This window comes from Phodopus roborovskii, unplaced genomic scaffold, assembly GCF_943737965.1.
Source record: "Phodopus roborovskii unplaced genomic scaffold, PHOROB, whole genome shotgun sequence".
Taxonomy (NCBI): Eukaryota; Metazoa; Chordata; class Mammalia; order Rodentia; family Cricetidae; genus Phodopus; species Phodopus roborovskii.
Window position 1 is genome coordinate 651,795 of NW_026126716.1, and position 142,284 is coordinate 794,078.

The window sequence follows — 142,284 nt, forward strand, 5'->3', positions numbered from 1 at the left end:
GCTGTTCTCATGCTGTTATACACAGAGCTCTCTTGTGGGAAAAAAAAATGACCTGCATCTCTCACATCCATGTATCCATTGAAAAGTACCAGAACTGGACTGGTAGTGATCTCTTATAATCCCTTCACTGTACAGACTGTGGAACATGTGTGCATGTGTGTTTACACCTTTCATACAACGAATGAAATAAAAGAGTGATAAAACTTAGTAGAGTACAACTCTCATCACCCCTTTGGTTCTAATTGCAGACTTGGAGATGATTCCATTCTAACAAGTAATTTTGTAAGTGGTGACAGGAAATTGATGAGATATGTCATTCTGGAAATATGTTCCCCTTATTGCTTAATGAATAAAACACTGCTGCCCAATAAGAAAGCAATAAAGGCAGTACTAGAAGACAGGGAGGTTTCAGGCAGAGGTTGTAGGAGTTTCAACATGTAGGATCAAACAGGGTAGAACTCCAGATCCACTCTCTGGTAGGATAAGACCACATGGAAATACTTAGATTCATAGAAATTGGTTAATATTTAAAACATAACTAGCCAATAAGAATGGCCAGTAACAGACCAACAGCTTTATATCTAATACATAGAAAGTGTTCATAACAGGGAACTCCAGTAGAAAATAAAGTAATTCCCACTGTCACCAGAATTCATTAGTCAAATGGATCTCGTTCACTTAATGGAACACATGATTTGAATCTGCAATCTGCAAAACAGGCTCAGCCTTTGAGCAATTGTTCCCTAATTTGTGGTACTATTTGGAAGGCTATGATACCTGCAAATAGTTCAGACATCTTGGCAGAGTGAATAATTTGGAGTGGCATTTAAGTTTATAGCCCACACATAGGTCTTGCCAGTCGGTTTTTCCTGCTCAGCCATGAAATGAATTGCCACAGCCACACACTTCCACTGCGAGAATACTGTCCTTGTTTCTGTAGACATGATGTCATGGCAGCGAGATGTGTTTGTGGGCGCATTGGCTAGTTTTCTGTCACCTTGACATGAGTTAAAGTTAATTGAGAGCAGGGGAAAGTGAGGTGCCAATCAATAAAATACCTCCAGAAGGTCAGGTTGAAGGCAAATATGCAGAACATTTTCTTAAGTAGTTATTGATATCGGGGGGCCCAGCTCATTGTGCCTGATGTCACTCCTGGGCTTTTTGTCCCAGGTTCTGTAAGAACACAGAAAGAACAAGAAATGAGGGGTAAATCAGTAAGCATCACTCCTCCATGGCCTCTGCCTCACTTGTTGACTCAAGAGTTCTTCCCAGTTAGAGTTCCTGCCTTGGCTTCCCTCAATGGACTGTGAATCTGCATATAAGAGAAATAAATCCTTGCCTGCACAAGTTGCTTTGGGTCATAGTGTTTCATCACACCAATAGAAACCCTAATAAAGACAGTGGGTAAATGTGCTTGCTGCCAACACTGATGACAAGGCTTCGATTCCAGGGACACACAGTGAATGAACAGAACAGATTTCTATCCCTGTCCTTAGAACTTCACCCATGTACACATATGAGCACACACACAAACACATGACAACTGTAAAAGAAAGGGGGTAGAGGGATGATCAGCAGTGAAGAGCACATGCTGTTCTTCAAGAGCACCAGTCTGGGTTCAATTCCCTGAATCCATATGGCAGCTCACAATTGCCTGTCACTCCAATTCCAGGGTACCAACATCCTCATACAGATATACATGCAGGAAAATCACCAATGCATGAAAATAAAAAATAAAATAAAATGAAAAAATCAGAAGGAAGAAAGTAAGCCCACTAGAGAGCTGATTTTCAAATACCTGTGTGTTTAATAACTGAAGCTTATTTTTGAGGTTCTATATGAACATCTATTCAGTCTTTCAAATCACAGCTTGAGGACTCCAGACAGGAAGAATAACTAATCTGCAAAAAATCAAGCAAAGTGTTTCCTACAGAGACACATTGGTGAGGCCTCTGAATCCGAAAAACCTCCATAAGGCAAAGGACACACTTAGTAAGACAAAATAACAGCCTACAGAAGGGAAAGGATCTTAAACAGCATCACATCTGACAGAAGACTGATATCCAAACTACATAAAGAATTCATGAACCTAGACATCAAAATACCAAATATTCATGTTACATATGGGGCACAGATGTGAATAGAGAATTTTCTACAGAAGAATCATGAATGACCAAGATACACTTAAAGAAGTGTTAACATCCTTAGTTGTCATGAAATTGCAAATCAAAATGGCTCTGAGTTTCCATTTTATACCTCTCATAATTGACAGATTAAAAATGCTAATGACAGCCTATGTTGGAGAGGATATAGAGTAAGAGGAACACTACTACACTGCTGGTGGGAGGGCAAATTTATACAGCTACTTTGTAAATCGGTATGGACATTTTCTCACAAATTGGGAATCAATATAACTCAAGACACAGTGATACAACTCTTGGGCATATACCCAAAGTATGCTCAATCAGACCAAAAGACACTTGCTCAAATATGTTCATAGCATAATTATTTGTAATAGCCAGAACATGAAACAACATAGATGCCTCTTGACACATGGATCTCACTGGAAAGAGAAAAAATATATGAGACTTCCTGGGTAAACTAGGGGTTGAGGAGTATAAGGGAGGAGACAGGAGAATGAGACTATGAGGGATCATTATGGTCCATTTAGGGATGGAATGAAGGCGAAGAGTTGAAAGAGATATCTTGATAGGGAGGCTATTATGGGTTTGGGAGAGAAAAAAAAAGCTGGTGCCACAGACAGTTCCCGTGATCCACAAAGATGACCCTAGCTAAGACTGCTAACATTAGTGGAGAGGGTGTCTGAACTGGCCTTCACCTATAATCAGATTCATGACTACTCAAATTGTCATCGTAAAGCCTTCCTCCTGAACCTAATAGAAGCAGATACAGAGAACCATAGCCAAGGACTGGTGCTGAGCTCTGGGAGTCTGGGATAGGGGATATATGAGCAAGGGGGGATCAAAGTCTGTGGGAGCTCACAGAAACTGCAGGAAGAGCTAGGGAGCCAGGTGTGACCATCCTATGCCCTCTGCATCTGGGTTGATCTTTTGCAAGGCCACTAGCAGCAAGACTGGACCTGTTCCTGGTGCATTAGCTGGTAATTTAGAACCTATTCCCTATAGTAGGATACCTTCTTTAGCCTTGAGGAAGTGTGAAGGAGCTTGTTCCTGCCTCAGTTTGATATGTCATGCTTTCTTGATTCCCATGGAAGGCCTTACCACATCTGAATGGAGATGGATAAGAAATGAATAGGGTGGGGGAAAGGAACAAGAGGAAAAGGAAGAGAATCCATGGTTAGTATGTAAAATATACTTTAAAATGATGAATGAAGTATACCATTACTGACTGTACTGAGTACCTGTGTGAGTGCTGGTATATATGTGCCCCAGCACTTTTGGGGAAGTCAAAGGACAACTCTCTGGATCCTTCCTTTTCTGTCCTGGTGGAATTTGGAAATGTTCAGGAGGTCAGATTTAAATAGCAACACCTGTACCTGGTGAGCCATCTCACCAATCCTATTTCAAACCATCATTGTAAGTTGGTGGAGGTGGATGGAGTCAGTACTGTGTCACAGAAACTGAAATACTCACAGAATTTTCACAGATTTATGCAAGGAAAAATACATGCAGATCCATGATGCAAACTTCACTGCTCATTGGTATGAAGAAGAAAAATACTAAAATGTTAGTTTTATGAATGGATATTTTTAAGTAAGCAAGAAACATTTCCTCACCCACTTATAAAATCTTTCAATGTATTTGTATATTTTTTCTGTGTATAATTGGTGTTATTTGCCATTTTCTATAACTGTTCTAAACATGGTGACTATCTAATCTCTTAGGGTACCCTATCCTATCTATTATATAAACATACATCACCTGAGAATAATCTTCAAAATACAGATTCTTAGGGCTGGGGAGATGGCTCAGAGGTTAAGAGCACTTGCTGCTTTGTTATAGCACCCAGTACACACATCTAGTGGTTCCAAACTACATTTACTCAAAATCTAGTGGAACGGTCTTCTGGACTCTATGCCTACGAGTAAACAGAGTTGATGCATGCAAACACACCCACACAACACACACACACACACACATGCACACACAGTGTTTAAAAAATAAACAATGATTACAAGTACTCATCTCTGTGGTAATTCTCCTAAGAGATGCCTAGACATCACAAATTTTCACACATTTCATTTATTTTTCCAGACAGGGTCTCACTGTGTATGCTAGGAGAGCTTCAAAGTCATTGTCCTCTTGGCCCAGCTAAGTGTCAGGATTATATGTATTCACTCTGTCACCAATGTGATATATTTAATCTACCAAACAAATCAGCATGTACTTCCTTTGCTCAGTCCATCCATGTCAAATACCATTCTGAGTACTGTGCTATTATAAATAATAATCACAAAAATTCTAATAGGTATCTCTCTTCATACACTTTCCTTCCTATGGGAACTACAGCCTAGATGAAGACTCAACATGACAGTCCTATGAGACTCCCACATAGCCATAAACTCAACCCATTTTTTCAAGCCTCTTTCTTTCTGGTTATTACATTTTGGTGCCAAAGTCATCACCCAGAAGTCTTACCTCATGAATGACAGGATGCCAGTATTCTGCCTGTATACTCAGATGTCTATGGATTAGTTAAATCTTGCAGTCTCTGGCACCATGGCCTGCTTAAATTTCAGAAGCCAAACTAATCAATGAACCGCAGCTCCAGCATGAGAACTGAATCGCCTTGCAGATGGATATTGTCCCTAGGTCACATCCTGAATTCTCTCTCTTACTGTCCCTGGTCTGTGGCTTCTGGGAAACCCATGAACAGTTCTCCTGCAGCCATTTGTGATGGAGCTCAAGCAGTCCCCATTAGGTCTTGTTAGCTATCAGAAAGTCACTTCTTCTGCTGTCACACTCACCATTTACCAGGTATTCTGAATCTCTGCAAACAAAAGCCTCCAGAGGATTATCTCCTGCCTTCAACTGGCTTCACAGAATCTACTTCCATCTGCCATGGTGTATTATTGTAAGGCAAATAAGGAAATTTGGATGCAACTTTGCATGAAGAAGCTCTTTGGGTGTACACAAACCAAGTACTTCTTCTTAAAGGCAAAAAGAAATCAACAGAGGGAACTCTCTTGACTGAGTGAAATACTTCCATACAGCATTTAGGGTGATGGTGTCTACACCATGTTTTCTTACCTCCTAGGGAGTCTACAATGCACAACACATTAACCAAGAAGTGGAACAATGAAGAACTACACTGAGGAAGAGGTAAATTTGTAAAGCTGAAATGCACCAAGGAATGTGCCTTTTGACTAAACACTAGAACACCAGTGACTGTGGGTGCTCACAGATGGATGAAATTCGTCTTGATTGTGCAGACACAGATCTGGGCTCACCACCTGTGAAATCAATTTGCTTACATGAATCCAACCTAACGTCAGAAGGCCCAGTTCCTCTTGCATGAAATATATTTCCTCCTGGTTCTCCGCATAACAATAATTAGGGCCTGCTGTCTGCACAGGAATAATTATGTGGGTCACATGGTATTCTTCTTTGACCTGCCACAAGAAAACAACTTGTTACAGTTACTGTCAATCCAACTTTCCATAAATAAATGAAGCCCTCACCCCAGTGAATGACCCTCATCCTTTACCCTCACCCCAGTGTTTCCCCACCTTGACTGTTCCAGTGTTTTCCTGGGAAACAGAAAAATGTAGGGGTGATGAGATGAACATGAGATGTCTCCCATAGCATATCCTAGTTTAGGGTTTTGTTTGCAGCAGGCATTAGGTCTGCTCACAGATCTTGAGGTGTTTAGTTTTTATTCTTAGCCTTAGCACAGAGTAGGGAATCACCAGGACACAGAAATTTTTGAGTGTTCCCTTTTAGAATTAGCCAAAGGGCTGTCTCCATTCCTCATTCTCACATTTCTGTCTGTAAGCCAGGCTGGTTTTACTTCAGGGTCTCACTTTGTTTGTGAGCCTGGTTTGAACTTGTAGGTGGCCTCCAGTCTCAGTTTGCCAATGACTGGGGTTACAGGCAATAGCCCTGATTAGAATGAAGATTTCTAACTATGGCATTGGATGAAAGTATTCAATTCAAGACCTCTGAAAAGCAACCTAAAACAAAGTAATCAAATTCAAGTTAGCTAAGATCTTTTCTCACATGGTTCCTTCTGTTGAGTGATATGTATGGATACAGATCCTGGATATATTTTCTGGCAGTCATGGGCAGCCAAAGGGGAATAAGAAACAGCCTCAGATCAAGAAGGGGTTTTCCTATATTTACCTTGGTACCACTTAATATACCACATGTCTCTATGCTTTTCCTGGTGTTCTTCCATGCACAACACAGAAACTGACCACAAAGGTCCTTTGGAAGGACTACAGGGCAGAGGCCTTTGGAGTTCTGACCTGCAATGGAAATGAGAGAGAAGTCTGAGGTTACAGGACCTGGTGTCCATGAGCGGAGCTCAGCCTGGTGGCCTGGAGGAAAAATCATAAAGATATTGGGTATCTTTTCAGGAGCCCCCTTCCTATAATAGAACCACAATCCAGGCGAGAACTTTCTTCTCAAAGCTCATTCCAGAGCTCAGTGATAGCTGAGAGCACGAACTTCACTGTCGGCTAGAGTGGATGGAAGAACCTATTTCTGGGTGTGACTGAAAGTTGACTTTAATAAGTTTCTTTGTGGGTTCACAGACTCCGTGGTCAAAGTCCCCTCCCAACTCAGGTGGGTAACATGAACCCCTTTGGGAGCTCAACAGGTCAAACACACAGAAAAAAATGGTATACTTCCAACATGACTCTCCTCAGATAGCCATGTCTTCTTTGTCCATGGTTCAGCTTTTCAGGTCTGGTGACCTCTGCACTCTCAGTTCTGGAAGTACATTTCCCTGAGTACTCATTTGTCTTGAGACTGAGTCTCATAAAAGTGGCATTCATGGGCTATGCCTTTCTAACATAGACTTACCCTAACTACTAGCATTTTATAGCTTGAATTGAAGAAAGCTTGTAGAGGGCATGGTATATTGTGTTGACCATTTTCTGCAAGAGGTTAGAGAACCCAGAAACACAGTCAAATTTTGAGAGTTTCAAATTACATGGAAACATACACATTCTTTCTCAAGGTCAGAGCACCACTGACAGTCCCATGTTGTAGGGATGGGGGAGACCCTTGAGAACCTCGAATTATATGGCCATTCATTTCCACAAACAAGTGAGTAATGATGCATTCTAGACTCTTAAGGTTGAGTGAAGATGGTGCACTAAACTCAGCAAAGTGTCTGGGACAGGTTTCTCAAATTAGCTGAGGCCACATACTCTATCCTGGTTGTTTCTACAGTCCAAAAGGAACAGAATAGCTTACTTCTGCTCCGATGTTATGTTATGCAGATGTGTAGATTGCTGAGTGCACAGGCTTTAGGCTCTCTAAGACTGACTCTCTAAGATCCTCTGTAAATATGTGGATTGTTGAATACACAGGCCCACAGCTGGGGCAGTCTGACTCTCACCAATGTGTAATTAAGAAGGGAATTGCAATTCTGCTTGAGGTTGTCATTCAAGGAGAGATTTGACTCATGCCAGTGCAGACAAGAATCAACCAATACTATAGAAATATGTAAAATTCCAGCCCAATAGTTATGTATTTGGATTTTAAGCATTTCCTAGGTGAGGAGCCAGGATTTCAAGTTGAGGCCTATTTAGGCTGTAAAGCCAGATGATACAAATAAAAAATAAAAGTAATAATGTATTTAGGTGGCATATTTGAGAACTTTTTTCTTCAATATTCGTGATTTCTCCTTTGAAATCCTTCATATATGAACCATGTGTTTGCACATGTCTATGATATGTGTGCATGTTTTCAGAATGTGCATGTTCATGTGTGGGCAAGGATGCACAGGTGTGACAGCACATCTGCAGATGTGAGCAGACTTCCTGGAGTGCAGGCCTTCCCGGCACTGTTAGTCTAACAGAATCTCTCTGTGCTCTGTGTCTTCCCTGCTATCTGTGCTGTGAAAAAACAGGTCTTCTCTGTCTCCCTGTCTCATGTAACCTGAAGAGATCTTAGAATAGGGAGGTGGCCACCCACAGCCAATTGTCAGGTGATTTCTGGAGATTCCACCCCAGGTTTGAGGCTGTCACATCTAGCACTTCAGTCAGTGTCATTATCTCCCTGACCTACTAGGAGAATCCTACAGAAGTCTACCTAATGCTGAAAATTCAATCACATACAACCAAAATAGTCTTTTCAGAATTACCAATGCACAGCAAAGTCCTCACGATGAGCAATAATTCAGGAGTATTTTAATGTGCTTCCTCTATTCTCTCCAGAGCTCTGAAAAGATGAGGATCTGAATATCATGAGTTTTGAAGAAACTGAACTGGCTTAAACTAAGTTAAAGGTTTCTTTTATGGGAAGTCAGATGGCAGGAAGGAAAGAGAAAATACTAGTCACTCGAGGTTCTATTACCACAGCAAAGGGGATCCAGAAAAGACAAAGACTGGGGAAATTGCATGGGGGATGAAGCTTTCTCTGTGCTGCTTAGTGCTCCCAACTTCAGACATCTCTTCAAAATCACAGCATTACTAGACTGGTGAGGTGCACTTGCAAATGTGTGTGGCTGACCCAGATGCAATAGGCTCCATTTAAACATAAGTTTTTAAAATCATGAGGTCTATAGAACTACATGACTGCTGCCAACTAAAAATTTGAGCTTCCGTGGAAAGGCTACCATAAATGCCCTTTCCAGAGAGTGAGATCAACAACTAACTTATCCATGGAGACCTCAACTAGTGCCTGTTGGAAACAGGACCAAACACCCATACATAAACACTGAGTCGAAGTAGAACTCAGATGCAGATGGAGAGGACAAACACCAGGAGGCAGAAACACATAGAGACAGCTTACATGAACAAGGAGGAGCTAATGGGCCACCAGACTGATAGCTGGGAATCCAGCATGGAACTGACCCCAACTGGATGGCATTCCCCTACATATAGAATTGGGGTAGGGGATGGGAGGGGAGCATGGTTAGAGTGCATATGAGAGGGCAGAGAGGGTAAAAGACAGTGAGGGAGGGAGGGAGGGAAGGAGAGAGGGAGGGAGATAGGGAGGGAGGAACGGATGGAGAAAGAACTGGGATCGGCATGTAAAATAATAAATTAAATTAAAAATAAAATAAAATAAAAACATGTGGTGACTTACCTGGGCTTTCCACCATCTTCACCTCTCTACCCTGTGTGTCTGATGATGTGCTCCTTTTGATATCTTTGATGGATTCTTGCGGACTGCATGGCACTGATGATGTAATAACAGTGCATTCTTCAGAAGACACTTTAGCACTTTTAAGTGCCAATGCCAGGCTGGGAACCACCTCTCTGCTCCTGTCTTCCTCAACTCCATCCACCAGCCTGTTTAGAAGAGAACTCCATTTGGCAAAGTCTGAGGAGTGTTTGATGGTATCTCTTACTTCATGCCAGAAGGCCTTATTTTCAGCCTCTTCTTCTTCTCTTTTTTTCTATAGGAAAAAAAATGGGATTAGTCTAATATTTCAAAAGTCAGAAGAAAAAGACCTGCCAACAAAGAGATGAACAAAGGAAGTTGTGTTCAGGTATGACAAATCACCACAGCATCTATGATCCCCTCCATAACCTTGGTACTATGAAAAACAACCAACACCCCTTTACTCAGATACTGTAAGGCTTTCTTAAGGGACAGTTTGGTCTCAATGTTCTCAGAACCATAACACACTTGGGGTGTATGTATCTGTGACTATGAATATGTATGAGTATATGGGTGTGTAAATAGGTGCAGGGGTGCGTGAATGTGTGTGTTGTCTTCTATAGGTATGAGTGCATATGTTTGCAAGAATGTGTAGACACTTTTCATTGGATCACAACCTCCGCTGACAGTAAAACATAGTCCCAGGTCACAGGCTGATTAAGTGATACAAAAACATCCTGTCTTCATGCTCACACACTGACCTTATCTGAAAGGTAATCTGAGTAATCTTCACTATATTGCTGCAGGAGTTTTATCTTCAGGGCCTCAACTATGTCAAAGACCCTATGTATTGTCTGCAACACAAAACAGAAAGGGAGAATTAGAACTGACCTAATGTCAGCAAAGGCAGAAAGAAAACAAAAGGGAAGGGATTTATGAATATTTTTTAATTTAATATTTTTTTCTTATTTTATATATCTAATCCAGTTTCATCTCACTCCTATCATCCAATTCTCCACACAGACCCCATCCCATCCCATCTCCCTTCCACTCCCCAGAGAGGGTGAGGCCTTCCATGAGGAATCATCAAAGACTGTTAAATCAATTGTGATAGGGTTTAGGCTCCCCACCACCCGGTGTCTCCATACTAAAGAAGTATCATTCCATGGAGAATGGGCTCTCAAAGACCCTTCCTGTATGGGGGATACAATCTAGTTCCATGACATATCAGAATCTTATTAATGACTTGACCCCAATCTGCTGCCATCCATTTCTTTTGTATTGTGATGCTGAGTGATGTCCTGTTTACCCAGGGCCAGGATCTGTGACTTTTCTCTAAGTAGCTCCCTGTGACTCTGAAGATTTAGGAATGCCACATGGATAAAAAAGAACCACCTTGTTGATTTTGGATCGTGTTCCCTTGGAAAGGCAGTTATAGTATTCTGGGCCTATTCTCAGTTTCTCCACGAAGAGTCTAAAGCAATAAAGCAGAATGAATATGTGAGCAGAAAAGGTCCAAATTTCTAAATGAGACCCTGAAAAAAATTGGTTTCTCTAGGCATGGTTTCAGAAGATGCTGGAGTGAGAAGAGTTTCACCCCGAAATGTTTCAATCATATCCATCCCAGTGCCTGGAGAAAGAAAGATCCTAATTCTTCTATCGACTAGTTCATTCCTCAAATATCTGCTATCAAGAAGTATTGTGCATGATTGTCATTCCATCACTCAGGAGACAGCAGGGAGTGTTAATGAACTCACAGAATATCAAGGAAACAGACCATCCTCCTCCTGAACTTCAAAAGAAAAAAATAAAGTGTGTTCTCATCCTTCTGCTACCAAAGGAGAAGGGTGTGTGCTCATAGAGAAGCACAGAGTATTGTTTCTGAGCAGGGCACAACTTCCCCAGGGAGCATTATGTAATGACAGGAAACACTTGTGTGAACACAGCTGCAGGGAGCTGTGCAGTGGATCCTAGTGAGACGAGGCACCCACAGAGACTGCTAACCTGCTTCAACACTCCTGTCAGTCCAGGAACCAAGAAAGTTTCTTGAGTGCAGGGTGGGATTGAAAACTGATTGTGACAAACTAATATTGGGGGGGTGAACACATAAGGACTCTAGTAACAAAGTTATTTCTCTTAGGAAGGTTGAGGAAATGAGAAGGATATTTCCTATAATCTCAAGAGATTACATTCACGTTTCAGAATACCAAAAGTGGAAAACAAAAAAGAAGTCTTGTTCTACAAGTTGCAAAACCTGACAATTATAAAATGTGGTATCTGTGTTCATGTCTAAGTCTGACATTTGTTTTCCTCTGTGGAACATGATGGAAATATGCCTACTCAGCACAAACAGTCTTCTGAAGATCAATAGATTCAGGACCACAGAGTTCTTCCCTAGAGCCTGCATATATGCCCTTAGGTTCTCTTTCACCAAACACAGGGCTAGGCAGGACTGGTGAGACCTTTGCCATCTTTCCGTTCCTCAAACACAGAGCAATCATGTCACTTAGCATACGTGTAAATATCTGGTGACAGCTCTGCCATCCTGCATTTATTCTGCCTACCCAAGGATGGTGCAAAACACAGAAAGTATGCTAAGCCACTTTGACCCCAGGGAGTACAGAGTCCTTTGGTCCTTCTAGCTACTGGATATGCTAACTTCTTTCTCAACCAAACAATATGCTACAGGATTAAGAGAAGAGCAATCTGGGCTCTGCCATACATAGGAATAAGTCTGTGACTGGATGATGCCTGGCCAGATATAGAGCAGTTGACACATTCACCAATGCGGACAAAACCACTTTAACTGCCAACTTTCATCTAAAATCAGGGCCATGTGGAAACATGCTCATGAACTATCACGATTTCCCTTATTTGTGGTTCTTATGTCTTTGAATAGCAAGGAAAAACATTTGTGTGAACTGCCATAAATTTGACTGAAAGATGTCTTTCTCAAGTTCTCAAAGCCAGCAGAAGGGAGAAGCATGAAGATGAAGACAGGATTAGTGAGGGATCAGTCACAGGAAAGGAGATGGAAAGTGCAGGCTCTCACATTAAAAATTTGTGGTATAACACAAATGCTTCCTCTTTCAGTTCTTTCTTTTGGAGATCTCCTGCCATCTCTAGGAGGTCATCACTCATTTTTATATACATTTCCATGTGTACTTTGTCACTGACTTCCACATTCATTCCTGTGGAAGTTAAAAATCTGAACCGCTCTTGTGGCAGAAGAGATTTGTCTTGGTATTTTTGCATGGTGCTCTTGTTCTAAAACAGAAAAGACAAGATAGAGGAACATCAGAAGCCACCTCCTAATATCCTGACATTCTGTCAGTCTACTGTCTGATATTCACACATAAACAGTGTGTGTGTGTGTGTATGTGTGTGTGTGTGTGTGTGTGTGTGTAAGTTGTGACAAAGCTCTTCCTAAAGAAATTAGAGTAAATAAAACACCACATGCAGTCATACAGCTCAAAAAATTTAGTGACCTACCCAGTTTTGGATCTCCTTACTATGCTACTAAAGGGGGAGGTAGGAGAATGGATAGAAGGGAGGGAGAGGCACCTGGCATTAGTATGTAAAATAAGATAGATTTTAAGTTAAATTACAACTAATTTAAAAAGAGATTCCATTTCTTTAAATTTCTATATATGATTCCATGTCAAAAAACATTGTTTTCAAAAGGAATGAGTCTTACCCCATTGGGGGCCATGAGAATGAAAAGTCCCATTGACTCTGTTGGTGTCTGAGACAGGATTTTAAAAATTTGCCTGTAAGCAAGAATAAAAGAACTTATGAAAACAAAACCTCCTCTTCTCCAGTAACTAATGATAGTTTTTGTTCATATATGCATTGTTAACTTAATGACCACTATGGTCATAGGGTTGAAGGCTTTAATCCTATTATACAGCTGATGAGGTTGTGGATATGACTTAGCTTCAATTTCAATTGAAAAAACAGGGATTACATCAAAATGTTCTTCAAGAATTTACAGTAGACATCAATTTGAGATGGCAGTGGCTGCTTTCATCTGCACAACCACATAGCAGCTCCAGGAGGCTTAGAGACCCAGGGAGGCACAGAGGGGAGATGAGAGAGCAGAGGATATTGAGAGAACAAAAGAACTTTGAAACAATTAAAATATCAGGTCTTATGGGCAGATGCTTTTTAAAAGCATTCTCATGAGATTGAAAAGAAGAAGATGATGCTGGCGATGACAGAGCAAATCTCCATGAACAGGCCAAGTAGAAGTGAACCAGAGCTGCAGAAGCTCACTCTATTGGAGATGGAGAGTGGTTCTATATCTGAATTGAGCCTCATCAAAAGAACTCCATAGACTGTGCTGTAGCTCCATGCCAGGTTTGTCTCTATACTCTATACTGCCCCCTGAAGCCAAGTGGAAGTCAATGATCTGTGGTGTCATTGGCTGTTATGGCCTAGGAAGCTTCCTCTGCAGTGGTATCTATGATGACAGACTCATAATTAAGAATAGGAAATGATTACAGGAGACTTGTACCTTCCCTCACATTAACAAGAAACAGTCTAGACCAAAAGGCACTGAAGAGAGTCATTAACTTGTGATAAAGATGCTGAAGTGTTACTCTATACACTTGATGGCTCAGGCAGAAAGCAGGAATATTGTTGGTGGAGGAGGGCTCAGGTATCTTCAACAGGTAGGCCAGTGAGACTTTGACCATGCTCCAGGGAAGATACGGTCAAGAAAACATAGACTTCCTATAGTCTTTTTCAATTGTACTTTGGAATGGTCAAAAATTTTGGAGGGAAAACATGGGAGGAGAAGTAAGCTAGTGTGACTGGATGGTTTACAAAAAACACTTCCAACATCATCAATAAAAATATTATCATTTGAGAAATTAAAAAGAATTTTAACATGAAGAAAGTTTCCTTTAAAATTGGACAGAGCTTTGCTAGTGGTAGCGCAGGTACCTCAGCTCCCAAGTGCTCAGGGAACACACCAAAAAAAAAAAAAAAAAAAAAAAAAAACAGTCCTGGAACTGACACTACTTTTCAAGAGTTTATTCTGAGAGTCACAACAGGAAACACTATTGCTTCTGTGTTCTAGACATGAAACACAGACCAATCACTCCCATCAAGTAATAGGCCTAAATGTAATAGCCCAGGTCCAAGAAACTTGCCTTCTGGTCCATGAGTAAGACATAGCTGCCTATCCAGCCTGGGTGGCCAGGCAACCCTGCTCATGGAGGTGTGGAAGATATTGCAGACATTTCCACTGATATCCTAACCACACTGTTCCACAGTATTAACATGGTAATTCTCATGAGACAAAATTAGTGCAGGGAAGAATCATGGCCCTTACTTGACCTGTCTACATACCCAGCTCTCTCTGTGCTTCAGCTGAAACAGTCCAAGGAATAGTCTGGTTTCCTTCTTTCATACTCTTAAGACACAATATCTCAGAGAGCCCTTCAAGCCTGCTATCTCACCAAGAAAAGTAAAGACACATTTAGTGACAGGATGGAGAAATCTCTGTCCAATTCACCCCAAGGAAATGTCATATCCAATACTACATTTATGCCATCATCCTAATGTTCACCACTTTCCCCTTAATCCCACATTGTTTGATACTTCCCAGTTTAGGGAGCTGTCCATTAAAAAAAATGAAACCATTAATTTTTTTCCTACCTGACATATTCAAGTCAGGAACAACAAAGAAAAGGAGTAGATATGGATCAAGGGATGAAAGAACAGGTTCTTGGTTTCTAAAAGGTGTAGGATCCGGATAAATTGATGAGTACTCTGGTTGTTGCGTTTTGCAGTAAAAAAAAAAATTCACGTCTGGGCGCAATCGAAGATGCTCAGCAGTGAGGAACGTTTGCTCAGTTATTTCCAAGGTAACCTCAAAACACTATCTAGTGCTGATTGGCTGAGGAAGGATGATGTCATTAAGCTGGTGAAAGCCAATGGCTATCCCAGAAGCCATGTGTTAAAGTGACAGAGGGAATACTTGCAGGAAGATTACAGCATCCTTACATGGCTGCAATCTGGGCAGCTGAAAGCATACAACCCAGATTTGACAGTTTCTGTTATTAAGACACTTAATTCAGGAACAGTGTCACAAGTTTGTTACAAGTGGTTATTAATACAGTCATTAATCATTGACACAGAATTTTCTCATTTTAACTGATGTGGTGATATCTTTCTTACACAAAGTCTTTCTGAGGTTCTGAGAATGGACTTTGCCAATAGTTAACAATACTGGTCTGCAGTACTGCCCAGACAGACAGGAACTAATGTAGGTAGGCAGAAACAGGGTATAAGCAGGGAAAAACAGGACATTGTTTCATTCTCTCCTGAGATGCTTAGGAGATAACATGAACTGTGCCTTGCTCCTTCTTTCTGATCTCTCAGCATTTGCATCTATATCTGACTCCCAAACAGACTATATTTGTGTAAACAAGATATCACCACAAAAGAACAACTTTAACACATTTCTATGCACAGATGACATACTTAGTGAGTGTCTTAATTACTGTTTTACTGTTGTAAAAGCTACCATGACCAAAACATCTGTTCTGCCAGGAAGGATTTGACTGGGTGCTTGCTTACAGTTTTAGAGTCACTCTAAGTATTTTTTGTTTCTTTGATGTTTTAGACAGGGTTTCTCTGTAGTACTTTGGAGCCTATCCTGGAACTTGCTTTGTAGACCAGTTTGGACTTGAACTCACAAAGATCTGCAAGCATTTTCCTCTGGAGTGCTGGGATTAATGTAGTGTGCCACCAAGACCCTGCTTAATTCAGAGAATTCTTAAATTAACTTCCATGAAAGTATCAATATTTCCCACTACACTCTGGCAGGGGAGTTGAGTAGCAAAGTGAAAAGCAAGAAGGAAACATGGTCACTGCAAAAAGTTGCTTCATTTCATATTCATCACAGGAAAAATCCATGAGTATAAGTCTTAATTGTCAATATGTATTTATGCCCCAAATAAAAGTACCTGCATTGGAAAAAGAAACACTACAAAACTCAAAGATCACATAAAAAAAAACTCACACACTCATAGTTGCAGATTTCAACACCCCACACTCAACACTAGACAAGACCAGAAGACTGAAACTTTAAATATATATATATATATATATATATATATATATATATATATATATATATATATTTAACACAAGTTATGCCCCATTTGGGAAGACACATCCACCTGGGCCCAGCCAGGACAGATTTAAAATGCCTAAAACACATCATCCTGGCATACACAAGCTGGAGGCAGTGCAGGTCATTTAACCATGGGAAATAAAAATGTGAGAAGAAAACCGGCATCTACTCCTCCTAGGCTCTGATAAACTTCTGCAGGAACAAAGATCCAAGGACAGGACCTGCCATCACATCCCTGCTGGATGAGACACTTGATGGCCAAAGATGTGGTCAAACCTGGGGAAATGCTTACACAGCAGAGAGCAGTGCTCACAGTGATTGTCCATCTCCATTCCTGGATGAGCTGCCCCTTCCTGGGAAGGCCAAGTAAGTACCTCCGGCTTTCCAAACCTGGACAAACCTCAAGTCAGAGCTATTTCCCGAAAGCATCACCCCGGGTTTCCAGCATGCCCACTGAAGCTTACCCTTTGAGGCCACATTCCCAGTCAATGCAGTTTACCACACTCAAACTGTTCCAACCAGCTCCTGCCAGCATGTCTTTGATGGACTCTGACAAGACAGCTGTTCTGACTGCCACCAGTGCCATACCACCTAACATAACCAACCACATCCATTTTTGCAATAGGTCTTGCCCAACATCATCTCATACTGTATTCCCAAAGGAGCTTGTTTCTGTTGCCAGAAACAAGGCCCCATCATCTCCCAAACCTCAAATGCAATATCTGCAGCTAGACTTCAGCTGCCAACCAATTCCATAAAAAAAAGTGATATTCCACGGCCACTCCCCATCAGCCCACCACAGGTGCCAGAGGTCAGAGAGGGAGGCCATGAAGAGGTGGGCCCCACAGAAGCGACAGAACGCTGCCAAGTGCAGATCTCTAACTGCACATTTCCCTTCAAACGGAGAAGGATATGGATATGGTAATTGATCCATATTATGCAGTGTTGATAGAATTATTCTCCTTGTCTTTTATTTTCATTATATTAGTTACTGAACATGGTATGCTTCTCAGAGTTTATAATGTATAGTGATCACAATCGTGCTTGCTTCACAATTCCTACGACTTTGAGCCTCGGACCCCAGCCCTTTTATCAATGCTGGTCTGGGACAGAGCAATTCCTGCAAATGCATGAAATACAGGATTTCAGGTGTATACAGTCAAGCACTCTTTGTGAAGTGAACATACCCATGGGTGACTATCTGTTTAAATGGTTTTAAGTTGATTAATATGTTTATCTCAAGTTGTATCCAGTTTGAAATCATCCATTTCATGTTTTAATTCATTTTATGATTTCCTGTGTAGAGTGCCCAAGGGAGACAGAAGAGGGCACCAGATCTCAGGAATCTAGATTTCACTGAGTTTGAAATCAACATGAGATACTCTGTATCCATCCTGGGAACTGCAAGAAGAACAAGTGTCCTCATCTGCTGAGCCAACTCATGAGCCCCATTTGGATCTGCATTCTACAAACAACAGAACTACTTTTTATATAAGGCTGAAAAGACTTCACATTCTCAGTACATCACTGAGCTTCATCTGTGACAATGCTTTTGGACACCATGCTTGGTTCACTAATGTTCTGCACACAGTGATGCCATCAGCATTGATGGGCAACTACCTGTTCAACAAATACTGAGTTCTTTGGCAACTGTACATGAACCATGTTTTAGGATAGGTTTTGGCTCTGGAGGATCCCCAGACTTATATCCAACCAGGCTGCAAACCGTCCCATACCTCCCAGCAGAGTATAAGTATAGCATTCCCTTCTGAAAACTCCCTCAGTTCTCTTTCCCATTTATTTCTCATTGGCCGTGGATGGCACCTACTGCAGGCTGACCACGTATTTCCCTGATGCCTCCTCAACTGATTGTCCATTGACAGTACATCTGTTAGGCCTGTCTTTTTTCTTATTCCTTTAGTAAATCTGTTGACGTCTTTCTCATGATTTACATATTTTATGTAATTGCAAATAATCTAGATATTAAATCATCTAATTGAGCTGTTATTAGCAAAGATTTCAACCATTTCTTTACAAAATACTCTCAGGTAACTCCTTCATTTGCTGCCAATGAACTCTTTTCTTTCTTGAGAGACCATTTGTCAACTACTGCCAGGATTCCTGGAGTGGCTGGTATTTTCCTCCATTCAGGTCTTTCCCTAAACATTCAAGCCTAAGTTACAACAGGAACTTACAGTTTAAGTGTATGTTTCACATTGACCTCTGACACATTTGGCATTGATATTTTATAAGGTCAAATAGAGGATGAAGAGTCCATTTATTTATTGACTTACTTTTATTATCTTGCCAATGCACGGAAATAAAAATAAATAAAATCAGAAGGAAAAAAGCAAGTAAGCTGAGTAGAGACCTGATTTTCAAATACCTGTGTATCTAACACTCCTAACAATAGTGGAGAGGATGCCTGAACTGGCCTTCCCCTATAATGACATTCATGACTACTCAAATTGTCATCACCAGAGGCAGGGAACCATAGCCAAGTTTGGGACACACACACACACACACACACACACACACACACACACACACACACACACACAAAGTGTTTAAAATCATTTTTAAAAACAAAGATTATATGTACTCATCTGTGAGGTAATTCTCCTAAGTGATGCCTAGAAATCAGATATTTACAAAACTTTCATTGACTTTTCTAGATGTGGCCTCACTGTGTATGCTAATAGAGCCTCAGACTCTTTGTCCTCTTTGCCCAGCTGTCTGAGTGCCAGGATTATAGGTATGCACTCTATCACCCATATGATATATTTAATTTACCAAACAAATCAGTACGTACTTCCTTTGCTCAGTCCATCCATGTCAAATACCATTCTGAGTACTTTGCTATCATAAATAATAATCACAAAAATTCTAATATATATCTCTCTTCATATACTGTTTTCTGAAGATTATAAAGTGGTGGCACTTCCTTACTACAACACAAATATTTTAGTAAGGACTGTCTCTCTGTGGGAACTGCCACCCCACTGTACTCTGAGAATCCCAAAACTATGCTAGGTATTTGAAATGGGTTCATTAAAAGATTCCTAATAACTGGGGAGGAAATATGGCTCAGCAGCTAAGAGCACCTGCTATTCTTATTGAGCATCAGGGTTCAATAACACATTAAGCACATAAATCCTTACAACCATCTATATAAGTCCAGTTCCAAAGAATCTGGTGCCCTCTTGTGGCCTCTTCAGAAACCAGGTACACATACATACACAATGCACATACCTAGATGCATTCAAAACACTATAGAATAAGGCCAGGCATGGTAGCACATGCCTATATTCCCAAGAATAGGTAGAAAGGCAAGATGATCTCTGTGAGGTCCAGACCTGCCAGTCTACAAAGTGAGTTCCAGGACAGCTGAAAAACATGGACTCAGAAAACAGAAACAAAAGCGACTTACTTTTTTTTTCCTTCTTTTTTTTCTTTAAAATATTTTTATTTAATTTTATGTAACGAAGTCCAATTTAATGAAAACAAACATTTATACACAATATTTTGGAATTTGGGCGTCGTTCTTTCCAAACTACTTCCTGCTGGTAAGGGGCGCTGTCTTGGGGGATTCGAAGAAGATTCAGATATCCTAGCTGTAGTCTGTAGGGCTGTTTTGTCCAGCTGTTTTGAATGTAGGATCAGCTTGTACTCTGTTTCAGGCAGTCTGGCATGATCAAACCACATTAGTCTGGAAGGAATCCACATATTTTCATTTTCTGTGGAAACTAAAATAGAAATCCTTTTCCCCAGTAACTTGTTCTTCAACTTAAATTTTGGAGTCAAAGCATTTTTTTTTAATTTATTATTTTACATGTCCATCCCAGTTCCCTCTCCCTCTCTCCCTTTTACCCTCTCTGCCCTCTCACATGCGCTCTAAACACCCTCCCCTCCCATCGCCCCACCACAATTCCATATGTAGGGGAATACCATCCAGTTGGGGTCATGTAGATCTGACAGGTCTTGTGAAGTAGGGACTAGGGCTTCTCTCCTGTCTCTAGAATAAGGCAGTTATCCCTCCATGGGGGATATGTTTGCAAAGTCCTTTTGTGCACCAGGGATACATCATGGCTCCACTGTCTGAGGTCTCTTAGACTTCTCAGTCCTTCTGGGTGAGACCCATATTCAGGGGGGCCCGAGTCAGTCCCCTGCTGGCTTCCCAGCTATCAGTCTAGTGGCCCTTAGCTCCTCCTTGTTCAGGTCAGCTGTCTGTATGTGTTTCTGCAGCCTGGTCTTGTCCTCTCCATCTGCTTCTGGGTTCTAGTTCGACTCAGTGTTTATGTAATGCCTATTTTCAACAGGCATTAGTTGAGGACTCCATGGAGAAGTTAGTTGTTCATCTCACTCTCCGGGAAGGGCATTTATGATAGCCTTTCCACGGAAACTGAGATTGTTAGTTGGGAGCAGTCTTGTAGTTCTCTCAACCTTTCTTTGTGTTCAACTTTATCTTCAAACCAATATTGGCTCCCTCTTTTATGTTCTCTCTCTCTCTGTCTCTGCTCTGTCTCTCTCTCTCTCTCTTTCCTGTCTTCCATTCCTAACCAGGCTCAATCCTCCTGGTCGCACCTGCCTTCCTCTCCTCCCCCTCATTTTCACCTACTTCTCTCTCCATTCGCTGTCCTCCCCCACTTCACCTGAGTTCTGGTGGACTTGTCCCTTCCCAGTTCTGTGAGGGACTTTATATGAATCTCTTAGAATACACCTTGTATCCTAGTTCCTCTGGTGATGTGAATTATAAGCTGGTGATCATTTGATCTAGTTCTAAAATGCATATATGAGTGAGTACATACTGTGTTCCTCTTTTTGTGACTAGGTTACCTCATTCCGGATGGTTTCTTCAAGTGCCATCCACTTGCCTGCGAATTTCAAGATACCATTATTTTATTCTACAGAGTAGTATTCCATTGTGTAGATGTGCCACATCTTCATTAACCATTCTTCAATTGAGGGGCATCTAGGTTGCTTCCAGGTTCTTGCTATTACAAATAGTGCTGCTATGAACATAGGTGAACAGATGTCTTTGTTGCATGGATGTGAATCCTTTGAGTATATGCCTAAGAGGGGGATTGTCGGGTCCTGTGGTAAACTAATTCCCGTTTTCCTGAGGCACCGCCATACTTATCTCCAAAATGGCTGTATGAGTTTGCACTCCCACCAGCAGTGGAGGAGTGTTCCCCTTTCTCCACATCCTCTCCAACATAAGTCATCACTGGTGTTTCTAATTTTAGCCATTCTGGCAGGGGTAAGATGGTATCACAAAGTTGTTTTGATTTGCATTTCCCTGATAGCTAAGGATGTGGAGCATTTTCTTAAGTGTCTTTCAGCCTTTTTGATTTCCTCCATTGAGAATTCTTTCTTCAGTTCTGTACCCCATTTTTTAATAGGGTTATTTGGTGTTTTCTTGACTAGTTTTCCGAGTTCTTTGTGTATTTTGGAGATCAGCCCTTTGTCGGATATAGGATTAGTGAAAATCTTTTCCCAGTCAGTGGGCTGCCGTTTGGTCTTGTCAACTGTGTCTTTTGCCTTACAGAAGCTTCTAAGTTTGAAGAGGTCCCATTTATTAATTGTTTCTTTCAGTGTCTGTGCCCCTGGAGTTATGTTCAAGAAGCGGTCTCCTATACCAATTTGTTCAAGGGTACCTCCTACTTTCTCTTCTAAGAGGTTCAATGTGGCTGGATTGATGTTGAGGTCTTTGATCCATTTGGACTTGAGTTTTGTGCATGGCGACAGACATGGGTCTATCTGCAGTCTTCTACACACCCTCATCCAATTGTGCCAGCACCATTTGTTGAAAATGCTGTCTTTGCCCCATTGTATAATTTTAGCTGTTTTGTTGAAAATCAGGTGTCCATAGGTGTGTGGATTAATATCAGGATTTTCAATTCGATTCCATTGGTCTACCTGTCTATTTTTATGCCAATACCAGGCTGTTTTCAGAGCTATAGCTCTGTAGTGGAGCTTAAAGTCAGGAATGGTGATTCCTCCTGACGTTCTTTTATTGTATAGGGTTGTTTTGGCTATCCTGGGTCTTTTGTTTTTCCATATAAAGTTGATTATTATCCTTCCAAGGTCGGTGAAGAATTATGGTGGGATTTTAATGGGGACTGCATTGAATCTGTAGATTGCTTTTGGTAAGATTGCCATTTTTACTATGTTTATCCTACCTATCCAAGAGCATGGGACATCTTTCCATTTTCTGGTATCTTCTTTAATTTCTTTCTTCAGAGTCACAAAGTATTTATTATATAGATCTTTTACTTGTTTGGTAAGTGTTACACCAAGATACTTTATGTTGCTTGTGGCTATTGTAAAGGGTGATGTTTCTCTGATTTCTTTCTCTGTCTCTTTGTCGTCTGAAAAAAATAGGGCTAATGATTTTTTCAGTTTATCTTGTATCCTGCTAGTTTGCTGAAGGTGTTTATCAGCTGTAGGAGTTCCCTGGTAGAGTTTATTGGGTCGCTTATGTAAACTATCATATCATCTGCAAATAGAGGCAGTTTGACTTCTTCCTTTCCAATTTGGATGCCCTTGATCTCCTTTTGTTGTCTTATAGCATTAGCTAGAACTTCTAGTATGATATTGAAGACATATGGAGAGAGAGGACAGCCTTATCTTGTTCCTGATTTTAAAGGAATTGGCTTAAGTTTCTCTCCATTCAGTTTGATGTTGGCAGTTGGTTTGCTGTATATTGCTCTTATTATGCTTAGGTATGTTCCTGTTATCCCTGACCTCTCCAATACCTTTATCATGAAAGGGTGTTGAATTTTGTCGAAGGCTTTTTCCGCATCTAGGGAGATAATCATATGTTTTTTTCTTTTTCTGTTTGTTTTTATGGTGGATCACGTTGATAGATTTTCGTATGTTAAATCATCCCTGCAATCCAGGGATGAAGCCTACTTGATCATGGTGGATGATTTCTCTGATGTATTTTTGAATTCGGTTTGCCATTATTTTATTGAGTATTTTTGCATCAATGTTCATCAGGGATATTGGTCTGTAGTTTTCTTTCTTAGTTGTGTCTTTGTGAGGTTTGGGTACCAAAGTTATTGTGGCCTCATAAAAAGAGTTTGGCAATAAACCTTCTGTTTCTATCTTGTGGAACAGTTTGAGGAGTAGTGGTATTAGTTCTTCCTTGAATGTATGGTAGAATTCTGCACTGAATCCATCTGGCCCTGGACTTTTTTTCATTGGAAGGCTTTTGATGACTGCTTCTATTTCATTGCGGGTTATAGGTCTACTTAAATTGTTTGTCTGTTCTTGATTTAATTTTGGTAAGTGTTAGTTATCCAGAAACTTGTCCATTTCCTTTGAATTTTCAATTTTTGTGGAATACAGATTTTCAAAGTATGACCTGAAAATTGTCTGGATTTCCTCTGTGTCTGTTGTTATGTTCCCCATTTCGTTTTTGATTTTGTTAATTTGCATGTTCTGTCTCTGCTTTTTCGTTAATTTGGATAAAGGTTTGTCTATCTTGTTGATTTTCTCAAAAAACCAACTCTTTGTTGCATTGATTTTTTTATATTGTTTTCCTGGTTTCTATTTTGTTGATTTCAGCCCTCAAGTTGATTATTTCCTGGTGTCTACTCCTGCGGGGTGAATTCGCTTCTCTCTGTTCTAAGGTTTTCAGTTGGGCTGTTAATTCTTTTATGTGACTATCCTCTGTTTTCTTCATATGGGCACTTAGTGCAATGAACTTCCCTCGTAGCACTGCTTTCAAGGTGTCCCATAAGTTCGGGTATGTTGTATCCTCATTCTCGTTGAATATTAGAAAGTCTTTAATTTCTTTCTTTATTTCTTCTTTGACCCAGGAGTGGTTCAATTGCACATTGTTATGTTTCCATGAGTTTGTAGGTTTTCTGCTATTTGTGTTGTTGTTGAATTCCAATTTTAAATCATGGTGGTCCGATAAGATACAGGGGACTATTCCTATACTCTTGTATCTGTTGAGGTTTGTTATGTCTCCTAGTATGTGGTCGATTTTAGAGACAGTTCCATGTGGAGCAGAGAAGAAGGTATATTCTTTTGTCTTTGGATGGAATGTTCTATAGATGTCTGTTAACCCCAGTTGAGACATAACTTCTGTTAATTCTTTTGTTTCTTTGTTGACTTTCTGATTTGTGTTCCTGTCTAGTGTTGAGAGTGGTGTATTGAAGTCTCCCACTATAAGTGTGTGAGGTTTTATATGAGCTTTGAGTTTTAGTAGTGTTTCTTTTACGAATGTGGGTGGCTTTCTATTAGGGGCATAGATGTTCAGAATTGAGACTTTGTGTTGATAGATTTCTCCTGAGATGAATATGAAATGACTGTCTTCATCTCTTTTGCTTAATTTTGGTTTGAAGTCTAACTTGTTAGATATTAGGATAGCTATGCCTGCTTGCTTCTTATTTCCATTTGATTGGAAAATCTTTTACCAACCCTTTACCCTGAGGTAATGTCTATCTTTGGAGCTAAGGTGTGTTTCTTGTATGCAGCAGAAGGATGGATTCTGTCTTTGTATCCATTCTGTTAGCCTGTGTCTTTTTATAGGTGAGTTAAGACTATTAATGTTGAGGGTGAGTAAGGTCCATTGATTGTTGATGCTTGTTTGATTTAGGTTTGTTGTTGGCAGTGGTATTGTGAATACATTTGTTCTGCTTCACCCTAGGTTTCTGGTGTAGTTGGAGTGTCTGTTGCCTACATTTTTGTGGGCATAGTTACCTTCCTTGGGTTGGAGTTTTCCTTCCAATACTTTCTGTAAGGCTGGATTTGTAGATACATATTGGGAAAATCTGGTTTTGTCATTAAATATCTTGTTCTCTCCATCTATATTGATTGAGAGTTTTGCTGGATATAGTAGCCTAGGCTGACATCCGTGTTCTCTTAATACTTTTAGAACATCTATCCAGGACCTTCTGGCCTTGAGGGTTTCCATGGAGAAGTCAGGTGTAATTTTGATAGGTCTGCCTTTATATGTTACCTGTCCTTTTTCCTTCGCTGCTCTTAATATTCTTTCTTTATTCTGTATGCTAGGTGTTTTGATTATTATATGTCGAGGTGTCTTTTTTCTTTGGTCCAGCCTCTTTGGGGTTCGGTATGCTTCTTGTACTTTCATGGGCATGTCCTTCTTCAGATTTGGAAAGTTTTCCTTGATGATTTTGTTGAATATGTTTTCAGCACCTTTGAGCTGGGCTTCCTCACCTTACTCTATGCCTATTATTCTTAGGTTTGGCCTTTTCATGGTGTCCCACATTTCCTGGATGTTTTGTGTTAAGGATTTGTTGGATTTATGATTTTCTTTGGTCGATGAATCTATTTCTTCTAGTTTATCTTCTGTGCCTGAGATTCTCTCTTCCATCTCTTCAATTCTATTGGTTATGCTTGTGTCCGTGGTTTCCGATTTTTTGCCTAGCTTTTCAATTTCCAGCCTTCCTTCTGTTTGTGTTGCCTTTATTTTCTCAATTTCAGTTTTCAAGTCTTGAACCGTTTCCTTCACCTGGTTAATTGTTTTTTTTTTCTTGGCTATCTGTACTTTCCTTAAGGAATTTGTTCATTTCTTCCACTTTTTTGTTTGTTTTTTTCCTCCATTTCTTTAAGGGATTTACTCACATCATCTTTGAGGGCCTCTATCATTTTTATGATGGTGATTTTTAAGTCGTACCCTTCTGCTTCCTCTGCTTTGTTGTTGTGTTCCATTCTAGTTGTAGATTCCCTAGATTCTGGTGGTGTCATGTTTGTCTTTCTGTTGTTAGGTGTTCTCTTGTATTGCCTTTTTCCCATAGTTTCTTCCAGTAGGTGTTTGTGGTGTCTCTTCCCTCTCTCTATGGTACTTCCCCGATGGGCTTATGTGCATCTGAGATTCAATATCTGTAGCTCTTTGTGGTCCAAGCTCTCTAGGAGGTTTCTCTCTGTCCAATAGCCAGTGGAAGAGGATGAGGGCTGGGCTGGAACTTGAGAAGGTTTTGCAGGGTAGTGGGATCTCACTGGAAACTGGCGCTCTCCCGCTGAGACCTCGTTCTATGGCAGGGGCCCAGATTTGGGGGTCAAGGATCTTGCCCCCAGGAACTCCTAGTGGACCCACAGAGCCAAAAGCGACTTATAAAGTAAAACTAATTCTTTTAAAATGAGAGATACGAATAACCTGAAAAAGGCAGACTTTTTCCTGTGTCGCAGAAACCACAGATATCATGCTACTTTTGATTCTACACCCCATGAAATGACTCCCATACTTTCTGTTGTCTACCCCAAACCCCACTCCCCGCAGATATGAAATAAAACTGAAGACCTGGATGTATATGTGTTCATTCACTGAGATACACCCCTAGGCCACTATTGTCTAATTAACTTTTTAAAGGAAAGCAAAGGTTTACATATAATAAGCTAATGTAAGACATAGTAACTAAAGTAATATCATATACTTGAAAGAATCACTGAAATTTTAAATGTCTCACCACAAAAACAATATTATGACTTTATTGGATTAATTAGCCTGATTTTACCATTTCATAATATGTAAATTTCAAAATGCCATAAATACGTACCATTTTTATCAAGTAACCTTCTAAAATGGTTTAATCCCATCACTCATGAGATAGAGGCAGGTGGATCTTTGTGAGATTGTAGCCAATTGATGTACATAGCCAGTTCCCAGGTAGGCGGCTTACATAGATAGGAAGACTCTGTCTCAAAAAAAAAGAGGTAGTGTGTACATTATTGGGTTCACATATTATGGGCACTTACTCAAACACACTCTGATAGATGCTAAATAAGGTACAGGCATTTTTAGTCAAAACACATTTAGTGTCAATGCTTATGTTATCACGATGGCCTCAAACTGGAAATACTATGTGCCTTACTGCTTAACATCAAAATGGCCACAATGATCACCCAAAGATCTACATAGCCTATGTTTCTTAAACAAGGATATGGTGGTATTTGCCCAAGTTCCTCTGAGAATTCCTTTTCGCTTTAAAAGGTTGCATAGTGCTCACTATTTGATAAACCCCTGCTATCTGTCACCCACTATCCAAGTTAAAACAACATTCATCAGAATTTAAGGGCAGTGTCTTGACAGAACCCAGGCAACCTGAGCAGGCTGGGATGGGCCGTTGGGTCACAGATCTACAGCCATAAGGATCACTTTTTGTCTTTTATCCTTACACGAGGTGAAAAAAGAGCTTCGTAGTTGAAATAGATTTAAACTCCTGTTATCTTTACACAATGTGACTAGTAATACTGTGAATGAATTCTACGACAGTCAGGGCCTTGTTTGAAACTTAATAAGGGAGGTTGTTGCAGTTACCTTTAATATGAGCACGCAGCAGGCAGAGGCAGGTAGATCTTTGAGTTAGAGGCCATCAGGCGTAAGAGTGAGTTTCAGGTCAGGCAGGGCTGTTAAACATAGAAACCCTGTCATGAAAAACTAAAAACAAACACTCAATCAAAAACGTCCTTAAACCTGCCTACAGCCATTACCTCCAACATTTCAGGTGCCTTTAGGCCTTCTTAGTCTGCACTCTCCCCAGAGTCTTCTCCATGACAGCTTGCCTCCTATATTCCTTTATCCTGACCAACAAGGGAACTGTTGCAGCCAGGGGGAGACAGCAAATGTAATGAGCAGGAGAAACAGACTGCACCCTTCACAGTGGATGCCACTTCACTGCCCCCTCCCTTAGCCATGGAGCTAAACCCAAGGTGCATGTCCTCCAGTGGACAAAGCTGCTCCATGACATCACGGAAGGCTCCAAAGTGGAAGTGTGATGGCTGCACATCGATTTCCCTGGTGCAAGTCTGTGTGTGCACAGTGCCTATGTTGTTTCCTGGGCACAAGAGTTTTTCCAGCAGAAATTTAAACAACAAAGAGTCCTGGTGGCTAAAAGCTGCTGAATACAACAAAGAATGGGAAGGAGTGAGTGATGCCTGAATTAGACTTCATAGGAGACTGCAGGAAGCCTAGATGAGAGTCAGGAAATGGGAACAGATGAAAGAAAAGAGGGTCGGAAAATGTAGGCTGAATCAGGGATTCCTGTCACAACAGAGTCACAACACAATTTCCAGGGAATTGACTCAGAGTACACAAAATCAATCGAGATACAGAGTGTGAACTGCCTGACTCAATCTGTAGACCAGAATAGATATCAGGATGAGTGTGTTTTCTCCCCAGGGAAACTAGTGATGCTCAGGAGAACTCAAAGAGATGCATCCAAGGCCTTTAGATTCTCTTGGCCACTGCCTGCATGGATAACTACTGCCACACTCCATGGCCTGGCTTTTCACCCTTCATCATATAAGAAGTTTCCGAGGCACAGTGTCACATAACTAAGGCGTTGGTACTTGAGCAGAAAAGAGATGTTCCAGGAAGAGGAAGCAAGCACTGGAATACTATTAGAGGGGAGAGAGAACACTGAAGATTAAGCTTAGGATGTGATGATATAAACCCCTGCCGTGTCCTTTTGGCATGACACAAAGTCATTATTATGATGTTCATAAAAGGAAATAACTATATTCCCAATGGCTTAGAAAGGCTAATGAGACTAAAATAAATTGTACAAACACATATGTGTGTATGAATCTAGGTGTCCTTGTAAATCAACTGCTTGACAGGCAGGAAGTATACCAGAGCTTGGAAGGCAGAGGCAGGTGGCTATCTCAGTTCAAGGACAGCCAGGGCTACACAGACACACACTGTGTCGAAAAAAAAAAAAAAAAAAAACAGAAAGTGAGAGAGAGTGAGAAATTGTGAGGGAGAGAAATTCCAAGTGAGAACATAGCTGACAATGAATAAAATGGAGTTTGGCTGGATATGGGGTACACTGTGGGTGCCCATCTTGGCACAAGAACAGAGATTTCAAAGCTGTCTCAGGAAGTCTTAAGACCTAAAGGTCAATGGTGTGGCTAAAGTAGGATGTTTGTCTGTCTTAGTCTAAATAACAACAGATCTGAATCTGAGGTATGGCTACTCCGGACCTCAAGGCTAGGGAACAAGAAGTTTGGAGCAAAGGTGTGGTTACTGAACCCTTAGAATAAGGGAGGAAGAAAAGTCTGTTTGTTCCATATACATGATACTGTGTTCCCCTTTTTGGTTAAGGTATATAAGAGTGCTGAAAAATAAACTTTTGGCATTTCAGTATTGCCTAATCTGTCGTCCTGACCTTTATTCTGTCTCTCTGTCTTTTCTTCATTGTCTCTAGGTAGCCTTTCCCTTGTCCACACTCCCTCACTCAGGTATGGACTTGGGGCAGCTTGGCTGGCTCAGATTGCAGCCCCACAAAGACTGCTCCTGACCATGCACACATGTGATCCCAGCCCTAGAGAGACTGAAGCAGGGAGATCATGAATTATAGACAAGGCTGGGATATAGAGACAGAGCCTGTCTTAATAAGCAAAGCAAAAGTGTAAAATAAAAGGAAAGTGTTATTAAGACAGGGAATGGCAGGTTCCTAAATTTTCCATTCACATTTTCTTAGAATTATGGCTGCTTCTATCCTTTTCACTTACATGATGAATGCCTGTACTGTTGTTTTTAAAGCACAGGTGAATTTTGAGTTTGTTTTTTGTACTTGCATTGGGTTATCCATTCTTCAGTCACCTTAACTTTCTGAACAGGAGGAGGGATGTGCTGTCCTGGTTGAGGCTTTGAACTTGGGTGTGGCTTCTCCTCAGTAAAGACAGGACACCAATACTTCTTCTTCTTCTTCATTTTTCCTTATTTATTTTATATAACCAAGTCCATTTAAATGAAAACAAACATTTATAAACAATATTTGGGAGTTTGGGCATCAATCTTTGCAAATTACTTCCTGTTGGTAAAGGTCGATGTCATGGGGGATTCGAAGAAGATGCAGAAATCCTGGCTGTAGCCTGTAAGGCTGCTTTGTTCAGCTATTTTGAATGTAGGATCACCTGGTACTCTGTTTCAGGTGGTCTGGTTTGATCAAACCACATTAGTCTGGAAGGAATCCACATCTTTTCACTTTCTATGGAAACAAAAATAGAAATCCTTTTCCCCAGTAACTTGTCCTTGAACTTAAATTTTGGAGTCAAAGCATTTTTTTTTTATTTAATTTATTATTTCACATGTCGATCCCAGTTTCCTGTCTCTCCTTCCCTCCCTCCCACCCCCTTTTACTCTCTCTGTCCACTCACATGTACCCTAACCACCCCCTCCCATCCCCACCCCAATTCCCTATGTAGACTGCTCAGTCCTTTTGGCTGAGACCCATATTCAGGGGGGCCTGAGTCAGTCCCATGCTGGCTTCCTGGCTATCAGTCTGGTGGCCCAGTTTCCTGTCTCTCCTTCCCTCCCTCCCACCCCCCTTTTACTCTCTCTGCCCACTCACATGTACCCTAACTACCCACTCCCATCTGCCACCCCAATTCCCTATGTAGGGGAATGCCTTCCACTTGGGGTCATTAGATCTCACAGGTCATGTGAAGAAGGGACTAGAACTTCTCTCCTGTCCCTAGATTAAGGCAGGTATCCCTCCATGGGGGATGTGGGTCCTTTTGTGCACAAGGGATACATCCTGGCTCCAATGTCTGAGGTCCCTTAGACTGCTCAGTCCTTTTGGCTGAGACCCATATACAGAGGGGCCTGAGTCAGTCCCATGCTGGCTTCCCGGCTATCAGTCTGGTGGCCCTTAGCTCCTCCTTGTTCAGGTAAGCTGTCTCTATGTGTTTCTGCCTCCTGGTGTTGTCCTCTCCATCTGCATCTGGGTTCTAGTTCGACTATTTGTTTATGTATGGGTGTCTGTTCCTGTTTCCAACAGGTATTAGATGAGGGCTCCATGGATATGTTAGTTGTTGATCTCACTATCCGGGAAGGGCATATATGGTAGCCTTTCCACAGAAGCTAAAATTGTTAGTTGGTGGCATCTTGTAGTTCTCTAGACCTTTCTTTGTGTTCAGTTTTATCTTCAAACCAATATTGGCTCCCTCTTTTATGTTCTCTCTCTCTCTCTCTCTCTCTCTCTCTCTCTCTCTCTCTCTCTCTCTCTCTTTCTCTCCTGTCTTCTATTCCTAACCGGGCTCAATCTTCCTAGTCGCATGTGTTTTCCTTTCCTCCCCATCATTTTCTCCTACTTCTCACTCCATTTGCCGAATCCCCACTTCCCCTGTGCTCTGGGGGACTTGTCCCCTCCCGCTTCTGTGAAGGACTTTATATGAATTTCTTAGAATACACCTTGTATCCCAGTTCCTCTGGTGGTGTGAATTATATGCTGGTGATGCTTTGCTCTAGATAAGGGGAAAAAAGCAGACAATAGAAAAACATGGAAAAATGGTCCAAATAGATAATAATCAGTGGTGTTAATCACTGAAGAAACCTTGTGGCTAAAATGAAAAATAGAAACATGCCAGGGCCATGAAGGAATTTGAATGATATAGAAGATTTGCACAGATCTCCTTGGGAAAAAGCAAGGGAAAATTTTGTGGGCTTCAGCATCCTGCGTGACCTCTCTGCAGCACCCTGCCCTCCTTTGTGTGTAAGACAGGATGCTGCAGAAGGAGAGGGCTTTATGACCTTCTCCGGGACAAAGTAGGTTGATAGATTTCATCAAGGGACTATCCCATCAAAGAGTGGGATTCATTACAATGTTTTCATGAATGTACTTCATGTCCTCGGATTATATTCACCCATTACCATTACTTGTCCCTCACATCCACCCCACCGGTCCCCTTCCTCTTCAGAAATAGACTCTCCTCTACATGCATTTCTTATTGTTATTATCATTTATACCAAGAATGTGCACATGAGAGAGTCTTGTTTTATGGCAAAGTAAAAATATATAAATAAATAATTACATGGGAGTTTGTTTTTAATTAAGCAATAAGACTTGATGGGGCCTGGCTGCCGCTTTATCAAGCTACTCCTAGGGTGTAGGGATGAATTTGGTCCACAGGAGCGCCACAAATCAGTTCAGAATGTGATTAGATTATTACTCTCTGGAATTAATGCAAGATAAGCATGTCCAGCATTGTCCTACTGCAGGAGTGGAAGTTCTCATACCCTAGGGGGCTGCTGCTCACTGCCTAGAGAAGTGGCAGATGCCAGACCAGATCTGTCCTCTATGACCCTATCCTCAGATGCCTGCTGTGTGGGTACCAATAGGCATCCATCTAGCTGAACCGAGGTTAACATCATTAAATGGAAAGGGACATGTATACAGAAATGAGATGTTACAACAGAGAGCTAAGGAGATGGGTGTAGGAATCTCCCTTAAACATGCTTTCTCCTTTCCTGCCCAGTTGTCCCTGCTCCCTGGAAAGCTCCATCTTGTTAATGCTGCAGAGACTGGAGGATTCTCTCCCTGGGGATTGTTGGATGCATAGGGAATAAAACTCAAAGTTTCATGAATCCATCCTTCATTTGGAGACACGATGTTGTCAAGTTCTCCAACTTCACTTAAGTGACTGTGTTGCTTGGACTTGAACTTTAATCCTCCTGCCTCAGCCTCCTAGATACCTTGGACTGCAGTCCTGCCCCATTGTCTTTCAAAAGAATCTCTAATGTTCCAGGAGAAAGGGCTTTGCAGTCTAGGTATGGTTCTGTCCTATCCTTGACTATGCTGGATCTGTATAGTAGATGAAGGGGTGTGTGTGTGTGTGTGTGTGTGTGTGTGTGTGTGTCTGTGTCTGTGTCTTTGTGTCTCTGTTTCTGTGTATTTGTATCTGTCTGTGTGTGTGTGTTTGTGTGTATGAGTTGTGTGTATGAGTGTGTGTGTATGTCTGTGTGTGTGGTGTGTGTGTATGTGTATGTATGTGTGTATGAGTATATGTGTGGAAGCTACCCCACAAAACAGCTGAGATGGGGCTAGGTGTGGTGGCAGACCTGTCAATCCCAACACTTGGGAGGCTGAGGCAGGGTAGACCATGAGTTAAGGTCAGCTGCACATCAAGACATTGTCTGAAAAATAAATAAATGAAGGAAGTATGTCTTTAAAAAATACAGGAACAAGGATCAAAAGAAAAATAGCTGTGATGGGGAAGGAAAGGGAGTAAATTAGATTAACTGTGGTTGAGAACCAGACCAAAAGGCTTGTGTTTTTACTCCCAGCACTCAGGAGGCACAGGCATGCAGATCTCTTTGAACTCAAAGCCAGGCTGCTCTACATAAGGAATCACAGGCTAGCTAGGGCTACATAGTGAGACCCTGTCTCAAAAGAAAAGAAAACAACACAAAAAGAATGTGGGGGAAGAGGGCTGCTGCTGTGTGTTAGGAGTGGGGAGTGGCAGTCATGAAGAAAAGGGCAGTTAAGCCTTTGCTGAGCCTAAGCAAGTATTGATCAGCTGACACTTTGAGAAGGTAAGCATGGATTTACAAGTAGTTTAAAGTGTGTATGTAGTTTAAAAGCCTTTGTGATCTAGTATTCCTTTTCTTTGGCCCCTCAGCTTCTTGGGACCCAAGCTGTATATACAGTAACTAACAAGGATGATGACATGTTAGGAAGATAGCAGAGGCAGTGGAAGGTCAGGGAGATCTGGGTTGGCTTTGCTGTGATCAGGACTGAGCGGCACTGGGGAGCAGAGGTGGGCTAGGAGAGACAGGAACCACATGGGCACCAGACTACAAAATGAGTGCAGCAAAGGACAGGCCTGGCTGAATGTCCCCATGCAGCCATTGCAGCTTGATAAGGGATAGGTACTCAGCCCACATCTCACTGGTCTCGGGCAAAATTAGATGAATCACCCAGCTGAATTCATAAGAATGTTGCAAGGCTATTTTGAGCTGTCTATAAGGCACAGAACACACACAGTTTAGCACACAATAAGTGCATATTCAGGCACTGTTTAGCTGAAGTTGGTTTAGAGCAGCAAGTGCTCTGACACCATCATGCTCTTTTTTATTTTTAGGCTGAGCCTTGCTCCTAAAAGACAGGTTCAGCAAGGGTCCTCACATGAAAAAATTAAGTAGGTAGCCATCCAAGAATTACCATAACAGACAGGTTAGGCACACTTATGTCCATACATGCCACACATGCACCTAAGCATGTGTGAATAAAAATACCCAAAATGCACACCAGACATGGGGAGGAGAGCAGATCTGGACCATGCAGTACTTTATGCTTTTAATCCTAACATTCTGGAGTTCAAGGCCAGCTGAATATTCTAAGCCAACCTCAGTTAAATAGTGATACTCAATCTAAAAAATTAAATTAAGTAAATATAGATTTCAGTCAAAGCATGTAAAAGTGTTTCATTTTACCCAAATGAACAATGCAGTACTAAATGCCATAGGCCAAGAGTTACAAATCAGCCAGTGCTTCCAAAGAGATTGATTTGAACATCACTGAATTAGGAAAACTGATCACGTTTGTTTTACAACCTTATTCTTAATTAAAGTCATAGAGCAAAAATCAAATTCCAGGAGAAGGTGACATTTCAAGCAGTCCCACATTTTTATCTGAAAACTTATTTGTGGTGCTGTGATTTAATTTCTGTTGGTCTTAACAGTTTTGAATATTTGCAATTATAATGTTAAAATAAACTCCTTTATACCTTTATTTAGTTTAAAAACTGAAGCACACACCATCAACCCCAAGCCCTTCATCTCCCACACAGCAGAGTCTCCCTCTGAGGTCCTGGCTGCCCTGAAACTATGTATGTAGCCCATGCTATGATCCTGCCTCAGCCTCCTCAGTGCTGGGATTACAGATCCGAATAACCATTCCTAGATATTCTTTTCTCCAACTGTGTCCTCATGTCCACTTTAAGTGTTTTCCCTCCTGCTAGGAGGTATTAGCACACACCTTCATCCCAGCACTCCAGAGGCAGAGGCAGGCAAATCTTTGAGTCTGAGGTCAGCCAGGTCTACAGAGTGAGCTCTACAGCAGCCAGGATTACACAGAGAAATCTTGTCTTGAAAAACCAAAAAAAAAAAAAATTCTTTCCTCTGGTAGTGGCTGTCCTATGTGTATCAGGATGCCCTATGTGCAAAGTGAATAGACCCAAGAGTAAGAGAATGTTAAGTTTCATTCTCCACTCAAAAACTTCAAGGGAAAGAGCCACCATACACAGTAGGCCCATTTAAATCAGAACCAAAGCACCTCGTGAATGGAGCAAATATAGATAAAACTTCAGGCAGAATTACCCTTGTTTGTATCAGAATATCATTCATTGACTAGCTCTCCTGTAATCCCAACTGGAAACTTAATTCAAATTTCATAAAACAGTTTCATAAACTATTATAAAACTATGGGCATACATAATGGGAACCAAACCTATGTCTGCCTGTTCTTCCCTTGCAGTCACGACAGTAGCTGAGCCAGAAAGAAAACTGTGATGCTGAGCAGTGGAGTGGTCACGGGGTCAGACCTGGATACTGTGGGAACATAAAGAACAGAAGTGTTTCTAACTGGCCTGTCTGACAAGACACAACTTGGTAAGTAGAGAGAAGGCAGCCTTTCAGATTTTCTTGGCTGACAACTTGCTCAACCGTGTATAATGTCCCTGAGAGGCAGCTTCAAAGCTGAGAAATGGGTGAGATTCTGAAAAAAAGATCATAAATACACCCAGGTTTAGTCAGGGGGAGCTCTGCACATTGAGAAGTTCTGTTCCAAGCATTAGGTAATATTAAGGGAAAATAGAAATGCAGTGAGATTTGATATCTGGCCATTAACCAGGTAGAACTGTCTGGAATGGAAATGGCAGAATAGGGAATTCAGCAGAGTTATAATACCAAGAAAGGAAAGGTTCCACTTTCCCTTTCTATAAGATTTATTTTATGTTATTTTATTTTTGGGAGGAGGGCAGACTGTAGTGAGGTATTCACCTTCTCTGCATCTGTACCACTGACCATGCCCATTGGGGGTGGAGACAGGGGCAGAAGTGACCTGGGGAACTAGGTCTGAGGAGGAACCTGGGAGAGTTCTCTTGCAGGCAGGACATGGAGAGGAGAGCCTCTGGTGGAACATGCTGGTATTCATCTGTCTAGGTTGTAAGTTATTTCTCCCTGAATAAACATCTGTTCAGCCTATTTGTTTATCCTGATCCTTATTAAACCATGATAGTTGACACACTGGTTAAGAGCACTGGCCTCTCTTCCACAGAACTAGCTTCAGCTCCCAGCACTGACAGAGAGGATAACTGACCTCCCCTGTGAGGCAATGACTTGTCCTTCACAGGACTCTTCCTTGGTGCAGGCATCAGAAAAAACTTACTGTTTCTTCCCTTTTCCATTTCCTTTCCTTTCTGGTGCTGGCCACTGCCTTGGCATGGGTGGTAGTCTGAAGCTCATATGGAGTGGCACTCTTAGGAGATGTTACTTTTTTGGAGTGGGTATGACTTGTTAGAGGAAGTGTGTCACTGTGGGGTGGGCTTGGAGCTTCCTTTGTTCAAGATACTGCCCAGTGCTTCTCAATTTCCTGTTTCCTGCAATCCAAGATGTACCCAGTACCACATCTCCTTTCATGCCACCATGCTTCCCACAATGCTCCTTGTCATTGTGATATTGGACTGAACCGCTCAAAGTGTAAGTTACCACCTTGTTAAGAATTGCTGTGGTCATGGTTTCTCTTCACAGCTTTCCTGGGTATTCCTGGGTACATTGGGCTTTCTCACTCTGTTTCTTTTAATCCCCCTCCCTACCTCCCACCCCCCATGTCGATGTTTATTTCCCATGTCACTGCTTACAAACAGTATGACTCTCTTTCTTCCTCCTCTATTTCCCTTCACCAGGCAGATGCCAAGATTTACAGATTGCCTGCCCTGATGTTTTCATTTCAAACTACATTAAAATTGTCCTCAAGCTCCCTTCTGAGTCTGTTTTTGTGTTCTTTTACTAACAAGACTAAAGGCTCCAATGTGGAAGTCACAGTGTCTTAGTTAGGATTTCTATTGCTGTGATAAAAGACCATGAACAAACTCAATCTGGGAAAGAAAGGGTTAATTTCTCTGATCACACTACTGAGGAAAGTCAGGGCATAGAGTCTAGCAGGAACATGGAGACAGAAGCTGAAGTAGAAGCTGTGGAGGGGTGCTGATTACTGGTTCACTCATCATGGCTTTCTCAGCCTGCTTTTTTATAGAATCCAGGACCACCATTCTAGTGATGACCACAATCATTGTGGGCTGGGCCTGCCCCCATCAATCATTAACCAAGAAAATACCCAACAGCCTTTCCTACACACCAGATGGTATTTTCTCATTTCAAGTTCCTCTTCCCAAATAACTACATCATATTGACAATCTAACCAACCAGGATAGTCAACTTCCCCAATAACAAAAATCAATAACCTCACCCATTTTCCTACTTTTTAATAATTAAAATGTATATGTGAGTTTTCTCCTCAGGTTTATTTTTGTTCTGCCAGTACATACACACATACACATACACACACACACACACACACACACACACACACACACATGCACACACTCACTCACACACACACACCATATGCATGCTTAGTGTCTCAACAGGCCAAGAGCAGGTGTTAGAGCACCTGGAACTGGATTACCGATGGCTGTTAGCCACCATGTGGGTAATGGGAATCTAACTTAGGTGCTCTGGAACAGTGACCAGAGCTCTTTACCACTGGCAATCTCTCTTGCCCCATGCAATCTTACTTGCTTGGATGCTTTCTTTGGAAAGAAGTTTTGGTTTCTTTGATTCATTAGTTTGGTTTTCTTGACACAAGTCAAGTAGAATAGCCTCAAGCTCATGTCCCTCTTGTCTATCTCCTTATTACTCAGATCACAAGTATGAGCCCTTCTATGAAAGATTTGGCAAGCTATTTTGACCTTGATGTCATGTGAAAATATCTCTGTCCACTCTGTTTCCTTTTGTTTGTTTTCCTTGATTACTTTTGGTGTGCAAGATTGGAAGTGGAACATTGTTTGGAAGGTATGTATTGTTTGAGGAGGATTTTTGTATTTTTTGCCTTTGACTTCGCTGATTTGTTTATCATATTTATTTATAGTTCTGTTTGTTATGGTTTGTGGGAACAGACTCCAGTTACAGAAATTCTGCCCAGTAGCTTTGGAAAAGAAGGAAATGCTGACCAACACTCAGTAGATAGAAGCAGGTAGGTCTCAGTGAGTTCAAGGCCAGCCTGGTCTACAGAGAGAGTTCCAGAATAGGGAAACTCTGTCTCAAAAAACAAGCAGAGAAAGAAGGAAATGCTGACCCCTGCTGACTCAAGGTTGTTAAGGAATATCCCTAGGAGGGAACAAGAGGAACTTTATGTTACAGCATGTGAGGAGAGACTTTCAAACAAGGAAAAACTCTGTGTTCTTTTATTGTGTTTTCCCCCTCTCTTATCCATAGGAAAATGTCCAGAATGAACATTTCTAATGTATCTATGGCACCCACACTCCTAGCTCAACACAAACTGTGCTATGTATTTGAAATTCTAGCATACTAAACCATTACACACTAACACACACACACACACACACACACACACACACACACACCATTTCTTTGGTGATCAAAACCACAGAATTCTCTCCAAGCTGTGTAAACTGATGCCCTCTGAAGAAGCCACATTGGTGTTTTTCACCATCCTGGCAGGGGCCAAGATGGTCCAAAGACAGCCATGTATGTCACTCCATTTGGCTAGTGAGTATTGAAACAAAATACTTGAAGCAATTGGAATCTCCTCGGAGTCTCATCTTGGAGGAAGGAAAGGCCAAAGCCTCGACCAACCAGAAAAGAAATTGCCTCATGAAAAGACATTTTATACATTTCCATAAACATGTGAGACCACCTTATAAGAGGATCCAAAATGAGCTAATGAGGAGTCAATGATGGGTGGGACTCTTGACCAGGACTGCTTAGTTATGCTTGCCTCTTGCTCTCCATTTAAATATCAACTTCTCATCAGGACCCTGGACTATGAGCTTAAGGGTGAATGGACCTCTGTTTCTCTGCACAGTGTGTCACAGGGAACACATCTCCTTTCTCTACTCTTCACAATTAATTGTCTCTCCAAACAGCCCACTGAGGAGAGATGGCTAAGCTTAGCTTGTAAGGAGTGCAATGTGTTGAGATCTGCAGACTGGATGACTAGGAGGACTCTGTGACTACAATTGGATGGAATCCAGTAGGCCAAAAACCAAATGATCTTGCTCTGACCATGACCAAAAGCAAGGAGAAGAAGAAAACTTATTTTTGCTTACAGTTCCAGAGAGAGTGAACCATAATGGCAGAGGCTGAATGGCAGCCAGTGGCTGGAACATGAGGCTGAGAGACCACACTATACCCTCACATTGCAAGCAGACACCAAGCAGGAATGGGGCAAGTTTGTAAATTCTCAAAGCCCACCTGCATGATAGACTTTCTCTATATAGCCCTGCTTCTATTACTTTCATAACTTCCCCAAAACTGTGGACAACTAGGAACAAGTATTCTAAGGTATGAGCCTATGGGAAAGGTGAATGTCATTTGAGGTACCACAGCAAGTCAAATCACTTGCCACCAACTATGAAGACCTGAGAATGCTCCTTGGAACATGTGCTGGAGGAGAAAATTGACTCCTGCAAGTTATCGGCTGACCTCTACATGCTCACACACATGCACATGTGCAAACATACATACAATAAAAATATAAATATGAAAATGGTAGACAAAGCAATTTTGGAAAGCAGATAGAAGAGATTAATTCAACATGGCTACACTAGGAAGAACAGATGAATGGGTCCATTAATGCAGCATCCATCTTTAGCATATGAATGTGAGCCTTGAGCTTAAACACAGGAAGAACTGAGGGGGAGGATGAGGGATGCACATGATTAATTGGTCCAAGGAGGGTGAGGTCTGGTGGATCCTTGCCTCAGCTCTGGTCTTGTCCACCTCCCAGGAGAGCTTTCTTGCTCCCAGGAAATGATCACCTCTGCTCAAGGGTACAGCCTCCCTGCTGTGGATAATGATCCAAGTTTATTGAGCTTCAAAGTTCCTGCACTCCAGGGAGACTTCGATTTAATGTGTTGATTTGTCTCTGAGTATTCACCCTGGAGTCACAAGGATATGTGTTAAATTGTCACTCTCATAAGGGAACATGCCATTTCAGGGAACTTGAATCTATGTTTTGGGGCCAAAGTCTCTAATGTTTGGTTCAGAACAAACTGCCACTCTTTCCTTTTGAAGCAAGGGTTGTGCTTTACTTCCACGAACAATTGAGACATTATAGATGACAAGAAGAGGCTGGAGAGATGGCTCAGCAGTTAGGATCCCCTGCCATACAATCATGAGATCCAAAGTTTGGATCCCTGCACCCATGTAACAAACCAGGTGCCTTATTTACTTTTCTATTGCTGTTGTGAGACACCGAGAACCCAGGAAACGTATAAAAGAAAGTGCTTAATTACAGTTTTGGAGGTTATGGTCCATGACTGCAGGGAGCATGGCAGCAGGAAAGCAGACATGGTGCTAGAGATGTAACTGAGAGCTTACATCATGATTCAGGAGCATGAGGCAAGAGAAGTAACTGGGAGTGATATGGGCTTGTGAAACCTCAAAGTCCACCCCCAGTGTCACACCTTCTCCAACAAGGCCACACCTCTTAATCCTTCCCAAACATTTCACCAGCTGTGACCAAGTATTCAAATATGTGAGCCATGGGGCCCATTCTATTCAAACACACACCTAGGTTATCTATAACCTCGGCAGGGGAGTTGGAGACAGAGATTGAATAACTGAGGCTTGCTGGTTTTCAGCATAGCCAAGAAGATGAATGATTGCATTTGCATACACATACACATAGATAAATAAAACAAACAAAATAAGTATTTTCACAGGTCCGTACTTTATTGTACAAACTAAGTATTGACATCAGCTTCTCTAGGCATTGCACTTGACAAATGCGGTTAGACATTTCAGAATTCACTGATGTCCTTTCAGAGGTAGAAAACTTTTGTCCTTAACTTGAAGCATGAGAACAATTGTAGCAATGCCTCCATAGCTGCTGGTACACAACTCATTCTGTTTATGAGGGCTGGGATCTTATTAATACCAGTAAACTGGGATTAAAATCAGTTTCTGGGCCTGCCATGAGTTCCTGCTTTGCCCACATCAGAAATCTACAACCACTGTACTTTAAGAAATCCAACCACATGCTGAGCTCACCTAACCCCCCCAAAAAATATTAAAAACCAAATTACATGTGATGCCTCTATGACCCATTTAATTTAGAGACAATTTTCCTATAAAGTTTGACGTTTGACACATACACCATGTTTGTTGAAGGTAATTGATCATGTTGATGAAGATCTGTCTTTGGGCCTGAGTATGTTCTGTTGACAATGAATCTTTTCAAAGCATGGTAAGAAGGCTGGGTGTGATGGTACATGTCTTCAACCCCAGCACTTGGGAGGTAGGAGAAAGTGAATCTCTCTGATTTTGAGGCCAACCTGGCCTACATAGAGAGTTCAATACAGCCAGTAAGAAACTAACTCAAAAAGTGGAGGAGGAAGACATAAGAATGAGAGAAAGAAAGGGAGGGAGGAGGGAAGGGAGAAAGGAGAGAAGGAAGGAAGGAAGGAGGGAGGGAGGGAGGGAGGGAGGGAGGGAGGGAGGGAGGATAGAATAGAACTATCTTAACTACAGCTTTAGCAGAAAAGTCAGTGTGCATCTCCCACTCAGCCTTTTTTCTTTCTTTTAAAAAAGTTTATTTTTTTAAATTTTATATGTATGAGTTGTATGTGTTGGATCCCCTGGAACTAAAGTAACAGACAGCTTCTGTGTGAGTGTTAGGAATTGAACACTCTGCAAGAGCAGACGGTGTTCTTAATAGCTGAGCTTGCTCTCTGGCCCTTCTTTCTTGGTTTTTGAATTGATATTGGTGATTCTACTTCCCACATATATTAGAGTTAACCGGTGTTAAAGTTGATATTTGATGGATGTAGCACTTAAGTTGAGAAGGACAGAAATTTTAACAATGTGGCATCTCCCAGCCTGTGTGACACCTAGCTGTTCAGTTTACTTAGCTCCTCTCTGATTTCTTTTATCAGAATTTTCTGGTTTTTAAGATGTAAGCCTGGAATATATTTTTGTTGCTAAACCTATTATATATTTCATATGATGGTATGATAAATGACATTATTTTAAGATTTTGTTTCCCAAGCGTCTGTTCCTGGTGGATAGAATATTATTTATTTTTTACTTTATGTGTATAGGTGTTTTGTATGCATCATTGTCTTGCTTATACCTATGGAGGACATACAGGACATAGCCCAACTGCTCAGTCATTGCTTTACTCTTTCACAAATGCTGTCTGCACACACACTCACACACACACACACACACACACACACACACACACACACACACACACCAGCACAGTGCAGCCCTGCCATAAGGCCCTCTTACAAGAACAAGTCTCTTATGGTGCTGAGGAGAAAATACAGAAATTCCAATGAGATGGCCAAACATACCAACATACAATGATAGATGTCCTTCTATACATATGTTTCTCTCTTGGTTGATGAATAAACCACTGATTGGGCAATAGCCAGGCAGGGGGTATAGGCACAGCTGTAGGAGGAAGGAGGAAGGAGACAAAGGGAAGCATTTAGAGAGACTTGGAAGATGGGAGGTGCCTGGCAATCTCTGGTAAGATAAGGCTATATAGAAATACATAGTAGTTACTGGTTAGTAATTAAGACAGAGCTAGCCAATAAAAAGTCTTAGCCATCAGCCACACTTTATAATTTATATAGTGTCTCTGTGTTTATTTCGGGTTGAAGTGGGGAGCAATCATACTGAACAGAAACCTCCATCTTTAATCATACATATACTATGTGCCAAAGGAGATGAGAATCTCAATTAGTAACAATGTCGTTAAGGGATTTCAGCTCCCTCTCTCTGAAATCTACATGTTACAGGAAAATGATGCTGGCAACTTAAATTCCTGAGTATGTGGTCACATATAATTCACATTAGTGAACACATTACTCATGTGTAGTGCACAGACCCTCTGCAGATAAGAATGCCCCCCCTATGAATAACAAGATAGCAGGAAAGAAAATTCTTTAAAAAATACGAAAAATAACATAAAAAATAAGTAATGAATGGATAAGACAAAGCCAGAGTGCCAAGACAACCCCTTTGTGTTCATCAGGGCAGCCCTGTGCTGCACTCACTAAAATCTAGGGTGGCTTGCCTACTGTCTTTCCACTCTCTTAAGCAGCCACAAATTCCTGAATGTTATCTATAACCATATCTCTTCTCCTTTCTCTCTCCCTTTACCTTAAGTCTCATTCAAGCCATCTGGTTCTGTTGAGGCATTAAATCAAAATTCAGCTGAACTATTGACACAGAAATATCTCTGATCTGATGTCCCACATCTCCTTCCCACAAGAACCAGCTGTGATGTTCAGAACCAGTGGGTCATCCTGATATGAACAGACATGGAAGGAAATCACGCCCTGACTCGGGAAAAAGGCAACAACCCTTGTATCATTTCTGATTCTACATAGCCCTCTACTGGTCTAGTGAAGTATCATCCCTAAAACCCTGGAAGCTTTGATGGCTAGTATTACTCAAAGATGGCAACTTCCATGTGCAACATCTTCAGGGAAAGATCTCAGAGCTGCCCGAAGATAATTGCTGCTAGGCCTGGTGATGCAGACCTGTTATGCCATCTACATAACAGACTGAGGCAGGGAGATCCCAAATTCAAGACTAGACTGGGCACCCTACCCTGGCCTCCAAATACAAGGCAAAAAGGAGAAGAAGTGAGCTTGTGACAGAACACATTCCTAGTACATTTAAAGTTGCCAGGGTTAATCTAACAGACCACTGCTTATTTGACAACTAAGCAGGACTTTTGCATTGACCCTGGGGTAGATTTATGCTCAGCAATTATCATGTGCTTCCTTTATATGTGTGGCGCCCAGTGAAAACAAAGACCATGGTTTTAGCCCATTTTAATGATCGTGTGTTCTCCCATATTTTCCTCTAAGTAGTTTAGGTGTCTGTCTTAGAATCTTATGGGACTCTATTCCAGTTCAGAAAGCTAGGACATCAACAGTTCTGACCTCTCCTGATCTAACCTGATGTTTCCAACATTTTATGGTCCTGTCTCCTCCTGGTCTAGACTGCAGTTTCCTGCATCTGATGTTTCTGTTCTCCCTTTGTCTAATCTGCAGATTCCTGTGTCTCATATCTTGTCCCATCATGGTCTAACCTGCAGTATCCTGCCTCTCATGGTACTGTCTTCTCCTAGTGTAGCATGAAGGTTCCTATATCTGTACATTTTCATCTATAGTGCTTTTGGATATGTTCTTCTATACTCCTTTTTATATTGTAGATTGCATTTCCATGTTAAAGGACAGGGGATGTAGGAGAATCTAAAAGTATCCCTGCCTCTCAGAAAGCATGTCCCTTATAAACTGTTACAAGTAGCTGTGGTGAGGTCTCTTTCCCGAACAGAGTTAGAATAAAGTAGCTCCAGGACTTCTGAACCTGAAGGATGTGGGGGGGAGTCTAGCTGTCTTCGTTCCAACTAGGTGTCAGGACAGAAGCAACACAGGCTATCTTTAGTTTTTGCTTCTACTCTTTTCTCTCTCTAACTTGCCAATATTATGAGCCAGCAAGAAAGGATGCACAGGAAAATGTGAGGCCTGCAGCCAGCATCTACCTCTCTGAAACTGAGCTTCTCAGAAATGGGGATGCAAGTATGAACTGAGTGCATGCCCTTGCCACCTATAATGAGACCCCTTGGAAACACCCCTGGTGTCTCAGGAATGACTACCAAAGCCAAAGAGATACAATTTATGTGAGCCTATCACAGAAAACCAAACCAAGTTAACTCAGTAGGGTCAACTCAAAGAAAGACTCCAGGTAATTTTAAAAATTGACTCAAAAAAAAAAAAACCTGTCATATTGTGGTTCACACTTTTAATGCCAGAACTTGGGAGGTAGAGGCAGGTGGATCTCTTTGAGTTCAAGTCTATTCTGGTCTATACATACTGAGTTCCAGGACAATCTGAACTATATAATGAGACACATTCTAGGAAAAAAAATTTCCTGAAGCTCTTTTATAGACAACATGGGTTCAGGAAAGCCTGAAAAGTGACTTCCACAGGTTTAAAGTCTACGGAATTGCAATTGAAAAATGGACCTTATCTTTGCATGATACCTGTAAAAGCCTCTACTGTTGATGACTCCAAATACTAAATGTGGTACATTTTCATTGATATTGCTTTTGGATATGTTCTTCTATACTCCTTGTTATATTGTAAATTGCATTTCCATATTAAAGGACATTACTAATACATCGCTCCTGAACAAAGCCATGCATGTTACCCAGCATGTGAGTTCTATTCCAAGTGTGTCTACTTCTTCAATGTAGGAATGGTTTGCCCAGTAGACTGCCCAGTATTGAGCTGCAGGAGAGCTCAATCTCAATATTACATCTATTGCTCAAGTGGTAAACCTGGGTTCCATCCACAACATTGTGGGTCATAACAAAATAAAGTGAGGGAAATAAGGTCTGATGTCAGAGTCTTTCCTCCAACGGCTTCTGGTGACATTGCTAAACTAAAAGAATGGAGAGAGCACAATGAGTGATTGGGTAGGGGAGCTAGGCACAAAGACTGACAACCAGAGCTTAATATCCTAAACTCAATGAGACATGGAAAGAAGCAACTATTACAAGTTCTCTTCTGACCTCCAAATACATGACATGGTGACAACACATGCATACACAGAAACACAATAATTAAACCAACCAACCTGACAGATGTTCCTGCCACTGTATCCATGTTCTCCTCAATCAAAACACTCCTCTCTGTTCTGAGGCCAGAATTTGAATCAAGTGCAAAATCACAGCCAAAAATGTTCATAATCTGTGTCTTGTATTTTTCAGGGCATGAATGAAGCTGGGTATCATCTGTTAAGCAGAGCTGTCGTGCAGAGTATTCAAAGTCATCGTTTGAAGCAAGCACAGGAGAATCCACACTACAAGATCTGAAAAAAAAAAAAAAAAAAAAACAGAATCCAATGTGTCTTGAAAAACTTAGAGGCCAGGCATTGGTGTTCACAACTTAATCCCATCACTGAGAAGGCAGAAGCAGGAGGAACTCTGTGAGTTTTAGACCAGCCTGATCAACAAGAGCTAGTTCCAGGACAGCCTCTGAAACCACAGAAAAAATCCTGTCTCCAATAAAAAAAAAAAAAAGAAAAAAGAAAAGAAAAGAAAAGTAAACAACCAGAAAAATCTTCATATCAGATCAATTCCAGCTAAGTTTTCAGATTAGGATTGTTCAATCAAAACACCCATGTCCAAAAGTTTTGGATAAGGGGAGAAATACTCACACTGTGCAGTTCTCATGCAGTTACACACAGAGCTTTCTTGTGGGAAAGAAAAAATGACCTGCCATTCACACATCCATGTATCCATTGAAAAGAACCAGAACTGGACATGGTACTGATCTCTTATAATCCTGTCACTGCACAGACTGTGGAATATGTATGCATGTGTGTATACACCTTTCATACAACGAATGAAACAAAAAAAGTAATAAAACTTAGTAGATTACAACTCTCATGAACTCTTTGGTTCTAATTACATACTTGGAGATGATTCCTTTCAAACAAGTAATTTTGGAAGTGGTGACAGGAAATTGATGATTAATGTCATTATGTAAATATGTTCCCCTTATTGCTTAATGAGTAAAACACTGCTGGCCAATAGGAAAGCAATAAATGCAGGACTAGGAGACAAGGAGGTTTCAGGCAGAGGTAGTAGGAGTTTCAACATGTAGGATCAAACAGGGTAGAACTCCAGGTCCTCTCTCCGGTAGGATAAGACCACGAGGAAATAATTAAATTGATAGAAATGGTTTAATATTTAAAACAGAGCTAGCCTATAAGAAAGGCTAATAACAGACGAACACCTTTCTATATAATACATACTCTTTGTGTCTTATTTGGAGCTGGCACGGCTGTGGGACCAGGCTGGTGGGAGAAAGTTCTCTTAAGAGGAAACTCCAGTAGAAAAGACAGTAATTCCCACTGTCACCAGGAGTGATTAGAAAAATGATCTCCTACACTTAATGGAACACATGAATTGAATCTGCAATCTGAAAATAGGCTCAGCCTTTGAGCACTTGTTTCCTATCTGGTGCTACTATTTGGGAGGCTATGGTACCTGCAAGAAGTCAAGCCTTCTTGGCAATGTTAATAATTTCGAGTGGCCTTTAAGGTTAGAGCCCAGACATTGTTCTTGCCAGATGGTTTTTCCTGGTCAGCCATGAAATGAACTGACACAGCCACACACTTCCACTGCCATGAGCTGAGGCACTCCACCATGCCCACTCTGATGAGTTATGTCAGAATACTGACCTTGAATCAAAGTAGACATTTCCGCCCTTTCCTGTAGATATGATGTCATGGCAGTGAGATGGTTCTGTGGGTGCAGAACCATCTAATTTTCTGTCACCTTGACATTTGAAAAGTTACATAAGAGCAGGGTAAAGTGAGGTGTCAATCAATAAAATGCCTCCAGAATGTCAGGGTGAAGGAAAATATGCAGGACATTTTCTTAAGTATTTTTCTTAAGTATTTACTGATAAGGGAGTGCCCATCCCATTGTGGCTGATGCCACTCCTGGTCTTTTTGATCTAAGTTCTGGAAGAAAACAGAAAGAAGAAGAAATGAGGTGTGAATCAGTAAGCATGTCTCCTCCATGGCCTCTGCATCACCTTCAGCCTCAAGAGTTCTTCCCAGTTGGAGTTCCTGCATTGGCTTCCCTCAATGGACAGTGACACTGCATATATGGGAAATAAATCATTGCCTGCACAAGTTGCTTTGGGTCATAATGTTTCTTCACACCAATAGAAACCCTAAATAAGACACTGGGTAAATACGATTGCTGCCAACACTGATGACAGGGTTTCGATTCCAGGGACACACACAGTGAATGAACAAAACTGATTCCTATCCCTATCTTTAGACCTTCACCCATGTGCAGCACTACACACATGCCAACACACTGAGACACATGACAACTGTAAAAGTAATTGGGTAGAGGGATGGTCAGCAGTGAAGAGCACATGCTGTTCTTCAAGAGCACCAGTCTGGGTTCAATTCCTTGCACCCACATTGCAGCTCAAAATTGCCTGTCACTCCACTTCCAGGGTACCAACATCCTCATACAGATATACATGCAGGAAAAACACCAGTGCATGAAAATAAAAATAAATGAAATAAAAAAATCATAAGGAAAAAGTAAGCCCAGTAGAGAGCTGATTTTCAAATACCCATGTGTTTCATAACTGAAGATTATTTTTGAGGTCCTATATGAAAATGCTATTTAGTCTTTGAAACCACAGCTTGAGGATTCAAAACAGCGAGCATAACTAATCTGCAGAAGTGTAGCTAGGTGTTACCTACAGAGACATACTGATGGGACGTCCTGAATCTGACAACCTTCTATAAGGCAAAGGACACACTCAGTAAGACAAAATAACACCTACAGAAGAGAAAGGATCTTAAACAGCATCACACCTGACAGAAGACTGATATCCAAACTACATAAAGAACTCAAGAAGCTAGACATCAAAATACAAAATAATCATGGTACAAATGGTGTAGAGATGTGAACAGAGAATTTTGTACAGAAGAACCATGAATGGCCAAGGTACACTTAAAGAAGTGTCAACATCCTTAGCTATCAGGAAATTGTAAATCAAAATGGCTCTGAGTTACCATCTTATACCTGTCAGAATGGACAAGATAAAAAGAAAAATACTTATGACAGCCTATGTTGGAGGGGATGTAGAGTAAGGGGAACACTACTGCACTGCTGGTGGGAGGGCAAATTTGTACAGCTACTTTGGAAATCAGTATGGACATTTTCTCACAAATTGCGAATCAATCAATGTGAAGACACAGTGATACAACAAGTGGGCATATACCCAAAGGATGCTCAATCAGACCAAAATACACTTGGTCAAATATGTTCATAGCATAATTATTTGTAATAGCCAGAACCTGAAACAATATAGATGCCTCTTGACACATAGAGCTCTCTGGAAAGAGAAAAAAATATGAGACTTCCTGGGTAAACTAGGGGTAGAGGAGTACAAGGGAAGAGACAGGAAAATGAGACTATGAGGGATCAGGATGGTACCGTTAGGGATGGGATGGAGGGGAAGTGTTGAAAGAGATATCTTGATAGGGAGGCTATTATGGGTTTGGGAGAAAGCTGGTGCCAAAGACAGTTCCTGTAATCCACAAGTTTGACCCAAGCTAAGACTGCTAACAATAGTGGAGAGAGTGCCTGAAGTGGCCTTCACCTATAATCAGATTCATGCCTACTCAAATTGTCATCGTAAAGCCTTTCTCTGGAACCTAATAGAAGCAGATACGGAGAACCATAGCCTAGCACTCAGAGTCTGGTTCCAAGAGAGGGATAGGGAATATATGAGCAAGGGGGATCAAAGTCTGTGGGAGCTCATGGAATCTGGAGGAACTGCTAGGGAGCCAGATTGGGACCATCCTATTCCCTCTGCATCTGGGTTGATCTTTTGTGGGGCCCCTAGCAGCAAGACTGGACCTGTCCCCAGTGCATTAGCTGGCTCTTTAGAACCTATTCCCTATAGTGGGATGCCCTATAGCTAAAGCCTTGAGGAAGTACGAAGGAGCTTATTCCTGCCTCAGTTTGATATGCCATGCTTTCTTGATTCCCATGGAAGGCCTTACCACATCTGAATGTAGATGAATAATATATGAATAGGGTGGGGGAAGGGAAAAAGATGAGAAGGAAGAGACACTGTGGTTAGTATATAAAATACACTTTTAAATGATGAATGAAGTATATTATTACTGACTGTACTGAGTACCTGTGTGATTGCTGGTATATATGTGCCCCAGCACTTTTGGGGACGTCAAAGGACAACTCTCTGGATCCATCTTTTTCTGTCTTGGTGAAATTTAGGGACATTCAGGTGGTCAGATTCAAATAGCAAGCACCTTTACCCGCTGAGCCATCTCACCAATCCTACTTCAAGTCATCCTGGTAGTATGGTGGAGGTGAATGGAGTCACTACAGTTTCACAGAAACTGAAATTCTCACCGAGTTTTCACAGATTTATGCGAAGAAAATTACATGCAGATCCATGATGCCAACTTCACTGCTCATTGCTATGAAGATGAAAAATATTAAGGTGTCAGTTTTTGAATGGATATTTTTAAGTAAGCAAAAAACATTTCCTGACCCACTTATAATATCTTTCAATGTATTCGTATATTCTTTTCTGTGTATAATTGGTGTTATTTGCCTTTCTGTAACTGTTCTAAATATTGTGACTATCTAATCTTTTAGGGGGCCTTATCCTATCTGTTATGTATGCACACCTCACCTAAGAATATTCTTTAAAGTACAGATTCTCAGGGCTGGGGAGATGGCTCAGAGGATAAGAGCATTTGCTGCTTTTTTTTTTTTTTTTTTTTTTTTTTTACAACACCCACTACCCATATTTGGTGGATCAAGACTACATTTACTCAAAATCCATTGGGATGGTCTTCTGGCCTCTATGCCTTCGAGTACAAACAGTGCGTGCGTGCACTCGCACGTACACACACACACACACACACAGTGATTAAAATCATTTTAAAAAACAAAGATTACAAGTACTCATATTTATGATACTTCTCCTAAGAGATGCCTAGAAATCAAAATTTTTCACATCTTTCATTTATTTTTCCAGACATCGTCTCAGTGGGTATGCTAGGAGAGCTTCAAAGTATTTGTCCTCTTGGTCCACCTAAGTGCCAGGATTATAGGTATGCACTCTATTTCCAATATGATATATTTAATCTACCAAACAAATCAGCATGTATTTCCTTTGCTCAGTCCATCCATGTCAAATACCATTCTAAGTACTTTGGTAATATAAATAATAATCACAAAAATTCTAATACTTATCTCTCTTCATACACTGTTTTCTGAATATGATAAAATGGGGGCACCTCCTTCCTACAGAGCAAATATTTTAGTAAGTATTGTCTCTCTGGGGAACCTGCTACCCTACTGTATTCTGAGAATCACAGGATACACTGACTGTTACCCAAAGCTATGCTATGTATTTGAAAAGTGTTCATTAAAGGATTCCTAATTACGGGGCTGGAGAGATGGCTCAGCAGCTCAGAGAACCTGCTATTCTTATTGAGAATCAGGATTCAATAAAACATTGAACACATAATGGCTTACAACTATCTACCTAAGTCCAGTTCCAAAGAATCTGGTGCCCCTTTCTGACCTCTTCAGAAACCAGCTATACATACATACACAATGCACATACATACATGCACTCAAAACACTATAAGTCCAGGCATGGTAGCACAGACCTATATTCCCAGGACTAGGTAGAAAGGCAGGATGATCTCTGTGAGGTGCAACTATGCCCAGTCTACAAAGTGAGTTCCAGGAGAGCGGAGAAAACTGGACTCAGAAAACAGAAAGAAAAACCACCAATAAAGTAAAAATAATTCTTTTAAAAAGAGAAATACTAATAACCTGAAAGAGCCGGACATTTGCCTGTGTGGCTGAAACCACAGATGTCATGCTACTCTTGATTCAACAACCCATGAAATGACGCCCATGCTGTCTGTTGTCTACCCAACACCCGACACCCCACAGTTCTGAAATATAACTCAGGGACTGGATGTATATGTGTTCATTCACTGATATACGCCCATAGGCTACTATTGTCTAATTCACTTTTTAAAGGAAACCACATGTTTACATATAATAATCTAATGTATGACATAGTAACATCATATACTTGAAAGAATCACTGAAATTTTAAATGTCTCTCTAACAAAAACAATTATATGACTTTAATGGATTACTTAGCCTGATTTTACCATTTCATAACATATAAATTTCAATGTGTCATTATAAATGCCATAAATACGTACAATTTTGGTCAAGCAATATTTTAAAAAGTTTTAATACCAGCACTCATGAGATAGAGGCAGGTAGATCTTTGTGTGGTTGTACCCAATTGATGTACATAGCCAGTCCCCAGGTAGATAGGCTTACATAGATAGGGTGATTCTGTCTCAAAAAAAGAGGTAGGGTGTACATTATTGAGTTCACATATTATGAGCACTTTCTCAAAAACAATTTGATAGATGGTAAACTAGTAGCAGGCTTTTGTAATCAAAATACATTTAGTTTCCATGCTGATATTATCAGTCTGGCCTCAAAATGGAAATCCTATGTGCCTTGATGCTTAAGATCAAAATGGCTACAATGATCACCCAAAGATCTACAAAGCCTATGTTTCTTAAACAAGGATGTGAAGTTACTCTGAGAATTCCTTTTCGTTTAAAATGTTGCATAGTGCTCACTATTTAATAATCCACTGCTTTCCCTCACCCACTGTCCAAGTTAAAACAGAAATTAAGGGCAGTGTGTTGACAGATCCCAGGCTACCTGAGCAGGATGGGCTGGGCCCTTGGGTCCCAGTTCTACAGCCATGAAAATCACTTTTTATCTTTTGTCACACTGCCAGTCTCAAAGATGCTTTCTGAGTTGGATGTAGTGAGAGAGGCCTGTAAATTCTAATGTGCCAGTAGTTGAGAAAGGAATATTACACTTCTGAGCTCAGCCTAGGCTACATAGTAAATGTCTGGCCTAAAGAAGGAGATTTTGTCTTCAGAGGGGACAGTAATTAAAAATACAAACAAAAGTTCTGAGACAATAGCCAGGAAAAGCTACTTACTCTTTGATTTTACTCATATGAAAGATATCCTTACATAAGGTGATAAAAGTGCTTAGTAGTTGAAACAGAAGTAAATTCCTTTTATCTTTACATACACAATGTGACTAGTAATATTATGAATGAATTCTAGGACAGCCATGGCCATATCAGGCCATTGCTTAAAAATAAATAACGGAGGGTTGTGGCAGATGCGTTTAATATGATCACACAGCAGGCAGAGGCAGGCAGATCTTTGAGTTAAAGTCCACCAGGACTACAGAGTGAGTTTCAGGTTGGGCAGGTCTGTCAAAGAGAAAAACCCAGTCATGAAAAACTAAAAAAACAATCAAACAGAAAACCTCCTTAAACCTCCCTACAGCCATTACCTCCACTATTTCAGGCTCATTTCAGCCTCCCTTGTCCCCACTCACCCGAGAGAACTCTCCATGACAGCTTGCCTCCTATATTCATTTATCCTGACCAGGAAAAAGACTGCTGCAGCCAGGGGGAGACAGCAACTGTAGTGACCACTAGAAACAGACTGCACCCTCACAGAGGAGGCCACTTTGCCGCCCTTCCCACAGCCATGGAGCTAATGCCAAGGAGCATATCTGCCAGAGACTGAAGAGGCTTGATGATGTCAGGGAAGGTGCCAATGTGGAAGCGAGCACTGGAGCACCATTAGAGGGCAGAGAGAACACTGTGCAGATTAAGCTTATGATGTGATGATTTATAACCCTGCAGTGTCCTTTTGGCATGACACAAAGTCAATATTACTATGTTCATAAAAGGAAATAACTGTATTCCTAATGGCTTAGAAAGGTTTTTGAGACTAAAATAAATCGTACAAACACCTATGAGTGTATGAATCTATGTGTCATTGTAAATCAACTATTTGACAGGCACTAAGTAAACCAGAGCTTGGGAGGCAGAGGCAGGTGGCTGTCCCAGTACAAGGACAGGAAGGGCTACACAGACAAACCCTGTCTCGGACAAAACAAAACAGAGAGAGAGAGAGACAGAGAGAGAGAGAGAGAGAGACAGAGAGACTGTCCTTGACATGAATATTTTAAAAGGTCAGTAAACCTTTAAATGATTGTACTTACTGATGAAAGTGAGACCACATTCGCACTTTTTTAATGATTTTTTAATTTAAATTTGAAACAAGCTTATTGCACATGTCAATCCTAGTTCCCACATCCTGAATCCCTCTTCATCCCCTGTACCAACCCCCATCCCATCCCCTTTCTGCTCTCCAGGGAGAGTGATCCCTTCCATAGGGAGGACATATGTACTTAAATGAACTAAATTATCCTGATAATGATGATGAACTGTTTAGCCATCCCTGTCTTGAAGTACCTCAAAGATTGTGTGTTCTGATTTTTACCTCCTACTTTAGCAAAGAGAAAGTATCAGTCACTGTTGATATGTTAACCTAAAGCTGGCAGTAAGTTTCAGAATTCATTTTACTCTCTGGTTAGTACAAAAGAGCCCCGCAAAGAGGCAGGTGTAGTAAGAGTTTTACTCTTACTTTTTTGTGGGACACACCTCCAGCTCACAAATCACACACAGGGCCTTCTGAAATATGAATTCCTGACCTGAGCTTGACCATTTCATAGTCAGCTTTTATTAACTATAAACTATTCCAATGACATTTTGCCTCTGGGCTTTTATTACTCCTGCACATCTTATTTCACTCTTACTCCTGGGCTCAGTGAGTGGCTGGTCCATGTCACACTCCTCCCCTTGTGTGCTTCTTACTTCCTCTCTTTCTCCATTCTCCTTCTATGTATACTGTCTGCCTGCCAGCCCCACCTGTCCTTTCTCCAGCCTCCCTATTGTCCTTCAGCTCTTTATTAGACCATCTCCTGTTTAAAAAAGCAAAATAACACAACTTCACAGGGTTAAAAAATTCAGCATTAAAAAAAAGATACAACTTAAAATAATATTCCCCAACTGGTAGGTTCAGGAAAGAGCACTACCCAGGATTGCAGCAGATGACAGCAAAGTGAGGTACCTGCTGTCCAGGGAAGAATAGACTGTTGCTGCCCCAACTGGAGAGGAGGTGGTAATACAGTGTTACAAGACTGCAACTGTGAAGTAGTTTCACTTAGTGTTTCCTAGGAACCCTTGTGACTTAATATTGCATGTGCTATTGTTGAGAGTGAGTAATGCCTGAGATGCACTCACATTTGTGCCTCAAAGTGGGGGTGGAGGACACCTCCCCAATAGCAGCCACATGGGGTCTGCAAGATTGAAAAACAAGGACAGAGGACTTTGGTGCTCAGTGTCCCCTTTCCTTCTCCTTGTCCTCCCTGCAAGCCCAGGCAGTTTCTCCTGGTGCTAGAATGGTTTGTTTCCTTAAAAACCCCAGCTCCCTTTCCCTTAAGTCTAGTCTTGTGGTCCTGACTTATTAAATGATCCAGCTCATCCATTTTTCAACCTTCCTTCTGCACAGGGTTAGAGAAGTATTGCATTACAAAGGATTTTCAATGCTCCAAGAGGAACCTCAAAGATGCAGAACAGCAAGTCAGTGTTTGACCAGGCAGCAGTATGGTAGTGTCAAATTTAGCGTGAGTGTTACTGTTACACCTTGGCTGTTGTGTGGAGCAAACACTTGGACAGACAGAAAGCTAGGCAAAGATGGTGGCTCTCAGGAATGGGGTATGAGGGTCCTGGTGTCTGAGAGCAGAACAGGGGAACACACCACCAAGTCTCTGAGCAGGAGCTGGGAAGCTAGCTGGCTGAGGCATTTGTGAGGGCTTTCCTGAGGCAGAGAATACAACACTTGAGTCAACTAGACTCTGACAGCCATCTGCAGAGCAAGGCTGTAGTCTTAGAATATTTTACTCTCCAGAAGCCAAAGCAGCAGCACAAGAAATCCAAAGGCCTCTCTGTCAAACAGAGGAGAGACATGAGACTGTTTGACATTTACCCAGAGCAACAGAGGTACATCCATCTTTTCTAAAGGCCTTGCCACTCACCATTGCCTAGTCTTCCAGTTCAGGCTGTGAATTCCTCAAGATTCCAAGTCTCACTGGGCATCCCTGCCAACTCAGTCACAAGGGCTCCTCCGGCTTCTGCAATAAGAGGGAATCTTACCCTACCATTCTGTGTGTGTGTGTGTGTGTGTGTGTGTGTGTGTGTGTGTGTGTGTGTGTGTGCAGTATGGGCACTGAAGTTATGTAAGGAGTCTCCTTTGAATGCTGCTTCGATGCCTGTGTTTTGAGTGGAATCAGAAGGCAGAGCCAAAAAAGAGCAGGTTGCTTGATCAGCTAAGTTATTCCTTTGGATAAGGATCCAAGGAGATCTGAATGAGCACGAGGGTGGCCGATAAATAAAAGGGAATTTTCTAGTTCTTATGTGAGAAATTAGCTGCCTAAACAGATTACCAGTTTCAGAGATTTTTTTTTACCTGACCTATAGTCTCTAAGAGTGTTACTGATCATGCAAAGTAGGCTCTGTCAATATAAATGTTGATTGGTTGATCTGAAATGCAGGAAGACAGCAATGACAGCATATAGTTCTGTTAATTGAACAGATGAGGCCCCAGTTTGAAAGTTGGTGACCTCGTTATTCCATTCATAAGCAGCTATTCCCATGGAGGAACCATCAGTAAACACTGTTAACACACTTGGGATAAGATTCGAGAAGGTAATTTTAGGGAAAATAAACTCTTGGGAGCAGGCAAAGTCAATTAATTTATTGGCGGAATAATGATTATCTATTTCCCTCATGCAGTCAGCCAGCTCTCTATATAGCCCATGAGCCAATCAACCTGTTCTTTGGTGTAAGGGTGAAAAATCAGGTTTGGATCACAGTCAAAGTAGGCCTTTGCTTGTTTTCTGGCCATGTCAATTTTGTCTGAGATTAACTGAAAATAGAGGTTTAACACCCTCTTAGGAATTATTGGTAAATGAACCCATAGAATTGGAGGAGTCTGCCAAAACATTGACATGGTAACCTGTGCTGTTTTACAAATGATGAATCATAATGGGCGATAGTAATCCAGAAAGGTGACTTGTTGTACATCTATCAATTGTTCCACGAGGGTTATAGTATTACAACTTTCAGTGAAAGCTATCGAAGCGAGGGTTGGTCTGAATTGCAGGGGAGAATATCATAAAGGGATTTTAATTCATCCTTGCTAATTTTTAGATCAGTTAATAGCCAATGGATATCTCCCAAGAAATTTTGAAAGTCACAGTCAGTGTCCAAAGCCTGTCTAATCTCAGGATGAAATTTTTAGAGGGTATCCTGTCTTCAAACATCTGAAAACCTAGATAGGTTAGGGATCTCTGAGTTGCACTTTTACTGGGGCTACCTGTAACCCCCTTTTTGTTAGATCATCACACTGTCCTTTATAACAAGATAATACCTCTTCCCCTTTTTGTCCTGCTAAAAGGATATTGTCCATATAATGTATGATATTTATCTGTGGGCATGAGTCTCTAACTATTGAAATGGCAGAGGCAACAAAGGACTGACAGTGTGTGGGACTATTGACTATAACTTGGGGAAGAACACGCCATTGGTACCGGCGCATGGGTGCTTGAGAATTTAGAGAAGTGATACTAAAGACAAAATGTTTTTTGGTCTTCTGGATGCAAAGGTATAGTAAAGAAGCAGTCCTAAAGGTCAATTATGATTTTAAAGTATCAGAAGGGTACTGCAACAAGTGAAGGAAGCCTGGCTGTAGGGCCCCATGAGATCCGTAGTTTTAGTTACAGCTCTAAGGTTCTTCAGCAGTGACCATTTTCCTGGTTTCTTTTTAATAATGAAGATGGGGGTATATCAAGGAGAAGTGCTAGATAGAATGTGGCCAGCCTTAAGCTGTTAATGTACCAGTTGTTGAGCAGCAGTGAGCATTTCAGTGGGAAGAGGCCACTGATCGAACCATACTGCTACCACATGTCAAGTGGGACAACCTGCCTGCATGATGGCCTCTGAGATCAGGCTCCTGGATTTCCTGCACTGGATTAAACAGGCATATGTCACAGCAGTGGATCCTATGCTGCACTTCAGCCATTCTGAGTAGACTCCAGGAGTGAAACTCTTATCAGTGTGTTAATATGACACCCAGCCCTGCAGTCACCAATATATGGTGATGGCACATTCCAGCTGGCATCTAATGCTCTTCCAGGCCTGATGTCTGATTTGACCATAGATTCTTGAGCCAGTATTTAATGGATGCCAAAAGGATCACCCAATGACTAGTCTTTCTAGTTCTGAAGAATAAAAGTGAAGTTTCTTTCCAAATCCATTAGTTAACATAAAAGGCTCACTTTCAATGTTTTTAGCATTAGTTTAGTTTGCATTTCTTAACTATAATACCTCATTAAGGCATCTCTCAAATGTTATACTGTTAATTTAATAGAGTGGGCTCTGATAGAACTGTATTGGAATTGTCAATTTAATTAACTTCATAGGCCTGTAGGTCTTAACTAGACATCATTAATAAGACTGCTAGACAAATTCAAATTGGAGTCAGTTACTTTCTTGATATTTTCTCATGAGCTGTGAAGGACAGCAATTGATAAGTAGGCAAACATAGAAATGGACTGCAAAAGAAAAGGTATTGGAGGACCAAGACATCCAGAATGGACAGGGCCCAAAGAGTTCACCATTCTGTGCCCAGCAAGATTTTTGACACAGATAATACTCAGGAGCAAAGGCCTCAGCCTTTATATGCATTCACAGAAAAGATTTCTGTCTTTTTACTACATTGGGCAGAGATCCCAGGAAGGGAGAATTGAGGAAGGGAAGAAGATGAGGACAAAGAAAGGGATGAAGAGACAAAAGCATAAAAGAGGTGAGGGCTGTGACATTGGACTATGGACTGAACGCAGCAGGACTGACTCAGATGAGGCAGGTTGGTTGGGATGGTGGATGGAATGTAAACACTACACTGCTTCTGCCTCCACCAAGCAAACACCAACTCATTTATGTGATGCATCTTTGCAAAGGCTAAGACTGACATATTTATCTCATTTGACCTCCCTCCTGCCAGCATTTAACATGAGTAACCATTCCTCACCTCTATCTCCACCCTCCTAACTTTCTCAAACTTCCTGGCCAAGACATATGCATATTAATAAACAATAAGCCTTTTTATAATGCCTCAGAAGGTGCACTATCAAGAAGAAGAAGGAGTTGGAAGAAGTACAACAATAACCATGAATAAGGCTACGAAGTGCAAGCTTAGCTGCTAGGAAGAACAATGGTTAAGGCTACTGGCCAGGTGGTGGTACAGGCCTCTAAACCCAGGGAGGCAGAGGCAGGAAGACATCTGTGAGTGCATGGCCAGCCTGTTCTACAAGAGTAAATTCCAGGACAGCTTCCAAGACACAGAGAAACCCTGTCTCAAAATACAAAGCAGGTGGGGTGCTATTTAATGCAAGCTTAGCAGTTACCTGAGGTAATGTGAGCATCACCCTAGTAATCTTTTGGTTTTTTTTTTTTTAAGTTGGTATAGATTTGGTTTATTGATACAAATTTAGGTAAATTTTACATACTCTGTGTATATTTCTGCTCTTGTTTAATGTATTTATACAGTTCATTTAGTTTATACAGTTTATACAGTTCATTTAGAAACATAGAGTTCATTAAGAAAAAGAAATTAATAGTCATCTATAATAGTCAAACTTATCATCATAGGCTTCTTAGATATGTATAGATATATTTCAGATGGATAGGTAATCTTCAAACACTTCGAAGACCTACAGAGTATAGCATTTAAAATATTTTAAAACTTAGACTTTCTTTTTTTTTGCATATAGAGTATTTTTTATTTAATTTTATATAACAAAGTCCAATTAAATGAAAACAAACATTTATACACAATATTTGGGAATTTGGGCGTCGTTCTTTCCAAACTACTTCCTGCTGGTAAGGGGCGCTGTCTTGGGGGATTCGAAGAAGATTCAGATATCCTAGCTGTAGTCTGTAGGGCTGTTTTGTCCAGCTGTTTGGAATGTAGGATCAGCTTGTACTCTGTTTCAGGCGGTCTGGTGTGATCAAACCACATTAGTCTGGAAGGAATCCACATCTTTTCATTTTCTGTGGAAACAAAAATAGAAATACTTTTCCCCAGTAACTTGTTCTTCAACTTAAATTTTGGAGTCAAAGCGTTTTTTTTTTTTTTTTTTTATTTTACATGTCGATCCCAGTTCCCTCTCCCTCCCTCCCTCCCTCCCCCCAAGCCCTCCCTCCCTCCTTCCCTCCCTTTTGCCCTCTCTACCCTCTCACATGCACTCTAAACACCCTCCCCTCCCAACCACCCACCACAATACAATATGTAGGGGAATGCCATCCAGTTGGGGTCATGTAGATCTGACAGGTCCTGTAAAGTAGGGACTAGGGCTTCTCTCCTATCTCTAGAATAAGGCAGTTATCCCTCCATGGGGGATATGTTTGCAAAGTCCTTTTGTGCACCAGGGATACATCCTGGCTCCACTGTCTGAGGTCTCTTAGACTGCTCAGACCTTCTGGCTGAGACCCATATTCAGGGGGGTCCGAGTCAGACCCCTGTTGGCTTCCCAGCTATCAGTCTAGTGGCCCTTAGCTCCTCCTTGTTCAGGTAAGCTGTCTCTATGTACTTCTACCGCATGGTCTTGTCCTCTCCATCTGCTTCTGGGTTCTAGTTTGACTCAGTGTTTATGTATGGGTGTTTGCTCCTGTTTTCAACAGGCATTAGTTGAGGACTCCATGGAGAAGTTAGTTGTTGATCTCACTCTCCGGGAAGGGCATTTATGATAGCCTTTCCACGGAAGCTGAGATTGTTAGTTGGGAGCAGTCTTGTAGTTCCCTCGACCTTTCTTTGTGTTCAACTTTATCTTCAAACCAATATTGGCTCCCTCTTTTATGTTCTCTCTCTCTGTCTCTGTCTCTCTCTCTCTCTTTCCTATTTTCCATTCCTAACCAGGCTCAATCCTCCTGGTCGCACATGCCTTCCTCTCCTCCCTCTCATTTTCTCCTACTTCTCTCTCCATTAGCTGTCCTCCCCCACTATACCTGAGGTCTGGGGGACTTGTCCCTTCCCAGTTCTGTGAGGGACTTTATATGAATCTCTTAGAATACAACTTGTATCCTAGTTCCTCTGGTGATGTGAATTATAGGCTGGTGATCATTTGATCTAGGTCTAAAATCCATATATGAGTGAGTAAATACTGTGTTCCTCTTTTTGTGACTAGGTTACCTCATTCCGGATGGTTTCTTCAAGTGCCATCCACTTGCCTGCGAATTTCAAGATACCATTATTTTTTTCTGCAGAGTAGTATTCCATTGTGTAGATGTGCCACATCTTCATTAACCATTCTTCAATTGAAGGGCATCTAGGTTGCTTCCAGGTTCCTGCTATTACAAATAGTGCTGCTATGAACATAGTTGAACAGATGTCTTTGTTGCATTGATGTGAATCCTTTGGGTATATGCCTAAGAGGGGGATTGCCGGGTCCTGTGGTAAACTAATTCCCATTTTCCTGAGGAACCGCCATACTGATCTCCAAAATGGCTGTATGAGTTTGCACTCCCACCAGCAGTGGAGGAGTGTTCCACTTTCTCCACATCCTCTCCAACATAAGTCATCACTGGTGTTTCTAATTTTAGCCATTCTGGCAGGGGAAAGATGGTATCTCAAAGTTGTTTTGATTTGCATTTCCCTGATAGCTAAGGATGTGGAGCATTTTCTTAAGTGTCTTTCAGCCTTTTTGATTTCCTCCATTGAGAATTCTTTCTTCAGTTCTGTACCCCATTTTTTAATAGGGTTATTTGGTGTTTTGTTGACTAGTTTCTTGAATTCTTTGTATATTTTGGAGATCAGCCCTTTGTCGGATATAGGATTAGTGAAAATCTTTTCCCAGTCAGTGGGCTGCCGTTTGGTCTTATCAACTGTGTCCTTTGCCTTACAGAAGCTTCTAAGTTTGAAGAGGTCCCATTTATTAATTGTTTCTTTCAGTGTCTGTGCTCCTGGAGTTATGTTCAAGAAGCGGTCTCCTATACCAATTTGTTCAAGGGTACCTCCTACTTTCTCTTCTAAGAGGTTCAATGTGGCTGGATTGATGTTGAGGTCTTTGATCCATTTGGACTTGAGTTTTGTGCATGGCGACAGACATGGGTCTATCTGCAGTCTTCTACACACCCTCATCCAATTGTGCCAGCACCATTTGTTGAAGATGCTGTCTTTGCCCCATTGTATAATTTTAGCTGTTTTGTCGAAAATCAGGTGTTCATAGGTGCGTGGATTAATATCAGGATTTTCAATTCGATTCCATTGGTCTACCTGTCTATTTTTATGCCAATACCAGGCTGTTTTCAGAACTATAGCTCTGTAGTAGAGCTTAAAGTCAGGAATGGTGATGCCTCCTGATGTTCTTTTATTGTATAGGGTTGTTTTGGCTATCCTGGGTCTTTGTTTTTCCATATAAAGTTGATTATTATCCTTTCAAGGTCGGTGAAGAATTGTGGTGGGATTTTAATGGGGATTGCATTGAATCTGTAGATTGCTTTTGGTAAGATTGCCATTTTTACTATGTTTATCCTACCTATCCAAGAGCATGGGAGGTCTTTCCATTTTCTGGTATCTTCTTTAATTTCTTTCTTTAGAGTCACAAAGTTCTTATTATATAGATCTTTTACTTGTTTGGTAAGCGTTACACCAAGATACTTTATGTTGCTTGTGGCTATTGTAAAGGGTGATGATTCTCTGATTTCTTTCTCTGCCTCTTTGTCATCTGAAAAAAATAGGGCTACTGATTTTTTTGAGTTTATCTTGTATCCTGCTAGTTTGCTGAAGGTGTTTATCAGCTGTAGGAGTTCCCTGGTAGAGTTTATTGGGTCGCTTATGTAAACTATCATATCATCTGCAAATAGAGACAGTTTGACTTCTTCCTTTCCAATTTGGATGCCCTTGATCTCCTTTTGTTGTCTTATAGCATTAGCTAGAACTTCTAGTACGATATTGAAGAGATATGGAGAGAGAGGACAGCCTTGTGTTGTTCCTGATTTTAGAGGAATTGGCTTAAGTTTCTCTCCATTCAGTTTGATGTTGGCAGTTGGTTTGCTGTATATTGCTCTTATTATGTTTAGGTATGTTCCTGTTATCCCTGACCTCTCTAATACCTTTATCACGAAAGGGTGTTGAATTTTATCGAAGGCTTTTTCTGCATCTAGGGAGATAATCATATGGTTTTTCTTTTTCTGTTTGTTTATATGGTGGATCACGTTGATAGATTTTCGTATGTTAAACCATCCCTGCAATCCAGGTATGAAGCCTACTTGATCATGTTGGATGATTTCTCTGATGTATTTTTGAATTCGGTTTGCCATTATTTTATTGAGTATTTTTGCATCGATGTTCATCAGGGATATTGGTCTGTAGTTTTCTTTCTTAGTTGTGTCTTTGTGAGGTTTGGGTACCAAAGTTATTGTGGCCTCATAAAAAGAGATTGGCAATAAACCTTCTGTTTCTATCTTGTGGAACAGTTTGTGGAGTAGTGGTATTAGTTCTTCCTTGAATGTCTGGTAGAATTCTGCACTGAATCCATCTGGCCCTGGACTTTTTTTCGTTGGAAGGCTTTCGATGATTGCTTCTATTTCATTTCGGGTTATAGGTCTATTTAAGTTGTTTGTCTGTTCTTGATTTAATTTTGGTAAGTGATAGTTATCCAGAAACTTGTCCATTTCCTTTGAATTTTCAATTTTTGTGGAATACAGATTTTCGAAGTATGACCTGAAAATTGTCTGGATTTCCTCTGTGTCTGTTGTTATGTTCCCCATTTCGTTTCTGATTTTGTTAATTTGCATGTTCTGTCTCTGCTTTTTCGTTAATTTGGATAACGGTTTATCAATCTTGTTGATTTTCTCAAAAAACCAACTCTTTGTTGCATTGATTTTTTGTATTGTTTTCCTGGTTTCTATTTTGTTGATTTCAGCCCTCAAGTTGATTATTTCCTGGCGTCTGCTCCTGCGGGGTGAATTCGCTTCTCTCTGTTCTAAGGTTTTCAGTTGCGCTGTTAATTCATTTATGTGACTATCCTCTGTTTTCTTCATATGGGCACTTAGTGCAATGAACTTCCCTCGTAGCACTGCTTTCAAGGTGTCCCATAAGTTCGGGTATGTTGTATCCTCATTCTCGTTGAATATTAGAAAGTCTTTAATTTCTTTCTTTATTTCTTCTTTGACCCAGGAGTGGTGCAATTGCACATTGTTCAGTTTCCATGAGTTTGCAGTTTTTCTGCTATTTGTATTGTTGTTGAATTCCAATTTTAAATCATGGTGGTCCGATAAGATACAGGGGACTATTTCTATTCTCTTGTATCTGTTGAGGTTTGTTATGTCTCCTAGTATGTGGTCGATTTTAGAGAAGGTTCCATGTGGAGCAGAGAAGAAGGTATATTCTTTTGTCTTTGGATGGAATGTTCTATAGATGTCTGTTAGCCCCAGTTGAAACATAACTTCTGTTAATTCTTTTGTTTCTTTGTTGAGTTTCTGATTTGTGGTCCTGTCTAGTGTTGAGAGTGGTGTATTGAAGTCTCCCACTATAAGTGTGTGAGGTTTTATATGAGCTTTGAGTTTTAGTAGTGTTTCTTTTACGAATGTGGGTGGCTTTGTATTAGGGGCATAGATGTTCAGAATTGAGACTTTGTGTTGATGGATTTCTCCTGAGATGAATATGAAATGACCGCCTTCATCTCTTTTGACTAGTTTTGGTTTGAAGTCTAGCTTGTTAGATATTAGGATAGCTACGCCTGCTTGCTTCTTATTTCCATTTGATTGGAAAATCTTTTCCCAACCCTTTACCCTGAGGTAATGTCTATCTTTGGAGCTAAGATTTGTTTCTTGTATGCAGCAGAAGGATGGATTCTGTCTTCGTATCCATTCTGTTAATCTGTGTATTTTTATAGGTGAGTTAAGACCATTAATGTTGAGGGTGAGTAAGGACCATTGATTGTTGAAGGTTGTTTGATTTAGGTTTGTTGTTGGCAGTGGTATTGTGAATACATTTGTTCTGCTTCACCCTAGGTTTCTGGTGTAGTTGGAGTGTCTGTTGCCTACATTTTTGTGGGCATAGTTACCTTCCTTGGGTTGGAGTTTTCCTTCCAATACTTTCTGTAAGGCTGGATTTGTAGATACATATTGGGAAAATCTGGTTTTGTCATTGAATATCTTGTTTTCTCCATCTGTATTGACTGAGAGTTTTGCTGGATATAGTAGCCTAGGCTGACATCCGTGTTCTCTTAATACTTTTAGAACATCTATCCAGGACCTTCTGGCCTTGAGGGTTTCCATGGAGAAGTCAGGTGTAATTTTGATAGGTCTGCCTTTATATGTTACCTGTCCTTTTTCCTTCGCTGCTCTTAATATTTTTCTTTATTCTGTATGCTAGGTGTTTTGATTATTATATGTCGAGGGGTCTTTTTTCTTTGGTCCAGCCTCTTTGGGGTTCGGTATGCTTCTTGTACTTTCATGGGCATGTCCTTCTTCAGATTTGGAAAGTTTTCCTCGATGATTTTGTTGAATATGTTTTCAGCACCTTTGAGCTGGGCTTCCTCACCTTACTCTATGCTTATTATTCTTAGGTTTGGCCTTTTCATGGTGTCCCACATTTCCTGGATATTGTGTGTTAAGGATTTGTTGGATTTATGGTTTTCTTTGGTCGATGAATCTATTTCTTCTAGTTTATCTTTTGCGCCTGAGATTCTCTCTTCCATCTCTTGAATTCTAGTGGTTATGCTTGTGTCCGTGGTTTCCGATTTTTTGCCCAGCTTTTCAATTTCCAGCTTTCCTTCCATTTGTGTTGCCTTTATTTTCTCAATTTCGGTTTTCAAATCTTGAACCATTTCCTTCACCTGGTTAATTGTTTTTTCTTGGCTTTCTATACTTTCCTTAAGGAATTTGTTCATTTCTTCCACTTTTTTGTTTGTTTTTTCCTCCATTTCTTTAAGGGATTTTCTCATATCTTCTTTGAGGGCCTCTATCATTTTTATGATGGTGATTTTTAAGTCGTACCCTTCTGCTTCCTCTGCTTTGTTGTTGTGTTCCATTCTAGTTGGTGTAGATTCCCTAGATTCTGGTGGTGTCATGTTTGTCTTTCTGTTGTTAGGTGTTCTCTTGTATTGCCTTTTTCCCATAGTTTCTTCCAGTAGGTGTTGGTGGTGTCTCTTCCCTCTCTCTATGGTCCTTCCCAGATGGGCTTATGTGGATCAAAGAATCAATGTCTGTATCTCTGTGTGGTCCAAGCTCTCTAGGAGGCTTCTCTCTGGCCAATAGCCGGCAGAAGAGGACGAGGGCTGGACTGGAACTTGAGAAGGTTTTGCAGGGTAGTGGGATGTCACTGGAAACTGGCGCTCTCCAGCTGAGACCTCGTTCTTTGGCAGGGGCCCGGATTTGTGGGTCAAGGATCTTGCCTGCAGGAACTCCAAGTGGACCCGCAGAGATAGGCGGATCTCTGGGAGGGGCCTGGGACTCCAGCAGAGGACTGGAGGCGGGGTCAGGGACCAAGCTGGTGGAAATTACAGGTGGTCCCACGTGGATAGTCAGGTCTCCTTTGTTCGGAGTTGCTCCGAGAGGTCTCCGAAGTAGGGTGGACTGTTGGCTCCACCCTCTGTCCCAGTGCTCAACCAGAGCGGCAGGACCGTAGGTGGGGTAGGGCACAGGGTGGGGGGGGTAGGCTGGAGGTTGGGATGGGTGGGGGGTGTATCAGAGCTCCAAGGGTGCTCTCAAAGGGGACCGGAGACAGGAGCAGCAGGATCAGGGGCCAATCCAGGGAGTTCAGGAGGGGGAGGGGGGAAAAGAGTTTGAAGGGGACAGGCAGCCCCGATTGGGCCCAGACTCACCTCTGGCCAATAGCCAGCAGAAGAGGACGAGGGCTGGGCTGGAACTTGAGAAGGTTTTGCAGGGTAGTGGGATCTCACTGGAAACTGGCGCTCTCCAGCTGAGACCTCGTTCTTTGGCAGGGGCCCGGCTTTGGGGGTCAAGGATCTTGCCTGCAGGAACTCCAAGTGGACCCGCAGAGATAGGCGGATCTCTGGGAGGGGCCTGCCACCCTAGTTATCTTATACCACAGAGTATGTCCCAGGCTACTAAGAACTGCAAACTTAAAGCAAGAAAACATGTAGTCCGAAAGATTGCAGTGTGTCAAAACAAAACAAATCAAAACAAAAAACAGTATTTTATTTTCTCCTGCCACCTTACAAAATATTGGTTATATCTCTTCCCTGGATCTCTGGAAAACAGGGGTTCAACTGTGTTTCAGTCATTAGGGTGTGGTTGCCTTGAATCTTCTTGCCCACCTCATAGGTCCTCCCCAATTCAATAAGTAAGGTAGTGACTAGTGGAGAAGAGGCCTTGTGACTATAGAGTGGGACAGGGAAGAGAGATGCCTATGTCCTCTGGGAACTGATGTAAGAGTGAGTGAGGTCAGATGTCTACACTAGAGTAAGGCAGACAGGAAAAGTGGCATGGGCTATGACACAGGGGCTACCCTGATCAGGTGCAGTTGGAAGCTTTAGGTTATGGGTGGTCTTGGAAAAAGTCAGGGAAAATGGGCAAGAGTGGAGGGGTAGACCAGAGAGACCAGGACAAGGACCATAAGACCAGTGAGGAGGTAGGCATGACCTGTGAGGAATATCTGTAGTCTAGACCAGGGTTAGCTTTGGAGGCTGCTTTAGTTAAGGTTTCTTTTCTGTGACAAAACACCATGATGGAAAAGCAAGTTGGGGAGGGAAGAGTTAATTTGTCTTATATTTCCACTTTGCTATTCATCACTGAAGGAAGTCAGGACAGGAACTCAAACAGGGCAGGTACCTGCGGGCAGGTGCTGATGCAGACTCCATGAAGGTGTGTTGTTTACTGCCTTCTTTTCTTACAGAACTCTAGGCAACAAGCCCAGGCATGGCACCACCCACAAAGGAGTGGACACTCCCTCATTGATCCTAACTGAGAAAATGCTTTAGAGCCAGATTTCAAGGAGGCATTTCATCAGCCAAGGCACATTCCTCTCCAATGACTATCTTGTGTTAAGTTGACACGCATAACCAACCAATACAGAGGCAAAAAAAAACATGGCTTTTTGTGGTTTTTTTTTTTTTTTTTTTTTTTTTTTGCAATACTTGGAACTAAGTCCCACCCTTGAACCTGCAAGATGAATACTGAACCGATGACCTATATTCCCACTTTCTTAAAAGATTTCCTTTGTTGCTTGGTTGATTGGCTTTGATTTTTTACTTACAATGTAATCTCGACCTTGATAGATCAGGCTGGTTGTAAATTACCAGAACTCTCTGCCTCTGCCTCCCAAATGCGAGCATTATAGGTAAAATATAAGCATGTTCCACGATGGCCTCTCAGAAAGTTATGAGGCATGAAAATACCACCCATCAGCAAGGTTTCAGAAGCAGCCTCTTCCTCTTCAAACATCTATGTACTCACAGGCAGGTGGCCCAAAGAAAGATGGGCTAAATATGGCACACATGCATTATAGGCTGGTTAGATGGAGAAGATGGGGCCTAATGCTAGAACCACTAAACAGGTGGAGACAGGCCTGCAAGCAAAGGCTCAGAGAACAGGGAATTGGGAAGGGAGGCAGGAGAAGCCTGTTAGGTCCCAAATATCAGGGGCAAGGTTGGCACAGCTGAATACCAGAAGGTGTTTCCTTGTCTGTCTTGTTTTTTTTTTTTTTTTTTTTTTTTTTTTTGACATTACACAAGCCACTGTCATCCTCAGGGTCATTTTTAAAATAAAAATTATGAGTGAAATATTTAAGGCATAAAGATGTTATATTTGGCTTCATCCAGAGTTGAGGATCTCTAGCACTGTCTTCCAAACCAGGTACTAGGCACATTCCAAGGCTGTTCATGTCAAAGAAAACTCCAGCTAGCCCTAAGAAGTCCACACTGGCAGTTCATTGGCTATCTGATTACAAAGACCCATCTACCTAGAGCTAAGGCAACAATAGGTGGGTCACATGGCTGGACTTCCCTCCCCCAATCATTTGTATCTTCAGAACTTAAACTCACCCTGAGTCTAAACCCCAGGAACAAGAAAGAACCAAGGCTATTTTCTGCCAGGCAGAAAACCCTGCCATCTTCGCACTACTACCTGTGTTTCCTACAGGATTGATAGACTGCTATAACCATCCAATGTGCTAATATCCAGCAGCATAATTAATGTAACAGATGCTTATCGTCCACACACTTGACCTTATTTTGTCTGTGTAGGCCCTGATAGCAGCTTGTGCCCCTTTCTAGGAGCTTTTTATAGTGGCAGACCATCCTTGACTGTTTTAATTGCGACATAAGCATAGCCTTAAATAATGGAGGCAGAGAGGCACAGGGGCTCCTGGAGTAGGGCAGCTGAAGCTGAATCTTGTGTAATCTTGTGTCATCTCAGTACTATGCTGTCTCTTTTCTTTCTTATGCAGTCTCAGCTGCTGCTCAAAACACATGTGGTCATGTTCAGAGTCTTCCCTGTGGGGCACAGAAAGGTGGTGCTTATCCCTCAAATGCTACTAGGTCCTCACACCTGGCTCTGTGCCTTCTCTACTCTCCTCATCCAGGCTTTCTTTTGTACTTTGGCTCACATGAAGCTGCTGCACTGATTAGGGTTGCCTTTATCCTGAACCAACCAGAGTGACTGGTCACTATACTTCACTTTGGTTGCAGACAGGAGCCTGGGATGTCTTCCTGCCATGGGTCTACATCTTCACCTATTCAGGCTGATATCACAAAACCACAACACATCAGGTAACTTCAGTAACCAAACAACCACTCATCATGTAATTTATAAAAGCATTGAGTGGATCTGGGTTTTGGCTTGCCCAAGATCAGAGTTTCAAAAGCTTTGATATTAAGTAGGGCCCCATTCTTTAAGATAACTGTCTAGCTGAGACATAGCCAAGTGTCAATTCTTGTCTGGTGATTCTTTCAAAGGAGTCTATATTCTTTCTTTACCACAGCCTTCACAAATCATTCAGCTCTGAAAGGCTTTGGTGTGGAGCATGCATTCAAGGCAAGCCTGAGCTACATAGTGAGATGCTTATCTCTAAAAACCAAAGTTTGGAAATGTGGCAAGACTCCCAGTTCCATCCCTAGCACAGAGAAAGATAAAGACAGGAAGTTTATGAGGAAAAGGATGGAAACAGGGTCAAGTACAAGTAGATATTCATTATATTTTCTCAGTCTTGTTTCATGTATTTGAATGGATCGCTGAACAATCATAGTTTGTCATTGTATGTATGTCCCCTAGATCCCCAAGATAAATGTGGCCACACACAGGGTGGGGTGCTTGTCTGGCCCAGAGTCACCTCTAAACAAAGCCCACATGGCAGGGGTTTAGGTGTTTCATGACCTGCCTCGTAAAGTCAGAGGTTTTGTACACTGAGAAATCTGTCAGATTCTCAGTGGTTAGAACAAAGGCTAGCAGGTGTTTAGTGAATGTGCACAGGCTGGTATCATCAGGCACTTGTAGGTCACCTCAAAGGCCATCATTTGATCAAGCTGTCCTTCAAAAAAATTTCACTGATCATCCCACCAGGACATGTCTGTCTCAGCATGTCTTTAAGTAGGAGTGCCATGGGCTAATGCCTGCAAACTAGGTATCCTGACTTTACCATGTCTTGTTATTAAGATAACAGTGATGAGAGTTGGAGAGATGACTCCATGGTTAAGAGCACTTACTGTTCTTTCAGAAAACCCAAGTGAAATTTTCAGCATCCACAGCACTGAGTGTGTTACAACTAAGTGTAATTCCAGTTCCAGGGTATCCAATTCCATTGTCTGACTTCTATGTACCTTTGCATGTACATGCCAAACATAAATTCATGAAGGCATACATGGAAACATTCAGTAAAAAAAAAGCATTTTAAATAAATGATAGTAGGGACAACAACCCCCCCTTTTTTTTAAGAAATGAGACAGATGATGTAATAAAATACCAAAGTGCTACCAGGTGGTAGTACAAACCATTAATCCCAGCAGACAGGAGGCAGAGGTAGGCTAGTCTTAGTGAGTTCAAACCAGACTCTTCTACCGAGAAAATTCTAGGATATCCTAGGCTGTTACCAAGAGAAATCCTGTCTCAAAATAAACACAACAAAAAGAGAGGCAGGAGGAAAGAGAGACAGAGAGACAGAGAGATGAAAACCTAACTCAGTTACACTTGGGGGCTGAGAATGTCAGAGAACACACAGACTGTGTACCCGCACACACACTATCTCAGCTATATTCACAGACTGGAGGTTCCAGTGCTAGCTCAATCCCCACTCACCACCATAAAAATCTCTGCTGGAAATTGCCTGTGGATCTATATATATGTATGTATGTATGTATGTATGTATGTATGTATGTATGTATGTATATATGTATGTATATATTCCTCAATGGGGAATGTGATCCAAAAGTCGTTTTGTGCACCCAGGATACATCTTGGTACCACTCTCAGAGGTCCCTTAGACTGCCCAAGCCTTTTAACTGAGACCCACGTTCAGGGGGTCTGTGTTGGTACAATGCTGGTTTCCCACCTATCAGTCTCGAGGTCCATGAGCTCCACCTTGTTCAGGTCAGCTGTCTCTGTGGGTTTCTGTAGTCTGGTAATGATCCATTTTCTTATCACTCCTCCCTTTCCGCACCAGGAATCCAGAAGTTTGGCTCAGTGTTTAGCTGTGGGTGTCCACTTCTCTTTCCATCAGATACTATATGTGGGCTCTATGATGATATATACATTAGTTATCAATCTCATTATCAGGGAAGAGAACTTACATTAGCATTTTCACTGTTGTTAAGATTTTTAGTTGGGGACATCTTTGTAGGTCTTTGGACATTTCTCTAGAGTCAGTTTTCTCTTCAAAACTATAATGGCTCCCTCTATTATGGTTTCTCTTCTCTTCTCTCTCTCTATTTCTCTCTCTCTTTCTCATCTGTCCATCCCCTGACTCAATATACCTGATCCTACATTTTCTCCTCTTCTCCCCTTCTAATTCTCCTAAGTCCCTGTCCTCTTACTGTTCCCCCTATGTGCTTGCAATATGCTCAGTAGATCTTGTCTCTTTCCCCTCATATGAGCGAACCTGTATGAATCTCTGAGTTTTCTCCTAAGGCTAGTGATCCTTTGCTCTATGTCAAAAATCATATATGAGTGAGCACATTCCTTGTTCCTCTTTATGTGAACGGGTTAACTCACTCAGGATGGTTACTTCAAATTCCACCCATTTGCCTGGGAATTTCAAGATTCCATTTTTTTCCCACTGAACAGTATTCCATTGTGAAAATGTACCACATATTCTTCTCCATTCTTCACTTGGGGGTCATCTACGATTCTTCCAGGTTCTTGCTATTGCAAATAATGCTGCTATGAACATAGTTGAATAGATATCTCTGTTGCATGAATGTGGATCTTTTGGGTATATGCCTAAGACAGGAATTGTTAGCACCTGTGGTAGAATGATTCCCTTTTACCTGAAGAACCAAGAAACTGAACTCCAAAATGGCTTTACAAGTTTGCACTCCCACTAGCAGTGGAGGAGTGTTCCCCTTTCTCCACAACTTCTCCAGAATAACTTGTCATTGGTGTTTTTAATTTTAGTCATTGTGACAGGAGTAAGATGGTATCTCAGATTTGTTTGATTTGCATGTCCCTGATGGCTAAGGATGTTGAGCACATTCTTAAATGTCTTTCAGCTATTTTGGATTCCACTATTGAGCATTCTCTATGCATTTCTTTACCCCAATTTCTTAAAAAAATTATTTGGAGTTTTGGTGACTAGTTTCTTGAGGTATTTGTATATTTTGTAGACCAGCCCTCTGTCAGGTGTGGGGTTGTTGAAGATCTTTTCCCAGTCTGTGGGCTGTCGTTTAGTCTTGTCAACTGTGTCCTTTACCTTACAGAAGCTTCTCAGTTTGAGGAGGTCCCATTTATCAATTATCGATTTCAGTGTCTGTGCTACTGGAGTTATGTTCAGGAAGCACTCTCCTCTACCAATTTGTTCAAGGGTACCTCCCACTTTCTCTTCTAAGAGGTTGAGTGTGGCTGGATTTATGTAAAGTTCATTGATCCAGTTGGACTAGAGTTTTGTTAGTGGTGAGAGACATTGGTCTATCTGCAGACTCCTACATATCAGCATCCAGTTGTGCCAGCACCATTTTTTGAAGATGCTTTCCTCCTTCCATTGTATACTTTTATCTCTTTTGTCAAATATCAGGTGTTTATAGGTGTTTGGGTTAATAGCAGGATTTTTGAATCAATTCCACCTGTCTATTTTTGGGCCAATGCCAAGTTGCTTTGAGGACTATAGCACTATAGTAGAGCTTGAAGTCTAGGATGGTGATGCCTCCTGAAGTTCCTTTATGGTAAAGGGTTGGTTTGCCTATCCTGGATTGTTTGTTTGTCCATATAAAGTTTAGTATTTTCCTTTCTCAGTCTTTGGGTTCTGCTGAAGTGGGATTATCTGTTGCCTGTGTCTTTTTTATCTTAATTTCCTTGGGTTGTAGGTTTCCTTCAAGTACTTTCTGTAGGGAGGCATTTGTAGATATGTATTGTGAATATCTGGCTTGGTCATTAAATAACTTGTTTTCTCCATATATAGTGATTGAGAGTTTTACTAGTTATTGTAGCGTGGGCTGTCATCTGTGAAATCTTACTACTTGTAGAATATCTATCCAGGACCTTCTGGCCTTGAGAGTTTCCTTGGAGAAATCAGGTCTGCCTTTATATGTTATCTGTATTTTTTCTTTACTGCTCTTAATATTCTTTCTTTATTCTGTATGTTAGATGTTTTGATTATTACATGTCTAGGGTTCTTTTTTCTTTGGTCCAGACTGATGTTCGGTATGCTTCTTGTACCTTCATGGGCATTTTCAGATTGAGAAAGTTTTCCTCAATGATTTTGTTGAATATGTTTTTGGAACCTCTGTGTGCTAGGGAAGGAGAGTTATGAATCTGAGGTGTGGCTACTCCTGACCTCAAGGCTTGAGAACAAATTTTGTAGATAAGCTGTGGGTACTGACCCCTTAGAATAAGTGTGTAGGAAGAGGCTGTTAGATCCATATACTTGATACTGTGTTCCCTTTTTTGGTTAAGGTATATAAGAGTGTTGAAAAAGAAACTAGAGGCATTTCAGTATAGACTGATGGGTAGTCCCGACTTTTATTCTGTCTTTCTGACTTTTCTTTATTGTCAATAGCTAAACTTTCCTTCATCTTTTCTCTCCCACTCAGATATGGACTTGGGGCCGATTATCTGGCTCCAATTGCAACCCCACAGAGACCACTTGCGACACTCAGGCCACACTAGTGGCAGGTTGGCTTTAAGGCAGCCCTCAATCATTGTGGTTTAGCTGTCCCCTCCACTTCTTTAGTTCTTCCCATAGGCACAAAAGCAGGAGAGACCGGTTAAGGAGTGTTTGAGACTGAGAACCTGCACTCCTATATTCTTGTGGACCTTAAATGTTCTGAGATCAGGCTCAGCTTCTTGCATTAATTATCCAGGGCTACAGGGAAGAGGAGATCATGAGTACAGTTTCTAAGTCAGGTACTAAAGAAGGCATTATGCAATTATGGGACTTCCCTGGTTCACATTCTGAAATTTCTAATTAGGAGGAAAATTCAGGGTCACACTTACAAAAAGTTGTGTGCTGTGATTAGACACAAGTTCATTGTTTGTGGAGTCCTTCAAAACTTGCAGGAACTAAGTCAGGCCTATGAAAGAAGCTATTAGAAATGCAACTTAGGTCATTTTACTGTGAGTTGGTGGTGCGTCTAATGTAGGTTATTCCTGCATGTTCAGGAGGCATGCAGTAGAGTATGGATCAATCTAAATTTATTCCATGTCATGTAAACTCAGCACCATCTAATCAGGCAGGCTTTGCTCAAACATTTGGCATCCATTAAAATTTTCTACAATTTTATTTTTAAAAATAGGCTTGCAGATTGTAGTCAAATTTGTTTGTATTAACTCAGCAATTGTTTAAAAACACAGGGAAGTGTCTGAATGATAGTGAGGCAAGATAGACAGCAGATTCTAGCAAGATCTATTCCACAGAGCCCATAGTAAATGAAAAAGGGCTAATTTGTATGATAATAAAATGAACAATAAACACATATCTCCCTGGATATACCTATCACACCCCATGCCCCAAGCCTCAGGGGTCTTCTTGGAGTAGGGTGCAGAAAACAATGTAAGAGGTAGAGGTGATGGATCACATGAATAAAAGAATTTTCCAGATTCAGCAGGGATGTTGTACATTTGAAATCACAGCAATAGTGAAAATATGAATAAGAACTATTCAAGCTCAAATAACACAAAACCCTAGCATGGAGCAGTGAGGTAGGCACAAAATCCAATCCCTAGATGAGAAGTTATTGGCTGCTACGATAGGCTCAGTTCTCTTCAATGACATGAATGCTCTTTAACCAAAGTCAAGGGCAGATGTCATTCCCAATACTAGTTGCTCATACAGTGTAGACATGATGAAGGGGAGAAGAAGAAAGAGGAAGAAGAAGAAGAAGAAGAAGAAGAAGAAAGAGGAAGAGGAGGAAGAAGAAGAAAGAGGAAGAGGAGGAAGAAGAAAGAGGAAGAGGAGGAAGAAGAAGAAGACGAAATCTTCAAGTTGGGTATGAAGGGAGATGAGAGTGGAGTTAATGATGAGGTGTGAATATGATCAAAATGCTCAAACAATTAGTTAAACTGTTGTAAATAAAGAAAATATTCATGTGAAGAGCTCTTCTTAATGTCTAGGGAACAACTCACTTTTCTTGTAATACTTCTATCATAGTAAAGAGCAGGGATAGGAAAGATGTTTCAGCAGCTAAGAGCACTGGCTGATCTTTCAAAAGACCTAGGATCAACTCACAGATATCACGTGTTGCATAACAACAATCTATAACTCCAGTTCTAGGTGAACTGAAAATCTCTTCTGAACTCCATTGACACAAGACATGCATTTGGTTCATGTTCACACAACGAGAAAAAAAAAACACATGAAAGAAAATGAAATTAGAAGAGAAAGAAGAAGGGTGGGTGGAAAGAGTGGCCCTGTGGAAACTGAAATTTGAGTCTAGAATGGTTGAGGATTCCAGTACATAATCACTGCAAAAAACAATGTCTATCACAAGGAAGTCAGAACAGAAAGAGGGGCCAGTTTCCCATGCAGGTGGTTTTATTTGCATCAGGAAAATGCAAATCAAAACCACTGTGAGATACCATCTTACACCTGTCAGAATGGCTTAAATAAAAGAAGACCAATGACAGTTTTTGTTGGAGAGGATTTGGACAAGGGCAACACACCTACATTGCTGGTGGGACTGAAAGCATATACCGCCAACTAGGAAGATAGTATGGTGTTTTCTCAGGAAAATGAGCTTCAGTCTACCTTGAGATAAAGTAGTTCCGCTGTAAGGTTTATACTCAAAGACTGCACATTCATACCAACAGCTGGTGCATTTTGACTACCTGCTTCTGCGTGCTGACAGACTTGTGCAGCCATCAAGTTTCTTCCTGAGTCTGAGAAAAGTGCACAAATGCAAAGCCAATACATTTGTTCCCAGATCTCCACAAACTGGTGAGGTTTACAGTCCAATATCAAAGAAACTAAGCATTCATTAGTATGCAGGGTAAGTTTCACTATGATTCTCACATGGAGAAGCTTGTAAAGACAGAGGGACATTAAAGCCTGAATAATAAAATGAAATGAATGGTCATAAAACAACAAAAACCACGAAGTTCCCAAATCTGTACTTAACATGGGTAATAGATAATTTGAATTGTACAACGGACAGCATTGCCTTACAGATCCTATTGCTTTGAAAAAAAATTTAGAAAACACTGCCAAAACCAAAATTGGGCATGAAAGATCTTTCAATTTAGAGCCTCTCATTAAGGGAAGCTAGTGCAAGAACTCAAGGCAGAAACTGATGTGGAAATTTGGAGGAATACCTCTTACTGGCTTACTTCACAACACTGTTTCAGCCTGCTTTCTTATAGAAGCAAGGACCAGCAGTGCAGTGATGTCACCATTCCCCATGGTATAGGCCCAACAATGTTAATCATTAATGAAAAATGGTCTAAATAATTGCCAAAAGGAAAATCTGTTGGGGGGCAATTTTGTCAGTTGTCCTTGCTCACAGGTAGCTCTTGTCTGTGTCAAGCTGATATTAAAAAGTGACCATCACAGAACTGTATACTCTGTGTGTTTGCTTGTGCACATGAATGTGTACCTCTCCCCACCCTGTATATCTGAGCAATTTTGTGTGCTTAAGTGTGTATGAAAGACACACACACACACACACACACACACAAAGAGAGAGAGAGAGAGAACAAAACAACAAGATTTGACCCTTCTTTAAAAGAGGGAATGAATTAATTCTTCAGCTTCCAATTTGACTTCATTCATAGTTCTGAAACTCAGAGCTACATTTCCTTAGACCTTCAGACACAGAGACCACTTAGTGTAGTGGGTCAGCAGACAACACTACAGAAGGAAATGATGAAATAGACAAATAAGTGTGGGTGGTAGGATGGTTGTTGACATCAAGGATATTTGTTAAAATCTGGTTAAAAAGGAGATCCCACCTCAGCCTTGTCTGAGTATACTAAATGGAATACAAAGGGCTTGAGGCAACAGCACTGGAAGTTCTAAACCAGCTCTCACCATTTGTGACTAGGAGTGTAGGCTGAGGGAATGTCAGAGCTACAGGAGCTTGAGGGTGTTGGTCCATTACACCACAATCAGGAAACAGAGAAAGATTAAACCACTGCTCAGAACTTTTTCGCCTGGTCTGCAGTCCTGCAAGGCTCCAGGGAAGAGAGGCAACCAAAATGGGCAGGTCTTCCCAGATCAATTAATATAATCAAGATGGTTTCCCACTGGCATGCACATCATCCAGGTGATCCTAGACACAAGTTCATAATTAGCACTGTGGTAGTTTGAATATATTTGGGCCCATAGTCATGAAGGAAGTGGCACCATTTGGGGGAATCTTGTTTGTGGGGTTTGGCCTTGTTACCGAATGTGTGTCAATGAAGGGGGGGATTGGCTGGTTTAAGGCTTCTTGTGCTCAGGATAATGCCTGTTGTGTTAGATTGGCTTCCTGTGCCTACAAAATATATTATGCTCAGATCATGCAGCGCCTTGTCTGCTTGCACACCTCCATGATTCTTACAATAATGCTAATGGATTGAAAGTCCAAAAATGTAAGCCAGTCCATCCAATTGTATGGTTTCCTTATTAGACTTGACATGGACATGGTGTCTTTACACAGTAATAGTAAACATTAAGACAAACATTAACGAGCAGAAGAATCATTTTGTTTGTAAATGAACATCTTCCAAGTTTACAAACGTAATCCTTCACAAGGGCATGTTGGCCAGGTGCAACTTTGGAGCGATACTCCTTATGTTGACATTAACGTCACTGGATTCTGATTGCTTCCAGTTTTCCACTTTTTCCTTACTAAATAAAACCTCAATCAATTACTAATTCAAAGTAGACTTCTCTCATTCATGCATTCATTCTTTCATGCTCTTTGAATCAGTTTCTTTGATGTCCTGAAATTTTCTCTGTAGACTAAGTTACCCTGAATCTCACAGACATCTGCATGCCTATTTCTCCTGCTTGCAATTGTTAAAGGCATGTTCCACCTCAGCCCAGCTTCAAATTGACTTCTCATATTCCTGGGTCTTCTCTGAGGTTTGTATTCTTGGAAATCATATATGTTCCAACCATTCCCAGCTAAGCCAGTATTTTTAACTTCCCTGCCTGGTTAGCTGCCTATGAGTGTCCTCACTGAGGATGGAATTAATGCCCCACAGAGTCAATAGCATAATGGGATTGGGTAAATGATTTTGTAAAGGGAGGTCACCTTAGAATGGAGTATCCATCTCATTGTTATGTTCCACCTGGAGTGTTGGTTTGCTCACTTGTTCTAAGACAAAGTGTTATGGTGTTTAAGCTTTCTAGATGTACACTTAGTGTGTATCCCAGGGATGCTTCACACATAATAGCCCTTCTGTCTCAGCCTCCTCAGTGTTGGGATTGAAAGCATGTGTTACTGTACCTGGATCCACATTTGAAAAAACAGAGGGATCTATCCAACACTTACTTCATGAGTCCCACCATCCTCTCTCCAAACCTACTGCACTCACCTTCTCTAACATAGAAACATTTCCTCATGAAGGAGAACAGCAAGTGCATTCACATAAATATGTCAAATGTCATGTTTCATTTATACCTGTTGAATGAGGATTGGTGTTACATCAGAATTTCAGTGGGTGCATTTTCAAACCACACAAATGCAATGATGTTTAGATTGTTAAGCACAGTCATCTTCTTTTCACATTATTTACAGCACCGTGGACAGTGACTGACTCCCAGATGTTGGTCCTTTGGGAGTGATGATGAGCTATGGACAAGACTGGAGAAAATACAAGAGGGACTCTGGGAATATTTACGAGGATAAATGATTCCAGTTTCATCATCTGAACACAACCAGATAAGGTTGGATTTACAAGAACTTACACAGACCCCATGGAACCATATAATTAAGATATTTTACTATGAAATACAGAAAGGCAGAAGTTTAAATATTTAATTTCTAAATGGGCATGACTTTCTGAGGCCTAAAGAATATCATATGTATATGTATATATATAATATATACGTACATATGTATGTTTGATGTTCATTTAATACCATTAGTCACCCGAGAAATTTCATTTACACCCTCAGTTCCTAACTAAGATTTATTTAATAGTGTGTAAGTTGATACCACAAATTTTTGATACTAAAAATGCTGACATTCGCCAAAATAATGAGTGGATATTTCCTATATTTTTGTTATGTGTTTATATAATCAATTCATGACATATTTGAGAAAATTCATCCAATTAATACTACATGCATCCTTAGATTCACCAATTTTACTCCTGGTATGTGCCCATAAGTAGTCATACATATCTATGCTAATAGAATATGCAAAATTACTATAGCTGTCTCATATAAGTGCTATTTCCAGTGCCACCAAAATGCTAATAGTCGCCAAATAGTTTGCTCATGCAATAAACAGAGGATGGAAATCAATAGAATTAAAGTTTGTACCATTAAGCTAATGATTACAAGGACATGACACTGGTAGATAGAGTTATTTCATTAATGTGTTTTTAAATAGAGAAACATGTCAGGGAAGATGACTATGTCAATAAAATTGTTTCGGTAGCCAGATTGTGGTGTCAAACAACTTCATGCACAATACTTAGGAGGCAGTAGCAGGTATTTCTCTGTGAGGTCCAGGCCAGCCTGGTCTGAAGGTGTACTTCCAGGAGAATCTGTGCTACAAAGAGAGATCCTGTTTCTACACTAAATAAATGTATTTATATACTTTAAAATAATAACTTTAAAAACATTGTTAAAATTTAAGTGAACAAAGTGATCTTAATTCTGTCCCATACATAAATCTAGGAATAATCCAGCAGAGTGGAACAGGCTTCTGGATATTCCAGAGCCAAGAAGGTAAAAACAAAAGGATCTTTAGGGTTCCCTGAATCACATGGGAGGGTATATCTGCAAGAACTAGCTTCAGGGAAAATCTTGCCTCAAAGGGTATGATGGAGTGGAACTGAGGCAGAAACATGGACAGGATTGGAAGAGACAAGGGAGGGGGACCCTCTACAGATGGAGGCATCACAATACCTTTTCCATTTAGAGTTGGTGTTATATGGGAGACCCTTTTAGGGTGCACTGGAGGAATGGGTGAATATTATATATATATCACTGGAACTGTTTTCTCTGTCAGTGTTATACTTGGGCAGCAACTACAACTTGCCTTTTATAGTTTTATATGGGGTGCAGTTCAATTAAAAAGTACAAAGAAGAAATAGAATTTTAACAAAGAAGACAATATGTAAACACGGGAAATTTAATTCACTGTGGTGCATGAAGAATGTAGGGACAGCAGCTTCAAAATTAGTCCTGAAACATCAGCCCAGAATCAACTTGAGACTCAGAACACCAGTAGCACAGACACTGACGGCAACAATTAATAAATGATACCTCCTGAAACTGAGAAGCATCTGTAAAGAAAAATACATCTTCAACAGGAGAACACAGTTTCTTATAGAATGGGAACCCCACATCTGATAGAGTGCTAATCTCCAAATTATACAAAGTATTGAAGAAACTAGGAATCAAAACAACAAATAATCTAATTTTTAACAATGGGGCAGAGATATAAACACAAGAGTCTCACCGGAATAATCTCATAAAGGCTGAAACCTAAAACACTGATGACAGGTTATGCTGGAAAAGATGTAGAGAAAGGGTAACACTCCTCCATTGCTGGAAAGAATGCAAACTCTTACAACTGGTATCGAAATCAGTGTGGAGATTTCCCAGAAAGCTAGAGATCAACCTACATCAAGATCCTCCGTTACTACTTTTGGGCATGTTCCCATAGAGGCACATCCACATAAAAAGGACAACTACTCAACTATGTTCATAGCAGTATTATTCATAATTGCCAGATCCTGCAAACACCCTAGATGTCTGTCAACCGAAGAAAGGATAAGGAAAGTGTGGTACATTTACACAGTGGACTACTAATCAATGTTAAGAAACAAAAGCATCCAAAATTGGCAGGCAAGTGAGAAAAACTAGAAAAAACCACTTGCATCCCCAAAGGCAAATATAGTATACACTCCCTCATGAGGGGATACCAGACATAAATCAAATGATACAAAGCTTACAATCCACAATCCCAGAGAACCTACAACCCTTTTCTAGAAACAGATGCATAAATCCACACCTAATTATTGTGCACAAATTCTGAATCCAAAAAATCACCAAGAGAACTGATCTGATGCAAAAGCAAAGAGTTTGAATTGTTTAGTTAACTGTATTAACTTGTGTCCTCTATCCATCTGACAAATTGGGTGGATTGAGAAGCAGCCAGAGGGATGATAGGGCAGGGGATTCTTTGGGGTAGACCAAGGGGAGTGTCTGGGGTCTGCAACATTCTCAGGATGTGTGACTCCAGGCTTGGGCAACCTGTCCTTTGTTGATTGGCCAACTACCCCTGCAGAAATTGTTGCCATGTTTAGAGGCCTACCATGGAGGCTGCTATGCTCTGTTCTTCACATACTATAAAGCACATTCAGACCCAGCCAGCTAACTTCAGATTGGTTCCTTGCCTCAGGGAGGGATCTGGCTTCCTAGTGACTGGGGCAAGTTTCAGCAAGGTCAGGCAATGTCAGAAGCTGGACAAAAGCTCAGTACATGCTGGTAAACCAGAGGCCTACATCTTGCTGGGTCTTCTGCAGCCTCTCATGGCTGGGTGAGAATCTAGTCACTTCAATATTCATTGGGTCAATCTCCTGAATACAAACGAAGTGAGGGAAGACTAATAGTATGAACAAAGGAGACAAGACTGAGAAAGGGAAACTCACAGAGTCAGCTGATACAAGATAGTGAGTGATCAGTGACTCTGGTCTGACAAAGGGGAATCTGCTTAAGACCCAACTAGACTCCCTTAACAAAGTTGGCAGTGGTGTAGATGGGACACATATGAGGTTACTGGCTGTGGTTCCATTATCCAAGTCTAATACACAAACTGACTTAGCAGAGTTGATTCTATGGAAAGATCAATTGTTCAGAGGAGACACAGATATGTGGGTGGTATGGAGGTGCCATTTTCATGTCTCAGTGAGATGACTTAGTAAAATAACTAGGGGAGATGTTACCCTCTGAGGAGCAGATGTAAACTGTGAGAGACATGGGTGGAGGTAATGGCAATGGAATGTAAAAGTTAAATTAATAAAAAATGTAAAAATGCCATGCAGCGGTGGCACATGCCTTTAATCCCAGCACGTGGAAGGCAGAGACAGACAGAACTCTTGACTTTGAATCAAGCCTGGTCTCCAAGTTCCACGAAGAAACCCTCTCTCTAAAAAAAAAATATATATTGTTTAAAAAATTATCACTGGATGATGTATCATAGTCTATTTAAATTGGAATTCAGTAGAGAAAAGAAAAGTAGCAAAACTTAAGCAAGACTGAGATTTTTAGCTGTGTTGGTACACACACATACACACAAGAATATACATGGAAATATGATTATAAACACAACCACCTAAATATATATATATATATATGTATATATATGTATTATATATTATATATATGTGTATTATGTATACAATATACACATAAACACATAAAAGATTATACACACAGAGAGACACAAACATATAAGACTGTACACACACATGTGTGTGTGTGTATATATATGCATACATATATATACATATACATATACATACACACACACACATATATATGTATGTATGTGTGTATATATATATATATATATATATATATATATATATATGTATATATGTCTTCCAAGCAGTGAGGAAGATGGAGCAACAAAGATGATGATGAGTATGGAGACATTTACTAAAACATTAGTAAAATAAAGGGAAAATGAAAACATAATTTACTCAGTTAATTAGGAAACAACCAGATTATGTTTGGCTCTTCTCAGATGACAACATAACAAATATCAAGCTGTAAAAGGTAGGAGAATGAAAGTATAATAATGAGGTAAGATCACTTCCTCACTGTGATCAATCTCATCCAGAGATGGTGGACAATTTGGAGATCTATGTCACTGGAGGGAGACTGTCTGGGATACTTTGTTACTGGTAAGTTCTATGTATCGCCTCCCCTGACACCTCCATCCTATCTGGTCTTCCAGTTTCCATTGGCTCCTGGGATCAAAATTCTCTGCATCACTGGTCCTCCTGGCCCCATCAGCTCCCTGCATCCGTTTCCTCTTCATGGCTCGTTCTGCTGGCTCCATCTTTCACCAGTATGCATCTACTCTGCAAACGGGTCTCCTCTCTCCAGCAACTCCAAGGAACCTGTACATGATGTCCAGGAAAGACCTTCTGTCTACTTGCCAAAATTAAATAAATAACAGAAAAACAACTTAAATAGACCTATATCCCTCAATGAAAGCCTTCCAACCAAAATAATTCCAGGGCCAGATGGATTCAGTGTAGAATTCTACCAGGCATTCAAGGAAGAAATACTAACCACTACTCCTCAAACTGTTCCACAAAATAGAAACAGAAGGTTCATTGCCAAATGCTTTTTATGAGGCCACAATAACTTTGGTACCCAAGCCTCACAAAGACCCAACTAAGAAAGAAAACTACAGACCAATATTCCAGATAAAAACTGATGCAAAAATATTCAATAAAATACTGGCAAACCGAATTCAAGAATACATCAGAGAAATGATCCATCATTACCAAGTAGGCTTCATCTCTGGATTGCAGGGATGGTTTAACATATGAAAATCTATTAACGTGATCCACAATATAAACAAACTGAAAAAGAAAAACCATATGATTATCTCCCTAGATGCTGAAAAAGGTTTCGAAAAAATTGAATACCCTTTCAGGATAAAGGTCTTGGAGAGATAAGGGATAAGAGGAGCATGCCTAAATATAATAAGAGTAATATAGAGCAAACCAACTGCCAACATCAAACTGAATGGAGAGAAACTTAAGCCAATTACTATAAAATCAGGACCAAGACCAGGCTGTCCTCTCTCTCCATATCTCTTCAATGTTGTTCTGGAAGTTCTATCTAAACCTGTAAGACAACAAAAGGAGATAAGGGGAACAAAGTGGAAAGGAAGAAGTCAAACTGTCTCTTTTTGCAGATGATATGATAGGTTACATAAGCAAAAACTATAAATTCTACCAGGAACTCCTACAGCTGATAAACACCTTCAGCAAACTAGCAGGATAAACTCAAAAAAAATCAGTAGCTTTACTTTTTTCATTCAACAAAGAGACAAAAATAGAAATCAGAGACACAACACATACCCTTTACAATAACCACAAGCAACATAAAGTATCTCGGTGTATAGCTTACCAAACAAGTAAAAGACCTATATAATAAGATCTTTTTGGCTCTAAAGAAAGAAATTAAAGATGATACCAGAAAATGGAAAGATATCCCAAGCTCTTGAATAGGTAGGATAAACATGGGAAAAATGGCAATCTTGCCAAAAGCAATCTACAGATTCAATGAAATGCCCATTAAAATCCCAGCACAATTCTTCACTAACCTTGAAAGGATAATAATCAACTTTATATGGAAAAGCAAAAGACCCAGGATAGACAAAACAACCCTATACAATAAAAGAATTTCAGGGGACATCACCATTCCTGACTTTAAGATCTACTATAGAGTTATAGTTCTGAAAACAGCCTGGTATTGGCACAAAAATAGAAAGGTAGACCAATGGAATCGATTTGAAAATCCTGATATTAACCCACACACTTATGAACACCTGATTTTCGACAAAACAGCTAAAATTATACAATGGGGCAAGGACAGCATTTTCAACAAATGGTGCTGGCACAATGGGATGAGGGTGTGAAGAAGACTGCAGAGACTCATGTCTGTCGCCATGCACAAAACTCAAGTCAAAATGGATCAAAGACCTCAACATCAATCCAGCCACATTGATCCTCTTAGAAGAGAAAGTAGGAAGTACCCTTGAACGAATTGGTATAGGTGACCACTTCCTGAACATAACTCCAGTGGCACAGACACTGAGAGCAACAATAATAAACAATAATAAAATAACAAATAAACAATAAAAAATAAAACAATAATAAATGGGACCTCTTCAAACTTAGAGGCTTCTGTAAGGCAAAGGACACAGTGGAGAAGACCAAACAGCAGCCCACAGACTGGGAAAAGATTTTCACCAATCCTGTATCCACAAAGGGCTGATCTCAAAATATACAGAGAACTCAAGAAACTAGCCAACAAAACACCAAATAACCCTATTAAAAATGGGGGACAGAACTGAAGAAAGAATTCTCAATAGAGGAAATCCAAAAGGATGAAAGACACTTAAGAAAGTGCTCCACATCCTTAGCTATAATGGAAATGCAAATCAAAACAACTTTGAGATACTATCTTACTCCTGCCAGAATGGCTAAAAATAGAAACACCAATGACAACTCATGCTGAAGAGGATGCAGAGAAAGGGGAACACTCCTCCACTGCTGGTGGGAGTGCAAACTTGTACAGCCATTTTGGAGATCATATGGCAGTTCCTCAGGAAAATGGGAATTTGTTTAACACAGTACCCAGCAATCCCGCTCTTTGGCATATACCCAAATGATCCACATCCATGAAACAAAGACATCTGTTCAACTATGTTCATAGCAGCAATATTTGTAATAGCAAGTACCTGGAAGCATCCTAGATACCCCTCAATTGAAGAATGGTTAATGAAGATATGGCACATCTACACAGTGGAAAACTACTCTGTAGAAAAAAATAATGGTATCTTGAAATTCGCAGGCAAGTGAATGACACTTGAAGAAACCATCCTGTATGAGGTAACCCAGCCACAAAAAGAGGAACACAGTATGTACTCACTCATATATGGATTTTAGACCTAGAGCAAAGGATCACCAGCCTATAATTCACATCACCAGAGGAACTAGGATACAAGGTGTATTCTAAGAGATTCATATAAAGTCCCTCACAGAACTGGGAAGGGTCAAGTCTCCCCATAGCTCAAGTGAAGTTGAGGGGCAGTGAATGTAGAGAGAAGTAGGAGAAAATGAGGGGGAGGAAAGGAAAACATGTGTGACCAGGAAGACTGAGCTTGGTTAGGAATAGAAGATAGGAAAGAGGGAGAGAGACAGAGACAGAGAGAGAGAGAACATAAAAGAGGGAGCCAATATTGGTTTGAAGATAAAATTGAACACAAAGAAAGGTCTAGAGAACTACAACACTGCTGGCAGCTGACAATTTGAGCTTCGTGGAAAGGCTATCTTAAATGCCCTTCCCGGAGATTGAGATCAACAACTAACTTATCCATGGAGCCCATTATCTAATTCCTGTTTGAAACAGGAGCAAACACCCATACATAAACAGTGAGTCAAACTAGAACCCAGATGCAGATGGAGAGGACAAGACCAGGCTGCAGAAACAAATAGAGACAGATTACCTGAACAAGGAGGAGCTAACGGACCACCAGGCTGATAGCTGGGAAGCCAGCATGGGACTGACTCAAGGCCCCCTGAATATGGGTCTCAGCCAGAAGGACTGAGCATTCTAAGGAACCTCACACAGTGGAGCCAGGATATATCCCTGGTGCACAAAAGGACCTTGCAAACACATCCCCCATGGAGGGATAACTGCCTTAACATAGAGACACTAGAGAAGCCCTAGTCCCTACTTCATGGGACCTGTCAGATCTACATGACCCCAACTGGATGGCATTTCCCTACATATGGAATTGGAGTGGGGGGGATGGGAGTGAAGGGTGGTTAGGGTGCATGTGAGGTACAGAGAAGGTAAAAGGGAGGGAAGGATGGAGGGAGGAACACAGTGGGAACTGTGATTGACATGAAAAATAATAAATTAAATATAAAAAAATGCTTTGACTCCAAAATTTAAGTTCAAGGACAAGTTAATGGGGTAAAGGATTTCTATTTTTGTTTCCACAGAAAATGAAAAGCTGTGGGTTTGATCAAGCCAGACAGCCTGAAACAGAGTACATTCAAAACAGCTGGACAAGGCAGCCTTGCAGAATACAGCCAAGATTTCTGCATCTTCTTAGAATCCCCCATGACAGTGCCCCTTACCAGCGGGAAGTAATTTGGAAACAATGATGCCCAAATTCCCAAATTTTGTGTATAAATGTTTTTTTTTTCATTTAAATGGACTTGGTTATAAAAAAATAAATTTAAAAAAAACACAGTAATAATGACATTTGGAAAGTGTTAGCCTTTCCAAATAAATATAAATCTGAAAATAATTACTGAAAAATAAATATGAATTCTGAAAAAAAAATTATTACCACACCCTGAGCCCCTAAGATCTGTTGACCCTAATACCGAGAGCATGCGGCCTCAAAGGGTCACCAACTCAATGGACAGAGGTTCACATTCCCACCCTAAGCTTGTGGGATTTGCCTTTAAAAACACCTGTGCCCGGGGAACGGTTCTTCTTTCTAGCCAAGCATGCTGAGCGAGCCCTTTAATGAACATTTCCTGTTCATTAAAGTCTCTTGCATGTTGCAGCTACTATACTGGACATTGAGTTCTTGGGGGTACTGACCGAAACTGGGAGACTCCTCATTCTGAGGGTCTTACAAAAGCAAGGTCAGAAGCTGGTCAGAATCTCAGCACATGTTGCTGAGTCAGAGGTCTATATCTTGCTGGATCGTTTCTGCAACCTCTCATGGCTGGGTGAGGATCTGGTCACTTCACCAATCATTGGGCCAAGCTCCTGGAGTACAACTGAAGTCAGGGAGGAGTAAAAACATGAACAAAGTAATCAAAACCATAAGAAGTAACCCATATAAGGAGCTGACACAAGCTTGTGTGATATGTGGAGAACCTGCTTAAACTCCCTTACAAAGGGTGACAATGGTGTGTTCATATATGTCCATATATGAGGTCAATAGCAGGGGCTCCACGACTTAACTATAATGCACAAATTGACTTAGAGGAGCCATTTCTATAAGGAGAGATCAGTTGCTCAACCTAGACACAGGTATGTGGGTGGAAGGGTGGTAGCTTTGTTCTGCTTCTGTGAGCTGACTTAGAGATGTATTAGGGGAGGCCTTATCTTCTTTGCAGAGTAGATAGGAGGGGGAAGGAATGAGAATGAACAGTATTGTAAGGTAAAAAATAAATTAATAAAATGATATGATAGTTTACATAAGCAACCCAAAAATCACGTCCAAGGAAGTCCTACAACTGATAAACACTTTCAACCAACAAGCAGGATATAAGTTAAACTAAAAAAAAAAAAAATCAGTAGACCTACGATATGCAGACAACAAAGGGGCTGAAAAAGAAATAAGAGAAACATCACACTTTATAATAGCCACAAACAACATACAGTATCTTGAGGTAATGCTTACTAAAAAAGTGAAAGACATATATAGCAAGAACATTGTGTCTTTAAAGAAAAAAAATAAAGAAGATAACAGAAAATGGAAAGATTTCCCATGTTCTTGGACAGGTAGGATTAACATATTAAAAATGGCAATCTTGCCAAAAGCAATCTACAGATTCAATGCAATCCCCATCAAAAATCTCAACAAAATTCTTCAATGACCTTGAAAGTATAATACTCAACTTTATATGGAAAAACAAAGGACCCAGGAGAGACAAAACAATACCTGTACAATATAGGAACTTCAGGAGACATCACCATCCCAATCTTTAAGGTATACTACAGACTACAGAGCTACAGTCGTGAAAACTGCCTGGTATTGGCACAAACATAGATAGGTAGACCAATAGAATCTAATCAAAAATCCTGATCTTGACCCACACACATACAAAACAGGTAAAAGTATACAATGGGAGAAATGTCTGTTCAAATATTTGGCTCAGTATTAAACACCATGAAAAAAAATTATAGTTAGGTTATATCTACTACCTCATCAACTGAATATTAGTGTTAAATCCTGCAAGGACTTAGTGATCATTAACATAGAAATGCATAAATTAACAAAATGTATCATTAATTTTTTGGAGAAGCAAAGGATTTGTTTTCTTAACTTCTCTAATTCCTGCTGACAGGCATATTTTTTTAAATCCTGGCTCAGAGACCAAAAGAGCTCTTCAGGACTTTTCAGTGCTAGGCCCTAAGTGATGTAAATCTCATTGCTGCTGAAAACAAAGTTCTTCGGCATATAATCATATATGGCAAATTTTAAGAAATGGTACCATTTTTTAAATTAGTTCTTATTTAACTTAAAACCAATCTTAATTTACATACTAATCCCAGTTCCTTCTCCCTCCCTTCTTCCCATCCGCCCTCCTCATGCCCATTAGTACCTTAGTAAAGAGATCCTAGACCGGGTTTGTGCACTAAATTAAATTTATTGAGCTGTATTAACACATGTGGTGTTTTATTTACTCTAATGCCTTTAGTAAAAGATTTGTCTCACACACACACACACACACACTCACACACTGTATAGGTGTGTGTTGTAGACAGTGTAATTACAATATGGCAGGAAATTAGGAGGTGCGTGCTGAAGTTCCCCATCTTCTGTTTTCTGACTCAAGACAAGAGAACCATGCAAAAATATAAAGATGTAACTCTTCCACCACAAGAGCAGTTCCAATTTTTAATTTCGTTCAGGCTGAATGTTGAAGTAAGGAACAACATACCCTGGGAAACATACATAAAAATGAGGCATGGCTTAAAAATGGTGGCAGACATCCAAAAGAAAGGACTTGAAGAGGAATCATTTGTGGTGTACAACAAATTTTTAACATGAGAATCTGCACTTTCCATCTCCTTTCCTGTAACTGTTCCTTCATTAATCTTGTCTTCCTCTTCATGCTTCTCACCTCTGCTGAGCTTATGAAACTTGACAAAGACAACTTTCAATCAGATTTCTGGCAGCTCACACACACACAAGCTGATAAATGAATGAGGACCTTTCTTTCTCCAGGCACTGGGAAGGAAAGGGATGTGGGATCCCAGGGTGGAACTCTTCTCATTCCAAGAACTTCTGAATCCATGCCTAGAATTTTTATAGAAATATTTATGGAAATTTTATAGAAATGCCATATTTCGACATTTAGAACTTTTATGCATACCTTAGTCACTCTGCTTTATTCATTTAGACACTTCGTGGAAAACTCAGAAAAGGCACAGAGTACTGCAACATGCTTTCTAAGGGAACAGGATCCAAAATCAACAAGGTGGATCTTCTTTGTCTTTGTGATAGACCTAAATCTCTAGAGTCAGAGGGAGCTACACAAAGAAATGTCACAGAATTTGAACCTTGTTGGGAGGGGAGGTGATGCTACCTTAGCATCACAGTATAGAAGAAAGGATTGGCAGTGAATGGAGCTCAAGTCATACATAAGAAACTGACATCTCATGGAACCAGGATGTATCCCTGCTGCAGGAAAGTACTTTGAGAGCACATTCTCCATGGTGGGGATAATCCTTTAGCACAGATCCATGGGGGAGGGCCTAGGCCCTACCTCAAATGACTTAACAGACCTTGATGAACCCTCATGGAAGGCCTCACCCTGTCTGGGGATTTAAATGGTTGGAATGAGGGAGTCTCTGGGAGGAATGGAGGATCAGAGCGAAAGGGAAATAGGACTGATGTGTAAAAGAAGAAAAATATATTAAATTAAAAAAAAGATTCTAATGTCTCTCCCAACTTGTTTTCTTTCCCACTTTGCTGACATTAGCATTATTCTAATTCTCCATTTTGTTTTTGTGTTGCAGACAATAAATAGACAATAAATATAGCAAACTGCTGAAACAGTATAGCAAGGATTATGCAAAATACCTGCCATATAAGGTCATCAACAAGTGAGCATAAAGACAGAATGTTTTTGTATCACTTAGTCAACCTGTGACCTGGGACTGTGTTTTCCTGTTCCAGTGCAGGTTTTGATCCAAGAGATATGCTGTAGCTCTACACATATTTGCAAACACATGGGCTTGTACCTACATAAGTCAACACACAGAAACACACACACACACACACACACACACACACACACACAAGCCCATGGAAATGCATAACTATAAAAAGACCCAAGGTACATTAGGGTACTCAGAACATTGAGACAGAATTGTCACTTAAAACAGCTATGCAGTAACTGAGTGAGGGAGTCATGGCTGTTTTTCATAGTACCAGGGTTATGAAGGGGAATAGACTCCATGATGAGATGTCAGATCTGGACACAACTGCAGTTTGTTCATCTCTTTGCTGGCAAGTCTATTCTTCTCAGTTTTGAAGAATTACAGTGATCCCATTTCTCTTTCTATAGGAAGAGAGAGAGAGAGAGAGACAGAGAGAGAGGAAGAAGAGGCAGAAAACAAGGCCTTCTATGAAGATGTAAGAAATACCATCAAAACTCCTCAGACTTTGTCAAATGGAGTGCTCTTCTGGATAGGACGGTGGATGGAGTTGATAAAGACACAAGTGGGGAGGTGGTCCCCAATCTCTCATTGGCACTTAAAAGTGCTGAAGTATCTTCAGAAGAAAGCTTTGTTATTAAAACAGCAGTGGGGTGGTCCACAAGAAGCCTTCAAAGAGATCAAACCAAACACATCATAAGACAAACATGATGGAAAGGTTAAGATGGTGGAAAGCCCAGGTAAGTCACCACAGGTTTAAAGACTTATGTTTAAATGGACCCTATTGCATCTGGGTCAGCTACACACATTTGTGACTACAAGTCACAAGTCAAGGAAGATTGTCTGTTGAACAGGTGTCTGAAGTCTGGAGCACTGAGAAGCACAGAGAAAGCTTCATCCCCTTTTCCATGTCCCATTTCTTTGTCTTGCCTGGATCCACTTTGCTGTTATAACAGAACCTTGTGTGACTGGTGTTCTCTTTCCTTCCTGCCACCTTGACTTCCTGTAAAAGAGGCCTTTAACTTAGTTTAAGCCACATCAGTTTCTTCAAAACTCATTACATTTGGATCCTCATCTTTTCAGAGCTCTGTAGAGATTAGAGAAAGCACATTGGGAAAATAATTAATCATATCCCATAGTAAGGAATGTGCTGTGCAGTGTTACTTTCTAAAAGTCAAACTCTCAGTTAATATAAGGACATAACGGAGAGATGTGAAGGAGAGAGACATTTGGTTGTATGAGATTATGTTTCAGCATTAGTTAGACCTTTGCAGGAAATTCTCAAGTATGCAGGAAATTCTCAAGTAGATAAGGGAGATAATGACACTGACTGAAGTACTAGCAGGGACAGTGTCAGAACCTGGGACGGGATCTCCAGAAAACACCCAACACCTGGGTGTGGTTGGCCACTTCTCACTTCTACATTTAAAGTTCTCTTCAGGTGACATGGGACAGGGAGACAGGAGAAGACACGGAGCACAGGGAAATTCTATTGGACTAAAAGGCAAGGGAAGGCTAGCACTCCAGGCAGTCTGCTCACATCTGCAGATGTGCTGAAGCACCTGTTCATCTTTGCCCACACATGAATATGCACATTCTGAAAAATGCACACAGATCATAGGCATGGGCACGGGTCATATATGAAGGATTTCCAAAGGGAACTCCAATAATATTGCATGGAAAAGTTCTCATATATGTCACCTCATTAGTTTATTTACTTTTATTGTTTATTTGTATCATCATATGGCTTTACAGCCTGAATAGGCCTCACTTGAGATCCTGGCACCTCACCAAAGAAATGCTGAAAATCCAAATGTGCATACCATAGGCTGGATTTTCACAAGTTTCTAAAGTATTGGTTGGTCTTGTCTTACCTGGCATGAGTCAAAAATCTCTTCTTGAGTGAGAACCTCAAGCCAAATTGCAATTATCTTCTTAAATAGGCAGAGGTGAAAGTTAGCCTTTCCTAGCTGTGCATTCAGCAATCCACACATTTCCATATGGGGTTGAGAGAGTCAGTTTTAGCCAACCTTGAGCTTGTGCACTCAGCAATCTACACATCTGCATAACATAAAGTGGGTGCATGAGTAAGAATTTCTGTCTCTATTGGACTGTAGAAACAACCAGTAAAGAGTGAGTAGCCCCAGCTACATTGAGAAAACTGTACCAGGGACTTTGTTGAGTTTAGTGCACCATCTTCACTCACAATTGCAGTGTAGTATGCAACATTTTTAGTTTGTGTGTTCACATGAATGGCCATGTGAATTCCAGAACTCTAGAATCTCAAGGGTCTCCAACGTCCCTAAAAATGTCTTATTTGGGACTGTCTGTGGTACTATGAACTTGAGAAAGACTTTGTATGGTTCTATGTAATTGCAACCTCTCAAAATATGATAGGGTTTCTGTGGCCCCATAGATCTTGCAGGAAAAAATGTTCAGCACAACTGAACATGCCCTCCAAAAGCTTTTGTGAAGGTAGAAGCTCTGGAATACTAGTAGTTAGGCTCCCTATAGATATCTGTTAAACCAAATTGGGACATATCTTCTGATAGTTCTTTTTCCTCTGGCCTCTGCAGGAATTGCACTCATATATGTAATCCCACATACAGACCTACACACATACATGTAATTTTAAAAAATAGTGTCAAATGGTCTATATAAACAACTTCCCACATATATGGCATGAAAGAAAAAGGAGTCCATTTAGGTGGGCAAGAGTGAACTAGAGGGAGACAAACAGAGGAGAGTCACTGTGGGTGAATATGGTAGAAAAGCACAATGACACACACACACACACACACACACACACACACAATTTTATACAAAAACTCACGTTGTATGCTAAGCATAACAATTTTTAAAAGGTGTTCCATAAAAATAAAAGGCAGGTTGGGTAATCATTGGAAGCAGAGGAAAACCAAGTCAAACTGCACATGTAAAATGTCTTAACTAAATTTAAGAACCAACAGATAGGGGCTGGTGAGATGCCTTAGGTTGTGACTACATTTGACAAGGAGTCTCATGACCTGAGTTTGGTCCCCAAAACTCAAATGACAGAAGCAGAACTAACTATCAAAAGTTGTCTTCTCAGCTCCACTTGTGAACCATGGTATGCAAATGTGTGTACACACACAAATAATAACATTAAAAAACTCAAAAGAAGTTAATAGGTGGATTTGTTATTGATTAGAAATATCTGAACAGAAGCCATGAGGTATGCCCTTTTAGTCTCAGAAATAGGGAGGCAGAGGCATGTAGATCTCTGTGAGTTTCAGGCTAATCTGTTCTACAAAGAGAGTCTTGGCAGGGTCCAAAACCACAAAATAAAAGTAGCTGAACAGGGAATAAGGATAGTTGAAAACAAAATTGAACCTAAAGCATAAACAACAAAAAGGATATAAAGATATACATGAGACATGGTATGATGTCATAACACATGGGGATTAAGATATGGCTCAGTGGTTACAAGCACTCAGAAGACCTGGGTTCAGTTCAGGAATCATCCATACCACTGTCCAGTACCAGAATATCTAAACACCCTCTGCCTGCTCCAAGGGAAATATACACACATAGTACACAGAAATGCATGCAAGTACTCTCACATTCATCTAAGACATAATCTGATTGTTCTCGTTTTCATATATTTTAAACTTAAGTAAACTTTTCTCTAGAAAAAGTCAGAGTAGAAAGAACAGCACAGAGACATTTTTTAAAACAACAAACAAAAAACTGAGGTGTGAGAAACCTTTCATAGCACAGACCTATCATTATCATGAGTTGCATCCATGAAATCTTATACCAGGATAATCATGTGACTCTTAAGACCATGCTGTTTATGAAAGATGGTTTTCCATTTTACACTTGTGCTTGTTAAAGAACAAAACAGACTCAGCCATGACAAAAAAGGAGAAATCTTATTTCACTCCAGAAAACAGTTAATTCAAATACATACATGAAAGTTATATAAGTTTAGAAGTTGGGGAAGGGGCACAGTACCCATGCATGTTGAGACTAGAGGCCAATGCTAGTTGTCTCCTTTAGGTGTCCTGCACTTATAAAAAAGAAAGAAAGGAAGGAAGGAAGGAAGGAAGGAAGGAAGGAAGGAAGGAAGGAAGAAAGAAGAAAGAAGAAAGAGAGGAAAGAAAAGAAAGATACATATGGGTGCTTTTGTCTGCATATGTATGTGTATCACATAAGTGCAGTGCTCTTAGGAGACAGAAGAGGGCACTAGATTCCTTGACACTTGGGTTATGTGCTGCTTGTGAACCACCAAGTAGGTTCTGGAAACTGACAAAGGTCTTCTGATTGAGTAGCAGGTGTCCTTAAAAACATTGAGCTATCCGTGCAGACCCTCCTCCATGTCATTTTTTGAGACAGGTTTCTCTTCAGCTACCTTACACCTTGCCATGCTGAAGGGCCAACTTGCTCTGATGCCTGGATTTTATGTGGTTTCTGAAGTCAGATTTTCAGGTTTACACAGACAGTGCCAACTTCCTGCACTCCCATGTGTTTTCTGATGCTGCCTGCCCAAATCCAGAGTTACAACTTCACTCTAGAGTTAAGTCTTCATTTTTGATACAAGGGTAAAATGACTGATGTCCTAGGTAGAAGTTTAACAATCTAGGTAGGTTAGGGCATGAAACCTTCATGCATTTGACTTCACAGATTAGAGTTAACATATCTACACTACTCTGCCTCATTCCTCAAGTAGAATAATATTCCCCACACCTGCCTGTCCTATGGAAGTTGGGAATGAACAAGAGGTATCAAAACTATGACATGAACCTCACAGTAAAGAAGCTTGACCCTACTCACCAGCAATCTCTCCTGCTGCCCTCTCACTATGATCCTTCCTATTGATATTCTTGAAGATGCTGATGGTCACATGCCAGGCTTTCTTCTCTAGGAATCTTCACTAGTAAGTTGGGAAGATCTTCCGATGAGCCGCATTCACTTTGTTACAAGGACTCTGTTTCAGTCCATACTGCATGATTTCCTGCTTGAAGGCCTCTTTAACTTCATGAACTTTGAGAATATTCAACAAGTATAAATAAAAAAATAGTCAGGCAGTAGTGTTACACAGCTTTAATCCCACTCACAGGCAGTAGAATCTCTGTGAGTTTTAGCCCAGCAAGGTCTACAGAGTGATTCTGGGACACAGTAGACTACACAGGGAAATTATTGCAAGAAATGAAAGTAAATAAATACACTAAATAAATAATAAATTAATGAAGTTACCATGGTCCTAAACACCTTTAATCCCTGCACTCAGTAGGCAGAGACAGGAGTATCTCCCAGCTTGAGGTAGGCCATGGAATACAAAATGAGACACTGTCTCCAAATAATAAATAAACAGATAGATAAATAAATAAATAGGCAGGAAAGAAATATCAAAAAAATGATAAATGAACAAAAAGAATCAGCTAACAGCAGGAAAACTCATCCCATGTCCTGCACGTATCAGAAGCAGATCTTGTCACAACTTCCAATCCAAACTAATGATGGCTTTGTTCCAACATAAGGGCTCTTAGAGAACAGCAGCCCTCATCTTCTTATCTCATTTCATTTAAAGGATTTTGTTTTCAGCTTTAGAGATCAGTCCCTGGGCCTTGGGCATGCCACACAATTTTTACCACTAAGCTAAATCTTCAACCCCTGACAGAAAGGCTGAAGGCTAATTTTAACAGGTGAAAAATTCCTCCCTAAGACTTTGGATTACAACATATTCATCAATAAACTGGGTCAAAAAGAACTCAGCTTGTGTCATCCAAAACTTATTTTACACTCACACCCATGCTCACAAATCCATGTGTCCTCACACATAGCACAACACATACACACACACACACACACACACACACAGGGTTTTTTACTACAGGGTTTCACTTCATAGCCATGGTTGTCCTGGCACTAACTCTGTAGACCTGGATGGCCTGGAACTGAGTTTAGCCTGCCACTGCCTCCCAAGTGCTGGGATTAAAATAAGATCCACCATTGCCCTGTGAACACACCCACCGCATTTTCATACATTATTTTACGTGGTATTGGGTGCTGGGTTCAAAGGCATAGGACACAAGATCAAGTATTTCCTTTTATATAAATAATAGTATTGACTTTAAGGCATCCCTAAGCATTTGATCTCTGATAATATGACACAGTGGGGTGTGCATCACCAGATCAGAGCTTAATTTTAAACTGTTTTCTGTCTGCTCTAAAACCGTTCCAGTGCTCACCTTGCTTCTCTTTTCTGCTCACATACCAACGCCTTAGGTTTGTGATACTGCATGCACCTACGGAGGTTTTTATGAGAGGAAGGGTGAAAAGCCAGGCAGTGGAAGGGAGCAGGGTCCTTGGAAGCACTTATTCAGGTAGGCAGGGGCCAGCACAACCTAAAGGACTTGCATTCAACTCTTCTAGTCTCCTGCGCGACACTAGTTCCCCCTGGGGATAATACACACTCATCCTGACATCTATTCGAGTCTAGAGATTGAGTCGGGTGGCTTCACACTCTGGGTCTCGATTGCTTTTATGCACTCTGAGCCAATTCCCTGGAAAGTGGTCTTGGGACTCTGTTGTGACAGGTATCCTGATTCAGCTTCCCGTTCCTGGCCCTCTATACTCGCACCCTTCTTAAATCCTTGTCTGTCCTCCAGCTCACCCTTCATTGTCGGCCAGCTTCCCTAGCTCTCCCAAGAAGTCTACTTGATTCAAGCCTCACTCACTCCTTCCCTTTCTTTGCTGTGTTCTGCAGTTTTAAGCCACCAGTGATCTTTCTTGTTGAAATTTCCTCTGGAAAATCCTCTGTGCCCAAGAAACAAAGTAAGCACAGCCCACACACTTGCTCCATGGTCATCCATAGACCTGGACCAGACTGGATTTATTTCCTTTCGTGATGTCATAGGGCCGCTTTGGCCTCTGGCTAGACATGTGCAGTGGGATTACCTCCATGGCAAAGTGGCCCCTTCAGTGGTGGGTGGGGTCTGTTTGTTGTGATCTCTTCAGTTGTTGTCTCCCCCTGGCTGCAACAGTGGGGCTGCTGTCAGGATAAATGAATATAGGAGGCAAGCTGTCAGGGAGAGGATGCTGGGGAGAGTGGGGATTATGGAGGCAGAAATGCAGCTGAAATAGTGGAGGGAATGGCTGTAGAGAGTGTTTCAGAGTCCTTTGGAGGGGGTTTGATTTATTTGTTGTTTGGTTTTCAAAGTTTTTTCCAGACAGGTTTTCCACTGTTTAACAGCCCTGCCTGACTTGAAGCTGTGTAGAGCAGGTGCCCTCAAACTCAGAATCTGCCTGTCTCTGCCTCCTGTGTGCTGGGATTAAAGGCATGTGACACAACCCTCTGTTATTTATTTATTTATTTATTTTTATTTATTTTAAAGTAAGGGTGTCATATGACCCTAGCTGTCCTAGAATTCATTTGCAGTACTAGAAGTCGTGTTGTGTAATGATGTTTGGGGATTTACTTCTGTTTCAGCTACTAAGTACTTTTATCAACTCATTTAATGAGTACAAAGGGAGAGTAGCTTTAGCTGGCTTTGGTCTCAGAACTCTTACTTTTTCAAATTAGTTTCCCCCTCTGAAGACAAAGTAACCATGTATAGCTCAGAACTTGCTATGTAGCATAGGCTGAGCTCAGAAATGTAATATTCCTGTTCCAGCTTCTGACATTATTATTTACAGTCCTCTCTTACCACATCCATGTATACATATATGATATATGTTCCTCAGCCTGCCCAGTGACAGGATTAAAGGAGATCACTACTGTATCCAGTTATGGATCTTTTCAGTAAACACATGTATGTGAGAGAGAGGCAGGTATTTCTGTGTTCTCCCAGAAGAAAGCTGTGTGTAACAGCATGAGAACAGCAGATAGTGAGTATTTCTCTTCTCATTCAAAATGTTGGAACCAGAAATGTGTCATCCTTTGAAGTTTCCTGGACAGGGGGAACTTTGGCATGTGTTTGCTAATTGTACGATCCTAATCTGAAAACTTAAAGCTGGGATTGATTTTATTTGAAGAGTTTTCAAGACCCTTTTCATTCTGTGTCATTTGAGGTCTTGGAGTGTGATTCTCCTGTGCTTGCTTCATAGGATGGCTTGGAGTGTTCTACAAGACAGAACTATTTAACAGACAATACCCAGCTTCATCCGGGCCCTCCAAAATACAAGGCACAAATTATGAACTTCTTGGATGTTCTTTGCACTTGATCCAAATTCTGGCCTCAGTACAAAGTACTGGCAAGCAGAGCTGCAGGTTGTGGAACGAGGATAACATGGAAAACCAGCATCTGCCAGGTCGGTTGGTTATTTATTGTGTTTAGTTCTATGCTTGTGTTATCACCATGTCACGTATGTGGAGGTCAGAAGAGAATGTACAATAGTTCCTTCTTTTAATTAGATAACTAATCAGTAACAATAGTGCACCACCTCAACCATGGCTCTGCCTCTACCCAATTTGCTTTCAGTCAGTCCCTCCAAATGAAAAGGCCTCACTACCACCCTCCTCTCCACTCTCCCCACCATCACCTTACTCTCTCCATCACCACATTCACCCTGCCACCCTGGGCTCCACCCTCCAGGCAGGGCTGATTTCTCACCCTCTGCAGCTTGGTGGAGATCCAGTCTTTGCAGAGGCCAGGAGCTCTGCGCATGCTTAGTTAGGTGTGGGCGGGTACCTGTGGAAAGTACAGTTGGGAGGGTTGGAATTCTGGCCTCTGAGGCTATGAAAACTGTGTTTCAGTGTGCTGTCAGCTGCCTTCTCTGATCCAGCAGGAGGAGAAAACTGCCACTTATTCCCAATTCAGAGGCAGTGGATCGAGACCTGCGATAGCCATAATACTCTCCCGACATCTGGTTAAAATTAGATTTAGAATCACTAGGGCCCAGCCGGACATTCATGTCAAGAGCATGTCTCCCCACACCAAGGCTTTGTGGTTATTCTGACAGTCTGAATTTGCCAAATCAGCTTTTACCCTCAAACACAGCACATGCCTTCTTTCTTTTAGATAGGACAGACGGCAGGTATTCATAGATTCTGACTTCCAGGCTGCGTAAGCAGTGGAATTTCCTTGTCTGGTTTTCATTCTTTTCTCTCTTTCTGTCAGTTTCTATTTCTTTCCTCTATTCGTGGATTATCCTCAAACATATTACAGTTAAATGAACAAATGCATCCATTTACTTTAGTAAACAAACAGAAAATATTATTTGAATTAGCTCTGGTTCAAAATAGTACAAATGCTTTTCATATTTCTATATATCTGTGTCTATAGACATGTGAGAAGTTGCCCCCACATTATTGACTTGGGGATTTAACTTTTTCTATTTTGAAGAATTTTCACATTTAGTTTCAGGTTTTGATAAATTTCATGGAACTACAAAGTGCAATTAACACGAATTCATTCCAGGTGTAAGTTTACTGTTCTCCAGGGCCTTAATGTTTGCTCCAGCTCCACCAATCTCTTGTTTCTTCCTAACTACTCATGTCTGATTTCCCTGTTCTTAGAGAATTTACATTAGGAGTCTGTAAATGTTAAATTATCCTCTGCTGCTTTAAGATGTTCTTTCCCTAGGCTCTCAGTACTTCTATAGCACAGAACTTTATCAAGGACCAGAGTGTCCTGTCTGAAATACAACACTCAGAAATGGTTAGCACCTGTAGTTCCCCATCTGTGTTTAGTTTCTGACTTCTCTAACTGCTGCCAAGTCAGCAGATGCAAACACAGGTGTTGCAAAGGAATGATACATCCTGGATCCTGAAATCCTCCAACTCCTTTTCCATGGGTCACTAGGAAGGCTAATCTTGGTTGTCAACTTCACACCCAATTAAGAATTTGCCTCTTTCATGTTGGCCTGTGGGCATGTCTGTGGGACATTTTCTTGGTTCACAATTGATGTAGGAGTGCCTGCCCACTGTGGGTGGTACTGTTATTCCTAGGCAGGAAGGCCTGTGTTGTACCAAAAAATTAGCTGAGCTTCAGGCTGGGAGGAAGCCAGAGAGCAGTGAGCTTCCTTGGTTTCTGTTTCAGGCTCCTCCATTGAGCTGCTGAAGTGGCTTCCTTTGGTTCTAAATCACAAGCTTTTATATGAAGTAAACCCTTCCTTCCCCATGCTGGTTCTACTTATATTTTATCACAGTAATAGAAAGCAATTTCAGGGTATGTAATTGTGACAGCCTTTTTTTTCTTTTCACTTAATGTCTGTTTCCTTCCTAATGTATTTTTTATTCAATTACATTTTTTCTTTATATTGGTTTTTCAATCAATATATTGTAATTGAAATATTTATTGCATAAAGTGTGGGAAAATGATTTGGAATGCAAAGCAATTCTGTTTCCAACTCTTTCCGTCCTGAGTTGTCCACAGGAGTGTTCTATGACACTTTTGTGATAGCGAACTTGTGTGAAGAGGATATGCTTGTTATCTGGGAAAATAATGACACATGAGGGTGGAAACTGGGGAAGGTCAGCTAGTAGCCAATTGGGTAACAAGGGGCCTTGCCTAGCTGAGACACAAGCCCATTGTGTGCCTAGTGTCTTGGTTGACACAATTGTTTCTTCTTGGCTCCTTGTATGGGCTTCTCCAAAGAGACCCTGGTGGTATGAGTGCTCACTACTCATTCTTAGGTAATGAACTAACAAATCAGATACTGTGCTTCTGGTATATGAGTAGTTGCTCATGGGCATTAAAGCATACCCAGTTCCCTGAAACAATCTCTGGAGTGCTTCATCTGCCTGCCCTCAACTGACCCACCAGTATTACAGTCTGGGGAGGGCAAACAATGACTCTAATGATACTTTTCAGGGAAAGAAGGCTATAGTTTGGATTATATCACACTGATTGGAAAGACACTCTTGTTTTATTTCTCAATGTCTATATGTCATATGTCAACCAGAGGCAGAGATAATGTTCCATATATCAACTTTCTTTATGTGAACCTGAGCAATGAGAACATAGGCAATGTTAATGATTTTTTTTATAGTATAATTTCATAGGTTTCGATACAGGTAACTTGGTAACTTTTTCAGACAGATAATTAAGTTCATAGCACTGTAGGTGTGTGATGTGTACTGAGTATCAAAGATAAATTTTCCCAAGACTATCTGCCAACAGATGCTAGCTGCTCAAAGTATCTACATGCATGCTCTATTACCAGCTCTCTGTGTAGCAGGACATGACCTTAATTCAGAAAAACCTAGAGCCTCCTCCATGAGCCCATTCCTTGGGTGTTAGTGTAGAGAAAAGAAACTCTATGACGTCATTACTTGTTTGACGAAGGCATTTTCATTTTAGTATGACTTTAGTCTTACACTGGCAGTACAAAGACATTGCAGAGACCTTTTCAGATGCCACACTGGAGTGACTTCCCACTGTTAACTCACTGTCTTAGACTGGATGTGTCACACAGAATGAGTCAATCTTACACATGATTAGGAAATGAAATCCACATTTCACTCACATTAGACTTTACCCCCAGCCCCCTTTCTTTTTACATGTGAAAGTGTGAACTCAGGCTTCACTTCTACAAACTGTGTGCTTGAGTTTACCTCATGTGTGGAATTCCTGGAAATGAGTAGATCAGAGAGCAGAGGATGAACCTCTCCATAAGAAAGCCCCCACATTTTTAAAAGAAAATATTTTTCCTATATTTATTATTTTCTCTTATTTTACACTTTAACCCCAAGTCTCTCTCCTTCCTTCCATCACACCCTCTTTATCCCCCCCTCCAGTCCCATTCCACGTCCCCACCCATAGAGAAGGTGATGCCTTCCAGGAGGGATCAAAAAAATCTGTCAAGTCATTTGGAGTAGGGACTAGACCCTCCCTTCTGCCTCTAGGGTAAGGGAGTATCCCTCCAGGGCCAATGTGCTCCCAAAGTCTTTTCCTGAACCAGGGATACATCCTGGTTCCACTGTCAGAGGTCGCTTAGACAGACAGTCTACACCTTCTAACTGAGACCCATGTTCAGGGGGTCTGAGTTGGTGCAATGCTGGTTTCCCAGGTATAAGTCTGGACATCCATTAGCTCCTCCTTGTTCAGGTCAGCTGTCTCTATGGGTTTCTGTAGCCTGGTCATACCCCCATTTTCTTATCACTCCTCTCTCTCTGCATTTGGATTCCAGTTTTATTCAGTGTTTAGCTGTTTGTGTCTGCTTCTGCTACTAGATGAGGGCTCTATGATGGCAAATAAGTTCCTCATCAATCTCATTATCATCGAAGAGCATTTATGGTTGCCTTTCCTCTGTTGCTCAGATCATTAGTTGGGGTCATCCTTGTAGGTCTCTGAACACTTATAGTCAGTTTTCTTTTTTATGTTATCCTTTATTTTTGCTCTCTTATCCTCCTGAGTCAATCTTCCTAGTCCCACATGCTCTCCTCTCCTCCCCTTCTCTTTGTCCTTGCTTGCACTCCACTCACTGCCCACCCCCACTCCCTATATGCTCAGGAGATATTGTTCCTTTCCCCTTTTATGAGGGACCTTGCATGAATCTCTTTGGTTCCTCATGTATCCTAGTTTCTCTAGCAGTGTGGATTATAGACTGGTGGTCCTTGGCTTTATGTATAAAATCCATATATGAGTGAGTACATTTCATATTCCTCTTTTTGTGAGTGGGTTACCTCACTCAGAATGGTTACTTCAAGTTCCATCCATTTGCCTGCATATTTCAAGATTCCATTTCCGCCCCACTGAGTAGTATTCCATTGTGTAAATGTACCACATCTTCCTTAACCATTCTTCAGTTGAGGGACATCTAGGTTGCTCCCAGGTTACTGCTGTTATGAATAATGCTGCTATGAACATAGTTGTACAGATGTCTTTTGTATGAATGTGGATCAATTTGGTATATGCCTAAGAGGGGGATTGCCAGTTCCTGTGGTAGACTCATTCCCATATTCCTGAGGAACCGCCATACTGATGTCCAAATTGGCTGTACAAGTTGGCACTCCCACAGGCAGTGAAAGAATGTGTGACTTTCTCCACATCCTCTCCAGCATAAATAGTCATTAGTGTTCCTAATTTTAGACATTCAGGCAGGATTATGATGGTATCTCAGAGTTGTTTTGATTTGCAGTTCCCTGATGGCTAAGGATGTTGAGCACTTTAAGTGTCTGTCAGCCATTTTAGATTCCTCCATTGAGAATTCTCTATTCAGTTCTGTACCCAATTTTTAATAGGGTTATTTCGTGTTTTGGTGAGTAGTTTCTTGAGTTCTTTGTATACTCTGGAGACCACACTCTCTCTGATATGAGGTTGGTGAAGATCTTTTGCCAGTCTGTGGTCTTGTCCACTGTGTCCTTTGCCTTACAGAATCTTCTCAATTTGACGATGTCCCATTTATTAATTGTCGATCTTAGTATCCTTGCTACTTTTGTTCAGTTCAGGAAGCTGTCACTGTACCAATTCATTCAAGGGTACCTCCTACATTCTCTTCTAAGAGATTCAGTGTGGCCTGATTTAATTTGAGGTCTTCTACGGGTCACCATCCTATTATGCCAGCACCATTTGTTGAAGATGCTTTCTTTTCTTTCATTGTACCATTTTAGATATTTTGATAAAAATCAGTTGTTTGTAGGTGTATGCATTACTATCAGGAATTACAGTCCTATGAATTATAGGTTCATCTTCATGACTTGGTCTGTGCATTTGGAGAAAGTTAAAGGAGCCAATATTACACATGGGAATGTTCTATCTTCCTGATTTTGCAGTGGTCTTTTCAGTACTATGTTATCATCAATCTCTGTAAGTAGTTTGTGCAGTGGGCATAAAATACAGTTTATGTGATTCCCAACTCAAAAGATTAGAAGTTCAAAATATATAATTATTCCTTGTTTTTATGGATTTTATTGTTGATTTTTTTTCAAAAACCCATACATTTTAGTTAAACTCACATGAAATGTTTTTTAAGAGAATGGGTTGACAACTGGTATAGAGTTATTCTTGTATTCGGTGGGATGGAGTATGCCTCGTTATGTCATAATCTACATTTATATGCTATGGAAAATAATTTGTCAGTGATTCATTTTAGGATGGAAGCTTTATTAAATGAGTATCATGAGTATACGCACATGATTTTTCTAGTGTTCCTTAAAGATTTATTTATTTATTTATTTATTTATTTATTTGTTCAATGGCAATGTTGGAATGCCGAATGGTGTTTATTGAGTGGATGGAGTGGGCTTATATACTGACTCACAGCACAGTGGAAAATAACAGACTTATTAGGTTTAGCTCCTCCCCACCAGGTGTGTGTTAGCATAACAGGAAGAGTACCAATGACAACTCTGGGTTGTGGATGGGGGCAGGAAGAGTACCAATAGTAACTCTGGAGCAAGAAGTTGTGGCCAACAGCTTCAGGCTTGCTCAAGATACCAGGCAGAGCCCTACTAATCTCAAATTCCACCTTCTCAGAAAAGTCTTCATTAACTACCTTTTATAAATCAAGTATTCTTCCTGCCCAAATAGTTATAGTCACATATTTTGTTTTAAGGAGTGGTGTAAGGAGTAGGTTTTTCCGCCAGCCTGGCCGGTCTTATCCAGTTGCCACGCCGTCCCCAAATAACACACACAGACTCTGTATTAGATATACTGCTGTTGTCCAGGTAGTAGTTTCTTATCGGCTAGCTCTGTCTTAAGCATTAACTCATTTCTGTTAATCTACATTTTTCCTCGAGGTCTTAGACTAAAAGGGGAATTATAGTGGGATATTCACTTTGTGTCCTTCTGTGGCACTGACCATGACAATTGAGGGTGGACCCAGGGGCAGAAGTGACCCATGGAAGGAGGTCTGAGTAGGAGGAAGGTGTTTTATCTCCTTGATCTGTAGATACAGGTTGTTGTTAAGTGTCTACCTTGGTTGCTGGGAACTTAGATCTGGTTTTCTGGAAGTCAAAGAAACATTCTTAATCACCAGTTATCTCTCCACCAGCTCTAGCATTACACACCGACAGAAACTATCTCTGCCAGTCTCAAAGATGCTTTCTGGGATGGATGCAGTGAGAGAGGCATGTAAATTCTAACATGCCAGAAGCTGAGACAGGAATATTACACTTCTGAGCTCAGCCTAGGCTACATAGTAAGTGTCTGGGCTAAACAGGGTAATTTTGACTTCAGAGGGGAAAACTAATTAAAACAAAACAAAACAAAGAAATAAACAAACAAAAAAGAAAAAAACAAGAGTTCCAAGACCAAAGCCAACCAAAGCTACTCTCTGATTTTACTCATACAGAAGATAGAAGAATTCCTTACATGAGGTGATAAAAGTACTTCGTAGTTGAAATAGAAGTATAATCCTGTTATCTTTACACAATGTGACTACTAATAATGTGTAGAGAGCTTTTAAACTGTGGGCAGGCTTTCCCTGGGGTCAGAAGATTTTTCAAGGTTCCTGAATAAACTGCTTAAAGAACAGTGGGAGCATGTGTCTTCCTTGCTGGTCGAGATGGTCACGACAATATTGTGAATGAATTCTACAACTGCCAGGTCCATATGAGTCCCTTGCTTAAAAATAAATGAATAAAAATAAATAACAGAGGTTTATGGAAGATGCCTTTAATACCAGCACGCAGGAGGCTGAGGTAGGCAGGTCTTAGAGTTAAAGGCCACCTGGACTACAGAGTGAGTTTCAGGTTGAGCAGAGCTGTCAAACACAGAAACCCTGTCATGAAAAACTACAAACAAACAAACAAACAAAGACCTCCTTAAGCCTCCCTATAGCCATTACCTCAGCTATTTCAGGTGCATTTCAGACTCCCTAATCCCTCTTATACCAGAGCCCTCTCCATGACAGCTTGCCTCCAATATCCATTGATCCTGAAGGGCAAACAGACTAAGGCAGCCAAGGGGAGACAACAACTGACAGACCAGGAGAATCATACTCCAGTAGCCACAGAAGCAGCCACTTTGGCCACCCCTCCCTTGGCTGTGGAGCTAACCCCAAGGCACATGGCCCCTGGAGGCCCACATGGCTCGATGATGTCACCCAAGGCTTCAAAGTGGAAGTGTGATCTTGGCCCATGGATGTCCCTGGAACAAGTCTGTGTGTGCAAAGCGCCTATTTTGTTTCTTGAGCATAAGGGATTTTTCCAGCAGAAATTTAAATAACAAAGTGTCCTGGTGGCTGAAAGGTGCTGAATACAAGGAAGAAAGGGAAGGAGTAAGTGAGGCCTGAAGTAGACTGCATAGGAGCCCTCGGGAGGCCTAGATGAGAGACACAAAATTGGAACAGATGACATTATAGATGGTCAGAAACTGGAAGCTGAATCAGGGATACCTGTCCCAACGAAGTCCCAGGACAATATCCAGGGAATTGACTCACAGTACACAAAAGCAATCAAGGCCCTGAGTGTGAATCTTCCCGACTCACTCTCTAGACATGAATAGAGCTCAGGATGAGTGTTTGTGTTATCCTCAGGGGACAAGTGCCACTCAGGAAAAATAGAAGAGGTGCATCCTAGGCCTTTAAATTCTCTTAGCCACTGCCTGCATGGATAACTACTGCTCCCCTCCACTGCCTGGCTGTTCACCCTTTGTCATATGAGAAGCTTCCTAGGCCCAGTGTCACATAACAAAGGACTTGGTACTTGAGCAGAAAAGAGATGTGTCAGGAAGGGGAAGCAAGCACTGGAGCAGTATTAGAGGAGAGAGAGAACACTGTGAAGATTAAGCTTGTGATGTGATGACTTATACCCCTGCTGTGTCCCTTTGGCATGATTCAAAGTCACTATTATTATGTTCATGAAAAAAATAACTATATTCCTAATGGCTTAGAAAGGTTAATGAGACTAAAATAAATTGTACAAATACCTATGAGCATATGAATCTATGTGTCATTGTAAATCAACTACTTGAGAAGCACTAAGTATACCAGAACTTAGAAGGCAGAGGCAGGTGGCTGTCTCAGTACTAGGACAGCCAGGGCTACACAGACATACAACCTGTATTAAACAAACAAAACAGAGAGTGAGAGAGAAAGTAAGAGAGAGAGACTGAGAGAGAGAGACAGAGAGAGAGAGACAGACAGAGAGAGAGAGAGAGAGAGAGAGACTGTCCATGAAATAAATATTTTGAAAGGTCAGTAAACTTTTAATTTTACTTACTCATGAGAGTGAGACCACTTTGATGATTTTTTAAAATTTAAATTTGAAACAAGCTTACTACACTTGTCAGTCCCAGTTCCCACATCCTTACTTCTTACCTATCCACTGCACCAACCACCATCCTATCCCCTTTCTGCTCCCCAGGGAGGGTGATGCCTTCCATGGGGAGCACATATGTACTTAAAAGAACTAAATTCTTCTGATATTGATGGACTCTTTAGCCATCCCTGTCTTAAAGTACCTCAAAAATTGTGTATTCTGTCTTTTTACCCCCTCCTTTAGAAAAGTGTAGGTATTAGTTACTGTTGATATGTTAACATAAAGCAGGTGGTTAGCCTCAGACTTGTTTTTACTGTATGGTTAGTGGAAAAGAACCCCGCAAAGAGGGAGGTATAATGTGATGTTTTAGTCTGACTTTTTTGTGGGACACACCCCCCTATGCAAGAATCACATCCAGGGGCTTATTTTTAATAATGAATTTCTGGCCTGAGCTTGGTCTGTTGATAGCTTTTCTTAACTATAAATTAGCCCAATTACCTTTTGCCACTGGGCTTTTTCCTTTTTTTACCTCTGCATATCTTATTTCACTCTCACGCCTGGGCTCGGTGAGTGGCTGGTCCATGACATCCTCCTCGCCTTGTTCTCTTCTTGCTTCCTCTCTTCCTCCTTTCTCCTTCTATGTATACTGTCTGCCAGCCAGCCCCACCTGTCCTTGCTCCAGGCAGGCTATTGGCCTTCAGCTCCTTATTAGACCATCTTCTGTTTTAGAAAATCACAATAACACAACTTCACAGAGTTAAACAAATGCAGCATAAACAAAAGACACAACTTAAAATAATATTCCCCAACCAGTAGGTTCAGGAAAGAGCACTACCCAGGGTTGCAGCAGAAGAAGGCCAAGTGAGGCACCTGCTGCCCAGGGAAGAATAGACTGTTGCTGCCCCAACTGGGGAGGAGGTGATGCTTGAGTGTTTCAGGACTGAATGCAACTGTGAAGTAGTTTCACTTAGTGTTTCCTAGGACCCGTGTAACTTAATATTACATGTGCTGTTGTTGAGAGTGAGTAATGCCCAAGATGCTCTCATATTTGTGACTGAAAGTGGGAGTGGAGGACACCTCCCAAAGAGCAGCCACATGGGGTCCACGGATTGACGAACAAGGACAGAGGGCTGTGCTGCTCAGTGTCCCCATTCCCCCTCGTTGACCTCCCTGGAAGCCCAGGTAGTTTCCCCTGGTGCTAGAATGGCTCATTTCCCTAAAAAGCCCAACTCCCTTTCACTTCAGTCTAATCTTGTGGTCCTGATTCATTTAATGACCTGGCTAATCCATATCTCATTCTTTCTTCCCCACAGGGTTAGAGAAGTCTTGCATTACAAAGGATTTTGAATGCTCCAAAGAGTTACCTCAAAGATGCAGGACAGGAAGTCAGTGTTTGACCTGGCAGCAGTATGGTAGTTGCACAGTTAACATGAGCATTACTGTTACACCTTGGCAGCTGTGTGGAGGAAACATGTAGACATGGTAAAGATGGTGGCTCTCAGGAATGGGGTATGAGGGTCCTGTTGTCTGAGACCAGAACAGTGAACCATATCACCATGTCTCTGAGCAGGAGCTGGGACTCCAGCAAGCTGAGGCCTTTGTAAGTTCCTTCCTGAAGCAGAGCATACCAGCAAAATTGTGACAGCCATCTGCAGAGCAAGGCTGAGGTCTTGGAATATTTCACTTGCCAAAAGCCAAAGCAGCAGCAGAAAAAAATCCAAAGTCTTCTCTGCCAAACAGAGGAGAGTCATGAGGTTGTTCGACATTAACCCGGAGCAACAGAGGTACACACATCTTTTCTAAAGGCCTTGCCACTCACCATTGCCTAATCTTCTAGGTCAGGCTGTGAATTCCTCAAGTCTCCAGGGTTCACTGGGCAGCCCTGCCCCCTCAGTCACAAGGGATCCACTGGTTTCTGCAACAAGAAGGGAGCCTCACCCTACCATTCTCTCTCTCTCTCTCTCTCTCTCTCTCTCTCTCTCTCTCTATCTATCTCTCTCTGTGTGTGTGTGTGTGTGTGTGTGTGTGTGTGTGTGTGAGTGTGTGTGTGTCTTGGCTTGTCCTCTAAAAGGCAGACTTTGGCTAGACTGAAGAGGACATTCATCCTCTGGCTGTTCTCGTAATCTCCACACTAATATCTCAGTCTGTTGCCCATGGCTTTCTAGAGAAGACGAACATCATGATATTCATTAATATGTATTTTCCTATAGCTTTTAATGTCACAAGACATAATTTGCCACTCAAATATTACTGACAAGGAGAGGTCTTGCATATGCATTTCAGATGTTTCTGAAATGAAGGCATTACTGTCTTCTGGGAAGTTTTCTCCCTTCAAATAGTTCTGAGTTTGTGTTTATAGCCACAATTTATAGGCTTTGTATAACACTCTATATTCACAAAGCCTCCCAAGTCCCAAAGGTGTGAGAGTTCCACTGTGCTGTGGGGCTGCCTCCCTGGGGTCCTTGCAGAAAGGGCTTGTTTCAGATTTGAGCCTAGTGTTCTTGACTCAAATCTGAGCTTTGTGTGAAGGGCACCAAGACAAGGGATAATAATCCCAGCAAAAAGTTTTGGTCCTCCACTGTTAACTTCTAGGCAAACATGCTACCTTAAACAAGGACCTGCATGGCAAACTTTACCTTCTGTAATAGGAGTTAAACAAGACTGATGTTCATTTGTTCATTTCACTTGGGAGAACAGATAGGGTGAAGAGCATATGGGTTGTTAATGGCTGATACTACAATGCCACCTTCTGATGCTCTTCCTTCTCTGAGCCAGGGGCTCCAACATCACACCAACAACTGGCCAGCAGGAAAGGCATCAAGGCAGAGCTCCACCTCTGCCTATTGAGAACCTTGGAAAGGTTCTTCCAGGTAAGAAATTGAACTCCAAGGAGGGGAGTGTACTTGGCCTTAGTCAATTGTCATCAGGGAACATGGACTTATACACAGTCTCAAATGCTCCCTCATGCTCATTCTCAGCCTTGAGCCTAGCTCTGTTTGGCTGAACACTGAAATTCCCAAGCTCATGGTGCTAACTTTCTCCATGTTTCAGACTTTATGACAGATGCACTCTCTCCCTTCCTCTGCAGGAACTCTGAAAGAAGTATCTGTGAGCTTTGCCACAGGCTCAAGACAGAAACTTGAGTTTTATTTCTGAACCCTGCCATGTTAGCACATCCCATGTTTTGCGAGCACTAGAGAAGAACCCGAGAAACTGGTTTACTGTGGGTGTTTGTGATCTGTTTGCTTTTTTACAAACATTTCTTTATTGGCTCTCTTCACCTCCTAGGTAGCCACAGATGATTCAGAACAAGCTCCTAAATGCAGATCTCCATGGTGCTATAGTTTCAGGAAAATTCTACAGAGCATATTGTCATCTGGAGGCTGTTACTTAGTGGTGGGACTCAGCCTGTTGTCTGTCACTGGCATCCCTGAGGTATCTCTATGTTACAAGCACTACGAATCAACAATGCTTATGACCTGACCCATCCTGGGCTCTAAGTAAACACATACTAATTGGTTTCTGCATGTGGCAGGCTCACACTGTTAGTGTATAGCATCTAGCTAATAGTTTTGGGGACAGATTCCCACTCATACTAGTTTCCAGCATGCCATCACCAGTGCAGACCTTTCCCATAATAGGCAGACTCATTTACTCCCTGACACCCAACAGCAACTTGGACATTCAAGATGTATCTCAAACTACCTAACAAAGATCCCTTGGTCTGTCCTGAGGTCAGCTCTCTCCGACCTGGATTCCTCATCTGTGATAATGGCAGATGATATCTAGATCCAGTTTGTTCAAGCTAGAATCCTAGTAATTACCCCGACCTGCTGGTTAGTTGACAGGGACCCTGCCGGAGAAAGGCGAATGAGGGAACAAGAGACACAAGACATAGAAACAAGACAGTATTCTGATCATGTCTCATTTAATGAATATAACCACAGAGTTTAAGTGTTAGAGAAATGATGGAACGGGCCAAAGGGAGAATGTGGAGTACTTGAGGGAGGCAGAATGTCCTTCCAGGCTGAATGCAGGTGTTCTGCTATAAGATAACTTGCTATACGATAAGCATGCAGCTGGGATTCTTTCAGGGTCAGATTGCATCAAATGTTTAACAATGGAATTATATAAAAGAATGGAAAATTACCAGTATATTAGTATCTAAGAGAATAATAGGAAAGATGGCTGTTAAGATGCTAACTTTGCTCTGGTGTTCTGCATAGGTCCCTCTTTTAAATATAGTTAAAAAAAAATGCCATGAAGTGGGATATTCTTGAGAGAACTGTGCCTGTATTAGGTTAGAGACATTCTTGGATCAGGAATGTGGCATAGCCTTACCTGTCATTGGAGATGAATACTTGTGACGAACATTCCTGTCTTAGGGGGCTATTGGGGTAGGAAAACCTCTGTCTCTCCTCTGTTGCCCGTCATTGGAAAACCAGCCCTGATCACCAAGGACAGGATGACTCCATTTTGTCAACACACAGGTTACCTGTGTATTAGCTAGTGTTTATCATAGCTGTATCCCATATCAGCCATTTCAAGGTGATGATAATGTACCTGTATGGGTTGCATTTTTATAGCATTTGATTTTTAATGGGGAACATCAGTTTGTTAACAAAAAAGGTCCTAGCGATAAAAGACTAAGTAGGCTAAGGATGGGACCTAGCAGGGGAAGGAGTTAAAGCAGGAGTCCATTCTAGGCATTCCAGATGGTTGATCAAACAGCCATCTGCAAAGTTTCTCTGGCTCTTCTTGATGTTTCTTGATTCTGTCTAGAACTATTCTGGATTTGTTAGCATAAAGCAGCATTTAGCTGTAAAGTAATATAACTCACTTGTCAGCAGTGAGTAAGTCTAGACCTCTTCTATTTTGTAGGTACACCACTGCTAGAGAGTCAACTTGGTCCTGGAGTTCCTGGACTGACACTTAGATGGTCTGTACATCCTCAGTAGCTGTTGAGACAGCCTGGAGTATGATTTTATTGCTATTCCCATTGTTGTTCTTTTGATGCAACTTATGCCTAAGAAACACAAACACGAGACTCAGCACCTTCGTGGAGTTTATTGAGAGAGGGGAGAGAAAGAGGGGGTAGCTGGTGGCCAACTGAAAGCAGGAGAGAGAGAGAGGGAACAGAGAGAGCAAAGAGAAAGCAAAGGAGCATTGAGAGGCAGAGAAGCAGAGAGGCAGAGTGGCAGAGAGTGAGAGGGGTGTGGGCCACTTCCTTTTAAAGGGGACTTGCTAATGCATAACTGAGTCCTCTGGCTGCCAGGTAAAGCCAGGTAAAGCTTACATAGGGATGACACTGCCATGAGCCTCCCACCCATCATCATTGGGGCGGGGGTCAGCTGGCTGTTAGTTCCTAACACCCATGTCTGCAGAACTGTGGCTAGGTCTCCTGAAATACCTAGTCCAACCAGTATTGGAATGAATTAGACTGCTCTCTTGTGCCTCAGAGTGAAATTGTCTATGGTGCATATTGGGATGGGCACATCCAGGTATTATTTCTATATCTGGAAGGAGGGTAGTCAGGACACCCAATCCTGTCCGATTAGCTGGCAGCAAGGAATGAACTAAGCCATTGCACAAAGTAGGACTTGTCCAAAACCAGCAAATAGAGCTGTGGAGACATTAATCACTGAAAAGCAAGATGGAAAGGAGGCTTGTCCTACATCTCTATCAAAGCTGTCAATCTTAAAATGTTTGTAAAACCATGAGGAATTATCTGGATTTTAAAAGAGACTCTCTCTAAGTGTGAAGTTATCCTTCCCCATGAATTCATAATTAGGCAACAAGGAATCAGTAAGCACAGGTAATGCTATGGACCAGGAGGTTCCCAAGGTCAAGGATAGCTGGTAGTCTTTTGCTAGGCTGGGGTTGGTAATGTTTAAAGCATAATGGGTAACAGACTGAATATCTGATGTTTGTGAGTTGCTGTTTGTACCGCTGGGTTTGGGAAGTAATAATGTATGATAATCCATATGAGGAATCAGAGAGTCAATCATGGTTTGCATTTTTTCTGGACTATGATTTCTCTGCCCTGATCTCTCAGCTCACCATCAGAAACATGGATGGGTGCTATCTTATAACAACAAGCTGGTTTTCCAGGTGGAGCAAAGTGTGAAGCCTGAGCATATTTGTTGGAGTAGAGATCCTGAGGGATAGTTCCCTAGTCTCCTCCAAATTACCCTTCATAGTTTTAAAAGGGGAATGCTGTAAAGTATGATCGATTATTATGAATGCACTCTTGAGAGGTGCCATAATACCTGGCATTTATTTTATCTACAAAGTTGCACTCCATTGGACAAAGGCCTGGCTCTCCATTAATGATGGGAAGGGACTTAGGTTTGTTAATAGGTATCCAGTCTTGAGTGACTCCCCTGTTAAGGGCAGACTGCATGGATAGATAAGCAGTTTTATCTCCTCAATCAACATATCCAGTGAAGGAACCAGTAGTAAGGTACTTTCCTCCCCTGCAATCACATGGGGCTCCATATAATGCTTTTATCAATTCACTGTCATCAATGAGCTGATCAAATCCTTGTTCTGAGAGAGAGAGGAGGGAGGCCCAAAATATAATGTATGTCTTCATCTCCGGAAAACAGAAAAGAATAAATATTCCAAAGCAGGATACTTCCAGTTGAAAGAATTCATGTTAACATCTCTTTACTTAACTAATCTCGCAGATAGCCATCATCTGGCTGACTTCATTTCTTTGAAGTAAAAGCATACTGATCCTTGGCCCCACATTGGGAATGGGTTGGGGCCATGGCATGTGTTATTTGGGGGGGGGTGTCTCTCCACATGAACGTGGTGAATGTTTTGTGTGTATTAGAGAGAAAGAATAGCATGACAGCAGATTTTCCAACATTATAACGAATTTAAAATTAATAATGAAGAGTGCATGTGTTAGGATATTTCTTAGGATGCCTTTGGTGGGATACCAGGTTCTCCCCTATTAATTTATTAACAGGGAAGTTAAGTATGAGTTTAGTTGCTGTGCAGCTGTGAGCTTTTCAGTGGTAAGAGGTATTGATTGAGCCATACTGCCTCATTGGAAAACCATGTAATTGTGTTCTCTCTATTAATTGTCTGTCAGGTTTCCTGTCACACTTGTGCACTTCTTGCAGTGATGGCAGAAGCTATGAACTAAATAATGTCTTCCTCATAATATTCATGTCAGTTATTTTATCACAGGAATGAAAAGACTAACATGTAGGATGGGGAGAATCTAATCCCAGCCAGGGTCTGAACCATCATATAGAACCCAGGAAATCAAAGCAAGGCCTTGAAGGTCTGCCTACTGTGCTCCCTGCCATACAAAGACATGGTAAGGGTATTGGTCTCGAACCCATAAAAGATGCCTTGGGTTGCACCCACCTCATTGTTGGGGAAAAGATGACAGGAACATCTAACTTTCTAAAGCACAGACCAGGATACAGAATTTTGATCTGTAGTGAGATAGTCCTTTTGTGGCACTGACCACGCCAATTGGGGATGGAGCCATGGGCAGAAGTGATCTGTGGAAGGAGGTTGAAGGAAGAGCCTGGAAAAGCTCTCTTGCTGGTGGGACTCGGACAGGAGAACATCCGGTGGAAATTGCTGGTGTTCATCTGTCTAGGCTGTAAGTTATTTCTTCCCTGAATAAACATCTGTTCGGCCTATTTGTTTATCCTGATCCTTATTTAACCGCAATATTGATCAGTTCATAATCACCTGTCAAGTGGGACATCCTGACTGCATGACAGGCTCTGAGATCAGGCTCCTGGGATTCCTGCACTGGATTAAAAAGGCACATGTCACAGCAGTATATCCAAGCTGTTCTTCAGCCATTCTGAGTCAGACTCCAGGAGTGGAACTCTTAGCCAGTGTTAATGTGACAAGCCGCTCACCAGTCACCAATATATGGGGATGGGATGGCACATTCCAGATGGCATCTAGGGCTCATTCATTCCTGATGCCTAATTTAGCATTCAGATTGCACAGGGCACTAAGGGTTCAACATTCTATGTGCCACAAAATTTTGACAAAGATAGCACTCAGGAGCAAATGCCTCAGCCTTTATATGTACTCACAGAAAATACTTCTGTATTTGTACTCCATTCGGCAGAGATGCCAGGAGGGGACGAGTGTGGAAGGGAAGAAGACAAGAACGAAGAAAGAGATGAAGAGAGAAAAGCATTAAAAATGAGCTGAGGGTTGTGACATTGAACTATGGACTGGACACAGTGGGACTGACTCTGATAAGGCGGTTTGGTTGGGATGGTGAATGGAATGGGATGAGATGTAAACACTACATTGGTTCTGCCTCCACCAAGCAAACACCGACTCATGCTTTGATGCATCTTTGCAAAGCCTAAGACTGACTTCATATTTATCTCATTTGACCTCCCTCCAGTCATCCTTAGCATGAGTAACAATTCCTCACCTCTATCCCCTCCATGCTAACTTTCTAACCTTCCTGGTTAAGACATATGCATATTAATAAACAATAGACTTTTTTAATGCATCTGAAGATTCACTGTCAAGAAGAAGGAGGAGATGGAAGAAGTACAACAATAACCACGAGTAAGGCTTCTAATTGCAAGCTTAGCAGCTAGAAGAACCATGATAAATGCTACTAGCAAGGAGGTAGTGGCCCAGGCCTCTAATCCCAGCATTTGGGAGGCAGAGGCAGGAAGACCTCTGTGGTGAGTGCATGGCCAGCATGGTCTACAAGAGTAAGTTCCAAGAGAGTTTCTAAAGCCACAGAGAAACCCTGTCTCAAAAAAACCAAAGGGGTTGCGAGGAGGGGGCTACTAAATGCAAGCTTAGCAGTTATCTGAAGTAATGTGAGCATCACCCTAGTAATCTTATCCCACATAAGAGGGTCCAGGCTACTAAGGGACTTTGCCTAAAAATGCAGTATGTTAACAAAAACATTATTTTATTATCTCCTGCCACCTCATAAAACACCCCTTACAACTCTACCCTAGACCTTTGGAAAACAGGTGTGGCTGCTTTGAATCTGCTGGAACCACCTCATAGATACAGCACAATTCAATGTGTAAGGCAGTGACTACTGTAAGAGTGATGTCAGATGTCTAAAATAGAGTAAGTCAGGCAAGAAAACTGGCATAGGCTATGACCCAGGAGCTACCAAGATCAGTTGCATTTGGAAGCTATAGGCTATAAGTGGTCTGGGAAGATGGCAGGAAAAATGGGAAAGAGTGGAGGGGTAGACCAGAGAGACCAGGAAAAGTACCATAAGACCAGTGAGGAGGTAGCCATGGCCTGTGAGGAAAATCTCTAGTCTAGACCAGGGTTATCTTTGCAGGTTGCCTTAGTTAGGGTTTGTTTTCTGTGATAAAACACCATGAACAAATGTCACTAAGGAAGGAAAGGGTAAATTTGGCTTATATTTCCACTTTGCTATTCATCACTCAAGGAAGTCAGGACAGGAATCAAACAGGGCAATTGCCTGCAGGCAGGAGTTGATGCAGACTCTTTAGACCTGTGCTGCTAACTGACCTCTTTTCTTAACAGAATCCTACTCCACAAGCCCAGGGATGGCCCCACCCACAAAGGTCTGGGCCATCCCAAATTGATCCTAACTGAGAAAATGCCTTGGAGCCAGATTTCAAGGAGGCATTTTTTTCAGCCAAGGCCCCTTCCTCTCCAATGACTATCTTGTGTCAAGTTGACACAAAAAACCAGCCTTTCCAGTAGCACACAAACATGGTTTTCTGTGTTGTTTGCAATACTGGGAACTAAACCCCACCCTTGAACCAGCAAGGAGAACTCTTTACCGATGACCTATATTACCACACTTTTTAAAAGTTTTCCTTGTTTGCTTGGATGATTGGATTTGATTATTATTTTTTTCCTTACAATGTAATTTCAACCTTGATAGCTCAGCTGGTTGGGAAATGCCAGTTCTCTCTGCCTCAGCCTCACAAATGCAAGCATTATAGACATAATATAGGCATGTTTCACCATGGCCTCTCAGAGAATTATTGGGCATGAAAATAAAACACATGAGCAAGGTTTAAGAAGCAGCCTCTGACACTTCAAACCTCTATGTACTCACAGCCAGGTGGACGAAAGAAGTATGGGCTGACAAGGACACACATGCATTGGAGGCTGGTTAGATGGAGAAGCTGAGTCCTGCTGCTAGCAGGACTAAACAGGTGGAGACAGGCCTGCCAGCACAGGCTCAGAGAAAAGGGAAGTGGGAAGGGAGCGGGAGAAGCATGTTAACTCCCAATATCAGCGGCAAGTTTGGCACAGTTGAGTACCAGAAAAGTGGTTGCTTGCCTTCTTGGTTTTTTTGACCTTACATAAACCACTATCATCCTCCTGGTACCTCAGGGTCATTTTTAAAATAAAAATTATGAGTGAAATATATGAGGCATAAAGTTGTTATGTTTGGCTTCACCCAGAGTTGCGGATCTCTAGCACTGTCTTCCAAACCAGGTACCAGGCACTTCCCAAGGCTGTTCCTACCACAGCAAACTCCAGCTACCCCTAAAAAGTGTACACTGTCAGCCCACTGGCTAGCTGAGGACACAGTCCGTCCTACCTAGAACTAATGCTTCTGTAGGTGGGTCACAAGGATGGACCTCCCTCCTCTAAATTATTTGTGTCCTCTGAAATTAAAATCACCCTGAGCTTAAACCCACTTGAACGAGAAAGAACCACAAATATTTTCTGCCAGGCAGGAACCCCTGAAAGTTCCACACTTCTTCCTGTGTTTCCTACAGGATTGGGAGACTGCAATAACCATCCAAAGCACTTTCATCTGAGTCCCACATTTTTCTCTGAAAACTTGCTTGTGGTGCTGTGATTTAATTTCTGTTGGTCTTAAGAGTTTTGAATATTTGCAATTATATTGTTAAAATAAACACCTTTATACCTTTATTTAGTTTAAAGACTGAAGCACACACCATCAACCCCAAGCCCTTCATCTCCCACACATCAGAGTCTCCCTCTGAGGTCCTGGCTGGCTTGAAACTATGTATGAAGCCCAGGCTTTGATCCTACCTCAGCCTCGTCAGAGCTGGGATTACAGGTCTGAACCACCATTCCTTGATATTCTTTTCTCCAACTGTGTACTCATGTCCACTTTAAGAGTTTTCCCTCCTGCTAGGAGGTGTTAGCACACACCTTCATCCCAGCACTCCAGAGGCAGAGGCAGGCAAATGTTTGAGTCTGAGGGCAGCCTGGTCTACAGGGTGAGCTCTATGACAGCCAGGATTACACTGAGAAAACTTGTCTTGAAAAACCAAAGAAAAGATTTTCCTCTGGTAGTTGCTGTCCTGTGCATATCAGATGCCCTATAGGTAAAGTGAATAGACAAAGAGTAAGAGAATGTTAAGTTTCATTCTCCACTCAAAAATTTCAAGGGAAAGAGCCACCATACACAGTATGACCATTTAAACTCAGAACCAAAGCACCTCGTGAATGGAGCAAATATAGATAAAACTTCAGACAGAATTATCCTTGTTTGTACCAGAATATCATTCATTGACTAGCTCTCCTGTAATCCCAACTGGAAACTTAATTCAAATTTCATAAAACAGTTTCATAAACTATTATAATACTACGGGCATGCATAATGGGAACCAAACCAATGTCTGTCTGTTCTTCTGTTGCAGTCACGACAGTAGCTGAGCCAGAAAGAAAACTGTCATGCTGAGCAGTGGAGCTGTCACAGGGTCAGCCCTGGATACTGTGGGAACATAAAGAACAAAAGTGTTTCTAACTGGCCTGTCTGACAAGACACAACTTGGGAAGTGGAGAGAAGGCTGCCTTTCCAGTCTTCCCAGCTGACAACTTGTCAACCGTGTATAAAATCCCTGAGAGGCACCATCAAAGCTGAGAAATGCGTGAGATTCTGAAAAAAAAAGATCATAAATACACCTCCGTTTAGTCAGGGGGAGCAATGCTATTGAGAAGTTCTGTACCATGCACTAGGTAATATTCAGGGAAAATAGAAATGCAGTGAGATTTGGTATCTGGCCCTTAACCAGGTAGAACTGTCTGGAAAGGAAATGGCAGAATAGGGAATTCAGGAGAGTTATAATACCTTCTCAGGACTCTTCCTCGGTGCAGCCACTCAGAAAAAACTACCTGTTTCTTCCTTTTTCCATCTCCTTTTCTTTCTGGTGCTGCCCACTGCCTTGGCATGGGTGGTAGTCTGAAGCTCATATAGAGTGGCCCTCTTAGGACATGTGACTTTGTTGGAGTGGGTATGACTTGTTATAGGAATTATCTCATTCCTGATGGTTCCTAAGCTCAAGATACTGCCCAGTGCATCTCAGTCAATTTCCTGTTTCCTGCAAGCCAAGATGTACCCAATACCACTTCTCCTTTCATGCCACCATGCTTCCCACAATGCTCCTTATCATTGTAATATTGGACTGAGCCTCTGAAAGTGTAAGTTACCACCTTGTTAAGAATTGCTGTGGTCATGGATTCTCTTCACAGTAATAGAAACCCTAACTAAGACAGTATGCTTTCCTGGATACATTGGGCTTTCTCACTCTGTTTCTTAGAATCCCTCTCCCTTCACCCCACTCCCCATTCAGCTGTTTATTTCCCATGTCACTGCTTACAAACAATATGGCTCTCTTTCTTCCTCCTCTATTTCACTTCACCAGGCAGTTGCCAAGATTTACAGCTTGCCTGACCTATAGTTTTCATTTCAAACTACATTATAATTGTCCACAAGCACCCTTCTGAGTCTATTTCTGAATTATTTTACTAACAAAACTAAAGACTGCAATGTGTAAGTCATAGTGTCTTAGTTAGGATTTCTATGGCTGTGACCAAACTCAATCTGGGAAAGAAAGGGTCAATTTCTCTGGTCACACTACTGAGGAAAGTCAGGGCATAGAGTCTAGCAACAACATGGAGACAGAACCTGAAGAAGCTGTGGAGGGGTACAGCTCACTGGTTCACTCATTATGGCTTTCTCAGCCTGCTTTTTTATAAAGCCCAGGACCACCATCCTAGGGATGACCACAATCATTGTGGGCTGGGCCTGCCCCCATGAATACTTAACCAAGAAAATGCCCAACAGACTTTCCTACACACCAGATGGAGGTATTTTCTCAAGTCAAGTTCCTCTTCCCAAATAACTACATTGTGTTGACAATCTAACCAACTAGGATACTCAACTTCCCAGTAACAAAAATCAATACCTTCACCCATTTTTCTACTTTTTGGTAATTAAAATGTATATGTGAGTTTTCTCCTTAGGTTTTCTTTTTGATCTGCCCATACACATAAACACACACACACACACACACACACACACACACACACACACACACACACACACACCATATGCATGCTTAGTGAATGAGTAGGCCAAAAGCAGGCGTTAGAGCCTCTTGAACTGGATTACAGATGGTTGTTAGCCACCATGTGGGTGATGGGAATCTAACCTAGGTGCTCTGGAACAGTGACCAAAGCTCTTTACCTCTGGCAATCTCTCTTGCCCCATGCAATCTTACTTGCTTGGATGCTTTCTTTGGAAAGAAGTTTTGGTTTCTTTGATTCATTACTTTGGTTTTCTTGATACAAGTCAAGTAGAGTAGCCTCAAGCTCATGTCCTCTTGTCTGTGTCCTTATTATTCTGATCCCAAGTATGAGCCCTGCTATGAAAGATTTGGCAAGCTATTTTGCCCTTGATATCATGTGAAAATATCTCTGCCCACTCTGTGTTTGCTTTTGTTGGTTTTCCTTGATTACTTTTGGTGTGGAAGATTGGGAGAGGAACATTTTTTGGAAGGTATGTATTGTTTGAGGAGGTTTTTTTGTATGTTTGCCTTTGACTTTGATGATTTGTTTATCTTACTTATTCATAGTTAGGTTTGTTATGGTTTGTGGGAAGGAGACTCCAGTTATAGAAATTCTGCCTAGTAGTTTTGGAAAACAAGGACATGCTTACCAACACTCAGTGGATAGAAGCAGGTAGATCTCAGTGAGTTCAAGGCCATCCTGGTCTACAGAGCAAGTTCCAGAACAGAGAAACTCTGTCTCACAAAAGAAAGAGAGAAGGAAGTAAGTGCTGACCCCTGCTGACTCAAGGTTGTTAAGGAATATCCCTAGGATGGAACAAGAGGAACTTTAGGTTTACAGCATGTGAGGAGAGACTTTCAAACAAGGAAAAACTGTGTTCCTTTATTGTGATTTTCCCCCTCTCTTATCCATAGGAAAATGTGCAGAATGAACATTTCTAATGTATCCATGGCACCCACACTCCTACCTCAACACAAACTGTGTTATATATTTGAAATTCTAGCATACTAAACCATCACACACAGACACAGACACAGACACACACACACACACACACACACACACACACACACACACACACATCAATTCTTTGATGATCAAACCAAAAAATGCTCTCCGAGCTGTGTAAATTGATGCCCTCCGAAGAAGCCACATTGGTGTTTTTCACCATCCTGGCAGGAGCCAAGAAGGTCCAAAGATACCCATGATGTCACTCCATTTGTGAGTATTGAAACAAAATAATTGAAGCAATTTGAATGTCCTCAGAGACTTATCTTGGAGGAAGGAAAGGCCAAAGCGTTGACCAACCAGAAGAGAAATTGCCTCATGAAAAGACATTTTGCACATTTCTAGAAACATATGAGACTACCTTATAATATGATCCCAAATGAGCTAATGAGGAGTCAATGATGGGTGGGACTCTTGGCCATAACTGCTTTGTTATACTTGCCTCTTGCCCTCCATTTAAATATCAATCACACTTCAGGACTCCTGAACTGTGGACTTGAGTGTGAATGGACCTCTGTTTCTCTGCACAGTGTGACACACAGGACAAATCTCCTTTCTCTACTCTTCACAATTACTTGTCACTCTAAACAGCCCACTGAGGAAAGATGGCTAAGCTTAGCTTGTAAGGATTGTGATGCATTGAGATCTGCAGACTGGATGACTTAGGAGGACTCTGTGACTAGAAAGGGATGCAACCCAGTGGCCAAAAACCAAATGATCTTGCTTTTACCATGACCAAAAGCAAGAAGAAGAAGGAAACTTATTTTTGCTTACAGTTCCAGAGAGAGCGAACCATAATGGCAGAGGCTGAATGGCAGCCAGTGGCTGGAGCATGAGGCTGAGAGACCACACTATACCCTCACATAGCAAGCAGACACTAAACTGGAATGGGTCAAGTGTGTAAATTATCAAAGCCCACACCATGATATAATTTCTCTCTATAGCCTTGTCCCTATTAGTTTCATGACCTCTCCAAAACTGCTGCCAACTGGGAACAAGTATTCTAAGGAATGAGTCTATGGGAGAGGTCAAAGTCATTTAAGCATTATGTAAGTCAAAGCACTTGCCACCAAATCTGAAGACCTGAGAATGATCCTTGGAACCTGTGCTGGAGGAGAAAATTGACTCCTGCAAGTTATCGGCGAACCTTCACATGCTCACACACTAGCTCTATCTTAAGTATTAACCCATTTCTGCTGATCTATGTATTTCTCTTATCGGGGAGCCAGCCAGCATACTGCTTTCTCCAGACTCTCCATCTTGGCTCTTCTCTCTACTTCCTATTTCCTTCTTCTCCCCTAGCCCCTCCTATCTTCCTTTCCTATTGGCCAACAATGCTTTATTCATTGACCAGTATGAGAAACATATATGCAGAATGACATTTCCTATCATATATTATCTATAACCATATCTATTCTCCTTTCCCTCTCCTTTTTCCCTATGTCTCATTCAAGACATCTGGTTCTGTTGAGGCATTAATTCAAAATTCATCTGAAGTATTGACACAGAAATATCTGTGATCTGAAGTCCCACATCTCCTTCTCACAAGAACCAGCTGTGATGCTCAGAAATAGTGGGTCATCCTGATATGAACAGGCAGGGAAGTTATCCCTGACTCAGGAAGAAGGCACCAACCACTCTGTCATTTTTGATTCTACATTGTCCTCTAGTGGTCTACTGAAGTATCATCCTTAAGACCCTTGAAGCTTCAATGGTTAGTATTACTCAGTGGTGGCAACTTCCATGTGCAACATCTTCAGGGAAAGATATCAGAGCTGCCAGAAGATAATTGCTGCTAGACCTGGTGATGCAGACCTGTTATGCCACCTACATGATAGACAGAGGCAGGGAGATTTCATCTTCAAGGCTAGTCTGGACACCCTACCCTGGCCTCCAAATAAAAGGCAAAAAGGAGAGAAGGAAGTGAGCTTGTGACAGAACATATTCCTAGTACATTGAAAGTTGCTAGAGTTAATCTCACAGACCACTGCTTATCCGGCAACTAAGCAGGACGTTTGCTGTGATACTGGGGTGGTTTTAAGCACAGCAATTATCATGTGCTTCCTTTATATGTGTGGCTCCCAGTGAAAAGAAAGACCATGGTTTTAGCCCATTTTTTGGATCGTGTGTTCACCCACTGCGCCATTTTTTTTCCTCTAAGTAGTTTGAGGTGTCTGTCATAGAAACTTATGGGACTTTATTCCAGGTCAGAAAGCTAGGTCATCCACAGTTCTGTCCTCTCCTGATCTAACCTGAAGTTTCCTACATTTTATGGTTCTTTCTCTCCTGGTCTAGACTGCAGTTTCCTGCATCTGATGATTCTGTTCTCCCTTTGTCCAATCTGCAGTTTCCTGTGTCTCATAGATTGTCCCATCCTGGTCTAATCTGCAGTATCCTGCCTCTCATGGTACTGACTTGTCCTAGTCTAGCATGAAGTTTCCTGCATCGGTACATTTTCATCTATATTGCTTTTGGATATGTTCTATAATCCTTGTTATATAGTAGGTTGCATGTTCTACATTAAAGGACAAGGAGTGTAGGAGAATCTCAAATTACCCATCCCTCTCAGAAAGCATGTGTCTTATAAACTGTTCCAAGCAGCTGTGCTGAGGCCTCTTTTCCGAACAGAGGTAGACTAAAGTAGCTCCTGGTCTTCTGAACCTGAAGGGGGGGGGGGCTATCTGTCTTCATTCCAGCTAGATGTGAGGACACAAGCAACACAGGAAAAGTTTAGTTTGTGCTTCTACTCCTTTCTCTCTCATTTGCCAATATCATGAACCACCAAGAAAGGATGCACAGGGAAATGTGAGGCCTGCAGCCATCATCTACTTCTCTGAAACTGAGCTTCTCAGAAATAGGGATACAAGAATGAAATGAGTGCATGCCCTTGCAGCCTATATGAGACCCCTTGGAAACTACTCTGATGTCTCAGGAATGACTACCAAAGCCAAAAATATTCAAATTTATGTGAGCCTATCATAGAAAACAAAAACAATTTCACTCAATAGGGTCAACCCAAAGAAAGACACCAGGTAATTTAAAATATTGACTTAAAAAAAAAAACCTGGTATTGTGGTAGAGGCAGGTGGATCGCTTTGAGTTCAAACTATTCCAGTCTACACATAGTGAGTTCCAGGACAATCTGAACTATATAATGAGACACAGTCTAGGAAAAAAACAATCTCCAGAAGCTCTTTTGTAGACAACATGGGTTCAGGACAGCCTGAAAAGTGACTTCCTCAGGTTTAAAGGCTATGGAATTAGAAAAACGGACCTTAAGCTACGCATTATATATGTAAAAGCCTCTACTGTTGATGACTCTAAATACTAAATGTAGTGTCACCTACTGACCAAAGCGATGCATGCGACCTAGCATGCAATTTCTATTCCCGGTGTGTCTACTTCTTCAATGCAGGAAGGGTTTGCCCAGTAGACTGCCCAGTATTGAGCTGCAGGAGAGCTCAGTCTCAATAGTACATCTGTTGCCCATCAAGTGGGAAACCTGGGTTCCATCCACAACATTGTGGGGCATAACAAAATAAATTGAGGGAAATAAGTTCTGATGTCAGACTCTGTTCTCAAATGGCTTCTGGTGTCATTGCTAAAGTAAAAGAATGGAGACAGCACAATGAGTGAGTGGGTAGGGGAGCTAAGCACAAAGACTGACAACCAGAGCTTAATATCCTAAACTCAATGAGAGATGGAAAGAAGCAACTATTACAAGTTCTCTTCTGACCTCCACATACATGACATGGTGACAACACATGCATACAGCCAAACACATTAATTAAACCAACCAACCTGACAGATGCTGCTGCAAATGTATCCATGTTCTCCTCAATCAAATTCCTCCAGCTCTGCTCACCAGTCCTCTCTGTTCTGAGGCCAGTGTTTGAGTCAAGTGCGAAATCACAGCCAAAAAGTTCATAATCTGTGTCTTGTATTTTTGAGGGCAGGGATGAAGCTGGGTATCATCTGTTAAGCAGCGCTGTCTTGCAGAGTACTCAAAGTCATCGTGTGAAGCAAGCACAGGAGAATCCACACTCCAAGATCTGAAAAAAAAAAAAAATAAAGAACCCAAAGTGTCTTGAAAAACATGTAGGACAGGCATCGGTGGTGCACAACTTAATCCCATCACTCCTAAAGCAGAAGCAAGAGGATCTCTATGAGTTCAAGTCCAGCCTGATCACCAAGAGCTAGTTCCAGAACAGCCCCTGAAACAAATTTGTATGATAATAAAATGAACAATAAACACATACCTCCCTAGATATACCTATCACACCCCATGCCCCAAGCCTCAGGGGTCTTCTTGGAGTAGGGTGCAGAAAAAATGTAAATGGTAGAGGTGATGGATCACATGAAGAAAAGAATTTTCCAGACTCAGCACAGATGTTGTACAGTTGAACTCAGAGCAATTGTGAAAGTGTGAATAAGAACTATTCAAGCTCAAATAACACAAAATCCTAGCATGGAGCGGTGAGGTAGGCACAAAATCCAATTCCTAGATGAGAAGTTATTGGCTGCTACGAGAGGGTCAGTTCTCTTCAATGACATGAATGCTCTTTAAACAAAGTCAAGGGCAGATGTCATTCCCAATAGTAGTTGCTCAAACAGTCTGGACTTGATGAAGGGGAAAAGAAGAATAAGAAGGAGGAGGAGGAGGAGAAGAAGAAGGAGAGGACGAAATCTTCAAGTTGGGTAAGAAGGGAGGTGAGAGTGGAGTTAATGATTAGGTGTGAATATGATCAAAATGCTCAAACAATTAGTTACACTGTTGTAAATAAAGAAAATATTCATGTGAAGACCTCTTCTGAATGTCTAGGGAAGAACTGACTTTTCTTTTTATTTTTATCATAGCAAAGAGCGGGGGCAGGAAAGATGGTTCAGAAGTTAAGAGCACTGGCTGATCCTTCAAAAGTCTTAGGATCAACTCTCAGATATCACCTGTTGCATAACAACAATCTATCACTCCAGTTCTAGGTGAACTGAAAATCTTTTCTGAACTCCATCGGCACAAGACATGCATTTGGTTCATGTACAAACAACCAGAAAAAAATACACATGAAAGAAAAAGAAATTAGAAGAGAAGGAAGGACGCTGGGTGGAAAGAATGGTCCTATGAGAAGTGAAATTTGAGTCTAGAATGGCTGAGGAATCCAGTACATAATCACTGCAGAAAACAATGTCTATCACAAGGAAGTCAGAACAGAAAGAGGGGCTGGTTTTATATGCAGCTGGTTTATATTTGCATCAGGAAAATGCAAATCAAAGCTACTCTGAGATACCATCTTACCCCTGTCAGAATGGCTTAAATAAAAAAAGACCAATGGCAGTTTTTGTTGGAGAGGATTTGGACAAGGGCAACACACCTACATTGCTGGTGGGACTGAAAGCATATACCACCAACTAGGAAGCTGGTATGATGGTTTCTCAGGAAAACGGGCATCAGTCTACCTTGAGATACAGTAATTCCACTGTAAGGCTTATACTCAAAGATTGCACATTCATACCAACAGCTGCTGCATTTTGACTGCGTGCTTATGCGAGCTGAGAGACTTGTGCAGCCATGAAGTTTCTCCCTGAGTCTAAGAAAAGTGCACAAAGTCAAAGCCAACACATTTGTTCCCAGATCTCCACAAACTGGTGAGGTTTACAAATTAAGCTCAAGGAAACTAAGCACTCATTAGGGGATGCCAAATGAACAAGAATGCAGGGAAAGTTTCACCAGGGTTCCCACATGGAGAAGCTTAAGATGACAGAGGGACATTAAAACCTAAATAATGAAATAAATGGTCATAAAACAACAACAAAAAGCCACGAAAGTTCACAAATATGTACTGAACAGGGGTAGAAGATAATTTGAATTGTACAATGGACAGCATTGTCTTACAGATCCTATTGTGAAAAAAAAAATAAAAGCACTGCCAAAACCAAAATTGGGCAGGAAAGGTCTTTCAATTTAGAGCCCATCATTAAGGGAAGCTAATACAAGAACTCAAGGCAGAAACTGATGTGGAAATCATGGAGGAATACCTCTTACTGGCTTACTTCCCAACACTGTTTCAGCCTGCTTTCTTATAGAAACCAGGGCCAGCAGTGCAGTGATGTCATCATTCCCTGTGGTATAGGCCCACCAATGTTAATCATTAATGAAAAAATGCTCTACATACTTGCCAAAAGGAAAATCTGATGGGGGGCAATTTTGTCAGTTGTCCTTGCTCACAGGTGGCTGTGTCAAGTTGATATTAAAAACAAACAAGCACAGACCTGTATACTCTGTGTGTTTCCTTGTTCACATGAATGTGTACCTCTCCCCACCCTGTATATCTGAGCAACTTGGTGTGCTGATCTGTGTATGAAAGCGAGAGAGGGGGAGAGAGAGAATGCAAAGCAACACGATTTGACCATTCTATAAAAGAGCGAATAAATTAATTCTTCAGCTTCCAATTTGACTTCATTCATAGCTCAGAAACTCAGAGTTAGATTTCCTTAAACCTTCTGACATAGAGCACCACTTAGTGAAGTGGGCCAGCAGACAACACTACAAAAGGAAATGATGGAATAGACAATTAAATAAGAGTGGGTGGTAGGATGGTTGTTGACATTAAGGATATTTGTTAAAATCTGGTTAAAAAGGCGATCCCACCTAACCCTGGTCTGTGTATTCTAAATGGAATATAAAGGGCTTGAGGCAAGGGCACTGGGAGTTCTAAACCAGGTCTCACCAATTGTGACTAGGAGTGTTGGATGAGGGAAAGTCAGAGCTACAGGAGTTTGAGGGTGCTGGTCCATTGCACCACAGTCAGGAAACAGAAAAATTTTAAACCACTGCTCAGAACTTTTTCTCATTGTCTGCAGTCCTGCACGGCTTCAGGGAAGAGTGGGAACCAAAATGGGCAGGTCTTCCCAGATCAATTAATCAAGATGGTTTCCCATTGGAATGCACATCATCCAGGTGATCCTAGACTCAAGTTCAAAATTAGCACTGTGGTAGTTTGAATATATTTGCGCCCATAATCACGAAGGGAGTGGCACCATTTGGGGGAATATTTTGTTTGTTGGGTTTTGGCCTTGTTACAGAAAGTGTGTCAATGGAGGGGGTTGGCTGGTTTAAGGCTTCTTGTGCTGGGGATACTGCCTGTTTTGTTAGATTGGCTTCCTGTGCTGCAAAATGTATTATCCTCAGATCCTGCGGTGCCATGTCTACTTGCACACCGCCATGATTCTTACAATAATGCTAATGGATTGAATATCCCAAACTGTAAGCCAGCCCATCCAATTGTATGGTTTCCTTATTGGACTTGCCATGGACATGGTGTCTTTACACAGTAATAGTAAACCATAAGACAAACATTAACCAAGAGAAGAATTTTGCTTGTATATGAACATCTCCCAAGTTTACAAACGTATTCCTTTTCAAGGGCTTGTTGGCCAGCCACAACTTTGGAGCAATACTACTTATGTTGTCATTAACGTCACTGGATTCTGATTGCTTCCAGTTTTCTACTTTTTCCTTAGTAAATAAAACCTCAATCTATTATTAATCCAAAGTAGACTTCTCTCATCATTCATTCATTCATTCATGCTCTTTGAATCAGTTTCTCTGATGTCCTGGAATTTCCTCTGTAAACTAAGTTACCCTGAATCTCACAGACATCTGCCTGCATATTTCTCCTGCTTGCAATTGTTAAAGGCATGTTCCACCTCGGCCCAGCTTCAAATTGACTTCTCATAGTCTTGGGTCTTCTCTGAGGTTTGTATTCTTGAAAATCATATATGTTACAACCATTCCCAGCTAACCCAGTATTTTTAACTTCCCTGCCTGGTTAGCTTCCTATGAGTGTCCTCATTGAGGATGGAATGAATGCCCCACAGAGTCAATAGCATAATGTGGGGATTGGGTAAATGATTTTGTAAAGGGAGGTCACCTTAGTGAAAGACCCCCAGAGACCCCAAGAGTTTGGAGCCTGTCAGGGGGGGAAGGCCCTTGCCCCCAAGAGACGAGACCGGACCACTGGATGCAAGTGCAAGAGGTTATTTATTATTTACACACAGGTACCTATGGACGCCCCAGTCTTTTGAGAGACTGAGAGAGCGTGCCTGATTAAAGCATATGCAGTTTATATAAGGTTGGTGTAGCAAGAAGCAGGCTTACAGAAGCAGAAGCATGGTTACAGGGAATTCATTGTTTCATCTAAATGTAGCAGTTGTAGTTAACCAAGGACAGTTGGTTATTCGGGTTGGGCACAAAGAATACAAAGAATTCAGTTATGACTATCTCAGCATACTGGACACTGTCTTGCTGACCTTGCTTTAGTCCAAGCTGCAGACCACAGATATCTGGTTGGCGTTGGATGAGAGCAGCACCTGGTTCCCTCCTGTACTTTTTTCATAACTTGACCTTGGCAAATTAGCAAGAGCAATTTAAACAGGCAATAAGCATAGTGGGGGTCTTTCATTAGAATGGAGTGTCCATCTCATTGTTATGTTTCACCTAGAGTGTTGATTTTCTCACTTGTTCTGAGACAAAGCCTTGCTGTGTTTAAGCTTGTTAGATTTACACTCTAGTGTGTATCCCAGGGATGCTTCACACATAATAGCCCTTCTGTCTCAGCCTCCTCAGTGTTGGGATTGAAAGCATGTGTTACTGTACCTGGATCCACATTTGAAAAACAGAGGGATCTATCCAACACTTACTTCATGAGTCCCGCCATCCTCTCTCCGACCCTACTGCACTCACCTTCTCTAACATAGAAACATTTCCTCATGAAGGAGAACAGCAAGTGCATTCATATAAATATATCAAATGTCATGTTTCATTTATACCTGTTGAATGAGGTTTGGTGTTACATCAGAATTTCAGTGGGTGCATTTTCAAAACACACAAATGCAATGATGTTTAGATTGTTAAGCACAGTCGTCTTCTTTTCACATTATTGACAGCACCGTGGACAGTGACTGACTCCCAGATGTTGGTCCTTTGGGACTGATGATGAGCTACAGACAAGACTGTAGAAAATACAAGAGGGACACTGGGAATATTTGTGAGGATAATTGATTCCAGTTTCATCATCTGAACACAACCAGATAAGGTTGGATTTACAAGAACTTACCCAGACCCCATGGAACCATATAATTAAGATATTTTAGTATGAAATAGAGAAAGACAGAAGTTTAAATATTTAATTTCTAAATGGGCATGACTTTCTGAGGCCTAAAGAATCTCATATGTATATGTATATATGTAATATATACATATATAGGTATGTACGATGTTCATTTAATACCATTAGTCACTGGAGAAATTTGGATTACACCCTCAGTTCCTAACTAAGATTTATTTAATAGTGTGTAAGTTGATACCACAAACTTTTAATATTAAAAATGCTGACATTTGCCAAAATAATGAGTGGGTATGTCATATATTTTTGTTATGTGTTTATATAATCAATTCATGACATATTAGAGGAAATTCATCCAATTAATAATACATGCATCCTCAGATTCACCAATTTTACTCCTGGTATGTGCCCATAAGTAGTCATACATATCTATGCTAATAGAATATGCAAAATTACTATAGCTGTCTCATATAAGGGCTATTTCCAGTGCCCCCATAAGGCTAATACTCACCAAATAGTTTGCTCATGTAATAAGCAGAGGATGGAAATCAATAGGATTTCAGTTTGTACCTTTAAGCTAATGATTACAAGGACATGACTTGGGAAATAGAGTTATTTCATTAATGTGTTTTAAAATAGAGAAACATGCCAGGGAAGATGACGATGACTAAGTCAATAAAATTGTTCCGGGAGCCAGATTGTGGTGGCAAACAACTTTATTCACAATACTTAGGAGGCAGTAGCAGGTATTTCTCTGTGAGTTCCAGGCCAGCCTGGTCTGAAGATGTACTTCCAGGAGAATCTGTGCTACAAAGAGAGATCCTGTCTCTACACTAAATAAATGTATTTATTTACTTTAAAATAATAACTTTAAAATCATTGTTAAAATTTAAGTAAACACAGTGATCTAAATTCTGTCCCATAAATCTAGAAAAAAGCCAGCACAGTGGAAGAGGCATCTTATTCCAGAGCCAAGAAGGTAAAAACAAGAGGATCTTTGGGTTTCCCTGACTCACAAGGAAGAGTATAATATATCTGCAAGAACGAGATTCAGGGAAAGACCTTGTCTCAAAGGCTAAGATGCAGTGGAACTGAGGCAGAAACATGGACAAGATTGGGAGAGGCAAGGGAGGGGGACCCTCTACAGATGGAGCCAGCACAATATCTACTATTATACTTTGTGTTATGTGGGGGGAACCTTCTAGGGTGCACTGGAGGAATGGGTGAATATACATACATACATACATACACACACACACACACACACACACACACACACACACACACACACACACACACACACATATATATATATATATATATATATATATATATATATATATATCACTGGGAAGTGTTTTCCTGAGAGTATACCTTCTGTCAGTGTTATACTTGCTCAGCAACTACAAATTTCCCTGTATAATTTTATGTGAGGGGCAGTTCAATCAAAAAGTAGAAACAAGAAATAGCATTTTAACAAAGAAGACAATATGTAAACAGGGGAAATTTAATTCACTGTGGTGCATGAAGAATGTAGGGACAGCAGCTAAAAAATTAGTCCTGAAACATCAGCCCAGAATCAACTTCAGACTCAGAGCACCAGTAGCACAGACTGACAGCAACAATTAATAAATGATACCTCATGAAACTGAGAAGCATCTGCAAAGAAAAATACATCTTCAACAAGATAATACAGTTTCCTATAGAATGGGAAAGATCTTCACCAACCCCACATCTGATAGAGTGCTAATCTCCAAATTATACAAAGAACTGAAGAAACTAGGCATCAAAACACCAAATAATCTAATTTTTAAAAATGGGTAGAGATATAAACAGAACAGTCTCACCAGAATAATCTCAGAAAGGCTGAGACCTAAAACACTGCTGACAGCTTATGCTGGAGAAGATGAAAAGAAAGTGTAACAGTCCTCCATTGCTGGCAAGAATGCAAACTCTTACAACTGGTATGGAAATCAGTGTGGAGATTTCCCAGAAAGCTAGAGATCAACCTACCTCTAGATACTGCATTACCACTTTTGGGCATGTTCCCAAAGGCGGCACATCCACATAAAAAGGACAACTACTCAACTATGTTCATAGCAACATTATTCATAATTGCCATACCCTGGAAACAACCTAGATGTTTGTCAATTGAATAAAGTATAAGGAAAGTGTGGTACATTTACACTGTGGACTACTTATCAATGTTAAGAAACAAAGTTATCCAAAATTGGCAGGCAAGTGAGCAAAACTAGAAAAAATCATTTGTTTCCCCCCTCACTCATGAGGGGATACCAGACAAAAAGCAAATGATACACAGGCTACAATCCACAATCCCAGAGAAACTACAACCCTAATCTAGAAACAGATGGAAAGAGATGCATAAATCCACACCTGATCTGATGCAAAAGCAAAGAATTTTGATTAATTAATAAGTTAACTGTATTAATTTGTGACCTCTGTCCATCTGACACATTGGGTGGATTGAGAAGCAGCCAGAGGGATGATAGGGCAGGGGATTTTTTGTGGTAGAGTAAGGGGAGTGTCTGGAGTCTGCAACAGTATTAGGATTTCTGTGACTCCAGGCTTGGGCAACTTGTCCTGTGTTGATTGGACAACTACCCCTACAGAAATGGTTGCCATGTTTAGAGGCCTCCCATGGAGTCTGCTATGCTCTGTACTTCACATACTATAAAGAACATTCAGACCCACCCAGCTAACATGCCTCAGGGCTTCCTAGTGACTGGGGCAAGGTTCAGCAAGGTCAGGCAATGTCAGAAGCTGGACAAAAGCTCAGTACATGCTGGTTAATCAGAGGCCTACACCTTGGTGAGTCTTCTGCAGCCTCTCATGGCTGGGAGAGGCACTGGTCACTTCAATATCATTGGGTCAAGCACCTGAGTACAATTGAATTGAGGGAAGAGAAATAATATGAACAAAGGAGACAAGACTGAGAAGGGGAAACTCACAGAATCAGCTGATACAAGATAGTGAGTGATCACTGACTCTGGTCTGACAAAGGGGAATCTGCTTAAGACCCAACTACACTCCCTTACCAAAGGTGGCAATGGTGTGGATGGGACACATATGAGGTTACTGGCTGTGGTTCCAAGATCCAATCTAATACACAAACAGACTTATCAGAGCCCATTCTATGGACAGATCAGTTGTTCAGACGAGACACAGGTGTGTGGATGGTATGGAAGTGCCATTTTCATGCCTCAGTGAGATGAATTAGCAGGCTTACTAGGGGAGGTGTTACCCTCTGAGGAGCAGATGTGAATTGTGAGAGAGATGGGGGGAGGTAATGGCATTGGAATGTAAAAGATAAATTAAAAAAAAAATGTAAAAAGGCCATACAGAGGTGCCACATGTCTTTAATCCCAGCACATGGAAGGGAGAGACTGGCAAAACTCTTGACTTTGAATCAAGCCTGGTATCCAAGTTCCACAAAGATACCCCCTCTTTAAAAAAATACATATTGTTTAAATAATTATTAATGGATGATATATCATAGTCTATTTAAATTGGAATTCAGGAGAAAAGAGAAATAGCAAAACTTAAGCAAGGCTGAGATTTTCAGCCGTGTTGGGAAACACACATACACATAAGAATATACATGGAAACATAAGATTACAAACGCAAACAAATATATACATATATATACATGTATACATATATGCATAAACACATATAAGATTATACACACACAGACAGACACAAACATATAAGATAGTACACACACACACACACACACACACACACACACACACACACACACACATATATATATATATATATATCTTCCAAGCAATGAGGAAGATGGAAGAACAAAGATGATGATGAGTATGGAGACATTTTAGCCTAAAACATTAGTAAAATAAAGGGAAAAGGAAAACATAATTTACTCAGTCAGTTAATTAGGAAACAACCAGATTATGATTGGCTCTTCTCAGATGACACCATAACAAATGCCTAGCTGTAAAGGCCAGGAGAAAGGAAAGTACAATAATGAGGTAAATGGGGACACTGGCATCATCACTGTGATCAGTCTCATCCAGATATGGGTGGACATGTTGGAGATCTATGTCACTGGAGGGAGACTGTCTGGGATACTTTGTTACTGAACAGTTCTATGTATCTCTTCCACTGACACCTCCACCCTAGCTGGTCCTCCAGTTTCCATTGGCTCCTTGGATCAAAATTCTCTGCATCACTGGTCCTCCTGGCCCCATCAGCTCTCTGCATCCATTTCTTCTTCATGGCTCATCCTCCTGGCTCCATCTGCTACCAGTATGCATCTACTCTGCATGGCTGTGCCTCCTCTCTCCAGCAACTCCAAGGAACCTGTACATGATGTCAAGGAAAGACCTTCTGACTCCATCATCATCTGGTTCATGACCTTTATACACAGAACAGTATGCATGATGCCCTTCCTTCATTACACCACTCCTGCCTTCCTACTCCCCTCTTCCTCCCTTTCCCACTTTCTGTAGCATGAAAAATAAAAGGACCAGTGACTGATATTGGGGTTACAATTCAATTGAAGATCAGAAAAGCAAAGCAGCTGAACACTACTTCTTCTCTACCTCAGAATAGAAGGCTATTCTGGCTCACACCAACCCTAAGACTATTTATAACTTATCCACAGTGTGGCTAGAGAATATGGAGACTTCAGGGTCTTCCTATCCTCATTGTGGCTGGAGAATAAATCCATGATATTCTACTAAAGACCCTACTTCTATCCTTTATACCACTCTAGTGCTGGGTTTAAAGGCATATGATTCCTGGTGCTGAGATTGTCTTTGTGTCAATTGTTCCTCTTTAGGACTGGATCAAGCTTGTATACATCTTGGTAGCCTTGGATTCACAGAAATCCATCTATCTCTTAATCTTGAGTCCTGGGATTGAAGATCTGTGCCTGACTTCTATGGCTTGTGACTTAGCTTTCTGAATACTCTGGCAAACTTTAATAAATCTAAATAAAGTATCAGCCCATCTTATTTTATTCTCTTATTGTGTGACCGTGTCAGAGATTATATAATAAATTTTAGATATTACTGTCATTGCCCACTGTCATACTTCTCCCTCTCTTGCTGAAACCACCATTCCTTTCCACTTTCATGTCTTCTGTAATATAATAATGCTGAGTCTAATTGTAGTTTCTTGCCTAAGTGTCCAGTATGACATTTCCTGAGAAAAGAGCATTTATGTCAGGAACTGCACCACTAAAGAAAATGCCAACCATTTCTGAACAATCACTAAGTGGCTACTGTCCCTCAGGTTGGGTCCCATATCATCCATGAGGAACATTGACAAGAAAAGTTCTGTGCAGATCTTGTGCAGGTCATTTGCTCTGTCATTTCTAAAAATGTTTGCTTTTGCTGTTACCCTTGTCCACAGTCTCAGCTCTTACACACGTCCTAACCATCTTCTAAAATGGTTTCTGAATCTCAATGGTTTGTGATACCCCATAATTCAAGGCCCAGTTCTCTCCCACCATTAAATTTTGGCATTTTTGTGAGTAATTGGCTTGTACATCAATCACCACTCACTGGTTTCCTCTTGTACTATACATATACTGTGATCCAAATGAATTTCGCCTCTTCTTCAGGTGCTTTGATTATGGGATTTGTGACAACAGTGAGAAAAATAAGTATCACACTTACTTTCCTTTAAAATGTGCAGAACCAAAGTCAAGTTGTCAAAGGTGGGCCTGGAAGGTAGAAATAAATCCTGTTGAATCATGGAATACATGCCTGCTTCTTCTTGCCAGTATTTGAGGACACTGCCATCCATACTTTCCAGTGTTCAGAAGAGTGATTTTATGAAAAATTGATGTATTTATCTAAAAGTCACTTTAGAACAAACACACAGTGATTGAATTGAATAGAAGCGCTGTTTTGTCTATATACCTTATGTAGCACTTAACACTTCCTGGTCTCAGATGTCTAGGTACAACTACTAGAAAATGGTTTTTGACTTGAGAAGAAAATGTTAATTTTTAAAAAATATATAGTTCTTATAAAGAATTACTTAATAACATGAGATAAATAGATAATCTATGAATCAGATTCCTTCCTTACTTCTTTCCTTCTTTCCATTTTTTCCTTGAAAATTTCTAACTTTCTTTATGAGACAGAACTTCAGAATTGTGAAGTGGTTGAGGACAGTAAGCTGTGAACTCAGTCTCAACACTGTAGAAGTTTACACAAAATTAAGAAGTGGGTAAATTTGACTTTAATGCCTCTGATTTTCTCTACTTCACTAATACATGTCTCACTAACATCCATATACCTCATTCTATGTTCAGATAACATATATTATTATTATAGCATAGCATGTATCCTTGTACCCCACAATCATCATAGAGTTTGGCTCCTGTAGCTGACTGCTGGTGGCTACATCATATCAAATACAAACCTGAGTTCTCCAACCCCATTCTCTAAACATTTACATTTTGTCAATTTTGTGGTTGTGGAAAGTATGACTTAGGAAGTTTGGTTTTTAATGTTTTCACTGCAGTGTTGTGAAAAATTTTCTGCTGGCATAGTCATAGATATCTGTAATCCCACATAAATCAAGAGGGGGAAATAAACACATCAGAATTTTGAGGCAAATCTGGGTTTCATGATGAGACTAGAAGTCACCTAAAACAAATAAAAATCTTTCTACAGACAAGAACACCACAGGTATTTCTAATAATTTACCATTTTTCTGACAAATTTTCTAATAAATATAGATTCTTACAAATATTAGGTAAGTACTTCTCCTACTGAGTCACATAAACCTCTATGTCTTTTATCCTACACGATGCTAAATATACAGTATGATATAGGCTGAGAAGATCACAGTGAATGTCCTATTTACAAAATATGATACATATAAGATTCCAAAGAAATATATTAGAAACATAATTTGGCAAAGCTAAAGTACCATCAGGGAAAACATCAACTTATAATGCAAGTCCCAAAAATTACATTTCTAAAATGATACCTATATATTCAGGTATTTAGTGTATTAGCATATTTTGACTGATATAGAATCCAGAAGCTTCAAATTACCATAGAAGACACTCTTGATAATCATTACTTTTTATGAAAATAAATTATGTATAGGTGCTTCACATAAAACATAAATTCAAGAATGAACTATGCAATCTGTCTTAATGACCACTTGAGATATAGGTACATAGCCTAAGTAAGAATCTTTCCAGAATAATCTATTTTATGTGTACTGATCTGTGGGCCCATAATGCCAGCTTCTAGAGAAAGTCACATTCAATTGGCAATCATCCTACAAATCTTATGTAAAGAATTAAATAAAACAAACATCATACTTGTAGCATAAAAGTGATTGGTTCATGAGTTGAATGCTTATTATCCTACAAATTGGGTTAGTATTATTACATATGCAGTACAAATTTGGAAAAGTAGATTATCAGAACATTACTTGAACTAATGTAAAGTTGAGAGTGCACCAGGTTGCAGAGAAAAATGAGCATGAACAGATCTGATGGAGACACAGTCTGAAGTTAATCATGTGTCTCACATCCATTGCTCAGTCCACAGGACATCTGCTTTCTGCTCACAGTCTCTCACAAGGAATGCTATAATGTTTTTGTCTACACAGAAGTTCAGAACTGTGAAACAATGAGTACAGAAGACAAAAATGTATGAAGATACTGGTCTTGCAGACACTAAAGACTGACTATAGTAAATTATATGATGTATTATGTTCTGTTATAACACCTACTCACCCAGATGTTATGCCATACTTACATAGGAAGACACAGCTGCACAGAGCATAACTAAACCTGCTGAACTTGTAGTAACTAATTCTGAGAGTGAGCTCTATTGCTTAGCTATCGTGAAAGTATCGTTCTTCACTTATGCCTATTAGTTAATTTGTAATTAATTTATGCCTACTAATTAATATAGTTTGAAGATCTACAAATACCACATAGTTAATTACAAGCTGTGTCAACTGCTATTATCAACAACTAACATTTTTGCTTTCTCCATTACCTGGTCTCCTCGGTACTGGATATGCAATCAGTCTTTCTAACCTACACATGCATAAAAATTCAAACAAGCAAGAGTTTAGAGTTGGACCACAAGTACCTTGACAATTATCTTCTCATTAGAAGAAATCATACATTCATTAAGTACTGTTATTCCCTTAGTAATTTATTAATTTACTAATACTAATTGAATGATCTTCAAGGATACAAATTGTTTTGGAAGAAGAAATACACCTTAAACAGATTAAGTTATGGAATCTTAATTGTTATATCATTTCCCAATAATAGAATAATTTCAATTCAAATGAAAGGAAAATAAAATGTAAACAGTTTTATATGCATAATGCAAGCCAGCCAAATAGAACAATTTGTAAGTACGATGAATAGGAAGACAACTGGTCTAATATGTGACGACTGTAGATTTAGAAAGCTCTTCCTAATATATAAATATAAAATGAAAATAGAATTTACTAAAATTTTCATAGACTATATGACTAATTTAAAAGAAAACAATTAAGATGTCATCTGAGGGTGTAATTACTAAGTATAAATAACCTAACTATATATTTACTGTAAGATTTCATGTAGAGAAATGATGTATTGCTGAATATTTGCACAGAAAATCAAAACTGGTCCAGAAGATTGTATATCTGGGTAATGGGAATAAATTTTGCTTCGCTATCAGGGACATTTGTAGTAAGGATGGACATAAGAATAAAATGTTTACCAGGAAGGTTGTCATCTTGAAAACGTTTCCCTGTGGTACTCAAGGTAAGGAGGGGCCACCAGTCATGTTCAAATCCTTTCTAACATTGTGTTTCTACAATGCAATAAAAAGGAATCTTTATTAAATTTGAAATCCCATCATGTTCTAAGATGTACTATTATACTTTGTTGACATAAAATATGTAAACATTGTCTTATTCATTTTTACAGTATATATAATCTCTAAATGATTCCTAATATCAAAATAATTTTAAGAACTTTCATTTTTTACTCTTTGTTCTCAATTCATACACATCCCTCTTTTATGTTAAATATTCCATACAGTCTGTTTTAGTCAGGAAATGTTGTTAGTCAAAGGGTTTCTAGCATCAGGTGTCATTACAAATACAAGAGGCTGAAACAAAAAACAGAAAATTACATTCACAATCTAGAATTGTAATTCTAGTAGAATGCAATATTAGATCAATTTTTCTCTACTTATTCAAAAGAGCTATGATCTTTCACCTCAAAATTCAGCCATGAATATAGCAAATGTCATAAATTAAAACATATTGCAGATTATGTTTCCTTTGCGATACTTGTGATTGAGCTGATGGCTTTGTCCATATTGCCTTATCACATTTCTCACTTTGTGCATTATTGAAGAAAGATATTACTGACAAGTCAAAAATATAGCCACCTCACCTTGAAATCAAATAAATTTCTATGATCTCACATCTAGACTCAGGGTTTGTACTCAAGAGGTCTTGACTTTATGTATCACATTCTTCTGTGTTTTATCGAAGCTTTTCCTAATTGCTAAAACAGAAATGTAGAACTGTAGAAAGTTCATCTGGGCTCTGTGAATGAACACAGTGTGCCATAAATACATACTATACCATTGATATCCTTAACACAGATGTAACATACATAACACAGGTTAACATACATACACAGATACACACCACCATACATTCAGTCACATATATATAAAACACACACACACACACACAGACACACACACACACACACACACACACACACACACACACACACACACAGGCTCCCACTGAGGTGGGTCTGTGGGATTTACTCATCGCAAATCCGTGATTGTCACCCTGCTGTTTTGGATGGTGACATGACTGCAGTCCTGCAATTGGAAAAAGGGAAATATTGTTAGGGAATGGAAATCAGTTTTGAAACAACTTGTACATTTTATTTATACCAAAAGAGGGCCTTGTGGGACATAGGCTAGCACACATAGCCTAGCTAAGCCAGAAGGATCCTTACATTATTCTACTGCTTCGAGGTTCCCAGTGCTGGATTATAGGCAAACATAAGCACAACTGTTTTCATCAGTGCTGGGAAAGGATTTCAGATACTAATGCTTAAAATTGGAACACTATCACAACTGAGCCACATCCCGAGCAGTAAGTTTTGATTGAAGAATTTCATTGCAGCCAGATAGTTCTCAGCCAAGTGGTGAAATCTTGATGTCATTAGAAGT

General features: G+C 40.9%; 1 pseudogene; it reads left to right on the forward strand.

The window, feature by feature from the left end:
- The first annotated feature begins 45,974 nt into the window (after positions 1-45,974).
- Positions 45,975-112,680, forward strand: LOC127214455 (ribonuclease P protein subunit p29-like; annotated as a pseudogene).
- Positions 112,681-142,284: the final 29,604 nt, after the last annotated feature.